Source organism: Capricornis sumatraensis, chromosome 14 (genome assembly GCF_032405125.1).
Source record: "Capricornis sumatraensis isolate serow.1 chromosome 14, serow.2, whole genome shotgun sequence".
Classification (NCBI taxonomy): Eukaryota; Metazoa; Chordata; class Mammalia; order Artiodactyla; family Bovidae; genus Capricornis; species Capricornis sumatraensis.
In genome coordinates, this window is record NC_091082.1 from 63,752,645 (window position 1) to 63,896,823 (window position 144,179).

The 144,179-nt window shown below is 45.5% G+C and overlaps 1 protein-coding gene across 2 annotated transcripts; it reads right to left on the reverse strand.

Moving 5' to 3' along the window:
* Positions 1–1,288: 1,288 nt before the first annotated feature.
* Positions 1,289–97,120, reverse strand: TNR (tenascin R). Of its 2 annotated transcripts, XM_068986017.1 has the most exons (21): positions 96,622–97,120; positions 93,660–94,136; positions 87,062–87,325; positions 83,449–83,564; positions 81,042–81,192; positions 75,211–75,480; positions 68,851–69,036; positions 52,188–52,277; positions 50,877–51,140; positions 49,757–50,026; positions 48,465–48,584; positions 47,234–47,380; positions 41,598–41,717; positions 38,608–38,751; positions 37,817–37,947; positions 36,849–36,981; positions 14,398–14,549; positions 12,853–12,949; positions 6,852–7,013; positions 2,368–2,531; positions 1,289–1,408 (listed from the first exon to the last, which is right to left on the reverse strand). In XM_068986017.1, the coding sequence occupies exons 1-21, from the start codon at positions 97,118–97,120 to the stop codon at positions 1,289–1,291; spliced, it is 4,077 nt and encodes a 1,358-aa protein (XP_068842118.1). The 2 variants fall into 2 exon arrangements, with proteins under 2 accessions (XP_068842118.1, XP_068842119.1); XM_068986018.1 differs by lacking the exon at positions 96,622–97,120 and having other exon boundaries at positions 87,062–87,221; positions 93,660–93,740.
* Between the last annotated feature and the right edge of the window lie 47,059 nt (positions 97,121–144,179).

Sequence of the window (144,179 nt, forward strand, 5' to 3'; positions counted from 1 at the left end):
TCACCTTTGGATTTCTAGATGCAATTCCCTCTGGCACTTTTCATTTTTCCTCTCAAAGGCAGAATAAAAAAAGAAGATGGAGAAAGGCTTCTCGTGAGCTCACCTCATTAAGGAGGTCATTCCTGTTTCTCACTGGACCAAAAGAAAGAGGAGAAAACTGAAACCCAAACCCTGAAATTCCACCTCTTCCCAGAGATTATCAGTCAGGGGAATGGCTGGCTGGTCATATGACTTCTCCTGACTCTTATGAAGCCACTTGCCCTAAGGAGAGCCTGGCTGAAATGAGAGCCTCAGAATTGAGGCTTTAGTTTGCAATTCAGGGAAAAAGAATCCATGACAAATAGGACCAGAAATAGAGAAAATGGAGCTAGGTGGGAGCTATGTTCCCCATGGCACCTGTGATCTCAATGGCAGGTTCCGAGGGGAACCCAGATCTGCTTCTTCTGTCTTTCCCTCAGTGCCTGCCCCAAAGTGCTATGAACCATAGCTCTCTCCCCTTCCCAGCTTCAAAGACAGTTGACCTGAGGGAGGGGGCAGGGACTTATGACCCTCAGGCACATGGCCGCTGTGCAGCCCAAGCCAGGTGCAAGCAGCACCTTGGGAACTAGAATCCAAAACAGTGGCTGGGTTTGTGAGGCCACAGGGGATCTTAAGGTAGGATGGAAGTGGGCAAAGGATGGGTTGGCTAGAAAATAGGCCCCTCCACTTGGAAGGTGACAGAGGACACTTGGCTGGTAAGACTAAGAATGTTTGATGAGAATCTTTGGCCCATTACAAAGGACTTGGGTTGCTGGGACAGGATGAGGTTAATCTGTTTCCTTTTAAGGGGACTTGTTGGCAAAGCTCTCTTGCTGGGGCTTCTCTCTCTCTTCTCGGGGCTGGTGTGAGAACCCGGCCACCGAAGGCAGTGACCAGAACTCGGTTCCTGGAAGTTAAGGGTATCTCAGAAGGAGGGCAGAAAAGAAGGCACGTGCCTGTCACCGATCTGACTCCACGATCTGGCTTTGAGTTGGTCTTTTAAGAAAATGTCTCACTGTTCCTCCTTGCTGGAAAAAGGGGGGATGGTTAGGGATGGCTGGGTAGGAGGGAGCATGGAGACTGAGGGGCAGGCCCGGGGGCAGCAGAAACCACGAGCTGCTGATTCTCAACTGATTTCTGCTACATCCGGCTTCCTTCAAACACTCTTAACATTTTGCAAAGCACAGTACTATGCCCCCACCCCTTGTTTCATATTATAAAGTACAAACAAATGACAGAATAGGTCAGTTGGCTCATAGCCACCCACTGCTTAGAACTGCAAGGACCGCCGTTTTCTCCCTGCCACGAGACGGTGGCTGTATGGGCGCATCTTCATCTCCACGAAGGGGATGGAGAACTCGTGGCCTTTCCAGTGGTACCAGTTGATCCCCTGGGAAGGAGAAAGATGAGCATGTCAGATCACCTTTCCCCACTCAAGCAAACTCCCAGCCTGAAAAGAAAGAGGGTGCTGAGAGCGGGGAATCCAAGATGAACATTTAGCCCTTTTCCATTAACTTGAAGCTTTGTGTCTGAGTTCCCTCCCCCCACAAAAGGGGCCAAAAAACAGATTTTTTTTTTTCTAGCTTTTCTCTTTAGGCATGCTTGTGGTCTGGGCCTATAATAGGAACGTGTAGCAGGTCTTTCCTTATCACTGGCTTTCTGTTTGGGCTTTCAGGATTTGCATGCACCAGTAAATTTGAATTTCAGATTCCCAACAGTATAGAAGCATTTTGAAGAGCATAACTGTGTTTGACTGCTCACTCTTGATGGGAGTGTTAAGTGGTTTCCATCTATCAGGTGACCAACCATCTCGGTTTGCGCAGGACTAAGGGGTGCCCCTGGCTGCTGGCCTTTCCTGTGCTAAAACCAGAGAGGTCCCAGTTGGTCACCCTATCGTCCAGCCCAGCCGATGGATGCGTAGTCTCCAATGGGGAGACATGGTCTCTTTTACACTGCTATTTCTGCTCTCTCCCTTCCTAGGATACTTCTTTGGATGAAGCCGAGCCGAACCTTCTTGGATGAAGCTGTCCCTGAACTTGATAAGCTCCTCACGGGATATCCTAGAGGAGGAAATGAAATGGGACTTGACTGGTCATCAAGGTTTCTCTGGGTGAGTTCTAGCTCCCGGGTCCGGGTGTGTTCCCCTTTTCTTCCTCTGGCTTTGACTCTGCCCTGTTCTTATCTCAGTGTCTGCATTATTTTCCTCTCTATAATAGTCCGTTCTCAACACTCTGAGTGTATCTTTTTTAAAGGGAAATGCAAGGCCCACCTGTGCACTTAGGACATGGAGCTAAGGCACGTGGGCTGCACGGCGCTGGCTCATCTATGCAGCGGCCGAGTTTCACCCACCTGACTGTGCCTGGACTCGCCGTATTTCCCATTGAGGTTGGTCCGGTGGCAGTTCTTATACCACCAAGCGCCCTTGTATGACATGGCACAGTTGGTAACTGCTATGTCGTTGTCTCTGTCCTCCGTGGAGAATGGGCGGCCCTGATGGTAGCTGAGAGAGTCCCCTGGGAAAAAAAAACACATGCTTGAAGCTGTCCTTGAACCTGTCATTCTTTTGTCACAACGTTCTGGACATTTGGCCCAGGCCCCAACAAACCTGGCTTCTGCTTCAGAGACCTTCCACTTACCTCTCTGTGTCTGTTCAGCTTCAGCCTGGCTATACTGAGCTCTTTCTCCATGTACTCCTGGGATCCACTACATCTGCGCTGCCCTCTCCAGCTCAGTTCCTCATTCCCCCAGCCTTCTGCTCAGAACTGTGTTCACTCAGCTCCGCCTCACCATCCCTGCCTGTTTCCTCCAGGCCGGCACTGGGACACAGGCGTGGATGGCTCCTTGTGTCTCAGAGAAGACAGTGATGAGTCATGCTGCCCTGGATTATCCGGGTCACCACTGTGCAGCCTGGCTTTCCCCAGGCCTTGGTCATGTCCAATATCCGCTTGTTCAGAACTTGGGTCCACATGTGAAGAGGGACATTAGCTAACTAGAGTTTCTGTCCATAGGAAGCAAGATGATAAAAAAATTCTAACCATATTAGAGGAGAAGTGATTGGGAAAACCAGGGCTGTATCTTGGGGAAAAGCAGACTTGTAAGGGGAGACAAGGTTCTAGATCACCGACTCCAGATATTTGATGGGCTATTTGGCAAACAAGCAGAACTCCACCAAACAAACACTGTTTGGAGAAGTATGAGGATCAGTAGGTAGAGACTGTGAAGTTAGAGCTGTTGTTAAATGGGATAGACTACTTGGAAATATGGGGATATCTCTAGTTTTAGAAGCTGGGGGTTTTCTTGTTGGGATGTTGTGCAGGCCACGCATATGAACTGAGTATTTAAGTAAGGTATCAAGCTGTAATTAATTTATAACTACTGGCCAAAACTCTGGCAGAACTCGTGGTTAGATATGTTGTGAAGGGGCTCGTGCTATTGAATGAGTGTTGTCTAAGATGCTTCCGAGGTCACTTTAAGCCAGGGGAACTCATGGCTCTGGTCCTGTGGCTTCCTGAGTCCACCCTCACAGTGGCCACTCAATGCCTCCAGGTGCTTCTGGTCACAATTTAATTCTTAGGAGGATGGTCTTTCTTTTATAGGGAAGCCTGGTCCATTCAGGCCAGCTTGGTCCCTAAGTCCATATGTTATTATTTCTATCCCATCGTTTTTATCTCCCTCTCTCAGTCTCTAAACAAACTAGGCTTTACTCTACCCAGAGCTAATCCCACTGACCTACAACTCATTCTTTCTCATCTCTTCCAGGTCCTGGAGAAGGCAGAAAAGAGTTCTTACTATTTTTCTTTTTTTCTTTTTTTTTTTTTTCATATAGATACAGATAGAGATAGATATATATTGATATTTTGGCATTTTCATTTCTTCTCACCCTAACTCATACTCAATCCCTGTGTCTTAAAAAATCCTGGCTTAATCCTACTTTCTAGAGATTCTTTCTTTACCATCGGTCCCCTATTTTGTCTCTGCCCACGTTTCTATATTCGCATCTCCTGCTTATCTCTCTAACCTAGGAGCTGCCCTCCCTGGGAACTATTTCCTCCTCACTCCCTGGGAACTGTTCCCTCCTGCTTCCCCTTTGGATGTTGCCTGCTGCTGTCTCAGATATGATCCTGATGTTGGTCTTTGTCTCCTCCCCAGATCTGGCCCCCTTCCCATTCCTACTTCATAAATCCACCTCAAATGTTCAGTTCATCTATTATCTAAGTCTTAGTTTTTCTCTCTCAAACTGCTGTTCAGATTGATGCTTTTCTCTTAACTCCTAAGATCAGTCAAGGCTCTTGTGATCTCCTACCAAGATTAATGCAGCAGCTCCAGCTGGTCTCTGTTCTTCACTCAGGTTTGCTTTATTCTATTTACGGCTGACACTTGGATCTCCCTAAAACTCCACGTCCGCTATGTCACTCAGGACCCACCATGGCTCCCCACTGCCCACCGTATTAAGACAGAACTCCTCTGTCCCCTTAGCATTAAGGCCCTTCAGGGTTGACTCCACCCTACTCCACCTGCTTCCTTTCTATTCTTTCTGAACGCACACCTTGTCCTGGGCAGCCAGGTCCTCTGCACTTGCCCTCCCTCCACACTAACTGCTTCTTCTGTGACTTCTCCCCCAGGATTTTCTTTCCTTGGAATGTTCCCTTTCCCCTTGGGATCCCAGCCAAATGCTGCTGCTTTCATGAAGCCTTCTTCAACCTCCAGGACCCCCCTTCTCCGTTAAACTGGAAGTGAGTACCATTCATTTTGTGGTGAGTTGCTTCCAAACTGTTTCTTTTTCAGATAAAAGTTTAGTTCTTGCAGAGGTCATGCCTTATGCTCCTTATGAGTCCTCACAATTCGCACGATGAACTTTTGGAGGTTGCTCAACAACCTTTTAGCTATAATTTGACTTGTAATGTTCAGCTCCAATTCAATTAAGAGTCCTGGTTAGAGACTTGGATTTTTGCAGACTTGAGAACAATGGAGATGGGAGAAGGGACTTGGCATTAAAGGCCATGGAGGCCACTGTTCTAGTGGGGCCAATAAAGATGAGCAACATGAAAGACAAAGGCCAGGGGACTTGGGCAATAGTAAGTGCCAGAGAGAGGATGGCTCCTCCTCCCTGGAGACCTTCCAGTCTGGAAAGAACCACCATTGTGTGAAGTTGTCCAGAGAAGGGGCCTACATAATCCTAGCTTCTCATGGTTTGAAGAAGATGAATTGAATATTTGACCTACGAGGTCAGATTCCAATTCATTTTTGATGATTGGCCAAACTGTTGGTGGGACTTGCCTCTGAAACCTGAGAGTAGGGCACAGTCCAACAGCTGCAACCTTCGCGGGGTCCAGCAGTGAGACAGAGCTACCCAGAGACTGCAGAGGTTGGGCCCAAGTTTGCCAGGTAAGAGCACAGCCTGGGGCTGCTGAGGAGGAGGGAGGGGGCTTGGCCATGTGAGGAAGTGGGAGGGCTTGCTTGTCTTTCTGTGGGAGAAATAAGAACGGATTTCTGCAGGCACGATTCTAATCTTAGGGAGTGGTTGGTATCAGGTTATTTCTGAAATGGTTTGGTCTGACATCTTGTGTAATACACTCCATTTCAAATGACTATTTTACATCTGAAGTGTGGGTAAATTGGATCTTTTATTGGGGCACTTCAGGCAAGTCTGATTGCCATGGGGCATGATCTCTCATGTGAACAACAACAAGGGAAAGCATGTCTTCTCTTGGGAGAAAAGACATCTGGCTGAGCAGAGAAACAGCTGAGCAGATGCAGTCATTGCAGAGGCAACACTTGATGGTCTTAACTCCAAGAGTCTTGAACATGTTGCTAAATTTATACCCTAGCATTTAGCCATATAACTGGAGTTAATGAAAGGACCAAAAACTCCATGTACCAAATACTGGAATATTTGGCAAAACAGGTTTTAGGATATGTACTGGAAGGGAACCTAGGAAATAGATAGGCAGAGCCTAAGACTCAGACTGGGATATGATGTCCTGATAAAACTCTTAATGCGACAGAGCTTATAGAGATGGTTGTTGTACTTAGTGGAAGTGTCATAAAATCTACAGAAAACGTGACCCTCTGTGGGTTCTTGTGGAGGACTGAAAAGACATGTGGCCTGTCGGGGGACATGTGGAGCTGTTGTTTGTCCCCTGATGGAGGTGTGATGAAGACTGCTGATAGAGGAGGGGACAGCTCAGAATGAGGGCATCTGTCTTATTTTCATTAGTTCAGAGATGATTTTCCTAGCTGTCATTGCAGGGGAGATTTCTATCCAGACAATAGATGATTATGCTTTCACTGGATGAGAGCCCATATTGACTAATCTAGACAAGAAAAATAATCCTTCACCGTTACATGGTACTTTTTTTTAACTTCAAAAAGCACTTTCACTCTATCTATCACATTATTTTTTCTGTCCGCTCTGTGAACTAGGGCAGGCATCATTATTAAGATTTTCCAGATGAGGAAACTGAAGTCCGTGAGAAATTGATTGCAGGTCACCTGAGTGGTGAGGAGCTTGCGTGCGTGCGAAATCCCTTCAGTTGTGTCTGACTCTTAGCCTCCTTATGGACTGTAACCCCCCAGGTTCCTCTGTCCATGGGATTCTCCATGCATGAATACTGGAGTGCGTTGTCATGCCCTCCTCCAGGGGATTGTTTCAACCCAGGTTGGGGGCAGCCTGACCAGAGCCAGCACTTCCAGCCCTCCACCCTCCTCCTTGGCCAGCAGGGACTTCACCAGCACTGTGGGCGCTGCTGTTACTGCCCAGAGCAGCTTGGCCTGGAGTGTGGGGCCCTACTGCACGTCCACTACCATCGGGGGCTGCTGGGGGGCCAGGGTACCTGCGGTGCCGTTATAACCTCCTAGGCGGAGTTTGTACAGGCTTCTGCTGTCCTCAACGGAGAACCTGTCGTAGGAGGCGAAGGCGGCCTCCTGCCCGTCACGCATGTCCACGCGCAGCTCGTAGCGGCCCTGGGACGTGATCCTGTGTATGTTGTCCAGCCCTGTGGAGAAGAGTCAAGATCACAGTGAGCCTGGCCGCAGTGGCTTTGGATATGGGTGGCAGAATGCAACTGTGGCCTCAAAACAGATGTTCTGGGAAAGAGGAGGAGTACTGGAATTGCTTTCGCTTTTAGCCCTTCCCAGCTGGTTATCAAACAGACCCTTGTTGTTGTTGTTGAGTTCCTAGGTCATGTCTGACTCTGTGACCCCATGGACTGTAGCCCACCAGGCTCCTCTGTCCATGGGATTTCCCAGGCAAGAATACTGGAATGGGTTGCCATTTCCTACTCCAGGGGATCTTCCCGACCCCAAGATTGAACCTGCATCTCTCCTGCACTGGCAGGTGGATTCCTTACCACTGAGCCACCAGGGAAGCCCAATCAGACCTTACCAGACCCCAAATTTCCTCCTGCAAAAAAGCCACCCAGTTCTGCTGGTGAGTTCCCACTGCAGGTCAGCTCAGGGGTCCTGCCATCAAGTACTGACCCAGTAACTGACAAGCTCTGAGCCATAGGATTCCTGGCCTAGGCCTGCCCTCTGCCCCTGCTCCACCTTCCACTCCAAACCAGAGTTTGGGTTGAAAATGATGAGCAGCATTATGGGGGTGTGACTCCTTTGGTGTGAGTGATAGGAAGCGGGAGGTAGGAGCATTGATCAGGGGAACTCAGAGTGGACCCTGAGGGTCCAGAGGATCTGGACATCCTACCCAATAGCCTGGGAGGGGGTTCCATCCACCTTTAATTACACTGTCTTTCCTGTTTTCTGCTTCAGCCCTCCTGAGGCTCCCATAACTGGGTCAGAGAATATTGTCCCCTGTCTCCTGACGCCAGTTCCTGTCTCTCGGATCTATCTGTTATATCTTTGCGCTGCCACCTCTGCACTCATCTATCTGGTCAGTCACGCACCCCCACCCCGCCAGCCCACCCCCTTGGCCTTCTACCACTGTCTCCTTGGCCTCTAAGCTTTCTAGCCTTTGATCTAATAGGTGCAAACCCCAGAAGTCCAGAGTTAGGCAGAGCCCAGATCCTTCTTGGTGATATTTTCCCATATGCATTTTCTTGTCTCTTTGCTCTGGCTGGCTGTGCTCTGGATCTTTCTGATTCTGACCTCCCTGCCCAGACTTGGAACCGCTCCCACCCCCACATTGCTGGTGATCTTGGAATCCTCCTGATTTCTACCTGCTTGCTGAACTGGGGTCCTCTTGCTTTGCTGTGACATTTGATATCTATCAGAATACACCATGATATAGAATTGAAAACACTGCAGATGGAAGGGAATTTAGAGATGACTTAAGCTAGTCTCTTTGTTTTGTTGAAAAAGTGGCTGAAGTCCAGAGAGGTGACATGGCTGATGGAGGGTCACCTGGATCTTTCTGTTTCCCTGTCCTGTTTGAGAGTTAAAGCCTTATGTTAATTATATATTATATGTTATATAACTGTTTGCTATTTGCTGTTTGCTGGGTTACTGGTACCCTACACTTGGCTTGTGATGTGGTGGATCTTGGTGGTGCCCTACCCAGATGCCCTTTAACTGGTCAGTGGACATAACCTCAGCTGCTAACAACTCACAGCTTTATTGCCCAAACAGGAGTTGCTTCACTCTGGAAGTTACCCTCTCCCTCCCCCATGCCTTGGGGCAGAGCCCTATCAGTGCCTGATGTGGCAGGGGGGAGGTAGTCCCAAATCCCAGCCCCTTTGCTCCACTGGGGACCAACTCTGAGGAGCAGTTCTTGCTCCAGAGCTTCCCTGGAGATCAGACCGATGCTAATCTCCCACCAAGATCACATTGTTAAACTCCTCCCTGCTCTATCCTGTTTCCCCCACCCACTTCTGAGAGCACTCGCCGGATAAATGGCTTGAACAAGAATCCCAGTGTCAGACTTTGCTTCTAGGGAACCCAGCTTACAACATAAACCGTGGTCAGAGTATTACCCCTCACCTGAGTACTGCCACCACACTATACGTCACCAGACTGTGCTTCTACTTAAGAGCCCTCCCTGGCTCCCTATTACGTATGGCATTAAGTCAAAACTTCCCTTCCTCACTTGAGGGACTGTAACATGTCTTCGTTCAACCCACCTCACCTCATTTTCTTCTTTCCCTGAGCTGCATCTTTGCTCTGATTGGATGGTTTTTCATTTTCCCATGTGCTCACGTCAACAGGATCCCTGCCTTCCCTCTTCTCTTATCCCCCTCCCTCCTTCATCCTTTTTACTCACCTCTCAATGCCTTCTGCAGGAAGCTGACTCTTCCTTCTCTGAATATCTGTGGCCTAGCTCATAGATGAGTACAGTGTTTCTGAGTGTGAGAGGGCATCTCTGATGATATGAGAAGTAATTATGGAATGTGCTTAGTCATGTCTGACTCTTTGTGACCCCATAGACTATAGCCCACCAGGTTCCTCTGTCCATGGGATATTCCTGGCAAGAATACTGGGGTGGGTTGCCATTTCCTCCTCCAGGGGATTTGCCTGATCTAGGGATCGAATCCGTTTCTCCTGAACCTCTTGCATTGGCAGGTGGATTCTTTACCACTGAACCACCCAGGAAGCCATTTTTAGAGTAAAGACTAAATAACTTTAAATGTGTAGGGAGAAAGGTATTTCCAAATTCTGTCTCTTTCTCCGTAGATGGAGGGGAAGCCTTAAGCCTGATTCTAACCATTTCCTCTCAGTCTGGATCTAGTACTTTGTGCATAGTCATTGGAAGGACTGACATTGAAGCTGAAGCTCCAATACTTTGGCCACCTGATGCGAAGAGCTGACTCATTGGAAAAGACCCTGATGCTGGAAAAGATTGAAGGCAGGAGGAGAAGGGGACAACAGAGGCTGAGATGGTTTCATCAACTCGATGGACATGAATTTGAGCAGACTCCAGGAGATAGTGAAGGACAGGGGAGCCTGGCGTGCTGCAGGTCATGAAGTTGCAAACAGTCAAACATGACTTAGTGACTGAAGAGCAACAACAACAAAAGCTTTGTGGTTTAACACTCAGCGCTTTCTAATCTCCATTTTTAACACCACCAGCGCCAGCAACAATTGGCATTTAATATTTTTGCTGTTTTCATTGCATTTATTTTTAAGATTCCCTTTTATTTATGGCACATGATGACTCGCTTTCTGTTTTTGGCAATGCTGCGATGTTTCTTTCACAAAAGAATAGATTTCATTTTAAAAAAGTGATACATAGGGACTTTCCTGGTGGTCCAGTGGTCCAGACCCCAAGCTTCCAATGCAAGGGGCCAGGGTTCAGTCCCTGGTCAGGAAACTGGATCCCACGTGCTAAAACTGAGGATCCCATGTGCCACACCTGGGACCCAGCACAGCCAAATAAATAATTTTTTTTAAGTGATATATAGAAAATTCAAGCGTGCAACAGTTCAGATGTTTCCCAGAAGTGACTGAGGCTGGGGAAGCATGAGCACTGTCCGCTGTGGGCACATCGATTTCTGTGCTTTACACTTACCTCCCAAGCTGTTTGCAAACTCTTAGAAGGCAAGGATACTTTCTATTCACTTCTCTTTCCTTTTTTACCTTCTATTTTTATTACATTCATCAGCAAATACAGATCCGGGCATCTAATAGGCACTCAATAAATTCTTATCAATTGAGTGATTGGTATCTACACTTTCAGTTCAGTTCAGTCACTAAGTCGTGTCTGACTCTTTGCGACCCCATGAATCGCAGTACGCCAGGCCTCCCTGTCCATCACCAACTCCTGGAGTTCACCCAAACTCATGTCCATCGAGTTGGTGATGCCATCCAGCCATCTCATCCACTGTTGGCTCCTTCTCCTCCTGCCCCCAATCCCTCCCCACATCAGAGTCTTTTCCAATGAGTCAACTCTTCGCATGAGGTGGCCAAAGTACTGGAGTTTCAGCTTTAGCATCATTCCTTCCAAAGAAATCCCAGGGCTGATCTCCTTTAGAATGGACTGGTTGGATCTCCTTGCAGTCCAAGGGACTCTCAAGAGTCTTCTCCAACACCACAGTTCAAAAGCATCAATTCTTCTGCACTCAGCTTTCTTCCCAGTCCAACTTTCACATCCATACATGAGCACTGGAAAAACCATAGCCTTGACTAGATGGACCTTTGTTGGCAAAGTAATGTCTCTGCTTTTGAATATACTGTCTAGGTTGGTCATAACTTTCCTTCCAAGGAGTAAGTGTCTTTTAATTTCATGGCTGCAGTCACCATCAGCAGTGATTTTGGAGCCCCCCAAAATAAAGTCTATACTTTAGGTACCTACTATCCTCAGCCACTGTGACAGGTAATGAGGTTGAAAATGAATATGGTTAGGTCCTAGGCCTGAAAGAAGTTTACATAGTATAGTCAAGACAGACAGAAAGGAAAACAGACTCTGATTCGGGCCACAAAGGAGAGAGACTGCTCCTGCAGGCAAAGTTAGAGAAAAATGGATAGGACAGGTCCTACTGGGGAAGAGGAGGTGAGCTGAGGCTTTGAATATGCAGAGAAGCACAGCAAGGTGTATGGGGGTGGAGGAGAGTTGATAGACAGAGGTTCCTTGCAAAGGAAACACTAGTGATTCTAAGGCTTTGGAGTCTAGGGAAAGGGAGGGGTGAATTGGGAATTGGGAGTTAACAGATATACATTACTATATACAAGTATTGTATTGGCTAAAAAGTTTGGGTTTTTCCATACTACCTTGCAGAAAAATCCAAACGAACTTTTTGACGAACCCAATAGATAAACAATAGGACCTACTATATATAGCACAGGGAACTATAGTCAATATCTTCTAATAACTGATAATGGAGAAGAATCTGGAAAAGAATAGATATATATATTTATGTGTGCATGTATAACTGCACATTTTGCTGTATACTTGAAACACTGCCAATCAACTATACTTCAATAAGAAAATGTTTGGAGTTTGGTGCAGGGAAGGGGAATGGGGCTCTTGGTGGTGGGGAGCAGGCCCAAGAGGAGGGCCTTGTAGCATAGCTAAGGTGCTGGTGATGAGGACTCACTTAGAAGTTCTACAAATGGGGCTAGCCATTGCTCAGATTTTGGCATGAGGGAGATGGTTCTAGTGGGCATGTAGACAATGGTTGATCCAGGAGGCAGGAAGGCCAGTTATGGGGTTCTTATAGGAGCATCCGAGAGAAAGATGGTGAGGCTGAGCGGGAGATAGAGAGGAGGCCACAGATATAGAAGACAGTTATTGCCTTTCCTTGGCCTCCCTTCATGATCACTGTGAAAATCTAACAGGGAGATGCAGGGAATAATAAATGTACTGCTTTCTGGAACTGGATCCTCTGCCATCTGCCTGGGTCGGGTGTGTGTTTACCTTCTCACACCAGTTCGGTTCTCAATCTACACCTCCTGCTTGTATCAGACCTCTAGGAAATTGCCAGTCACCTCTAACGTCATTTTCATTTTTTCTTTTTCCATCCCAAGTCAGGTAATAATATTCCTCCAAGGAACAAGGTCTGAGTGACTGTCTCATTTTCCTCCTGGCCTGTAGGCTGGCTGGCTGATGCCTGGCTTCTGAGAGATGACCCCATTGCTCCCCCGCCCCCTCCTCCCCCATCAGGCAGCTCACTCCCTTTGTAAAAGTTGCCTCACATCAAGACCCATCAGCATAAGAGACTATTATTAATGAGGATGGGAAGAGACAGAGCAAAGAGGAAAACACCACCACAAGATAAAAACAGATCAATAGTGGAGCCAAACAGAACAAGAGGCACTGAAAGCAATTCACGAGCTGTCAACTTCCCAACAGACCCAGGGTTTCTGATAATCCCAGATGGACACAGAAAGGAGGGAGACGGACAAAACGCCGGAGTAGCATTCCAAGGGAAACAAAAAAGGAGGTGATACCCAGCCAAAACTCATCCTCCAGGTTCCCAAAGCCAACACGGTACTCAGCCCATTTCCGGAAAAAATCAGTTTGGCCATTCTGCCGCCTCTGGAACACCTGTGAAGAGAAAGGGGGACACATGAAAAAAAAAATGCTAAGGAAAATAAACTTTAATGAGTAAAGCTGCTGTAACTGAGTTTTATATCTGCAGTGACAGAGACAGGTAAGGACCACTGCAATAGAGAGTTCGGGATTTGCACAGCGGTCATGGCAGGAGACGCTCGGAGCCCTTCTCTGAAGCACAGGGGCCTTTGATGAATAGGCTGGGGTGTGATGTTGACACTAATTTGCACCCCTGCAATGTAGAAAGGATTCAGGATACACATCAAACTCTCGATAGTCAAGGGAAATAGGCTAGGCTCTCAAATTCATCTTTTCACACCGTGGCATGCAGCAGAAAGCATTTTTCACCAAAAGAACGGGACCCATTTCAGATCAGCCAGTAATGTCATCATCTTGTTCCAGGCAAAGCGAGTGTGTATCATTCACTTTCTGAGCCATTTAAGTGCTAATTTCATTTAACCTCCAATACATCAGCCTCGACTTCAACTTCCGATTACGCTTCAAGAAGAAGGCACAAATATGTCAGAAACATAGAAGAAGACATCTCCCAAGAGTGACTGTTTGGAGACCAGCCACCATTTGACTCCATTCAACAACCATCCATTTGGCACTGTGAAAAATCCAGCAGGGTGTGTTGGTGCTGGAGGCGGGATTCTCAGGAGGAAGGGGGGTGAAGGGGTTGGGTTTCCATCTGCACTGACTTAGCTAATGCTGGGCTGCTTTCCAGCCAGGCTGCCAGACCTCCTCCACCTGCATGGTGGCCTGCAGTGATGTGTGAGGCTGTTCGCCAGGCTGCTCATTCTCTTCTCTCTGTACTGCCCTATTGGACATGGGAGGAGCGTGATAGAAAATGGAGTTTCTCTTTCCCCTACCACTGCTGCTCCCTGAAGACTACGGGGAAGAACCAGAGAGGCCAGGAAAGGACGGAGACGGCCTTTGTAAACAGAGGTGGTCCTCCACTTTCTGCCCCTTAACTGCTCCGCCATATGTGATTCTCCATCAGAAAGATACTGATCACCTCCCCATAGAGACTTCCCTCCTCCTGCGAGGGACTCACCTCCTCTACTCCTTATCATAGCTGCAGTTTTCAGCAGGCAAGACCCTGGGCCTCTCTGAGCTACTTTTCCCTTTCCTTGGCATCCTCCTGCATGAACTATCTCCCTACAAGGAGCCGTTTTCCTGGGTCCCCCTTTCTTGGCTGGGCCCCTGCAGCCTCATATTCTTATTCCTTCTTCTGCCTGGTCAAACCTGTGATAGGGCTGCTGAACAAGGGCCCTGAGGATGATGCAGAGCTCCAGAGTGGACCTGTGGGGTGGGGGTGGAGGAGAGTGAATGAAAAAAATGGCCAAAGAATGGTGAAGTGTGGATGGATGGATGCTGAGCCAGGTGGACGGAGGCACCAAGATTGCTGGCATGCCCGGAGAACAGCCATAGGTACTTACAATCCAACCACCCCCATCGGTGGTCATGTCGCAGTACACCTGTAACTTCTGGCTTAGCTCTCCGTTGAGGAAGATGGTGTAAACCCCACTCAGAGTGTCTCCGTTCATCAAATGCTGGGCACAGTCTTGAGGATGAGGGAAGACCCGGCCCCCTGCACAAGAAAAGAGGCAGTTTCCATAGTGGGGTAGGGACCTCCCACTATGCATGAGAGCCCCTTGGACTGTAAAACATTTTAGAGACTCTGACAGTGCTTCATCAAGAGCTGTAAGGAATCTTCACTGAATCTTCAACTGATGTTGGGTTTATCAGACAGTATACAGCTTTATGGGATCTGAAGACCAACGAGCTGGGTTCGCTGTGTGACTCCTCCACCCCCCCACTTGTTTAGCTTAGGCAAATAGCCTGACTTCCTGGCATCTGTCTTCTCATCAGAAAGATGAGGATAATAAAAATATTCCTCCAGCAAGGGTGAAAGTATGTTAATACAGAGAGTGATGGGTTACTTAGGCGATGATTACAGATACATAGGCCACAATAAATCACCGCAGAGCCCACATCTCAAAAGAATGAGAGGGATTTAAGCACAGCCGTCCACCATCTTCACAGCTGCCCATAAGGAATGCCCCAAACAGGCTGAGCATTAGCAAGAAGATGGATATCTGTTTCTCATGCAAAATAATCTCCTGATTGGACTAAACAATCAAATGGCCATGTTTTACAGTTCAGTTTAAGTTTAAGGAGAGGGCAGAGGAAATAAATTGCTGCTCATCTTTCAGAGAGAACAGCCCAATTTGTAGAACAATATCTAATTAGCTGAAAGAGAAGCTTAAATCATGTGTCTTGAAGAGCTTGGCTTCAGGGCAGATTTTAATGTTGAACAGGCAAGCCAGAAAGCAGAGGTCCCTTGGGAGGAGCTTTACTGGACTGCAGGAGCTGATGGGAGCTAGTTAAAGGCAGAGCTTGCCACGGGAGGAAAAGTGCCTTGGGTGCCCTGTAAACATAAGATCTCTGGGTCAGTGGAAAGGGTGGTGCACTGCTGCGGTTCTGCATCTTGCGAACTGTAGCAGAATCCTGAAGAGAGGTGGGGTAGGGACCTCATGGGACCCTATAGCGGCCCCTCGTGGCAGAACCGGTGCACTGCAGGTATAACAGAGGGCCCCTTGCAGAGTCATCCAGTGGGCCGGAGCAAGCAGCAGCACAATGCCGAACAAGGGCGATGACAGCAACCTCAATGAAACATCTGTGTTAGTGAGAGCTTCTGGCGGTTTGGTAGGCTTTATGCAAGACCCCTGTTGGAGATGCGTTAACTCCTCTTGCATAAGGACTGTCCAGCCTGCTGCCACACCATGGATTAGGTTCCCCTCCATTTAAGGTAGTGTAGAACAAGCCACCACCTGCTACAGGCATGTCCCGCCAGGGAATACAAAATAGTCCTATAGAACTAGTACTTTACCAGTGTGCATTTATTTCCATGCAGTTCTTGCAAAAAACATGAGAGGAAGACATTGTTATGGATTGAAGACTTATTTTACAGAGAAGGAAACTAGCTCAGAAAGATCACATGACTTCCTCTGTTCACTTGAACTTAGGTTTTCAGACTCCAGGTCAAGCGCTCCTTATACTACTAAAATGGGGACTATACCCTGTGATACAGTTAGCTGGATCTACAGCTATCCAGACAGCAAATGATTAACGAACATCGTATGGATCATCATAAGAATCTGCCTGCCAAGCAGGAGACTCAGGTTCAATCCCTGGGCGGGGAAGATCCCCTGGAGAAACGGAATGGCAACCCACTCCAGTATCCTTGTCTGGGAAATTCTATGGACAAAAGAACCTGGTGGGCTACAGTCCATGGGGTCGCAAGAGTCGTACATGACTTAGAAACTAAACAACAACAAATATTTATCTTATTAGCATATAAGGCCCCAAAGATTAAAGTTAGCTCAAAGTTCTTTGTTCACATGAAATATCGTAACCCTCCAAAATGTATTTCTTTAATAGCTATAGAAAAGCTCTCAACTTGCATCTCCAGCCTGTCCAAGAGCTCGTTAGAGTACCTGATCCCACCTGTTCCTAGAGGGTCCAGTTACATTTCAGGGACAGGTGTGAGTGAGCACCTCCCCCCTGCCTCCCTTGCCACCTTGGGAGCACAGTGATTATTTCCTGACTTCCAGGATATTCTCTAGCTGGTCTTTAAAGCAACTGGCTTGTCTGCCTTCCTTTTTCCTTTATTTTCTCACTGCTTGAGTTTCTCATTTCAGATCAACATAAAACATGCTTGTCTTCAGCTCACTTCTGCCTCATGCACAGATAGCCCTTTCCTCTGAATCCGCCTCAGTTCCTTAAAGGGGCCAGAACCCCACATTTCTTCCCCATACACATATAACACCAGGCCAAACTTTAGAACAGACAAATAAATGATCCTATATAGGCTCCTTCACATTGATAATGTTGATTATCTAATATTTCTGTTTAGATCCTTTCAAAAGACTCAAAGATATCAGTTGTTTTAAAGGCAGAACTGCCAACAACAAATATAGGACAATGAGATAACTTGTTCTGGGGGAGAGAAGCTTTTACATATCTAAATGGCTGTCATATAAAACAGGGATGCATTTTGATAAAGTCAGAAAACAGGGATAAAATCAAATTAAGAAAAAAGTGGACCTAAGGAGTGTCCTGGGTCAGAAGATCCCCTGGAGAAGGGATAGGCTACCCACTCCAATATTCTTGGGCTTTCCTTGTGGCTCAGCTGGTAAAGAATCTGCCCGTAATGCGGGAGACCTGGGTTTGATCCCTGAGTTGGGAAGATCCCCTGAAGAAAGGAAAGGCTACCCACTCCAGTATTCTGGCCTGGAAAATTCCATGGACAGTATAGTCCATGGAGTCGCAAAGAATCAGACATGACTGAGTGACTTTCACTTTTACTTTCAAGGAGTGTATAAGTTTGGATAGGATGAAGGTTCCAGCCTGCACCCTGGGAGAGGAAGGGGCATGTTCTCGTCCTTCTGGGACCCCCCACTGGACTGGTTAGTGGAGGAGCTCACCAAACGTGTGCAGGGCTGATGCATGGTTGCTAGATGTGCTTGCCTTACCTTTGACAAATGGCAGGTCCACCTTGTAGCTTAGAGTTCCACTTACTATAATTTAGTCTGTAGCATTAATGGAAAGAATCAAAAGCATTTTGCTTGTATAGACTATCTGGGGCAGCAATATTCACATCTTGGGAGCTTGAAGGAGACGTTTACTATGAAACCACTGCTCTCCATCCTACTCCAGCTTTTAAGACTGTCAAAGTTTTACCTCCCACCACCAGTCCATGATCAAATTATTCCTTTTCAGCTGTTGAGAGGAAGCAGACTCATTAATTGTTCCTAAACCAGAAACTATTAAAACTGAGTTCCCTGGGTTTTGCAGCAGATTTGCTCAATCAGAATGCTGTGGGGCAGTGGCGGGGGGAGGGGTGGCGGGAGGGGGCTGGGTGTCAGGAATCAGTATTTAACTAAAGCTCTTCAGATGAGCCTGAAGACCAGCTGGATTTGAATTCCACAGTTCCTCTAGTATGTTTTCCTCTTCTTAAAGAGTCCAGAGGTGGAACTGGTTAGCTAGACTGTGCTCTAAGGGGTGCAATGATCCGCTTTCTCTGCTGACATCCACATGGCAGAGTGGATAAACAGACTGTCTGTCTCTCTCTTGCCCTACCTCCCCTCTTTCCTTCTTTTCTTTCCCATTTTCCCTTTCCTTCTCTCTCCCTTTCCCAGTGGGCACATCTTGAGTAGGCTGGTCCCAAGATGCGTAGATTGAGCAAGAAGGGATAAGAGACTCTAATTATTCTTGAGTTTAAGCCTTGTGTCCCAGTTTTTACCATTAAATTCTCCTGTGGGGTTATTGGGCCCTGGTTTAGTTAATAATATATAACACACTGGTTCCCAATTTGCTTTGTTCATTGCATATACACTGTGGCTTCATATGTTTTTAGGAGATGATCAGGGCATTTTGGGGGGCATCCTTAGCTCTCTGGACGTTATACATCTAAAATACCAAAAACTCACCTTTAACCCTAACATAGATCATCCCAGTAGTTTTTCCAAGACAGAAATTTTAGGATGAAGACCAAAACTGGAAGGCTTTCCTTCTCTTCCCCTTTGATACAATTACTAGGACCTGGCCTGACAAAGAGGCTTTTTTCTTTTTCTTTCTTTCTTTCTTTTTTTTAAAGCACAGGCTGTGGTGATTACCAAGTTAAGAGGAAAGCAATGCCAAGCGATCGGTACACTGAAATGTCTTACAGCTAAGTGTTTCTAGATGTAATTGGGAGATCCACAGGGTTGGGGCATTCACTGGAAGAATGGCTCAGAAATTGGTTTCTGTTGGGCATCTGGAGGCTGAATGCTGAGTAGAGGGAAGTGAGCTCTGTGATAAACAGTGCAAACAGAGTGCCCCCAGTGGGCTGTCCCTGCTCTGTCCCTTACCTGCTTTGTGTTGTTGAATGTGGTCTTTAAAATGGTCAGAATTAACGGCTTTGGAGAGTGTCTGCCCAATCTACTGGCCTTAGCATCAGAACTGAACTATGATATCAGTATTTATCTCTGAGAACAATCTCAGAAAGACTCTGCAACTGCAGACAAAAGGTGCCGTTTCATATTAGCACAGGTGGGACTACCTCTAGCCACCCACCCTTACACTTTTTTCTCAGAAGTGGGTTTGTGGGTAGCAAAGTTTGGGGAACAAGTCTGAGGCTGTGGACAGAGAAAAGTTATCTGTTTAGCCCACATGGGCTGTCAAACCTACCACCTTGGCCTCCTTCACAGTATCTTCCAATTGATTTATGTGTTTATTCTTTTGTGTATTCATTCAGCAAACATATAGGAAGTGTCTATTGGGTTTTAAATATTGGGATAAGAGATTGAAATATAGGGAAGCATAAGACACAGTCTTATTTTTCAGGTTGCTCACACTCTGGTGGGAGAAAAAAAGCAAATAAAACCCCAAGTTCTGAGTACTCTGGAGAAGAGATAAACAGGAGTATGTTAAGGCTGTATATTGTCACCTTGTTTATTTAACCTATATGCAAAGTACATCATGCAAAATGCTGGACTGGATGAAGCACAAGCTGGAATCAAGATTACCAGGAGAAATAACAACCTCAGATATGCAGATGACACCACCCTTATGGCAGAAAGTGAAGAGGAAAGAGATGAAAATGAAAGAGGAGAGTGAAAAAGCTGGCTTAAAAATCAACATCCAGAAAACTAAGATCATAGCATATGGTCCTATCACTTCATGGCAAATAGATGGGGAAACAGTGGAAACATTGAGAGACTTTATTGTTTTGGGCTCCAAAATCACTGCAGATAATGACTATAGCCATGAAATTAAAAGATGCTTGCTCCTTGGAAGAAAAGCTATGACCGACCTAGACAGCATATCAAAAAGCAGAGACATTACTTTGCCGACAAAGGTCCATCTAGTCAAAGCTATGGTTTTTTCAGTAGTCATGTATGGGTGTGAGAGTTGGACCATAAAGAAAGCTGGGCACTGAAGAATTGATGCTTTTGAACTGTGGTGTTGGAGAAGACTCTTGAGAGTCCCTTGCACTGCAAGGAGATCAAACCAGTCCATCCTAAAGGATATCAGTCCTGAATACTCATTGGAAGGACTGATGCTGAAGCTGAAGCTCCAGTACTTTGCCCACCTGATGTGAAGAACTGACTCATTTGAAAATGAGTCTTTCCCTGATGCTGGGAAAGATTGAAGGCAAGAGGAGAAGGGGACGACAGAGGATGAGATGGTTGGATGGCATCACCAACTCAATGGACATGAGTTTGAGTAGGCTCTGGGAGTTGGTGATGGACAGGGACTCCTGGCATTCTGCAGTACATGGGGGTCACAAAGGGTTGAACATGACTGAATGACTGAACTGAACTGAACAAGGAGCTATCAAAATATGGAAGTGCACATGTAGTGAATTCTGTGGCTGGTGAGGGCAGGGTGAGTGGTGGAGTATGGGGCAGGGGTTAGCAAGTGCTAATCAGAAAGTGCTTCTTATTTTAGGAACCAAAGTAGAAATTAGTCACAAATTGATGGAAGAGGGATATTCTAGGTCTGTGCAAAATGTGGTCTATCTGGGAAACTTCAGGTTTCAGCCTGGAAACAAGAGAAAGAGGTGGACTGAGTGGGTGAAAGAAAGCCTTGGGGAAATAAGAGGGACTGGATTATGACATTTAAGGAATTGGGCCTTCTCCTGAAGGAAATAAGATGAAGAGCCCACTAATGGACTTTAAGCTCAAATTTTTAAAATAGCATTTTCCCTGTAGTGTGGAGAATGAATTAGATGGGGGTGAGAGTGGAGGTGAGACCTCATTCAGGAGGTGGCAGTAGGAATCAAGGTAGAGAGGTAACAAGAGCCTTCAAGGAGCCAATGGGAACATAGAATTAACTGTGCAGTCAACAGCTTGGATGGCTTTATCTGCAGCAGAGTTTCTGAGGAAGGTCTTTAAGCTCTGAAGACCACTTGCCTTCTACCTACCAAGGGCTAACATAACAGGCTTCTAAATCTTCCCTTTGAAGATCAACTAAAAGCACCCTAACAGCAAAGAAATGTTCTGACATAATTTACTATTCCTTAGATTTACTAATATGAGGAGATCCAATTCTATGGCAGATTAATTGATCATGGGCTGGCAGCTTCCAGCCTGGCCCTTCTCTGTGGCTCTTGATTTAATATTGCAAGGAAAGGGTGGGGTCATTGTTCTGCCTCCTACCTGGTCTCTTCCTGCCATACTGGCCCCACTTGCATCTGTTCTCTATATTTTAACCAGGGTAATATTTTTATAATGTAAAAGTGGTACTATCTCATCCTTTCTCTCACTTGCTGAGACCTTCCAAAAGCTCCAGTCAGTGGCTCTGATTGTAATGGCTTTTTGCAATTAGAATAAAATCTAAAATCCTTAGCACATCCTATAAATTCCTGCATGCTCTGCCTCTGCTTGTACCCCTCCCTCTTTCCATTGGCTTTCTTTTAATCTGTTGAATATGCCAAACTTATTCCTCCCTTGAGGTGTAGTAATTACTCTTCTCTAGGCTTGGAATGCTCTTCTGTGTGATTCATTCTCATCATTCAAGTCCTGGCTCAAATGGCTCAGCTCAAAGAGAGGTCTTTCCTGACCATTCTTGTTGAGGCCAGAGTCTGGGATGTGGGAAATAGTGGCAAGTGAATTCCAGTGCAGAGGAGATAATTTGAAAGAAGCCTGGGTCAGACCCACTTGCTTATCTTGGAGAGCCCCTCAAAGAGGCAGAAGGCAACTGGGATGCCCCCTGGGGACATAGATGCTGGTGACAGTGATTTTGGGGAGTCTGTCCTACCACAAGGACACTGGTACTGGCAAGTGCTATTTTGAAATCCTTTCTCTATTCTATTGGCACAAAGGGTTTACCCACTTATCCAGCATCAGCCTTGGACCCCCTGGACCACACAGCTAGCCTTGCCAGAATCCGGCACTGCCCACCATGGGCCAGCAGCTGCCACTTGGCTCAGAGCCTGGCAGCCAACCAGGCCAGGGGCCAGTGCCACCTGCCAGAATACCCACAAGAGTCAGTCCCCCTACAACAGAAGGACCCACAGAGTCCACACAGGGAACACTCCTAGCGTATATAACTCTGTGACCAGAGCAAGTGTGCTGCTGGGCTCCCTAGGATGTTCCTACATAAGCCTACTAATCTGAGGTCAGGAAACATAACTGACCTACTTAATACACAGAAATAAAAACAGAGAATGAGACAGAATGAGAAGACGTAGGAATATGTTCCAATGAAGGAATAAGACAAAACTTCAAAAGAACTAAACAAAGTGGAGATAAGCAGTCTATCCAATAGAGCTCAAGGTAACAGCCATAAGGATGCTTGATGAACTCAGGAGAAGAATGAATGAACACAGAGAGGAGTTTAACAAAGAGCTGGAAGATACAAAGAAAAACCAAACACAGCTAAAGAAAACAATACCTTAATTTATAAAAAAAAACCAACACTAAGAGAAGTCAACAGTGGATTAGGTGATACAGAGGAGATAGATCAGAGATACAGATAGATAGATCAGAGAACTGGAAGACAGACTGGAAATTACCCAAACTGAACAGAAAAAAGAAAACAAAAGACTTAAAACTTGAGGATAGTTTAAGAGACCTCTTGAACAACATCAAGTGTGCTAGCATTCTCATTATTGGGGTCCCAGAAGGAGAAGAGAGAGAAAAGAGGGCAAAGAACTCGTTTGAAGAAATAATAGCTGAAAACTTCCATAACCTGGGAAAGGAAACAGACATCCAAGTCCAGGAAGCAGAGTCCCAAACAAGATGCATCCAGAGGTCCACGTCAAGATGCTTTATGATTAAAATGGCAAAAATTAAAGGTAAAGAGTCTTAAAAGACTTCCTTGGTGGTCCAGTGGTTAAGAATCCACCTGCCATTGCAGGGGACATGGGTTCAGTCCCTGGTACAGGAAGATAAAGAAAGCTCAGTGTCGAAGAATGGATGCTTTTGAACCATGGTGTTGGAGAAGACTTTTTTCTTTTTTTAAATTTAATTTGGAGGCTAATTACTTTACAATATTGTAGTGGTTTCTGCCATACATTCACATGAATCAGCCATGGGTGTACATGTGTTCCCCATCCTGACGCTCTCTTCCACCTCCTTCCCCATCCCATTCCTCAGGGTCATCCCAGAGCACCAGCCCTGAGCACCCTGTCTCATGCATTGAACCTGGACTGGCGATCTATTTCACATAAGATAATATACATGTTTCAATGTTATTCTCTCAAATCATCCCACTCTCGCCTTCTCCCACAGAGTCCAAAAGTCTGTTCTTTACATCTGTGTCTCTTTTGCTGTCTTGCGTATAGGATCATCATTACCATTTTTCTAAATTCCATATATATGTGTTAATATACTGTATCGGTATTTTCCTTTCTGACTTACTTTGCTCTGTATAATAGGTGGATAAGACTCTTGAGAGTCCCTTGGATAGCAAGGAGATCAAACCAGTCCATCCTAAAGGATATCAGTCCTGAAAATTCATTGGAAGGACTGATGCTGAAGCTGAAGCTCCAGTACTTTGCCCACCAGATGCAAAGAACTGACTCATTTGAAAAGACCCTGATGCTGGGAAAGATTGAAGGCAGGAGGAGAAGAATATGACAGAGGATAAGATGGTTGGATGGCATCACTGACTTGATGGACCTGACTTTGAGCAAGCTCTGGGAGTTGGTGATGGACAGGGAGGCCTGGCATGCTGCAGTCCATAGGGTCACAAAGATTCGGACACGACTGAGTGACTGAACTGAACTGAGGGGCAACCAAGCCCATGCTGAAGTCTGAGTGCCTAGAACCCAAGCTCCATAACAAGAGAAGCCACTGCTATGAGAAGCCCCTCACAGTGTAACATAAAGTAGCCCCTGCCCACTGCAACTAGAGAAAGCCTGCACACAGCAACAAAGACCCAGCACAGCCAAAATTAAATTAATTAATTAATTAAAAAAGAATCTTAGAAGCAGCAAGAAAAAAGCAACTAGTTTCATACAAGGGGACTCCCATAAGACTTTTCACTGACTTTTCGGCAGAAGCTTTGCAGGTCAGAGGGAATAGCATGATCTATTCAAAGTGGTAAAAGGGAAGAACCTGCGACCATACTCTACCCAGCAAGCCCCCCTTTCCAATTTGAAGGAGAGATAAAGAATTTTACAGACAAAAAAGCTAAAAGAGTTCAGCACCACTAAACTGGCATTACAGGAAATGTTAGAGAGACTTCTTCAAGCAGAAAAGAAAAGACTGTTATTAAAGACATGAAAATTGCCAAAAGAAAAGTCTCATTGGTAAAGGCAAATGTGCAGTAAAGATAATAGATCAACCAGTTATAAAGCTAGTAGGGAGTTTAAAAGACAACAGCAGTAAAATCACCTATATCCACAATAAGTAGTTAAGGCATACGCAAAGCAGAAAGATGTAAAATATGGTGCCAAAAACATTAAATATGGTGGCGGGCATGGTTAAAAAAAAAAACACAATGTAGTGTTTGCGAAAGAACAGATCAAGAGAGCATGGAATAGAATAGGGAGTTCAGAGTTCAGAGATAAATCCATGTATATATGGGACTTAATATACAATATAGCACCACGAATCAATTGGTTATTCAGTAAAAGAGGGGTTATTCAGTGCTGGGGAAATTGGCTCACTGTGTCCCTACCTAATCTGCTGTTATTGTTTAGTTGCTCAGTTGTGTCCGACTTTTTTTGCAACCGCATGGACTGTAGCTCCACAGGCTCCTCTGTCTATAGGATTTCCCAGGCTAGAATACTGGAGTGGGTTGGCATTTCCTTCTTCAGGAAATCTTCCCAACACAGGGATTGAACCTGCATCTTCTACACTGGCAGGTAGATTCTTTACCACTGAGCCACCTGGGAAACCCATCCCTATCTTATACTGTAAATAAAATTAAGACTAGATATAACAATACAGCCAGAAAGTTAATAGAACATGTAGAAAATATTTGTGTCCTACAGGCAGGGTGAGATTTTTTTTAAAGAAAGACTTCAAAAGTTCAGATAATTATAGCTAATACTTAACTAGCACAGGAACCCTGATGGAAAGATGGACAAACTATATGAACAGGTAATTTACAAAAAAGGAAACTCAAAAGTCTAACAAGGATTTGAAGAGATGTTTAAAAAAAAACATTATTTAATGAAATTCAACTAAAACTGAGATATCAATCACGCCTATTAGACTGTCAAGAATTACAAAGCTGGATCATGTCAAGTCATCAGGAATGATGTATATCATTAGAAAACAGGATCCTTTGTGCACTGTTGGAGGCAGTGTAGACCAGTACAACCATTCAGGAGAGCAGTACTTAGTTAAGCCATATAAACACATACCCTAAGACCCAACAGTTCTCTTCTGGATACATATATCCCAAAGGTATTGCCTCAATGATTTATATGTGGACATGTAAAACATTTGCTTCTGCTTTATTGACTATGCCAAAGCCTTTGACTGTGTGGATCACAATAAACTGTGGAAAATTCTGAAAGAAATGGGAATCCCAGACCACCTGACCTGCCTCTTGAGAAACCCGTATGCAGGTCAGGAAGCAACAGTTAGAACTGGATATGGAACAACTGACTGGTTTAAAATAGGAAAAGGAGTACATCAAGGCTGTATATTGTCACCCTGCTTATTTAACTTACATGCAGAGTACATCATGAGAAACGATGGGCTGGATGAAGCACAAGCTGGAATCAAGATTGCCGGGAGAAATATCAATAACCTCAGATATGCAGATGACACCACCCTTATGGCAGAAAGTGAAGAACTAAAGAGCCTCTTGATGAAAGTGACAGAGGAGAGTGAAAAAGTTGGCTTAAAGCTCAACATTCAGAAAACAAAGATCGTGGCATCTGGTCCCATAACTTCATGGCAAATAGATGGCGAAACAGTGGAAACAGTGTCAGACTTTACTTTGGGGGGCTTCAAAATCACTGCAGATGGTAACTGCAGCCATGAAATTAAAAGACGCTTACTCCTTGGAAAGGAAGTTATGACCAACCTAGACAGTTATATTAAAAAGCAGAGACATTACTTTGTCAACAAAGGTCTGTCTAGTCAAGGCTATGGTTTTTCCAGTAGTCATGTATGGATATGAGAGTTGGACTATAAAGAAAGCTGAGCACTGAAGAATTGATGCTTTTGAACTGTGGTGTTGGAGAAGACTCTTGAGAGTCCCTTGGGCTGCAAGAGATCCAACCAGTCCATCTTAAAGAAGATCAGTCCTGGATGTTCATTGGAAGGACTGATGTTGAAGCTGAAACTCCAATACTTTGGCCATATGATGCAAAGAGCTGACTCATTTGAAAAGACCCTGATGCTGGGAAAGATTGAGGGCAGGAGGAGAAGGGGATGACAGAGGATGAGATGGTTGGATGGCATCACCAACTCAATGGACATGAGTTTGGGTAAACTCTGGGAGTTGGTAATGGACAGGAAGGCCTGGCGTGCTGTGGTTCATGGGGTCGCAAAGAGTTGGACACGACTGAGCGACTGAACTGAACTGAACTGAACTGATGAGGTATTTACTATAGTACCATTTATGGTGGAGGGAGACTACAGACGATGTGATGTTCATCTTCAGGAAAATGAAGAGGTAAAACGCAATGTGTGCACACCGTGCAATATTTTGCAATGGTTGGAAGCAAATGATTTTATACATGTATAACACTGTGTGCAAGACCAGGGTTAGTCGTGTCCAACTCTCTGTGACGCCATGGACTGTAGCCCAGCAGGCTCCTCTGCCCATGGAATTCTCCAGGCAATACTACTGGAGTGGGTTGCTATTTCCTTCTACAGGGGATCTTCCTGACCCAGAGATTGAACATGGGTTTCCTGCATTGCAGGCAGATTCTTTACCAGATGTCTGAGCCACCAGGGAAGCCATTATAACAACATAGATGGATCTTAAAAATGGTGCTGAGCAAAAAAATAGAATAGAGAATGAGTTATGCAATCTAATAACACTGACATACATTTAAAATATACTTAAGGCAACATTTCAAAAATACATTTAAGAAAACACAACAAAAGTTTACGAATTTAGCACATCAAAATGGCTCCATATGAAAGGTGAAAGAAAAGATGGGAGGTAAACAGAAATAAATGAATAAACAGAGAGGGACCTTGCTGGAGACTGACGCTGGTCGTAAGTGATAAACTGTGTGGTATGATTAATTCAGACCTCTCATCTGACACCCATCTGTCTACCCACGGTGGGCATGCATGGGAATGGTGTTCAGATGGGATGTTTAGAGCCCTACCAACCTTCTTCAAATCCAGGTCCCAAAGAAAGGAGAATGTGGGTCTCTCCTTTTAGGGGTCTGCTCTTTTCAACAGCAAGAAGTCAAGCTGTTTCTAAGTAGTGGAGAGGAAAGAAGCCTCTCCAGTGTCCTACTTAGGTGTGGGGAAATATGGCATAGATGGGAATAGATTGCAATGAATAGTGGTCATCATGCTCTCCTTCCCCACTGATAACGATGTGGACTTGCATGACCCGCCGTCTGTTGTCCCAGAACCCAGGGTTTGCCCATCTTCATTAATTTTCACAACCTCAGAAAACGAAGCTCATGTTAGATCACACTCTAGGAGTTTTCCTGAAAAGCCCCAGAGAGCAGCTCAGTCTGGCTGCTGGGAGAGCCAGGGACGGAGCGAAGGCAATAAAGAAAACTTCTCATTACCCATCTCTGGGTGCCTCCGAAAATGATTGTCTTCGCTTAACCTCAAGGTCAAGACAACCTATTTTATAGTGTTCACTGTCTCCGAGGACAAGCTTTAGTGAGCGCCTTGTTTGCTTCTCATAGTATTAAAATAGACAATGAAATCTGCTTCTCGGAAGATCATTTCACCAAGTCCCTGTTGCTCTGTGGGGAATATTTGTTTCCTCATTTATATTCATGTCTCTAAAAGACAAGTAAGCCTTGGATGAAATTTCAGGCGACAGTAAATTATAAATAATGTATCCATATTTTTTTTTCTCTTCTATACTACTTGTATTTAATTCCCCCCAGAGTCTTGTGCAAACACCAGAGACAAGAGGACAGGAAGCTATTAACATGATGGAAACAATGAAACAGGCTTATATTATATGGCAGGAAGGCAATGAGAAGAGACATCTTGATCAAAGGAATTTTTTGAGGCTTTGTGGGAGCCAGTTCTTTTCTTTTTTCCTCTCTTATATTATCTATTTATTATATTATTTTTTTAACATCTCAACTTTTTTTTTTTTTTCTAAACCATTAAATTGGCATCTGCATGCAATGAGTTCTCTTTGCTTGGCCCACCCAGGATAAGATGAGGGTTTGTCAGTGGAGGGAGGCCACTTTGGCGTCCAGCCTTAGACTCTTTTGTTCCCTAAACACGACATAAAAAACACTTAGAACAATCAGCTGAGATCAGTCTAAGAACAGGATACTGCTAAGTGGAAGTTCAGGTACTATTAGTGAAGTCAGAAAGGGTGTCAGTTACTAGAATGAAATTAGCCTATAAACCCATCATCCCTGGTGTTCCTCAGATCTCTTGCTCAGCAGAAGTGATTCATGGGGTTCAGGAAGGCAGCCCTTCAATCTTTCGAGTAAGTGAAGATAACTCTGCTCTTTGTTTTTGTTTCTCTCCTCTCTCTTTCTCTCTCTCTTTTTAAAGGATGCTGCAGATGGAGCTTGCAGGGTGCTGCATGTGGCTTCAAGGGTGTGTGGGGAGTATGCTCTGGTCCTGCTGAAGGGGCAGGAAAAGGATGGGTTAGAATGTGCTTAGTGTCAGCAGAGGGTGGGGAACTCAGAATTGCACAATCAGGGCTGAGGCACTGCTGCTCCAACCACTTTTCCCAGAGGAAGTCCACTCTCAGGGGATGTCAGGAGATATCCAGGGCAGACAGGGGACTTCTGGGATGAGAAACACCTGGATGCCCAGGTGCCCAGTGAAAGTGAAAGTCATTCAGTCATGTCCAGCTCTTTCCAACCCCATGGACTATACAGTCCATGGAATTCTCCAGGCCAGAATACTGGAGTGGTTAGCTGTTTCCTTCTCCAGGGGATCTTTGGAGGCCTCTTTCCCCCTACCCCACTCCCAGACTCTTCCTCAAGGAGTCTAGCTCATGTCACCTGTCAAGTAAACCCCAGTCCTTTTCTTCTTGGTAGCATCTCCACTCCTACACTTAGAAAGGTCATACACTTGTATTCTCTTCATCTCTAAGAAAATTAGCTTTTTTGGTGAGGGATTTACGAGAAGGGGGAGGGCACGGCACAGGCAATGAGCACTCGTTAATACTGACATGCATATTTCCAAATTATAGTTTTCTCCAGGAGGAAAGATTCCCTTTCCCCGACACCCTCTTCAGCATTTATTGCTTGTATTTTTTGATGATTGCCAAGCTGACCAGTGAGGTGGTGCCTCATTGTAGTTTTGGTTTGATTTGCATTTCTCTGGTAAGTAGTGATGTTGAGCATCTTTTTATGTGCTTTTTGGCCATCTGTATATCTTCTTTGGAGAAATGTCTATTTAGATCTTCTGCCCATTTCTTGATTGGAATTTTTTTAATATAATAAGCCGCATGAGCTGTTTGTATATTTTGGAGATTAATCCCCTGTTGGTCGCTTCATTTGCAAATATTTTCTCCCATTCTGTGGATTGTCTTTTCATTTTATTTATGGTTTCTTTTTCTGTGCAAAAGCCTTTAAGTGTAATTAGGTCCCATTTCATGTACCCCAATGTCAGCTGCAGCACTGTTTACAATAGCCAGGCATGGAAGCAACCTAAATGTCCATCAATGGAGGAATGGAGAAAGAAGGTATGGGAGACATATATCTACCTCGAATGGAATATTATTAAGCCATAAAAAGGACAAACTAATGCCATTTGCAGTGACATGGATGGGCTAGAGATTGTCATGTTGAGTGAAGTAAGTCAGACAAAGACAAATATCATATGATATCGCTTATATGTGGAATCCAAAAAAATAGTATCAATGAACATATTTACAAAACAGAAAGAGAGTCTCAGATATAGAAAACAAACTTATGGTTAACAAGGGGGAGAGGAGAGGGATGAATTTGGAGACTGGGGTTGACATATACACACCATGTATGTTAGCCACTCAGTTGTGTCTGATTCTTTGCAATCCTATGGACTGTAGCCCACCAGGCTCCTCTGTCCATGGGATTTCCCAGGCAAGAACGCTGGAGTGGGTTAGAATACTGGAGTGGGTTACCATTTGATAACTAATAAGAACTAATAATAATAGCACAGGGAACTCTACTCAATATTCTGTAATGACCTCTATGGGAAAAGAATCTAAGAGTGGATATATGTATATGTATAAATGATTTGCTTTGCTGCATAGTGGAAACTAACACAACATTGTAAATCAATTGCACTCCAATAAAAGTTAATTAAAAATATTATCAAAACTTTATGGTCACTGTGTCCATTGTGTCTTCATTTTGTCCAGAGCCTGTCATCATGTACACTATAAAATTTACTGTGTCAGTTGCTTTGAATCTTAAAGAAAGTACTGACATGGAAATGACTTTGTAAGCTCTGCGTAATTAATTCATTTGAGGAAATCTGCATGTGAGGTGGCAGAAAGAGCCTGCAATCAGAGAGACACGTGCATCATACTCTGTAAGCAGTCCCTCTTCGCATGGGCTGTCTCTGTAAGGGGTACTGAAAATCTCCTCCTACAGCTTTTTCATCAGAAACCCCCCTTCCCGGGCTCTGCACCTGGGATTTATCTGTTCCTCTCAACCACCATTTATTATGTCTGCTATGTGCCCAGCTTTGTGCGAGGTGATGTCTTGTGCATTGCTCTGTCCCTGGATGGTCGCTATGCCACTGGTCATTTCAGTGGGTTTGGGATGCATCAGTGATTGAGATTTAAATTTGAGCGTTCCAGGGAAACTCTGTGGAAACTTCTAGACATAGACCCCTCTTTGCCATGTACCACTGTGGTTGTAGTGGTAAGTCCGTCTCTGGTTCCCCAAACTGCATGGAACAACTTGGGTAGTAATTACACTGATGTTACAGGCAAGTGGGCTCTTCAGTGCTCTCCTTTCCAGGGGGGTAGTAACCCTGTGCTGTGGGGGCTCAGTGTCAACAGAAGTCTCACAAAAAGAACAAACACCTAAATACACTGTGATGGTCCCTCTGTGCTGTCCCCGGAACAAAGCCACTACCCTGGGCTCTGCCCCAGATTTCCACAAATTGTCAACCCTCTGTTTACTGGACCTTACTGGGCCCTCAGCTGGATTTGGGATTCTAGACTCAAAACTATTGCACACCCTTTGGCGGTGACTTCATCTAACAGAGGCTAGCGGAGGGCACGGAATCTGGCATGCTTTTACAATCCAGGCGGATATGGAGCAAGGCACAGCTGCAAGATACTGCAGAAACCCCAGGCATATTGTAATCCTGCCCAGCACCACTAGCTGTGATGTTACTAGGATGGGAATTGAAAGCTCATACTACACTGAGCAAGCAGTGAAACCCATGCATTTGGGGAATGAAATGAGTAGTTTAGACCTAATAAATATGCAGATCAGGGGCTTTGTTTATGTTTCTGTCATCTGTGTCCTTTTTAGCAGAAGGAAAATTTTAATTCAGTGAAAAGCTCCAATCCCTGGGTCTTGGGGGTGGTGGCTTGAGAAGGGAAACCCTGGAGGACCCTTTAATTAACCTGTGAATGTGCAGGGAAGGGCTTGAGCAAGATGGTGACACACCTTGGTTCTGAGGTAAGACACCTCTAGAAAGTCATGGAGCTTGAGCTTACTTGACTTCAGCCCCATAAAAGAGATCAAGTGTCCTCCAAATTCTGCTTGTCAAAGACCCATGTTGGATATATGTCTTCATTGAGTCACCAAGGTTTATTTTCATGTTTTAATTAAAAATCGTTTTTCTGATTATCATGCTCATTGTCAACACTTTGAAAGATATTGAAAAGTATAAAAAGGAAGGAAAAGGGGGACTCAGTCATAATTTCACTACCCTATGGAATCACTAGTGATATTTGGGTGTATTTGAGCCAGTGCCCGGCTTTGTCTTTCAGATCAAGTCTAGTTGGGGAGGTGGAGAAGGCAATGGCACCCCACTCCAGTACTCTTGCTTGGAAAATCCCATGGAAGGAGCCTGGTGGGCTGCAGTCCATGGGGTCGCTAGAAGTTGGACACGACTGAGCGACTTCACTTTCACTTTTCACTTTCATGCGTTGGAGAAGGAAATGGCAACCCACTCCGGTGTTCTTGCCTGGAGAATCCCAGGGATGGGGGAGCCTGATGGGCTACCGTCTATGGGGTCACACAGAGTCAGACACGACTGAAGCAACTTAGCAGCAGCAGCAGCAGTGGGGGAGACACCTGGGTAGATGGGCGACTTTCTGTCACCTCTCTCCAGTGATGGGAGGATGGGCTCTGGGGGTGGACAGGAATCCAGTCGCCCTGGTGCTCTGAGATGACAGCAGAAGTGTGTCTACAGATAATGAACATGCCTTCACTTGCCCCTGCTGGCTCAGATGGTAAAGAATCAGTGTGCCGAAGCAGTAGCTGCAAGAACTGTGGTTTTGATCCCTGGGTCAGCAATATCCCCTGGAGAAGGAAATGGCGACCCACTCCAGTATTCTTGCCTGGAGAATCCCATGGACAGAGGAGCCTGGCTACCATCCATGGGTTTGCAAAGAATTGGAAACGACTGAGCAACTAACAGTACACTTGCCCCACATGGTGTATAGCCGCCCTCCTCTAAATATGGGGAGAGGGAGGATACAGTCTGGACAGGGCAGCACTGCATAACAGACTGCAGAGAGGCACCCCGGAAAGTGGCAGGAAGGGTTGTTAACAACACAGACCGCAGAGCTAGCACACCTGGGCTCAATCCCAGCTGTCCTACCTGAGAGCTATGGGATCTTGGGTGAGTTACCTTCTCTCTCTTTGGCCCAGTTTCCATATCTGTAAATAAGGATACTAGAACATACCTCATAGACTGCCATGAGGATTAAGTTAGAATACATAATACTGTTATAACAGTGCCTGTCAAACAGCCCTCAAATATCAGGTGTTAGTTTATTTCCTATTGTACACATTAGATCAACCTTACCCCTTAAGGTGGGGTTCCCTGGTGACTCAGACAGTAACGATTCTGCCTGCGATGCAGGAGACTTGGGTTCTATCCCTGGATTAGGAACACCCCCTGGAGAAGGGAATGGCAACCCACTCCAGTCTTCCTGCCTGGAGAATTCCATGGACAGAGGACTGTGTAGACTGCAGTCCATGGGGTTGCAAAGAGTCAGACATGACTGAGTGACAATTTCACTTCACTTTTCATCCTTTAAGGGTATTTCCAGTATCTTCTGCTGATATTGGGTTAGCCAAAAAGTTCATTTAGGTTTTTCTGTACAATGAGATGTAAAAACCTGAAGAAACTTTATGACCAACCCAATATTTAGATGAAGGAAGGCAGAAGGAATGCTGGATTTAGAAGTGGAAGACCTTGGTTTAAGTTCTGACCCAGCACTTACTACCATGAAAGTCATTTGATTTCCAGGCACCTAAGTTTCATCATCTGAGGTGAATGGGGATAATAAGACCCTTCTTACGAGTTGTTGTAAAAGAATGGGTTGCTACCATAGAAATGCAGAAGTGCTTTGTGGATGGAGAACCGTACACTTCATACTGGGGCTTTATTTGTGCAGGTTTTACAGGCAGCAGAGGCAGGAAGGAGGGAAGGACAAGCTGTGCTGGAAAAACTTTTGCAGAAAATCTGCACAGGAGCCTGCTCTCTTACTTGGTGCATTTAGTTGGTGCAGGAGGAACAGGAATTTGTGCTGCTGGTTCCTATGGTTGCCTCGGTAGCAAGAGGTTCCTGGCAGGGCTATGGCAGTGGGGGAAGGCAGGAGTTCAGTTCAGTTCAGTCACTCAGTCATGTCCGACTCTTTGCGACCCCATGAATCGCAGCATGCCAGGCCTCCCTGTCCATCACCAACTCTCGGAGTTTACTCAGACTCACGTCCATCGAGTCTGTGATGCCATCCAGCCATCTCATCCTGGGTCATCCCCTTCTCCTCCTGCCCCCAGTCACTCCCAGATTCAGAGTCTTTTCAAATGAGTCAACTCTTCGCATGAGGCGTCCAAAGTACTGGAGCTTCAGCTTTAGCATCATTCCTTCCAAAGAAATCCGAGGGTTGATCTCCTTCAGAATGGACTGGTTGGATCTCCTTGCAGTCCAAGGGACTCTCAAGAGTCTTCTCCAACACCACTGTTCAAACACATCAATTCTTTGGCACTCAGCCTTCTTCACAGTCCAAATTTCACATCCATACATGACCACAGGAAAAACCATAGCCTTGACTAGATGGACCTTAGTCAGCAAAGTAATGTCTCTGCTTTTGAATATGATATCTAGGTTGGTCATAACTTTTCTTCCAAGGAGTAAGCATCTTTTAATTTCAAGGCTGCAGTCACCATCTGCAGTGATTCTGGAGCACCCCAAAATAAACTCTGACACTGCTTCTACTGTTTCCCCATCTATTTCCCATGAATTGATGGGACCAGATGCCATGATCTTCATTTTCTGAATGTTGAGCTTTAAGCCAACTTTTTCGCTCTCCTCTTTCACTTTCTTCAAGAGGCTTTTTAGCTCCTCTTCACTTTCTGCCATAAGGGTGGTGTCATCTGCATATCTGAGGTTATTGATATTTCTCCCGGCAATCTTGATTCCAGCTTGTGTTTCTTCCAACCCAGCCTTTCTCATGATGTACTCTGCATAGAAGTTAAATAAGCAGGGTGACAATATACAGCCTTGACGTACTCCTTTTCCTATTTGGAACCAGTCTGTTGTTCCTGTCCAGTTCTAACTGTTGCTTCCTGACCTGCATACAGGTTTCTCAAGAGGCAGGTCAGGTGGTCTGGTATTCCCATCTCTTTCAGAATTTTCCACAGTTTATTGTGATCCACACAGTCAAAGGCTTTGGCATAGCCAATAAGGCAGAAATAGATGTTTTTCTGGAACTCTCTTGCTTTTTCCATGATCCAGCAGATGTTGGCAATTCGATCTCTGGTTCCTCTGCCTTTTCTAAAACCAGTTTGAACATCAGGGAGTTCATGGTTCATGTATTCCTGAAGCCTGTCTTGGAGAATTTTGAGCATTACTTTCCTAGCCTGTGAGATGAGTGCAATTGTGCGGTGGTTTGAGCATTCTTTGGCATTGCCTTTCTTTGGAATTGGAATGAAAACTGACCTTTTCCAGTCCTGTGGCCACTGCTGAGTTTTCCAAATTTGCTGGCATATTGAGTGTAGCACTTTCACAGCATCATCTTTCAGGATTTGAAACAGCTCAACTGGAATTCCATCACCTCCACTAACTTTGTTCATAGTGATGCTTTCTAAGGCCCACTTGACTTCACATTCCAAGATGTCTGGCTCTAGGTTAGTGATCACATCATCATGACTATCTGGGTCATGAAGATCTTTTTTGTACAGTTCTTCTGTGTATTCTTGCCACCTCTTCTTAATATCTTCTGCTTCTGTTAGGTCCATACCATTTCTGTCCTTTATTGAGCCCATCTTTGAATGAAATGTTCCCTTGGTATGTCTAATTTTCTTGAAGAGATGTCTAGTCTTTCCCATTCTGTTGTTTTCCTCTATTTCTTTGCATTGATTGCTGAGGAAGGCTTTCTTATCTCTTCTTACTATTCTTTGGAACTCTGCATTCAGATGCTTATATCTTTCCTTTTCTCCTTTGCTTTTCGCCTCTCTTCTTTTCACAGCTACATCTGCTACTGCAGGCAGGAATCCCTCAGAAGAAAGGGAGTAGCCATCATGGTCAACAAAAGAGTCCAAAATGCAGTACTTGGATGCAGTCTCAAAAATGACAGAATGATCTCTGTTCATCTCCAAGGCAAACCATTCAATATCACAGTTATCCAAGTCTATGCCCCAACCAGTAATGCTGAAGAAACTGAAGTTGAATGGTTTTATGAAGACCTACAAGATCTTTTAGAACTAACACCCAAAAAAGATGTCCTTTTCATTCTAGGGGACTGGAATGCAAAAGTAGGAAGTCAAGAAACACCTGGAGTAACAGGCAAATTTGGCCCTGGAATGCAGAATGAAGCAGGGCAAAGACTAATAGAGTTTTGCCAAGAAAATGCACTGGTCATAGCAAACACCCTCTTCCAACAACACAAGAGAAGACTCTACACATGGACATCACCAGATGGTCAACACCGAAATCAGATTGATTCTATTCTTTGCAGCCAAAGATGGAGAAGCTCTATACAGTCAACAAAAACAAGACCAGGAGCGGACTGTGGCTCAGATCATGAACTCCTTATTGCCAAATTCAGACGTAAATTGAAGAAAGTAGGGAAAACCACTAGACCATTCAGGTATGACCTAAATCAAACCCTTTATGATTATACAGTGGAAGTGAGAAATAGATTTAAGGGCCTAGATCTGATAGATAGCGTGCCTGATGAACTATGGAATGAGGTTCGTGACATTGTACAGGAGACAGAGATCAAGACCATCCCCATGGAAAAGAAATGCAAAAAAGCAAAATGGCTGTCTGGGGAGGCCTTACAAATAGCTGTGAAGAGAAGAGAGGTGAAAAGCAAAGGAGAAAAGGAAAGATATAGGCATCTAAATGCAGAGTTCCAAAGAATACCAAGAAGAGATAAGAAAGCCTTCTTCAGCGATCAATGCAAAGGGGGGAACGCAGGAGTAGGGGAAAATAATTATTTTCCTTTGCAAGAAGAGGCAATTGAGTTTCTCTGATGGGCTCCTCCCTGGCCAAGTCTCAGCAGAGGCTGCTGAGGAGCCCAGTGCTATGTAGGGGAGGAGGAGACGGCAGGGTGGAGGTACCCCTCTCACCTGTGGCGAAGGCGGTGGAGGTGATGCTGCTCCGCTCCATGTCCTGGGCCGCCTGCAGGAGCACCGTGTAGTCTGTGCTCTCCAACAGGCCCTCCAGTCGGATCCACGTGTCCTCTGCGTCCACAATCAGCTCCTGCAGGATGAACCAGGGGAGGGAGGTGGAAGGATGGAAGGGATCAGGGAAGGGAAGTCCAGACCCCGTGGTCACTATTACTGTGACCATTTTTATTCCACATCACGTAAGGAGAAGATGTTCCAATAAGCAGAGAGAACATGTCCTATGTGGGACTGACGCCAGCTCCCCTCCCATGGATGCACGCTGGACAAGCTTAGCCGTGGGTTATTGAACTCTGTGGTTTTCAGATCACACGGGGTCTCCTGGAGGTGTGATGAAGGAGGAACCTAGGCCTCCCTCTTCCACACCCGCAGACTAGCTCTATTGAAACCTATTCTGTTTATTTGGTTTCTGAATATGATTTCACTTTACAAAAAAAAAAAAAAAAAAAGGATTTCACCATTAACAAACATTTGACAACCAGTGCTATAGGTGGCCTGTTTCAACTACCACCTAAAACAGAAATTTGTGACCTCTTTACTGTGGGCTGTATAGATGGAGCCTTTATCGTGCTTATCGAGAGGCACATGAGACTGTTGAATTTGGTATCCAGCTCATGTTTGCATGGCCCTGTTACTGAAAATTCATTCCAACACTATGTGCTTATTAATTGGCTTGGAAGCTGGTATTGGCAGCATCAGTCACAACCGAGTGAAGTTGCAGGGTAGATGCCCCTATTACCTAGAGCAGAAACTGAGGCTCAGAGAGATTGAGTGTTTTGCCTTAACTTGCACAGAGACTAACACTCAAATGTCTGGCTTGCAGATGAGTGCTCTTTTCTCAACAGCCTGCTGTGTATCTGTAATGGCAAACTTGGTTTACTCCCTGTGGGTTGCTTCCAGAAAAATCTCACCTTGCGGCTTCCATCAGTGGATTTGTAGGTCAAGATGTAGTTTTCAATCTCTGCTCTGGGAGGCTGCCAGGAGATCAGGGCACTTTGTCTGGTGACTTCACTAGCTGTCAGATTTTCAGGAGCATCCAGGACTGCAAAGAAGAGGAAATGTGAGGAGTGGACACCCCTCCAGCTCCTCCCTCTTTGATGCCAGGCATGTGGACCAATTTGTCTATCTATGTGATCTCTGGGCTGCTCACATGGTGACCCCAGTTCTTGTTTGGACAGGAGCATAAAGGACACTCCTAGGCAGAAGGTAATCCTTCAGCATCATGATCATTCCTGAAGCTATCCCCTCTTCCCTCACCTGGTCCCCTGGGCCTGGATGTGGCATCATCCAGTCTGAAATCATGACCTTGTTAAACTTGCATGTCTGTGAGTTCACTCTTGAATTTACATCATTCCCACATGTAGAATTTTGTCTACTGTCCTCCTGGCCATGACTGCACCTGGCAATTCTCTCCTAGATATTAAGCCCTTTAGTATCCATCAGACTTTAATGGGCCAGATGCATTGCTGGTACTGGCCTCTCTGGACCTGGTTCTACTGCTCTCAGCCAGACTCAGGAAGAGAGTTGCAGCCCACTTTCACTGGCGTTTGGGCTGCAGTTAACTAAAATAAGAATACCTCATAACTGCATTGTCCAAAACCTATAGACTCTAATCTAGTCTAGCCCTTGGAAACTGATCATTTTCAGGATCCATAAAGGCCTCCCGGGATATTGACATGGAGCTGACCACTCGAGTACTCACGGGTAGAGAAGTTGGTACTGACGGTACCACTGGTGAGAGGCCCGCTGGTGGCATACATGGTGACAGTGTAGTGGGTCCTAGGAAGCAGGTCAACAAGCTGGAATTCCTCACTGTCCCCATCAACCAGGATGGTCTCTCCAGCAACTAAAATCAGATGGATATGGATAAGGATTGAACAAGACTATTCAAATGCACTGTTAGAGTATTTTGGAAAAAATCCTTTAGAGGTTATTTAATTTGGCATTATATTCCATACAAAGCTCCCCTCTCATCTTGTTTTTCATCATAAATGAGAAATTATTTGGAGGCCAGGTAGTCTTTCATATAACATCTACTTGGGTCTCTGGAGTTAGAATAAACCAAATCTCTTGTTTCATGACCCCTTCCTGCCCTTCACTATTCCTAATCAGGTTTTCTCTCCTCTAGACTAAGAGCATTCAGCCCAACCCCCATTACATGTATGAAAGTGAAAGAAAGTGAAAGAAAGTGAAGTCGCTTAGTCATGTCCGACTCTTTGCAACTCCATAGACTATAGCCTGCCAGGCTCCTCCGTCCATGGGATTTTCCAGGCAAGAATACTGGAGTGGGTTGCCATTTCCGTCTCCAGAGGATCTTATGAGATGATTCTAAAACTGTCACATTCCTGGCCACTTTTCTGTAAACAAGGAACTGTTTATCAGTGTCCCTGCTGAAATGCAAAACTCAGAAGAGGACTGAGAACAATAATTGAGATGAGCTGACAATGAAAGAAACAGGTTAAGACTCTGCTTTTATTTGTGCCAAGTATGTATATTAATCCTGGTCCTAGGATATTGTTATCATAGGCTGAGATTAAAAATCATCAAAGATCATGTTTAAAACCCCTCCCAAGCTTACCTTGTGTAGTTGATTTTTTGCACCCATGGGAAGGGATTTGCATTCATTTCTACTGCATTTTTCCTTGTTGACTGAGTGTGGGGCTACCACTGCAGTTTACTAAAATATATCTGAATTTGGATTCTAACAATCACAGTTTTGTTTGAAACATAAATTTTGTATTCATATCTTTTCTATATTCATTCAAGCTGTTGATAAAACTGTTCATTAGATCAAGGCCAAGCCTCTTATTGTGTCTTGAGAATACTTCTGAGTCATTCAGCATTTAATAGAGTTTACTGGGCACTTCTCCAAACAATGGCAGGGCTGAAGTTTCAATTTTTTGTGGTCTAATGACATAGAAGAGCATGCAAACAAGTTAAAATCTAAACTAGCCCTTTGAAAGAGCTCATATAATGGCTCTATCTTTTTAATCTCCTTTGCAACATGGTGCCAATAGTCAGTGCTCCAGCCACATCAACTATGGCAGTTCCTGAGACTCTCCAAGCTTTCTCTCTAAATGCACCACAGGCTGCTCTTTTTCTTGGAGTTCACGTCTTTTTCTTTTTCTCTTTTTCTCAGATCTAAGATCTGCCTTCTTTCTTCCCCTCCACACCCTCACTCCAAATCATAGTGGCCCATCAGGTGTGGCAGACTGGTATTTCGTACTTGCCCACATCATGACGCTGCCCACATTGGGTTGTAACTTGTTACTTGTCTGCATCCTTACTAGAAGTGAATTTTTCGAAGATAAGAACTCGTGTTTTGCTTTGAATCATTGTAGTCTCAGAGAGTGCATGGCACTTTGGAGGAAAAGCAATAGTTGTTGAATGAATGGAAATTGCTATGATGGAACTCTGTGCTTCATATCTGTGAGCAGGTGCATCTGACTGCCTTAAGGGAATAATGAGAGCTTTGATCTAGGAGATTGTGTTGGAACTGAGACTTAAAGGATGAGTTTAGTAGGTAGATAAGTGGGAAAAGAGTTTCCTGGTACAGGAAAGAACATGTGCAAATGCATGTTGGCTTGAGAAGGCAGGTGAGAATTTAGAAATGCAGGGTCATAATGTGTAGGGAGGGGTGGTAGGGTTGAAGTGGCTTGCACATGCACACAGCAGGGTTAGGATGTATCCACAGTAATGATGTTCATTCTCCGGGGAGGGTCAGTCATTTGATCAGCTGTAACTCCAAATATGATCCACCATGCAGTTTTCCATCTAAATGGGAGGTGGGCATTCTAATGCCTTGCTGAGGTACTGATGTGCTAGCAGATTTGCCAGTGAGAAAAAGGGGGCAAAAAGTGGTTTGGGCAAAACTCATACTTTGCGAACCTGTTCTGGTATGTAGTAATCATTAATTCATTTCCAACTTATTTAATAGTCTGTTTTGGTTTCTACTTTCCCAAGCTTTGACAATCAGTTTACTTTGCAGCTTACAGAATTGACTTAATCTGTCATTTTTGAAAATCAAGACATCTGCCTGCCTTCTGTCTTCTGGTATCTTTGTTCTCTGGATTCCTGCCTATAACCCACAATATTCTGTGAGCACATGTATAATTTAGACAGAGAAATAATTTCCTAGGCCTAGACACTTGAACTACTCAATAGCATTCTGCTTTGGGCTTCTCTATTCAACTTCAAATAGCATTAAGGTGAGTAAGTATGGCAAAGAAGACATTAAAACTCAAGATCTCATGTTGGCTCAACCTTTGGGGCTGGATATGGGTAGAGAAGATCAAAGCGACAGAAAAATCTAGTAGTTCTGAATCCTCTGTCACTTGTTATCATGGATGGTCCTTTAGCGTTTTCTTCACTTTGTAAAATATCTAGAAAAGTCATCCTTCTTGCCCATAACATTCTGGGGCAAATTCTGAGTTTTGTCTTTCAAATGCCACTTCTGTTTCTGTATTGGTTACATGCCCTTTTTGTACTTTTTAGATTTAACTTCTCAACTCCCATAGTTGATACAGTTAGAGTTTGGGGGCTATCTTGAGGGCTTTATGCTGAAATTAAAGCAGGGAAAATTTTTTAATTTTCTTTCAGATTAAAAAGATTTTTAAAAAATTTTCATGCTGGTCTTCAGCCCCAATCCCCACCGTTCCCACCTGCCTAATGCATTGACCTGCAGACACCTACCTGCAAAGTGGGTGAGAACAATGACGTAGTTCTCTACTACGCTCATGGGCGCCTTCCACTGCAGCAGGGCTTCGGTTGGGGTGATGTTGGTAGCAGTCAGATCTGCAGGATTGTCCATGGCTGAAACAACATAGGAAAATACCAGGTAGAGGTAAGAGGAACTGCAGTGTGGAAGAGGAGAGAACTATCTCCTGTAGTTTCACCTAGAATGCATGGCTGCTGCTGTGTGACACAAAATAATGAAGTGAATGAAGACCTCTTTTCTTTCTCCCCTTCTGATTCCATCAGCCCCTTCCCCTTCTCCCATTTCTCCTTCCTTTCAAGCACCTAGCACTCCCTTAATTATTCTCCGATCTTTTTTTTTTAATTGATTCATTAACTTCTTATGTGCAGAGCAGTCGGGTGTTATGGGGGAGTCCAAGGTATGACTCTTGTGCTTTAGACATTTAAACCTAGATAGAGAAACTAAGAACACATCAAAACTGTTATATTTTTGTAGCTGATGAGCTAATATGCTTCCCAGGCTCTTTTTACTTGTATAAATGTTGATAGAAGGGGCATGCCATGTGGAACAGTCTCTGTTGATGAACTGCAGGAAGTGTGGTGGGAGTTCCATGAAGTCAGGGAGTAACCCCAGCACCTAGAACTTAGACGTTGCTCAGTAAATACTTGTGGAATGAAGAATGGGACTCAGGTTGCCTTTAAAGTCATATCTGTTCATTGAACTCTTGCTTTGCTACTCACAAGGCTGACTCTGTACTGAGTCCTGGGCTCTTTTTTTGGCAAAAGAGTCAAGGGACTTGGTCCAGGCTTAAAGCCAGGAGTGCCTGTTGACGAACAGAGTTTGTTCATCATAGCACCATATTCTTATTCTCACTTGCACATGTGGTTTAGTTGCTTCAGTCATGTCTGACTCTTTGCGACACTATGGACTGTAGCCCACCAGACTCCTCTGTCCATGGGATTCTCCAGGCAAGAATACTGGAGTGGGTGGCCATTTCCTTCTCCAAGGGACCTTTCCGACCCAGAGATCGAACTCTCATCTCTTACATTGCAGGTGGATTCTTTACTGCTCCTGTTCCCTGCCTCATTTCCTTACTGCACCTCTCTTTCATAAAGTTGGGATTTATCTTAGAAATGCAGGTTATTACAGTAGTTTAGGTATCAGCTCAACCTATGTGTCATGTATTTTAATTTTGGGGACCCAGATATACTATTAATCTCTTCCTCTTCTCTAACTGGAGGCTCTTATTCCTTGTCTATGTCATTTATTTCAAAGAAACAACCATTTACAATTTTAACATCTGAATTGTGTCCATAATCTATGCCTTGAACAAGGTCTTCAAATGCAACCTTCCAAAAAGAAACAAAGAAGAAAAATCTTAAGAGACTACATTTAGCTTGACCTCTCTGAGACCTAACATGAGACCATGAGGAGTAATCATTGTCAAAAGTTACAAAATCATAGACCTCACACTAAAGCAACAGCAACAGCAAAAGAACAAAATAAAACATTTCTGTGAGTAATCTAGTTGTTGGGAGTTGCCAAAATAGCTCTGCCTGAACTTGAAGGAGGGAAGCTGGGACAGTGCACTATTGAATATATGATTTAGAAATACTTGCTTAAAGAACTCAAGGAATGAGTTTTTGACCTAAGTTGTTCTCTTACTTTTGGGTTTGGAGCCTCGTGAAGTCCATTTTATTGTCCTCACTGAGAAAAACCCTTATTTCTTTAGTGTGAATTTCTAAGACATAGAAGAATGGATGAGGAGGGTTTCTTTACACTCACTGGGAACGAAATAAAATGGACTGGAATGGGTGAACTTAACTCAGATAACCATTATATCTACTACCACAGGCAGGAATCCCTCAGAAGAAAGGGAGTAGCTATCATGGTCAACAAAAGAGTCTGAAATGCAATACTTGGATGCAATCTCAAAAATGACAGAATGATCTCTGTTCATCTCCAAGGCAAACCCATTCAATATCACAGTTATCCAAGTCTATGCCCCAGCCAGTAATGCTGAAGAAGCTGAAGTTGAACAGTTTTATGAAGACCTACAAGACCTTTTAGAACTAACACACAAAAAAGATGTCCTTTTCATTCTAGGGGACTGGAATGCAAAAGTAGGAAGTCAAGAAACACCTGGAGTAACAGGCAAATTTGGCCTTGGAATGCAGAATGAAGCAGGGCAAAGACTAATAGAGTTTTGCCAAGAAAATGCACTGGTCATAGCAAACACCCTCTTCCAATAACACAAGAGAAGACTCTACACATGGACATCACCAGATGGTCAACACCGAAATCAGATTGATTCTATTCTTTGCAGCCAAAGATGGAGAAGCTCTGAACAGTCAACAAAAACGAGACCGGGAGCGGACTGTGGCTCAGATCATGAACTCCTTATTGCCAAATTCAGACTTAAATTGAAGAAAGTAGGGAAAACCACTAGACCATTCAGGTATGACCTAAATCAAATCCTTTATGATTATACAGTGGAAGTGAGAAATAGATTTAAGGGCCTAGATCTGATAGATAGCATGCCTGATGAACTATGGAATGAGGTTCGTGACATTGTACAGGAGACAGAGATCAAGACCATCCCCATGGAAAAGAAATGCAAAAAAGCAAAATGGCTGTCTGGGGAGGCCTTACAAATAGCTGTGAAGAGAAGAGAGGTGAAAAGCAAAGGAGAAAAGCAAAGATATAGGCATCTAAATGCAGAGTTCCAAAGAATAGCAGGAAGAGATAAGAAAGCCTTCCTCAGCAATCAATGCAAAGAAATAGAGGAAAACAACAGAATGGGAAAGACTAGACATCTCGTCGAGAAAATTAGACATACCAAGGGAACATTTCATTCAAAGATGGGCTCAATAAAGGACAGAAATGGTATGGACCTAACAGAAGCAGAAGATATTAAGAAGAGGTGGCAAGAATACACAGAAGAACTGTACAAAAAAGATCTTCACGACCCAGATAGTCATGATGATGTGATCACTAATCTAGAGCCAGACATCTTGGAATGTGAAGTCAAGTGGGCCTTAGAAAGCATCACTGCAAACAAAGTTAGTGGAGGTGATGGAATTCCAGTTGAGCTGTTTCAAATCCTGAAAGATGATGCTGTGAAAGTGCTACACTCAATATGCCAGCAAATTTGGAAAACTCAGCAGTGGCCACAGGACTGGAAAGGGTCAGTTTTCATTCTAATTCCAAAGAAAGGCAATGGCAAAGAATGCTCAAACCACCGCACTATTGCACTCATCTCACATGCTAGTAAAGTAATGCTCAAAATTCTCCAAGACAGGCTTCAGCAATACGTGAACCATGAACTCCCTGATGTTCAAGCTGGTTTTAGAAAAGGCAGAGGAACCAGAGATCAAATTGCCAACATCTGCTGGATCATGGAAAAAGCAAGAGAGTTCCAGAAAAACATCTATTTCTGCCTTATTGATTATGCCAAAGCCTTTGACTGTGTGGATCACAATAAACTGTGGAAAATTCTGAAAGAGATGGGAATACCAGACCACCTGACCTGCCTCTTGAGAAACCTGTATGCAGGTCAGGAAGCAATAGTTAGAACTGGACATGGAACAATAGACTGGTTCCAAATAAGAAAAGGAGTATGTCAAGGCTGTATATTGTCACCCTGCTTATTTAACTTCTATGCAGAGTACATCATGAGAAAGGCTGGGCTGGAAGAAACACAAGCTGGAAGCAAGATTGCCGGGAGAAATATCAATAACCTCAGATATGCAGATGACACCACCCTTATGGCAGAAAGTGAAGAGGAGCTAAAAAGGCTCTTCAAGAAAGTGAAAGAGGAGAGCGAAAAATTTGGCCTAAAGCTCAACATTCAGAAAACGAAGATCATGGCATCTGGTCCCATCACTTCATGGGAAATAGATGGGGAAACAGTGGAAACAGTGTCAGACTTTATTTGTTTGGGCTCCAGAATCACTGCAGATGGTGACTGCAGCCATGAAATTAAAAGACGCTTACTCCTTGGAAGGAAAGTTATGACCAACCTAGATAGCATATTCAAAAGCAGAGACATTACTTTGCCGACTAAGGTCCGTCTAGTCAAGGCTATGGTTTGTCCTGTGGTCATGTATGGATGTGAAATTTGGACAGTGAAGAAGGCTGAGCGCCGAAGAATTGATGTGTTTGAACTGTGGTGTTGGAGAAGACTCTTGAGAGTCCCTTGGACTGCAAGGAGATCCAACCAGTCCATTCTGAAGGAGATCAGCCCTGGGATTTCTTTGGAAGGAATGATGCTAAAGCTGAACCTCCAGTACTTTGGCCACCTCATGAGAAGTGTTGACTCATTGGAAAAAACTCTGATGCTGGGAGGGACTGGGGGCAGGAGGAGAAGGAGATGACCCAGGATGAGATGGCTGGATGGCATCACGGACTCGATGGACGTGAGTCTGAGTGAACTCCGGGAGATGGGTATGGACAGGGAGGCCTGGTGTGCTGTGATTCATGGGGTCGCAAAGAGTTGGACACGACTGAGCGACTGAACTGACTAACTGACTGAACTGGGCATCCCTTCAGGTCAACATGTATTGATACTTTTATGGTCATAGATGTCTTGATTTGAGGGGTAAGATTGAACCCAAAACATGGCTGTGCTATATGTAGTCACAGGCAAGGAAGGACAGTAGGGAAGATGGGAACGTCCTGTGATGTCTTCAGATAAATAACTTTTTGAGTTTCTGAAGGAATATTTCTTTGGCCGTGGTCTTAGAGATGCTCCTTCTGGGCTAGTGAGCGTATCTACAAGAGCAGCGAGGAATTCCAAGTCACTCTCATTCATGAAGGACCGTTCATTCCCCGAGAGAAGTAAACAGCCTCAGGAAATCCAGGTGTTCTCTTAACGAGGCAAGCTGGATGCCCTCCTGTGTGCTGGGTCAGTGCACTACTGAGTATATGCTTCAATATACAGGAACTATATCGTCACTGAGCCTTGCGTCTGGGGTTGGAACCAAAAACTTTCACTGCTCCCTCTTATGTTTTCTGTGGAAAACCTGTCCTAGTTCTGCGTGATGAGCTGGCTGAGGAGTCGGAGAAGAAGGGCAGGGTAGGGGCTGTCGGAGCCCTGTTCTCAAGCCCATCATTTTTTCCAGAGAAAAGCACCTCCTTCCTCCTCCCTGGATGATAAAGCAAAAGCAAGTGCAGCTACTTGGTGGTTCTGGTCATGTAGAATGAGGGGTTTCATGATTCCAACGGTCGTTACTGGAATAACAGACTCCTTTTGTAGTTTCTCTAAGGTAAAGTTTCCCTGTCAGAGTCTTTTAAAAAATTAAATGGGATGAATCACAAGTCTGTTCTGGAATTTACTTCTGTCACGAGTCTTTGGAGGGTTACTTTTCATATTGGAAATGCCATGAAAATGTCTGACCTAAACCGTTAAGACTCTTAGAGGGTGACTCTCTAAACTCCTAGTATTACAGAGGAACTCCAAGGGAGGAACTTTGCAAATTGCTTCAACTGTGAGTCCAAGGAACACCCTGGAGGGCAACCTTCCATCCCCAACCCAGAACCAGTGTCCTCTGAGTTAGCCAGGATAACTTCTGTTGGTCCCAGGTCCTCAGCTGGGGTCCCACGTTGGCCCTCCACGGGGAGATGTGCCCACCTGTGTGCACAAGAGTGCAGATCCGCTCACTCTCCTCCCTTCCCCGCACACTGTTGAGGCTGATTTCATATTCTGTAGCTGGGTATAGCTTGGTGATGGTGAATTCTGTCACCGTGTTGGGCACCACTGAGCTGTCCAGTCGTCCTACTAAGTAAGAGCAGAAGCCACAGGTCAAGTTCCATGAATCTCACATCAATGCAGCTCATGATACAGGATCTCCCAGGGGCACTTTGTCATGCAGGCCATATAGATGAGCACAAGGGTCAGCAGCCAGTTGGGAGAGAGGGGGCTGGGAATGTTGGAATTTGAAGATAGCTTGCATGCTGATCCCACCCCCATATTGTATAGGATCCTAAGAACAAAGGGGGGGGGGGAATCTATTAGGTGATTTTCTAACAAGCTGGTCTTCAAGTAGTATAGAAAGCATGGCTGCAGACTGGCTCGTGCAGCCCAGAGATCCAGAAAATTATGCCTCTAACTCACTGGAAGTAAGCATACCCTCTACTTCCTTAATAATTCCACATGCAGCAGCAAGAGCTGGCAGGATGCAAGTGAGGTCTGGCCCTATTTCTTCTGACTCATAACTTGGATGGAGCAGCAGTAACAGGACCACCATCATGGTAGTTCCCTCCATATGACTGTGGTATCTTCAGGCACCCCCAGGGGGTTTAGTCTTGGACTTGAATTCTCTCAGTAGTGTCCTACTCTTTGCAACTTCTCTGGTGGCTCAGTCGGTAGAGTCGGGAAGATCGCTGGAGAAGGAAATGGCACCCCACTCCAGTATCCTTGCCTGGAGAATCCCATGGACGGAGGAGCCTGGTAGGCTACAGTCCATGGGGGTCGCAAAGAGTCGGACACGACTGAGCAACTTCACTTTCACTTTAATTCTCTCGGAAAGGCGCATGTGACCCTGGCTCTTGGCAGATTCTTTTAGAGTTCTTTGTTTCTCACTACACTGTCTGGATAGTGGTGACTGATTACCAGGTTCACTCTACCTGTAAAGGGCCTGCTTCCTGTGTGAATATAATCAAGCCTTTTGTGAGAGGAGCTGGTATGTTCTGGGTTCCTTGGCTACTTCTCATTACCCACTCTCATTCTGATGGAGCGTGCTATAGAGGAGGAAATTGCAGGCAGGGGGGTGATATCCCCTGGGATATGCTAGTTCTGCCATAATAGTCTTCATCCAGTTCCAAAGTCTATTCATCTTTGAGAAATCAAGTAACTGTATTACCTTGTGTTGGCCGATAGGATACTCGGTAGTAATCAAAAGATGCAACGGGAGGGCTCCAGGAGACCACAACTGAGTCCTTGGTCACATTGCTAATTGTGATGTCTTTGGGAGGATCAATTCCTACAAGGATCCAGGTGGTCGTGGGGAAAAGACAGAAAGCATAATATGAGAAACAATTTCCTATTTTTGGTTTTATGTGGACCAAGAGCTATTGGTGTCTCAGAGGCAATCAAGACCTTACTTTATACTAAGGCAACCTTAAAACCGTGATCAGGCTGAAGTATCACTTGAAAGCTCATAGATATGGCCGGAGCCATGCACCTAGAGAGTATTTTAACAACATGAAATCAAGCTGTCAAGGTCTATGTCTCTGTAGCGACTCTTACCTATCTGAAGGCCAACTGGAAAATATCCTTCAAGTTTGTTGTTTTGTTTTGAACTAGGAGTAACGGTCATTTTCTTTGGGGCAGCTTCTTTTGAACAAATCCACCTCTCTCTTTCTCTTTTTTGTATCAACCACCTTTGGTCAATTTGGAAAAATTGCTATTGACTGTACAGGGATTTCAGAGTACAAGTCTAGAACAAATCCACTTTCCTAAACTGTTTTTTTTATTTATACTGTATGCTCTATTTTTTTTTTTTTTTTTACTACTGGCAGGTTACAGGGCCAAAACCAGCTGAGTGTTTAATCCACTTGTTCAATTCTTGTATATAAGAAATCACTCAAACACACATGCTCTCACCCACATCACACTCGTATTTGTGACTGTATGTAAGAAGGATGAGATGCAAGTGATTTAGTGCATCTCAGAGTACCTGTGTTTTTCAGACAACATGCAGATCAACCCCATTCTCAGAGTACCAGGTCCCTATATAGTTGCATGCCCGTCTCATATGATTCATCATTCACAAATTGAACTGATTGGGCAGTCAAGAGATGGCTCTCCAGAAGAGGAACAGATGTCTCCTCACTGTAGAAGGGTGTCCTCTTGGATACTAGCTCTCTCCAGAATTTTCTTCTAAGTTGATAGAAGGAGGACCTCTGGATCAATGCATTAAAGCCCTGGCCTCCTTAAAACATCAAGTCCATCCTATCTTCTAAGTGGAAGCTTCCTATCTTATACATTTTGTGCAGCCCTGGAAGAGGTGACTGTTTAAGAACAACTCATACATAGACCCTCTCTGAATAAACAAGGTGGTCCCCTACTCCTTGGGTGTTTCTCTTTGTAAATTTCATAAAGGTCACTGTGGGAATCCCCATTATCACCTGCTGTCAAGTCCTCCAGCCCCACCTGTGGTGATGGAGCCCACGATGGGCTCAGAGGTCACTGTGCCATGGACTGCCACCAGATTCACAATGTACTCGGTAGCTGGCTGCAGGCCCATCAGGACAGCATGCCTCTTGGTGGCATCCAGGGAGACCTCCATCATTTCTTCCTCTTCATCCCGGGGGCTGTAGTTGAGAATGAGTCTGTCTGCCGGAGGGGATGGGTCACTCCAGGTGATGTTCACACTGGAGGAGGTCACGTGAGAAAAGTGCAAATGGGAGATGGGGCGGAAGCCTGAAAACAGAGGAAATGAATGGTTCTGAAATCCACATAAACTGGTGGGGCCACTGGGGTAGAGGAGATATCTGACCAAAGAAATCTGCTTTCCCTGTTAGTAAGGACTACACCTGCACTTGTTAACCAGAGTGCCCACATCCTCACTCTGCTATCTCATCCACTCTCCTTTCTCCAAGCCAGATACTGAAAACTGAATGCCCTCAGCAGTATAAAACAGCATCACCTCTGTGAATTATTCATAATACTGATGGAGGATTTAAAACTTCTATCCTGGAAGGAATTGAACATGATCCCATGGACCCTCTGAATGCCCACTGACTTAGTGCAGGCAGAAAATGAACAGAATTAACTACTCTGACCAGCCTATAGGAAACCAGACATAATTTCAGGCACGCAGGTAGCCTTGTTCATCTCTCCCCTTCACCTCCAGCCATTCTCTCTTAGGCTTCCCAGATGACTCAGTGGTAAAGAGTCTGCCTGCCAGTGCAGGAGACACACAGGAGATACAGGTTCAGTCCCTGGGTTGGAAAGATCCCCTGGGGTAGGAAATGGCAACCAACTCCAGTACTCTTGCCTGTAAAATTTCATGAACAGAGGAGCCTGTTGGGCTACAGTTCATGGGGTTGTAAAGAGTCGGACACAACTGAGTGACTGAGCACACACATGCACATTCTTTCTTGAGGTACTTATTAATGTCTTCTCAGTCCCTTCTTTTTCTCCCTTTCTCTAGAATTCTTCCTTTATTTAGAGGCAATGGGGTGTTGGAAGAGTGGGTTGCCTAGATGATCTTCTCATCCTAAGACCCACTGATCCCTGAACCCAGCTGAGATTTCTGCTGCCTGGGTACCTGTGAAGGCATCCACAGTGGACTCCAGGCTCTGCTGCCGGCCCCTCTCGGCTGTGATTGAAATGATGTACTCTGCCCCGGGCTCTAGATCTGTCAGTGTATATGAGGTCCTGTCCTTGGGCACGGTGACTTCAGAGGCAATCCCAGAGGATGGCGTAAAGGTAATTCGGTAGTGGTCAATGGGGCCGCTGGCCTTGGTCCAGATGAGGGAGATGGAGGTTTCCGAGGAGGCTGTCACCATGAGGTCTCGAGGACTGTCGAGTTCTGTAGGTCAAAATAAGCAGCCTATTTTACGTAAGTTCCACACGAGGGCCAGTATTTATTGGAATTAGGCCCCCAGTGGATTTCTAAGCTATCAGCGGGTCTGCTGACCATGAAGATTGGCTTGTCATTGCTGATACTAATCTCACACATTGTTAAGCACCTTCCCTTTGAAAGATGGCCAGGGGCTTGGCATATAGATGAATAATCTGCAGGAAGGCATTAGTAACTCAAGACACCCACCTGTGGGACAAAGCTGGCTGCTGATTTTTAAGCTTTCCATTTTCTCCCAGCCTTTCTCAGTAAGCGAACCAGGGCAAAACAGGTGCTACCATCCAGTACGGATATGCTGCTCCTGGCAACCATAACTACCTCTGTTCCTGGTGACATTCTGACTGACCTGGCCACAGGTGTGTAGGCAACAAGATCTGAGGACTCCTGGGGACCCATGTCTTGAGGTTCTCTAGAGAGGTTGTCTATGCTCAACAACCTTGGGACAGGGATTGGTTCAGAATTCCCAGCCCAGCCCAGGCTGCTACCAGTTACTAAAATGACTTTGGAATTTGCCTGGGATTTGAAACCAAAATTGTTGAATCCAGAATAGCAAGAGTATCAGTGGACTTCTTCTTTCTCCAAGCTCAGGTGGGTTGTTTCCAAGTCTAGACCTGCTGGCCTGTGGCCTTTCTGAAGGTTCTGTCCTATGGGGTGGGAAGTATCACATTCTGCCTGCTGTGAGACAATCTAGAAGGAAATATGACTTGCTACAACACTGGCTTTTATGGGGCTTTACACCTCTGCTCTGCACAACAGTGGGCAACCCTTCAGACCATTGGGTGCCAAGTGTGAGGGGAGGGTGGGACTCCATCCTGCATGTCAGATGTCAGAGGGTAGGCACAGGGAATCAGAGAGCTACAAGTAGATGGTGTTGCTAGGCCAATAATCTTCACCCAGGGACCTGTTCGTTAGGGGGAATTGCCATCTGACCAGTCCTCGGTGTCCCTCAGGTCACAGAGTGTCCTGGGCTCTTTCCACACCAGTCTTCCTACTCACCAGTCCTGGCATTCATGGTGGCTGGTACACTTTGCTGTGAGTTCATGACGGCGGATATTCCAATTCCATACTCAGTGCCAGGCACCAGATCTGTTGGTAGATGCGGAAACAAATGTTATCCCATGTATGTCAGGGATGGGGAAGGCTGAATTGGGATGGGGTGGAGCAAATGACCTTAGGCTCCTGTTCAGATATTGCATTTAATTCCCTCCTAATTTTATCCATTTGCATTGCATGTGCGCACAGTCATGTCTGACTCCTTGTGACCCCATGGACTTAGCTTGCCAGGATCCTCTGTCCATGCGATTTTCCAGGCAAGAATACTGGAGTGGGTTACCATTTCCTCATTTTACCTATTAGGAAATCCTAATTTCACCACGTAGGAAATCCACACCAAGTCAAGAGGATGAACTGGCCAGTGCACAGCTTCCTTTTTGCTGCCAGTCTCCTTGGGAGGGCAGTGGGGCTGTCCTGGTCGTGACCTTCAGAACTGTGCTCTGCTGTGGAAGTCTTCTTGAGGCACGTAGAGTCTCAGGTTGGCTACAGCTGGTGAGGGGATTTCTTGCTTACACTGAATTGGGGGAGTGTATAATTGAGGACTTTATGGACATAAGTTTGTAAAGCATTTGTTGAACGTTGTGGATGAAGAACAAGCTGTACCTGTTATAGACAGGGACTAAGGCCATATGAGGATGTCTGCCTCCTTTCTGGGGAGCAACTGTAGATGGACTGTCTCACTGAGCACAAGGCTGTTGGGTCTTTAATGTAAGGGCATGTAGCGCCCTGTAGTAGCTACCAAGGGCACTTCAATGTGAGGATGACTTCTGGGGGACCTAGGGAGCTGGAGAAAATAGAAAAAAACTTCCCAACTACAGAGGGAAATTCTTTAGGATTTGATACAAAGGATCACTGGGGATCTCCCAGAATATCTAGAATTATCTGGGGTGTCTCCCTATCCTCTTACATACATTCATTTTCCGTTCAACAAGTTTGATGGATCTATTAATTTCCTATTTATGTTGCAACAAATTACCACAGGCTATTGTATTGTTCAAAACAATACATCTATTATTTTACAGTTCAGGAGTTTGGCAGGGCAGTGTTCTTTCTGGGAAAGAATTTATTTCTTTACCATTTCTAGCTTCTACAGGTTGCCTGCATCCCTTGGCTTGTGGTCTCATAATCCATCTTGAAAGTCAGAGGTATAACATTTTTGCAAATAGGTTTTTTCTCTGAGCTCTTCTTCCATGATTCCATATTCTACTCTGATCTCTTTGCATCCTTTTAAGAAGGATCCTTGAGATTACACTGGTCTTGATTAGCATGGGATAGTCTCCCCATCTTAAGACCCTTAACATAATTACATCTATACTTCCTTTTGTCAGTGTAAGATGACATAGTCACACATTCCAGGGATTACAATGTGGACATCTTTGGGGGCCTTTATTCTAGCACCAAACTAGCATCAAACTCACCCTCATTTATTAAGACTGAAATTGTAAAAAAAAAAAAAACCAACAAGATCAAATCATCATCTGTGGGTCCCTTGCTGTCAGTCTGAAGCCTTTTGGGTCTCTCTTTGTGTAGGCTCAACTAGAACCAAGATTGATGATCATGCTGTTCTGCATTTGTATAATAACACTTGTTCTTTTCAAGCTACCTGTTTTTTTAAAAAAATATTTTGTAGGAATACAGTTGCTTTACACTGTGTGTTAGTTTCTGTGCACAGCAAAGTGAGTCAGCTGTATGTATACATATACATACACTCCATCTTTTCTGGATTTCTCCCCATTTAGGTTCCTCAGTGCTCTGGTGATCTGACTGTGTTTTGATTGTTACCACAACCTTATGAGGAATGTGAGATGGGGAGTCTTTCCCCATCTGCATTAGTTTCCCTCATGACTAGTCATCTCCCAAAGGCTCCATCTCCTAATATCACCACACTGGAATGAGGATTGCAGTAGATGAATTTTGGGGGGACACAAACATTTTGGGCTCCCCTGGTGGCTCAGTCAGTAAAGAATCCTCCTGCAATGCGGGAGACTTGGGTGGCCGCCATGACAAAGAATGACAAAATTGGCTTAAAACAACAGAAACGTATCATCTCCCAGTTCTGGTGTCTAGAGGGCCAAATCAAGGTGTTGGGAGACCCATGCTCCTTGCAAAGGCTTTAAACGGGGAATATTCTCGGCTCTTCCTAGCTCCCAGGAGCTGCTGGAACTCCTTGGTGGTGTGCCTTGGCTTACCAGCTGCATCACTCCAGTCTCCACCTCTGCTGGCCCACGGTGTCTTTGTCTGCTTAGGCTGCTATGGGCTGGTGACTCAAACAATAAACGTGTTTCTCACAGTTCTGGAGGCTAAGAAGTTCAAGATCAAGGCACCAGCAGATTTGATGTCTGGTGAGCTCCTGCTTCCTGGTTCATGGACCATCTTCTCGCTGTGTTCTCATACAGCAAAAAAAGCAAGACAACTCTCTGAGGTCTCTTTTACGAGATCACTAGTCCCATTCATGAGGACTCTACCCTCATGACCTAGCCATCTCTCAAAGGCTCCATCTTCTAATATCATCACACTGGAATGAGGATTACAACAGACGAATTGTGGGGGGAACACAAACATTTCAGACTTCCCTGGTGGCTCAGGTGGTAAAGAATCTGCCTGCAATGTGGGAGACCTGGGGTCAATCCCTGGGTTGGGAAGATCTCCTGGAGGAGGCCATGGCAACCCACTGCGTTTTCTTGCCTAGAGAATCCCCAAGGTCAGAGGAGCCTGGCGGGCTACAGTCCAAAGGGTCACAAAAGAGTCGGACATGACTGAGTGACTAAGCACACACACGAGGCAAAGAGTAAGTCTGTGACCAGCTGGAGATGACCCTTGGCTTCTGGCCTCAGGGGTCAGGGCTTTTAGGACTGAATGCCTTACTCTTCCCTTCAGTTCCTCCCCTCCCCAGAGCAGTTGTGACCTCCCAGGAGCATTGAAGGAAGAGGGACGATTTTGACAGGAAATGCATTGAGCAACCCTTCCTTAACAAGGGCTTGGTTTCAGGAAGGTGAATGCTGTGTGGGAGCCAGAGGGTTCTGCACTCCCTCCTCAGTGTGATTTTAGTACAGCCTGTGCAGTGAGCCCCTCCATGCCTGGGTAAGGCCTTACTGACCAGGCTCTCAGGTCAGAATGTGTTAGAATCAGCCCCTTTTTCCCTCTTCTCAAACCAGCTCCAGTCAGTTCCTTACCTTTAGTTCTTTCTTTCTCTAAAGTGTCAACATTAGTGGTCCATTGGTTAAGAACTGCCTTCCAATGCAGGGGATGTGGGTTCGATCCCTGGTTGGGGAACTATGATCCCACATGCCAGTTGGGAACTGAGCCTGTGAGTCACAACTACTGAGCCCACGCACTCCAGAGCCCACACACCACAGCTAGACAGAAGCCTGCACACCGCCAACAGAAGATCCCACGTGAAGCAGCAGAGATCCTGCATGCCACAACTAAGACCTGGCTCAGTCAAACATAAATATTTAAAAAAATAAAGTGTCAACACTGGTGGAGGTGAACTTTGAGGTCTGCTGGACATTAATATTCAGGTTCTGCCACTTTCTATTAGGTTGGTTCAAATGTAATTGCGGTAGTTTTGGACTGTGAATTTTAAATCATTGTAACTCATTTCAAACACATTTTTATTAATTAAAATAGGAACCATTACAATTAACACAATTTTTCCAATGAGAAATAAGCTTGCTTATTCCTATAGTGTAAAAATCCATGCTTCAGGATTTAACAAACTCTTGGAAAGCATCTTTTGTCTCCTGGTGGTTGTGGAAGTGTTTTCCCTGAAAAAAGTTGTCCAGATGCTTGAAGAAGTGGTAGTTGGTTGGCGAGTGGTGACGTGAATACGGTGGATGAGGCAAAACTTTGTAGCCCAATTCGTTCGACTTTTGAAGTGCTGGTTGTGTGACCTGTGGCTGGGCGTTGTTGTGGAGAAGAACTGGGCCCTTTCTGTTGACCAGTGCCAGCTGCAGGCATTGCAGTTTTCAGGGCATCTCATCAATTTGCTGAGCATACTTCTCAGATGTAATGGTCTCACTGGGATTCAGAAAGCTGTAGTGGATTGGACAGGCAGTAGACTACCAAAAAGTGCCCACTGGTGCAAGTTTTGCTCTGGGAAGTGCTTTAGAACTGCTTAGTCCAACCACTGAGCTAGTCATTGTCAGTTGTCATATAAAATCCACTTTTCATCACACATCACAATCCGATCAAGTAATGGTTCCTTGTTGCACAGAATAAGAGAAGATAATTCCAAATGACATTTTTTTTTAAACTTTTGGTCAGCTCAGGAGGCATCCACTTATTGAACTTTTTCACCTTTTCAATTTGTTTCAAATGCTGAATGACCATAGAGTGGTCGACGTTGAGTTCTCCGGCAACTCCTCACATAGTTGTAAGAGGGTCAGCTTGGATGATTGCTCTCAATTGTTGTCAACTTCTGATGGCCAGCCACTATGCTCCTCATCTTCAAAGCTCTCATCTTCTTTGCAAAACTTCTTGAACCACCACTGCATTGTACATTCATTAGCAGTTCCTGAGCCAAATGGATTGTTGATATTGGAAGTTATCTCTGCTGCTTTACAACCCGTTTTGAACTCAAATAAGAAAATCACTCAAATTTGACTTTTGTCTAATATCACTTCCATAGTGTAAAATACATATAAAATACACAGCAAGTAATGTCATTAGCAAGAAACCGAAAGTGAGAAATATGCATTAAAATGATGTATAACATAACCACATTTATTTAAGACTGTATTCCAATATTCAATGGCAAATTCCAACAGTGCAAAACCTCAATACCTTTGCACCAACTGAACATACTTGTGTAACTTTGATTCCTTCATGTCTTTGAGCTTTATTGTCTGTAGAATGGTAAGAGTAATAGTGTCTATCTCAGAGGGTCCTGGGGATTAAATGAGCCAATGTAGAGAAAGCATAGTACCTGCTGCATCGTAAGAGTAGCCTGTAGCATTATTACCTTGCTCAGGGAACTATTCTAGAATTTTGAGTCATTTTTTGGTGAGCCCCAGACAGGTACAGGTTGGTCCTCAGCACACCTGTTGTCAGTTTGCTGAAGCTTAGCCCGCTGACTCTGATGAAACCAGGGATTTAGGGAGTTCAGGTGTCAGCAAGGAGCTGGCCCCTGGCTGGGCTGCTACGTGGCACTGGATTGAGTTGGGCTATTGCAACACCCCCAGATCCGTTCAAAGCACATATTTATCTCCACCAGTATGTTCGGCAAGTCCCAGGTACATACTTGGCTGGAGAAATTAGATTACCTTTGGGACATAAACTACTCTCAGACAACTGATTGAGACCTTCAATTGTCTATAACGAAGTAGAAATTTTCCAACGTAGATGGAGGGTGACAGATTGAGGAAGGAAGACAGAAATTATATGTTGCCAAACGGATCCAGCATGTACCGATTTCATCTGAGTTTCTTATTTATGAAGCTTAAATGAAATGTTCAATAATTTACAACGGAATCATCTTCTCCCAGAAAAGTGCAGAGTAGAATTTAAAGTGCTCTCTTTCCAAGCTTTCTGTCTAGGGGATGGGGAAGTGGGACTCGCTTATAGGCTCCTGCCTGCTGCTTTTCTTTGATTTTCAGCAGCTTTCTTCCTGTGCTACAAGTGAATTGTTGCTCTTTGCCAGCAGGTAAAATACACTTTCTGCTGGAAAAGGAAATGCGTACCCAAGGCATAGAGGGTACACTTATATATCAGCACTTGGAAGACTCCTAGGGATTTCTCACTTTTTAAAGACTCCATTGCTCTCTGTCAATGCTCCCTTTATCTTTCTGTCCAACTCCTGCAAGTAGTAGCATATGAATGGCTCTGCTCCCTTTTTAACAATAGCTCAGAAAATTCATCCCATGGGAAACCACCACTCTCCATCCCTTATAGAACTTCATTGGTTCAACTCAGAGGATGACACTTCTCTCAACTCTTTCCCTGCATATCCATTGTTCTTTGAACATGCAAAGCACACAGTTCATGCACTCAACAAACATGACTGAAGGTCTCCTTTGCACTGGGCACAGGGTTGTGTACTTGATACAAGGGTGAGCTGAATGGAATCACCCTTGTCCTTAAAGATATAAAAAGAAATTTGTACTGAAAAGGAAATTCATTACTTGTTGAGCACCCATATATACCTTGAATATTCATTGGAAGGACTGATGCCAAAGCTGAAGCTCCAATACTTTGGTCACCTGATGCAAAGAGCTGACTCATTGGAAAAGGCCCTGATGCTGGGAAAGATTGAAGGAGAGGAGAAGGGGAGGACAGAGGATGAGATGGTTGATTGGCACTATGGGCTCAACAGAGTTTAACTCAATGAGTTTAAGCAAACTCCAGGAGATAGTAAAGGAAAGAGAAGCCTGATGCGCTGCAGTCCATGGGGGTCTCAAAGAGCCGGATATGACTTAGTGACTGAATAACAAGAATATGCCAAGCACTGAGCTGCAGGCAATGGGTAATCTACAAGAATAATAAAAAAGAAAGAGAGAGAATAAAGGAGGGATAAAAATCAAAAGAGAACTTTGAGTGCCTGGTGGCCAAGAGGTCCATTATTGATTGACTAGTTTCTTAGAGATTCATACATGTTATCTTGTTTTCCACTCTGCCGGGAGGGCATTACTTATGGGTAAACAGAGGACTGGAGAAGTCCATTTCTCAAACCAAGGTCACAATGCTAATACACAATGAAACAGGGTTTGGAATCCAGGTTCACTGTTCTTTCTGATACATCATAGCATGGTCCCTATGAGTCTTACAGGCTAGGAGAGGGAAATGGAGTAAGCAAATTGGAATTTGAAGGTGATTTGGTACCACTCCATGGGAAGCTAAGAAAACAGTTTCAGAGTGGGGATGAAATCAGCATGGGCTGGGCTGGAGTAGCAAGAGAAGACTTTCTAGAGAAGGGACTTGAATTGAATCTTGAAAGCCAGCCAAGATTAGGAAAGGTTGAGGGGCAGAGATATGGAATTCTCCAGTGGGCAGGATGGCGCATGGTGAACAGGAAGAAATTAGAGCTAGAGAGCAACTAGCTCGAATTATGAGCTCAATGAGCCCAACTAGCTCAATGAGCAGATTCTCACCTGCACTGCAAGGACTGTGGGTGGGTGATAAAGGCAGGATGACTCACTTCCCTCTGTCTAGGAGACCTGTTCTTCATGCTTCCTGCTGCTGGCAGGAAAGTAGTGGGAGAAGGAGGCCTAAGAAACTGAGATTGCTGTGTCTTTCCAGCAAAAGCATGAATAAGACACCTGGGGTCTGCAGGCTTGGTTAGGTTCACACGGGCATTCAGAAATATGGAACCTTTCCATCTCTAAATCCCTGTGTTCATCTCCAGAGTATCTGTGAAGGTCAAGCCTACCAAACTGGGGTTGGGGATTTGGTTTGCTGAAGCATCACTATGAACAAAGCTAGTGGAGGTGATGGAATTCCAGTTGAGCTATTTCAAATCCTAAAAGATGATGTTGTGAAAATGCTGCACTCAACATGCCAGCAAATTTGGAAAACTCAGCAGTGGCCACAGGACTGGAAAAGGTCAGTTTTCATTTTAATCCCAAAGAAAGGCGATACCGAAGAATGTTCAGACTACCTCACAATTGCACTTATCTCACACACTAGCAAAGTAATTCTCAAAATTCTCCAAGCCAGGCTTCAACAGTACATGAACTGTGAACTTCTAGATGTTTAAACTGGATTTAGAAAAGGCAGAGGAACCAGAGATCAAATTGCCAACTTCAGTTAGATCATGAAAAAAGCAAGAGAATACCAGAAAAACATCTATTTCTGCTTTATTGACTACGCCAAAGCCTTTGACTGTGTGGGTCACAACAAACTATGGAAAATTCTTAAAGAGGTGAGAATACCAGACCACCTGACCTGCCTCCTGAGAAATCTGTATGTAGATCAAGAAGGCACAGTTAGAAGTGGACACGGTACAACAGACTGGTTCCAAATCAGGAAAGGAGTATGTCAAGGCTGTATATTGTCACTCTGCTTATTTAATTTATATGCAGAGTACATCATGAGAAATGCTGGGCTGGATAAAGCACAAGTTGGAATCAAGATTGCCAGGAGAAATATCAATAACCTCAGATATACAGATGACACCACCCTATGGCAGAAAGTGAAGAAGAACTAAAAAGCCTCTTGATGAAAGAGAAGAGTGAAAAAGTTGGCTTAAAACTCAACATTCAGAAAACTAAGATCATGGCATCTGGTTCCATCAGTTCATGGCAAATACATGGGGAAACAATGGAAACAGTGAGAGACTTTATTTTTGGGGGCTCCAAAATCACTGTAAATGGTGACTGCAGCCATGAAATTAAAAGATGCTTGCTCCTCAGAGGAAAAGCTATCACCAACCTAGACAGCATATTCAAAAGCAGAGACATTACTTTTCCAACAAAGGTCTGTCTAGTCAAAGCTATGGTTTTTCCAGTAGTCAGGTATGGATGTGAGAGTTGGGCTATAAAGAAAGCTGAGTGCTGAAGAATTGATGCTTTTGAACTGTGGTGTTGGAGAAGACTCTTGAGAGTCCCTTGCACTGCAAGGAGATCCAACCAGTCCATCCTAAAGGAAATCAGTCCTGAATATTCACTGGCAGGACTGATGCTGAAGTTGAAACTCCAATATTTTGGCCACCTGATGCAAAGAGCTGACTCATTTGAAAAGACCCTGATGCTGGGAAAGATTGAAGGCAGGAGGATGAGGGGACAACAAAGGATGAGATGGTTGGATGGCATCACTGACTCTATGGACAGACATGAGTCTGAGTAAGCTCTGGGAGTTGGTGATGGACAGGGGAGCCTGGTATGCTGCAGTCCATGAGGTCGCAAAGAGTCTGACATGACTGAGGGACTGGACTGAACTGAGTGCAGTTAAAAGATGCCTGCCTTTGCACTTCCCTGGTGGTCCAGTGGTTAGGAATCCGCCTGCCAATACAGGGGATGTGGGTTTGATCCCTGACCCGGGAAGATCCAACGTGTCCCAGGTACCACAACTACTGAAATAGCACAGCTAAGCCCGTGCCCGGCAACTACCGAAGCCCACGCACCCAGAGCCAGTGCTCCGCAACAAGAGGAGCCGCCGCAGGGGGAAGCCTGCGTGCTGCAGCTAGGGAGCAGCCCCACTCACTGCGCGAGAGAACGTCCGCACACAGCGACAAAGACCCAGCACAGCCAAAAATGCATAGATGGTGAAACCAAGACCTTTAAAGGAAAAGAATGACACCTGCCTTTAAGGGAGGGGCAAACCAAGGACCCTGTCCCCAGGGAGTTTGCAGCTCCTCTCTTAGTGTTCCTAACAACCATGCTGCTGCTGCTAAGTTGCTTCAGTCGTGTCCCACTCTGTGCGACCCCATAGACGGCAGCCCACCAGACTCCCCTGTCCCTGGGATTCTCCAGGCAAGAACACTGGAGTGGGTTGCCATTTCCTTCTCCAATGCATGAAAGTGAAAAGTGAAAGTGAAGTCGCTCAGTCGTATCCGACTCTTAGTGACCCCACAGACTGCAGCCTACCAGGCTCCTCCATCCACGGGATTTTCCAGGCAAGAGTACAGGAGTGGGGTGCCACTGCCTTCTCCAACAACCATGCTATTATGTTGTTATTGTTAGTTTTCTCGTTAGTCTCCTCGCTATACTCTTAGGTCTCTGGGTCAAGCGACTTGATTTTTTAAATATTTTAATTCAGTGTATAGTATAGTGAAAAAAATGTATAATGCGGACAAGCAGCATGGCAGGGCCAACAGTGATGCCGGGAAGACTTCTATGAGAGAATATCTGAGCTGAGTTTGAATGATCAGGGGATATTTGGTTGGGGAAAGGGCATTGCAGGCTGAGGGAATAACATAGGCAAACGTGTATCTGGTAAAAGAATTCATAAAAACCAGGGACCCAGTTTGGGACTTCTCACAGGAAAGTCTCCAGCAGGGAATTTCATAGATGGTTTCATGGATGGGGGGATATTTGGAGACAGAGGATCTTCTGGGAACCCCTGAAATCATGCCAGGTAGGCAACAATCTACTTTTTGCTGTTCTGGGTCTAACCTCTCAGGCTTCCCCCTTCTGATCTTGTTGAGGGGAATGGCAGATGCTTCTCCAGGGTTTCCTGAATGAGAGAGGCTTTGGAGGACACCTCCCTGATTTGAGGCTGTGGATGATGTTCAAGCATCAAGAGAAGAATCCATGCTGACTTCAAGGAAGGGACTGGTCCTACAAACTTATGTTTAAAACAGAAAATCATCACCAAGGACTGTTCTCATATACAGCATTTTTGTTGCCAGTGGGATTAATGAGGAACGTGGGTCATCACCCTGTGTCCTATAGGAACATCCCACCTGTGGGTCTTTACTGTAAACAAGCATTCCCTGCTGAAGAAGTCAAAGCAGAAACAGAAAAATTCCCAGCTGGCTCGACTCCTGGTCCCCTTGTATCAGCCCTTTAGTGCAAATAGGGAGCAGAGGCCCGTAGGCACCAGCTGTGAGGATGGTGTGGAAGCCTCCACTCTTTCTGTCCTTTCCTCTGTTTGGGTCTCTGCAGCCCCTGGGAGGTGGTGCTATGCTCAGAGGGTGCCTTACCAAAGTGACCACTTGGGGTCACTGTGACTTCGCCCAAAGCAGGTTGAGCACCATCTGGCCCCGGCCCCAGGCCCATTGCCCAGCTCCTCCTCCCTAGAAGAGCCTGCAGGGTGTTGAAGGTCTGGCGCTGGGTCTGGGGCTTGTGGCTTGGCATGTCAGGGAGTGCAGACAGGATGAAGTGAACACCAAGTGCCTCCATCAGCACCGATTTGCCAGCTGGACTCCTTTAAGGGGGTCTCGGGTTTCTCCACGGAAAGTCCTCCTGTGGACAAGCACCTTTAGGAGCCCCTCTTCTCACCACGAGACCTCCACTGGGGCCCCAAGGGAACAAAGTGGGCTCTGGTCGAGGCCTCGCTTTCCTTTCCCCAGCTACCAGAAGCCTGGAGGGCGGCAACTCACAGGGCCTGACCGGGGCATGCTTGTAGACATCAGCCTTGTGCTAGTGTGCGTGTGTGTGGACGTCGTGTGTGGCTGGCTGCAGGTCTTTGTTTTCTTGTGGTCCCGTGTTACACCATGAGGTCTGTAGGAATCTCCACGCCCCTGGATTTCCTAACCCTGTGGATGATTTTTCTGATTAGCAGTTTGTGGACTGGAGTTCCAGGTGGTCGCCATGCAGAGGCAGCTGGTGAGGAGGTGTCATCAAGAGATGTTTAGGGGCTGCCCCATGGAGACGAGGTGATAGCCAGGTCCCCGGAGCTGGGTTACAGCCTAGGGCTCACATGGCCCTAGGGGCCAGCTCCTTTTGCCCTTCTCTTGACCACAGGGGTCCTTCAAATGTGGGCTCCTGTTCCTGAGGGGCACCAGGCAAGACTCTTCATGGCTGAAGACACCCCATTCCCCTGTCCACAGAACACTGCAGCCACAAGATTTTCAGAGGGCAGGGTAGTAGAGTCCCTTCAGACACAGGCCAGAGCAGTGTTTATAACCTGCATCAATCTCAGGCAGGGTTTTATTGCTGTTGTTTTGTTTTTTTAACCAAAGCCCAGTCAAACAATGAGGATCTCCTTCCTTCCCCGCCCCCCCCACTTCCTCACTTCCTGCCACTCTCCCTCCACTAGGAGTTTTCTGTATGGTTTATGGTTTGTCACTGCTTTTCAGGAAACAGTGGTGGTGCCAGTCCCTGGCGCCTGCTGCCAGTTCTAACCTAGAGGGAAGTCAGTGAGTGGTGAGCCTGTAATGGTATATAACACTCGGGGACCCCTTTGGGACTCCAGGTATGGAACACAGGCCAAGCAGACACGGTCCAGGCTGAGTGTGTGAGTGCTAAGTAGCCTCAGTTGTGTTCAACTCTGTGACCCTACAGACTGTAGCCTGGCTCCTCTCTGTCCATGGGATTCTCTAGGCAAGAATACTAGAGTGGGTTGCCATGCCCTCCTCCAGGGGGTCTTCTCAACCCAGGGATTGAACCCCCATTTCTTATGTCTCCTGCATTGGCAGGAGAGTTCTTTATCACTAGTGCCACCTGGGAAGCCCCCCAGGCTGAGAGGCTGAGCCTACAAAGAAAGACTTATCATTAAAGACATAGAAGCTACCAGAGCAGAGAGAAAAATCACTGGAGACATGGAGTCTGTTGTTGAGAAACAAATCCATACTCCAGAGGGAATTTGCTGGGTATTGCCTAGAGAGACCATTGGAGAAGAAAGGTTTGGTATTCTGTGCCCCAGCCTGGCCTCTGCATTGCAAAGGGTAGGGTGGGTTATATGATGGGGGAGGTGGGGTGGGGAGGTGCTGTGAGCTCTCTGTGTGACTCTGAGCCCTGGAGTCAGGAAGGGCCTGTGTTCCACAGTAAAGGGGTAAGAGGTGACTGCAGAGACAAGGGCTTCTTCAAAGAATATCCAATACAGGTGCCATAGAACTTGAGGGACTTGGAGTCACCTAACTCTGAGAATAAAGGGCATGTGAATTTGTGCCTGGGAGAGGCCAGGTTGCCAGGGACCCAGGCTGAGCTTTGTAGGGATTAAAAATGATAAAAGGTTAAATGGCTATTGAATATCTGTTATGTGCCTGTGTTCAGATACATAAATAAATATGATTTCATTGAATCCTCAAAACAACCTGTGAGGTAGACCTGACGTCCTTCGGGCCAGGAAGCAGAAACACAGAAATTGAAGCAATTTGCCAAAGACACACATCAGTGAAGTTGGTCTCAAGCCTAAGTGGGCGATTTCAAAAGCCACGCTCTAGGTATTCCTTTTTATGGCTGAGTAATAGTCCATTGTTATATGCACCACATATTCTTTCCATTTCTTTACATTAAGCTGGTTCACTTTGCTATGCAGTAGAAAGTAACACAACATTGTAAAGCAACTCTACTCCAATAAAAATGAATAAAACATAAAAAGGCAGTGATGAAAACTTGGTAATCTAAAAAAGAAGAAGCCATGCTCAGACTGGGTGCTTCTTGCCCATTAATGTGCACACAGATCCCCAAGGAGCTTTTAAAATGCAGACTCTGATTCTGTAGGTCTAGGGGGAGAGGGCTCTGCCCATTGCCACAGGTCCCCCCACACACCCCACTTTAAGAAGCTGGGAATCTGCTCTGTACCATACTTATACAGGGTGTCATTCCAAACCATCTCTTAGCTCATAGACCTCCTCCTCTGCCTCTTTATTTATCATCATCATTGTCATCATCTGAGTATTGAATACTTTGCTGTGTTAGAAGAATGGCCTTAAATTTATTAAGTTCATGATCTCACTAAAGCCCCATCAAATGCTATGAGGCAGGTGGCAACAGTCCCTTTTTACATATGATGAAACAGAGGCTTAGAAAGGTCATGTCAATGGCTCCAAACCACACAGGATGTAGTTGAGCCTAGATATAGAGTCTTAGGACCTCCCTGGTGGCTTAGATGGGAAAGAATTTGCCTGCAATGTAGGAGACCTGGGTTCAATCCCTGGATTGGGAAGATCCCCTGGAGAAGGGAATGGCTACCCACTCCAATATTCTTGGCTGGAGAATCCCATGGACAGAGGAGCCCGGTGGGCTACAGTCCATGGGGTTGCAAAGAGCTGGATGTGACTGTGCAACTAACATACACACACAGAGTTTAGAGTCTTAATGTGTCCCATGGAACTGAGCATTCAAATAAAATGGGGCAGGAGAGATGGTACCTTCTGTTATGGTTGCAGTTATTTTTTACTAAGGGATAGGGAGGGTAGGGATAGCAGTGCTGAAGTTTCTAGTCCTTCCTGTGCTTTCTGGCCAGGGAGGAATTGTTTCAGATGAGCCTGGAATTGTACTTCCCACTGAGCCCAGAGTCCTGTTTTATATATACAAGCAAATAACTTGCTGGGAACCAAAAACAAACAAATTGAACAACAACAACAACAACAACAACAAAACTCCCAAAACAAGTCTTGGGAGCTGAAAAACTCTCCTTTTTAGCATCCAGGTAGCACAATGAGGGAGAAAACAGAACTATTAAGAGCTGGGATCAAACTTCTCCCTCTTTTTGCCTTGCCTCCAGCAGGGTCCTTCCTTCTCTTTCCCTAGACACCATAGTAAGAGCTCCAGTGATCCTTGTAATCGGTATCTCAGCAAGTACAGACATACTTGATTTCCTTACATGCCTATAATCCCTTTTTAAATCACATAAGGCTATTTGCCTTTATAAATCTTCCCAGCAGTGAGCTCCCTGGGACAATTATATGTAATATATATTTATAGTTTTATTTCATAAGCCCAACTCAAATAAAAAAACCAACATCTCTGAGCTCACTCCTCGATAATAATCTTCCCATTCCTTGGAAGTCTGCAACATTTAAATTTTGACCCTTCCTTCGCTGTTGCTTCTTTAGTAAGAGCAGCTGTGAAAATGGATGGGAGCTTTTGACTAGGCGTCACAACTGCCTTTCATGGCTGCCTTGCTAGTTTTGGGGACACGGGCAAGCTTCCAAACTCTCTGAGCCTCAGTTTCCTTACCTGTAAAATGGGGATGATGACTGGGGTGGCTGTAATGCGATGGCTGACAGCTGTGGCACCTTAGTTGACTGATATGGCAGGCAATATTTTTGTTCCCATGTCCCTCATGAGTCTTATTGTTGTGAAGATGAAATAAGCTACAACTATGTGAAGGTCCCTGGAATAACAGATGACCGATGAATGTAGGATCTTCTTTTTTTCCACTAATGGGAAATAATAGCTAGGATGTGAGTGAGTTCTTGTCTATATCCCGTGATTTTATAGTGTATCCTCCAGCCGAACATCAAGCCATCATCTTTGTAAAGCTGCTAATTGCCAAAGCAGCCTGTGGCTCTGGGAAAGGATATGCTATGCCTAGAACCAGTTCCCTCTTGTATCATTGCAGGTTTTTTTGTTTAGCTGAATTTTTGTGCATGTCTCCAGCTCTCTGGAAAGGCCCTATGCCAGCTGGTCTGTTCCTGCTATGTTTAATTCACCCCCATTAACCTGCTTGGTCAGCATATCTTTCCATCTCTTTTCTGTGATTTCAGGAGTGCGTCTGTCTGGAAAAAGCATTTATTATGTTTACTTTAACTAGCCTCATTTGGCAAGGCGGTCTGGGATTTCAGTTCAGGAGGAAAACAGCTCTGATTATCCTGCCCTTGTTTACTCTACGCACTCTTTGCTGTGGATCCCTGGTCTACCGAGATGACAAATGCTTTTGCGAGAAGCCAAGACACAGGATAAACAAAGTCTCTGTCAGCACCCCACCAGCCTCTGGTCCATGGCTGTTTTGCACAGTCTCCATCTAAAAACTGTATCCCCATTTCCAGCCATCTACCTTTCAGCAAAGCCTAGCAGGTAGGTTTTCCTGGATGGGTGTGTCTAAGGCCCAGGAAGAGCATTAGCTGGGCTCCACAACCACATGGGGACACAGAATGCTCCTGAGCAAAGCATCACAGTGACCTGGGGCATCGTGTTAGTTCACACCACTACTATCGCTCCCTTTGACTCCAAACAGCCTCCTGACCACTGTCTGCCTCTGACCTTGCCCTCCTCCTGTCTGATCTCCACTGTAGCTGTACAGATCTGCACTGCATCACCTATTTAAGACCTTTCAACAACTCCTCACTCACACTCTTTACAGGATGCAGAAGGCATGACCAGGCTCTTAATTTGTCAGCTTATCACTGGCTTCTTGTAGCCTGTGAGCAGTTGCTCTCATTCATGCATGCACGCATTTATCCATTCATTCTCCACTTATCCAGATTTATCCATTCATTCTCCACTTATCCAGATTTATCCATTCATTCTCCACTTATCCAGGACCTAGTAAGTGCTAGATGTTGTCTAGATGCTGGGGAATCATGGTGATCAAAACCAGACATGATCCCTCTTTCACAGAGCTTCAGTCTAAGCTGGAGATTAACAACTCAATAATCATACCCACAAGCGCACAAGGATACCTTGAGAAGTGCTGTGAGGTGAGGGGTTACCAGGCCAGGCAGGATGACCTGACCTCACCTGGGAACCAGCCAGGGTTCCAGAGAAGTGACAGGGGAACTGAGAGCTGGAAGGGAAGCTGCCGTCATGAGGTGAAGAGAGTTGTGGGGGGAGAGAGCCTGATAAGCAGAGGGAATGGCATGTGCCAAGCCCTGGGGCAGGAGGGTGTTTGAGGAACTAAAAAAAGTAGGCCTGTGGGCCTGGAACACTGGGAGCACCAGGAGATATGGGAGATGGAGGAGACTGGAGAAGACGGTGGGGAAACTAAGGCCATGGGAGGGTTTGGAGTTTATCACAAAAGCAACTGAAGTCCTTGAAATGGATGCACAATAGGATGGCATAGTTAGAAATGTACTTTGAAAAGATCGCTGATGGAGTGAAGAGGACAGTGGAGGGGCCAGGAGAGAATGGGGGGTTATTGCAGTGGTGGAGACAAGAAGTGATAGTAGCTTAGACCAGGGGATGGCAGTGCAATGGAGAACAGTAGATACATGCCATAGGTACTTGGTGGGTTAAATCAGAGGGATTTGGCAGTGGTTGGATGTGGGCTTGCAGGGCTGGGGAGAGCGCTGGGAGGAGCTCAGGAACTGCCGTGCCCCCGGGAGCCAGGGCTTACTCACCGGTGAGTGTGGCTCTGCTGGTTGGTCCGATGCTTTTAGGGACCAGCAGCTCATGGTACTGCTCGCCTGCCAAGGTGCTGTACTCAACCTTGTACTCTTGAACCTCTGCTTCACTGTTGTCCCACTCGAGGTCCAGGCTGGTTGCTGTGCGGGAACCAACCCGCAGGTTCTTGGGGGCATCAATCTCTTAAAAAAAAAAAGACATCACCGACATCACACAGGATAATGTGTACTTGCCGTGCACCTTGAACTCGAATAGGCTCTGCAGTGACAGCCCACATCTCACCCTCTACCTTTTGTTTGAGCGAACCCCAGGCATTGCCCCTTAGCTTTTGGTCTGCCAGGTTGGCCATGACAGATTCCATGGGTAGGCTGGAGAGTTTTATTTGGTAGTTAGACATCAATACACTTTACACGTCCCCCATTCCCATTCAGGAGTTCTAGTGGTGTTCTAGAAATTGACAAATGAACTAGTTAGTATCATAAGCCTGAGATTAAGGGAATTCCTGGAAGGAGGAAATCAGAGATGGCACCCGATTGAGATGAAGGAGTGTAATTTCATAGTTGATCACCAAGCAACAAATCAGAGGATTGGTTGCAAGATTTTGAAGTATAAGATGTCTTCCCTTGGATTTACTTGCATAGACATGCTGAAAGGTTTGCACAGCGAGAGGGGATGTGATATAGTGGAAATCAGTCAGCTTTGGAGTCAGGTCTCAGTTTGATCCCCACTTCTAATTCTAAATGTAATGGGACCATAGGCAAGTCTTCATCTGGCTGGGCCTTGATGGTCACATCTGTAAGATGGGCTAACAATACTGCTTTTCTAGTTGTAAAGATGGGACAATGCATGTGGAAGTGTACAGTTTGGGGACTGGTACAAAATTAGGTGTCCACGCCCTGGGTTGACTTAATGGTGCTTCCACAATTCTCCCTGAGATCTAACAATCTGGCACCCCCATGCCTGCTCCCTGGAGTTCCAAGAACTCCACAGTAATGAAAAGACCTCTGGCGTTGGTGTCTCTCCCTCAACTGTGGGGGGCTGGTTCTCTCTCCCAGGGCTGGTCATTCTGGCAGGCTTATTTGAGCAGAAACAGCATAAAACAACTTACAGGGTAAGAAGGTGCTGTCTTGACAAACTGTCACTTGAAAAGTTCTAAATAGGTCTTGACTTTGAGACTTGAATTTCACTTTGGAGTGGACCAGCCATTTGTTCTGGGAAAACCTCAAGTGGACTGTTTTACTTTGTAAATACCAGGCAAGTCTCCACCGATTGTTCTTTTGGAAGATGGGATGTTGTGAATCGGTCTGAGCGCAGCTGCTGCAGAGTGAGAAGTGTTCTGTTCAGGGATGTAAATTGGGTGAATCTCTTAGCAGATTTATGCCTCTGCAGCTTATTTTTCTGAGAAATGTTTCCTTACTCAGTGTGGGTTTAGCATGCGGGAAACCGTGCCTTCTGCGCGTGCTGTGTGTGTAATTTCTCCAGAAATTGTATGGAGAGAGGAGCTTGAGCAGAGGGGCATGTGGGAGGAATACTCTGGACTGCAGGTCCCTAAATCTCACATCCCTCAATCTTTCTGGGGATGGGGAGGGGTGTGGGGGAAGAGAGGCTGGCAAACGACTGGGTGGGGCTTAGGGGTGTGGTCTGAATGGAACTGGAGCCAAAAAAAAAAAAATCACTTAGGTTCCAGGTTGAGTCTCCTATTTACCTACTGCTCTTCACAACTAAAGACCTTGGAAACGGTAGACTGTAGTTTTTTTGGAAATGGTAAACTGTGGTTTTCTCTGCTGCATTTTTTGGGGCCTTAGGGTCTATGCCCTGTGGACAGGCAGTGGTGTTTCTTCTAAAGGGACTGGACATTTCCAATGTCAGTGATCCCCAAAGAGATCAGTCCTGGGAATGAGAACTGGAGAAGGGGGGTGTCTTAGGACTAGGGTGGAGTGAAATGGTTTGCTCCCCCTAGGTCTTGGAGCCTGACCTCCAGGAGGGCCAGCTGAAGGGCCCTCTGGCAAGTGGGAGCTGGGCTGGCCTCTGCAACACGCCAGCAAGCCAGGGGCAAGGCAAAATCAGATGCCCAGTGGAGGCCCTGGGGAGGGGCTGGGACTGTGGACTCTCAACTTGAAACATAAATTAGATCAAGCACTTCGGCTGAAAATTTTCCATTGTTTCCTACTGCAAGTTCCTAATGGTAGCACACCATTAGTTGGTGATGGACAGGGAAGCCTGGCATGCTGCAGTCCTTGGGGTCGCAAAGAGCTGGACACGACTGAGTGACTGAACTGAACTTCAAGGTGGCCCACAGGGCTCGGCATGGTCAGGCCCTGCCTGCTTCTCAGGTGGCACCTCGGAGCATTCTTCCCTTATTCACTGTGCTCCAGCTGAACTGCCTTTTTCCTACTCCTGACTCATTCAAGCGTATTCTCACCTCTGGGCTCTGCACTGACTGCTTCTTTTGCCGAGAATGCTCTTCCCAGACCCTCACATGGCTGAGGTCACTTTGCTGTTGGTGTTTAGTCACTAAGTTGTGTCTGACTCTTTGGCAACCCCATGGACTGGCTCCTCTGTCTATGGGATTTCCCAGGCAAGAATACTGGAGTGGGTTGCCATTTCCTTCTCCAGGGGATTGAACCTGAGTCTGTCAGGCAGATTCTTTACCACCAAGCCACCTGGGAAGGCCATATGAGGTCACTTAGGTCTTGACTCAAACCTCAGCCCCTCAGAGAGACTTTTCTGACTACTCCCTCTGTGTCATTAATTTCATTTTTTAGCATGGTCCTCATAATTGAGATGGTCCCATATGTTCATATGTTCCTTTTTTTCCCTTGTCCAGTTCCCCTCACTGGAATATAACTCACATGCACTGGGATCTTGTCTGTCTTGTTTATTCTGCAGCCTTCCTGCCTAGGACAGTTCTTGGCACCTCTAGGTGTTCTTTAAACACATGTGAAACAAATACTGTCCATTCTCTGTCTTGTCTGTTCCTTCAAAACCATCGAGAAAGTCTTGTTAGATATTCTGGCTGGGGACTGTGAGGATGCTCAGGGTGAGGGCGTGCAGGAAGAGCTTTGACTGAGGGCAGCTGGTCCTGGCTGGCTGACAAGCACCATCAGGGTTGAATTTGTGGAGGCATTTCCTGGGGAATCCCAGAGCATACTCCCTGCCCAGCAGGTGGGAGCTCCAACTGTTGTGGGGCCTTTGAATGAGTTTCCAGGACTGCTGCAACCAAGGGCCACAGTCTGGTTGGGCTTACACAATAGAAACATATTGTCTCACACACTGGAAATCTGAGATCAAGGTGTTGGCTCCCTTCTGAGGGCTGTGAGGGAGAATCTGAGGGCTGTGAGGAAGAATCCACCAGAAGAGGAGCTTCCCTGGTGGTCCAGAGTTTAAGACTTCCCCTTCCAATACAGGGGGGATGGGGTTCGATCCCTGATCTGGAAGCTAAGTACATTTCTTGTAGCCAAAACACCAAAACATAAAACAGAAGCAATATTGTAAAGTGCTTTCTTACTGAGTCGTGTCTGACTCTTAGTGACCCCACGGACTGTAGCCTGCCAGCCTCCTCTGTCCATGGGATTTCCCAGGCAAGAGCACTGGAGTGGGTTGCCATTTCCTTCTCCAGGGGATCTTCCTGACTCAGGGATCAAACCTGTGTCTCTTGTGTTGCAGGCAGATCCTTTATCTGCTGAGCCATCTGGGAATTTAATAAAAATTTTAAAATGGTTCACATAAAAAAAAAATCACCAGGAGAGTCCTAGGAATTCCCCTATGAGGGTAATTGCAACCAGAGCTACGTATGGAGAGTGGGGAAGTTCATGAGACTGGCCTCCAGGTCTCCCTGGACCCCTTCTCTCTAACCATTGGCTTTGGTGGGCTTCCATCAATGCCTTCCTTTTTCCGAGCGGCAATAAGACCCAGGCAGATATCCTGCTCACCACTCGGGAAGCAAATCTCTGTTTTAATTGCCTGTGCAATTAGTGCGCTCCTAGTGTCGAAGCCATCACCTGGAAAAGCACTTTGGCTAATTTGAATTTAAGCGGAGTTCTAAAATGACTGAGGGCCCTGCTGTGAGGGTCCAGGCACCGTCTCATCATTCAGCATAGCACCTGTCAACTCTGGGCCCTGAGAGCTGGTGAGCAAATCTGTCCACAGCTCCCCGCCCCCATGGCCCCCTCACCCGCCACCCCCTCGAGCAGGGCAGGGCAGGTTGCAGGTACAGGCTGCTGCTGCGTGCAGAAAGCAGGCACCTAACAGCTGCCCATGCACCAAGCAACCAGAAACAGAATCACGCCAAGAACGGAAACGCATGGTGGGGAGTGGGGGCCTCTAGGAGGCAGGATGTAATTGTCTTGATTGAAATTTTCCTGGGCCACCAGCCAGTCCTGCTTCTATCTCGTCAACCTAAACATCAAGAATTCCCTTTTCGTGCTTCCGCCTGAAAGCTCTCGTCTCCTTTTCAGCCTCTTCAAACTGCTTATCTGAGCACAGCCACAAAGAAACCACTTTTCACACAAAAACTATCTTGAAATTGAAAAAGAATGCAGGACTTGTGGCTCTCAGGAGGTCCCACCACCTGAGCAGGCCTTGCTGTGGGGGTGCTAAGGTTGGGGGTGGGCAGGACTGACCTTGAATTCACCAGGAAGGGACCTTGTGTGAGGCTCCGAGCAGCTTTGGCTGAGTGAGGGAAAAGAAGGCAAGAGAAATGGGCAGAATGTAGTTCTTTTGTTCTAAAAATACACAGTCACTGGGGAACCCAACATGTGTTCAGTAGAAAATCAGACCAGGGACCCCTGGCTGGGGTGGAGTCTAGCACAGGGGCAGGAGAGAAAGCATGAGAGGGTCTCTTTCAGAATCAACTGTCTTCTCCGTTTCCTCAGTGTTCACACTTGGTCTCTTCAATAGGGAAATCTTCTCCCTAACCCAATGTTTCCTTTGAGGTGGAGGGAAAGCTGTTACAAGATTCCCAGCCTTTTTCTTCCATGGGGAAGATGGACTCGCCTCAGTGGTGAGTTTTGTAGTGAGACTGGGCACAACCCTTCTGTTTCCCCTCTCAAGGGAGCCCTCTGCCCGTGGGGATCAGCCTCTGCTTGTTCCTCTGTGCTATAAGCCCTAACCTCAGTAGCCCCCAACTTCTACCACACGGGGGTCTTGCCCAGACTCACAGGGGCCATCAGTTGGCAAGCCCATTCGACCGTAACACTAAGCTGCCTGTTTTAATCTATGGGATATTTTGGCCTCCATCTGTCTTACTCTTGGCTGTATTTATCAGCTGATTTTAAACACAAGCAGAGGGTAATGGAGCCTCCCTGGAGCCCCTTGGCTGACTTGCCCCATCCTGTAACAGGCTCTTAGGCCACCACTTAATGTGGGATGCTTGAATTAGTGATTCTCCTACTTCATTCTGATGGAAGATGCTGGTTCTTAGATCTTACAGATGCCTGCAGTTCCCTTTGATCGCTGTGCCACCTTGGAAGCTGGCAGAGACATTCCTTGACCCGTGACCTCCAGAGGGCAGATAGGCCGAGACACAGAGTCTGGATTAGATAGAGACTCACGCTTGGATCTCAGCCCCCGCTGATCCGGGAAGAGCACTGGCGAGCCTGCATCTGCATGTGCCTGACCTACTTGTCTACTAGCTGGCCGGCCGGGTGAGCTCCAAGAGAGCCAGGGAGCAAGCAGGTCATGAGGTCTGGCCTTTCCTAAGGCTCTTTAAAAGTCCTGACAGCCTTGGGAAGTGGGTGGCGGGTCATCCCAGCTGGGCAGCAGGCACTGACATGGGCTTCATTCAGCCTGCCCTCTGTGGGAGCCAGGTCTACGTTAGCCCTCTTGCAAGTGCTCACAAGGATGAGTAAAGCATTCTCAGGCAGAAGGCCTGCTTTGACACGGATGGACTTTGCACAACTCCAAGGTGCGCCGTGGTGCTGGATCTATGGAATCATTACCACTGTTTCCAGCAAATAGCAATGAAGTGTCGCCAGGAAGGGTCACTGAACTCTCACAAAATTTCCCTTTGGGTTAGCAATGGGGATGTGTCAGTGACTTCAGGACAAACGTTTCATTTTATAAAGGAGAGATGTGAGACCCGAGGGGAAGAGTTATGTCACAGACCTGGCTGGCAGCAGAAGCAAGACAGGAACCCAGCTCTCCCATCCACAGGTGGCTGGTGCTCCTCCGGCCTGTGATGCAACCTCACCGGGACGCCTGGAAACCTCTCGCTTCCCTCTGGCAGTGCACGTGATATTTGTGGATGCAGGCACACACATCATCTCTCTCCCTGGATGCCCCGCTCCTGCCCCGACGATACCCGCTGGCGCAGCGCCCTCTCCCCTCCCAAGGCCCGCCCCAACTCGCAGCCTCACCTGTTGTGAACTGGGTGGCGGTGGCCTCGCTCTCGTTGGTTCCGCGCACTGCACTGACCCACACCTCATATCGGGAGCCTGGCCGCAGGGCCTGCACCGAGTACTGGCTCAGGGGAGGCTGCAGCCGGAAGGTGGTCTTCCCACCTTCCCCGCCTACCAGGCCGTACTTCAAGAGAATGAAATCGACTTTGGCTCGAGGTGGGGTCCACTCCACGAAGGCCACGGTGTCGGAGACATCTCGAACTAGGATATGCGTGGGCCCATCAATGACTAAATGAGGAAGAGCCGATAGAAAAAAAAAAAGGTTTGAGAAGTGACCCTTTGGCTTTAGTAAGCTCTTTCCTTTCCTTTCCTCCTTACATTAGCCTGGTCTGTTAGAGAGAGGATGGGTATTGTTATCCCATTTTACAGATGGGGATAATGAGACAATGAGATGGAATCTCTTTCCTGGGGACACATGGTTTTGCAATGGGTGAAAGGACACTGGATCTCAGGTCCCCTGAGGCTGTGATTTTTTTCAGGGCTGGCACTTCCAAGTTTGGGTGGAGGAAGGGCACTTAATGGCTTGAGAGGGCCAGCCCCGCTCTGTCAGGAGTTTATGAGACAAAGGACAGAGAACTGTGCTTCTTGGTGTGTGCCCAGCTGTCCAGCCTTCACCTTCTTTGAGCCCCAAGGAAAGATCTATGAATTAGCAGTCCTGTCTAAACATCTGAGACTTCAAACTTGGTTGCCAGTGAGGGCATCATGAATATCCAAAAGATGTCCCTGCTCAGCCATACCAGCAGCTCAGTCAACCAGTTGCTAAGATGCTCAAAAAACCAACAGACATTTATATTTGTGTATATGAAATATGCCTTCTGGGGAAACTTGCTCTTCTGTTTAAAAAAAAAAAAAGATATCAATCTTGGAACAACCTCTTGTGGGCTATTTTTTCCCCACTGGTTCTTGCATATTCCTGAGCCAGAGGGCACTGCGTCACACCCAGTCCTTCCGGGCTTCCAGATATACAGCACGTGTCCCTCACGAGTCCTGGCCCCGGCACCAAGCAGCCAGGGGAAACCACTGTGCGATGGCCTTATCTCGAAAAAACTGGTTGATTTCCTAGGGGGCCCACCATCCATGGTTCTGATATCCACTTAGGGTCCTGTTCATATTGAATTAAATGATGGTGGAGGTGGGGCAAGGTGAGAGAATGTAGAAGGGAACTAGAAAGGCCTTAGTGAGTAGGGTAGAAAATGGTGTTCTCAATTCCTCATGGCATGTCGACATGGCTAACATGCCCTCTTTTAATTACTCATTATCTTCTAGAAAGAGCTGACTCTGCTTCCATGTTTTTTATTTATTACAAATGACACCCTTCTAGCTGGGGCTGATTAATGTTAATATTAATATTCTTCAAGGATTAGGAACTGGAACCACAGGCTCTGGCTCTCTGAATAGTTGGTGAGCCGGGACTAGTGTGGCCATTCTCTACCATCCTCACACATAAATAGAAAACATCTGATCTGGATGGAGCAGGGAGGGAGAGAGAGGGAAAGAGAGAGAGAGAAAAAGGGGAAAGAGAGGGAGGGAGAGACAGAGAGGAAGGGGGAGGGAAGAAGGCAAAGGGGAAAATGTGATTTATAGTAAATACATATATGGTCTTCCCTTCTTGGCACAGAGCTCCTAAAATCCTTGCTATTTTCTAAGTGATCAAAGTGGTAAAGTTGTCTCTTGTTGAATGGACTTGTGGACACAGCGGGGGTGAAAGGGTGGGGCAAATTGAGAGGGTAGCATTGACATATATACACTACCATGTGTAAAACAGACAGCCACTGGGAAGCAGCTGGATAGCACAGGGAGCCCAGGCTGGTGCTCTGTGATGACCTAGAGGAGCTAGGAGGGAGGTGCAAGAGGGACGGGATATATATATAGTTATGACTGATTCCCATTTTTGTATGGCAGAAACCAGCACTACATTATAAAGCAATTATCCTCCAGTTAAAAAAAAGAAAGAAAGAAACATGATCAAGCTTTCCCTATTAAAAAAGAAAGAAAACACCAATTTCCTTTTCCTCTCTGTAAAAAAGTTGTCTGTCTCTTGTTATGTTAATGAATCAAGGTTGGAAGCTTGTTGTCAAGGGACCCAACTAGGTGATTAGAGGGTTGGAACTTTCAGTCTCACTCCTGACATCTGGTCAGTCCATCACTCGTGCTCAAGTAATGAAGCTTCCATAAAACCCCAAAAGGATTGGGTTCAGAGAGCTCCCAGTTTAGGGAACCAGAATGCTTCCATGTGCCGCTATGACAGGACCCCAGTTCCATGGGGGCAGAAGCTCCTTTGTTCAGGACCTCTCCTGTGTATCTCTTCATATGGCTGTTGATTTGTGTCCTTAAATATCCTTTGTGATAAACCAGTAATTTGGTGAGAACATGGGTTTCCCGAGTTCAGTGAGCTGCTCTAGCAAATTGATGAAACCCAGAGAGAGGGTTGATAGAACCTCTAATCTGTAGGCGGTCAGTCAGAAGGACAGGTGACAACACCTGGGTTTGTGATTGGCATCTGAAGTGGAGGATGGTCTTAAAGGAATGAGCCTTCAACCTGTGGAGTCTGATGCTCTCAGATGGTAGATGGTGTCAGAACTGAGTTGAATGGTAGGATACATAGCTGGTAAACAAAGAATTGCTTGGTGTGGGAGATCCCTCCCTCAAACACACACACACTGGAACTGGGTGCAGAATTTTAGGTGCAAAAGAAGAGAGAGAAGCAGAAATGAGTGACCACGTGGCACTTCTAGAAAGATACGGAGAATAACTTGATTCTTGACTTTCCATTTCCTGGTCCAAGTCTTCTGTGAGACTCAGATGCATTTCAGGCCCTGGGGTTCCATGAGATACTCTGTGTCCTTCCAGTAAATTCTCTTTTTTCTTCAGCTACTTTATGACCATTTTTCTTCTATATTACCAGTGTGTCTTGACTAAGATTGTTTTATTTTTTAAACAATCCACACCGGATCACAATCTCGATTATCTCCAGGATGGAGTGTCCTCCTCAGGACTGTCTCAGACTGACTTTGAGCCTCTCAGTCTTTCTGAGTTGGACCTTTCCCTGGGCACCCCACCCTTTTTGAGGGTCTAGCCTAGTCCTGCTCTCTATTAAACAGCTTGGGATTTGGGGTCTGGCACCAGCCAAAATAAAAATCACCAGATCATTTGGTTTTGGTGCCACCTGGTTTGGAGTTAAAATGTTCTGTTTTTCATATTTGGAGTAATGATGAGATCTAACAGAACCCATCCAGATGTTTTCTTTCTTGCATGCTGTATTTCATGGTTTTAGATAACTTGGGCTTTTTAATTTAATTTAATTTAATAATGAGATGGGGGAGATGTTCTCCGAGCAGCTGAATAAGCATAATACCTGAAACATAGTAGACACTCAGTACATGGGTGCTGAGTAAATGAAATAAAGAGATGATTCTCAATAGTCATAAGAAAGAAAAGGAAGCATTTCAATGAACTGGAGCTTCTTGGAAAAAAAAAAAAAAGTCACAAAAACTCTAATGACCATGTCAGGCTTTTTCCATCAGCCCTTTAAATCTCCCAATCCTAGTCATAATGATTGCTCATATTAGAGTGTCATTGTGAAGCACCAAGGCCTCTGGCTGCAGGAGGTCTTGTAATTTGAATTCCCAAAATGGCCCGACTGGAAGAAGCCAGTTTGTGTGCCAGACGAGGACTCAGAGCTTTGCAGGAGAGGGTTGGTGTGGATCAGACCTGAGCAGAAGGAAATAATTAAACAATGGTTTCTTAAAAACAGCAGACGGGGCTGGGAGCCAACCATCTTTTCTGCAGCCACCCTTGGATTCGGCCCTTCAGTTGGCCACTGGGTAGCCGTGTCCCATTCCGGTCAAGGAGGTATCAGCTTGCTTTCAATTTAGGCCCTAATTTTTAAACAAACACATATTCTCCTCAAAAGGTAAACTGGAATAAATATTTTTCTTTCCATTTCTTTGTGATTCTGTACACAATCCCAAAATATGAACTAGGACATATTTTCCTAATTGAAAAAAAAAAAATTGGCCTGGCTTTACCACAGATGACAAGATCAGGAGCTTTTCATTTTAATATTAAGAAAATTCCAAATTAAAAAAAAAGGCTGCCAATTTTGTCAAAATGTGGTGTAAGTAGAAGCCTAAAGCAGTCTGTCTTTTCTAAGTGTCAGTATTTTGGAAGAAAAGCATCCTACATCTGTAATGTGCTTCTCTGTGCTCTTATGTACCATCTTCTAGCTTTTTGTTTTCTGCTAATACTGTCTTGGTATCAAATCTCAGAAATGATTTAGGGACCCTGAAACGTTCCAAATCAGAAGAAGAGAATGAACAGTTACCTAACCAACTCGTCAGGGTCCAGCGTAACCTTGGGAAGCAAGACTGGGGGAAAACTCTGGCCACTGGAGAGAGTCCTACAGAGCACGTTTAGCTTTATGGCTCTAGTTTCTTCTAAAAGACATTTGGATTAGTACAGTGGTTTTAAAGCCTTTTGGGGAGGAAGGGGGTCATATTCTTTTTTTTAAAAGAAGAAAATCTTAAATGATTGTACAAAATATAAAAGAGATGAAAGTGGAACTAACTGCCTTGGTGGGAAGGTGGGAGGGACAGGGAGTGGGAGTAATAAGAGGCCGGGATCTCTACTTCCTCCTTGCCTTGAGGAGCTGTCACGGAACCCTGGGGCTCTAATGAAGCATAATCTGGTGCCACAATAGTTTTAAACCAATGTTTTCTTGACTGAGCACAAACCTCAGCACCTGAGGCTGTTTAGTTTGGATCCAGTTAACAAAGTATGAGTCACTAATCCATAAACATGGGCTCATTATATAGTGTTGTGGTTCCCTTTTCTGGCCAACCTGGCCTTCACCGTGGACTCATGACTGGTTTTCTTAGGTGTCAGTTTCTGTTTATAAAAAAATAAAGCTCTCCCAATATTCGCCTAACGCAGTCTCTGTTACAGGGAGTGTTGCTTAACCTTTGAGTCTCAGCTCCTCTATCAATAGAATGAGAACCAAAAGTGATACCAGAAGCTATTTATAACTTTTGAGAAATCCTTGGTTGAGGGCACACACACGCATTATATTTGTTAATTTACAGCTTTGAGGTTGAACATCCTTTGTTAGCTAAGGAGACAATAAAGTAAAATGTGGTACAGTTAATGACTCAAACATAGAAATATAATGATCTTGCATGAGAGGAGCTATGGAGATGAAATAATTATCTACTTAAGTTGTCACCTTGAACAGTGACCCAACCCACACTTACTGGTTTGGAATGATGTGTTTGCTCCTACTCTGTCACTTCGAAAGGTGTTCTCTGAGTATATGTACACACACTGTCATCAACTCAGTGCTAATCACTTTGTGTGCTTTATCTGATTTAATCCTCATGTCATTTCTTTGAAGAAAGTATTATCATTCCTCATTGTCAAATGGAGGTTTGGGAAGGGTCTTAGGACTTTCTGCATGCCTCACAATAAGCAAGAGTGTATTAGCTCTTGCTGGTTCCAAAGCTCAAGATAATAGGGGCTGACAAATGAAGTATCTTAATGAGTAAGATCAGAATACAGACACACTGGAGATCTGAACAAAGAATTTCTCATAGAATACTCTCCTGGGTTTCTGGGTTTGCAAGAATAAGGAAGATGTTCACCTAAGCATCTGGTGGAGTAAGCTCCATCTCCAGGCACCAAAATTAATCTCAGCTGTGGGAGAAGTCCTAGCATCCCTTTGTCTCTCTTGATTGAGTCTGCAGTTCTTGAGTGAACCTTGGGTTGTCAGAGGGAGAAAGGTTGGAGGCACTCACCAGTGGAGACGCTGGCCGAGGTAGGGGGGCTCCGGGCTTGCTCCTTCAAAGCCACCACATTGACAATGTATTCCTCCCCAGGCTTTAGTCCTGTCTGGTTGAAGGATGTGACATCACTGGGGAGCTGGGCAATCACCCCTCCTTCATTGTTCTGGTGGGTGGAAGGAAGGGAGAAGCAGAGAAACCAGAAGAGGAAATCAATAGGAGGGGAAAGGATGGGACCCTGATGGTGAGTTAAAGATGAGGAATACTTCTCTGCCCTCCAGGCTGACAGCTGAGTGTCTGGGGCCAGGAATGGCTCCCAGCAGGCTCAAGAAGAATGCCACCACTCTATGAGGATTTGGCAAAGGGAGAACCAATTTTCAAGAACATTTCTTTGGCTTTGCTGGCTTCTGCTGAGTTTGCCAATAAAAATTAGTCATGAGATGATGTAGATATTTTTGCCAAAAATGAAATGTTTGATGCTTACCATCTATCAGATTTCTTTTTGGCATTTATCGTGGTGAGCATGCCTTTGGCTATTTAGAAGAGTCTAGTTGTGTGTGTGTGTGTGTAAACATCTTTATGTACACAACAACATATTTCATGCGAAGACGTTCCCAGTTTTTTAATGAGCTGGAGCTATTATTTTGCTGTGTCTGGAGTTTCTCATAGTGTTACCCTGGCTTCAAATCTGTCATTGTCTTGTTTCCCTTTTACCCAGATGAGTTAGGAACCAGTGACCCAACCAAGGAGTACGAAGAAGAGGAAAAGGGTAGAACAAAGAATAACACAAAGGAGAGAAGAAAGAGGAAGTGAAAAAGGTCAACATGACGTTGGGTCCAGGGCTTAGCGTCTCTCTGCCCACCTGTCTGTCTGTTGGCCTATTCTTATACATTTCCTCTTTGTGTCTCTGGAAGTGGAGGTGACAAGAGGGCTAATTTTTGTGGCACAGTCCTTTTCTTATAGTCTTTGGTCTCTGTTCATGTCACCTGGAGTGCCCTATATGTATTTTATATCCATACTCTTATAAATCAGTGTGACAAGTGCCTCCCACTAGCCTCAACCTACAGATCATACAGTTATTGTATGTGGCTGTCTATTGACCTAGGTATGCCCTGGCTAGCCCCACTCTCATTTGGAATTTACATATTGGATGTAAAACAGGCAATCCTGGCATTGTTTTGTCTTGCTTGAGCAGCAGAATGGCATGATTCTTTCTGCTCTGTCATGAATCCAGTCGCCCACCATACCTCTTTGACCATTTTAATGCAGATAAAATGTATAAGAAACTACATATATAGAATATCTGCTTAGATGTAGTTAGCTTGGCATGTCATGACTATATCCCCACAAGAGAAGGAGGTATCCTGTCCAGTTCAGGGGACAGAGCCCTGGAATAAGACGTGGAGACCAGGTTCTTGTTTTAAGCCTGCCACCAACCAGCTGTCTGATATCATTTAAGTTCACTGAGTCTTATTCTCTATAAACTAAACAAACTAGATATAAAATGAAGGGTCATTCTCTGTGAATCTGAAAGTCTTTCGTAGTTTCAACAATTCATGCCTCTAAGAATTTTGAAGTAAAAGGAATGGTAAAATCATATTAGCCAAAAATGTGTCATCTGCCATTAAGTCTGATGAATGATTTGAAAAAATGCTCTTTGATATTGAAAGATGAAGACAAAGGAAAGGAATGCGATTAAACATTTTATGTATATGTATGTATGTGTGTATATATATATATATATATGCCCTCATGAGTGATATAGTTAGGGAAAACATCAGTGGCATTAATAACTCCTAGAACATTAGAACTAGTCAGGCACCTCTGGCAACTTAGAAAAGTTAATTTTCAGATTAATAAAATAAAATACTACTTCGATGAATGGAAAGAAACCTTAAGATCCTTTTCAGCTCAACATGTTTAACGAAAATTTTTCTCAATGAATAGGCTATGCATGGTGTTTTTGTGCTACGTCTCTGAGTTTCAGAGCCTGAAACCACGTAGGCTGACTTTTGGGGCCTCTGCCTGCACAGAATGAAGCTGTGGGTTAAGACTGATTGGCTTTAGCTTTCCTTGTGTCCTAAAGAGAAGCCCCAACTTTTTGAAAGTCTAGGTTTTCAGACCACTGAAGTCGCAGCTTGCTAAAAACCTAAAGCTTTTTGAGCAGAGCGCTGGGTCGTGGCTGCTCCCTCTTTCTCCTGTCATCCAAGGCCTGGGTACCAGGCTTGGGGCCATTCCAGTTAATCAGTCATTACCATGCCTTTGTGAAAGAAATGCTCTGGAGCCCTCCAAGTGCCCCTTTGTGTCCTTAATGGCATGGAGAGAGAGACAGAGATTGTGTGTGTGTGTGTGTGGAGGGGGTGGCTTTTTTGCTGCCCCAATCCTAAGTCGAGGGTGTGGCCATCTGACAGGTGGGGGTTACCTTTGGAATGAAGCTGATCTCCCACCCATCGAAGGAGAATGAGAAGGGTTCCCACTGCACCTCCACGGTGGTCTCTGTGATCGTCTTGAATCGGAGCCCTTGAGGCGTGGAGAGATCTGGAACACAGCAATGTGGGTGACGGTGTCATGGTGAGCCCTGGCAGGGGCAGAGAGCATTACCTGGGCTCCCTCCACGCCATGGATGCCGTGGCGTGTGATGGGCTATCCCAGCCTCATTACAGATGCGCTGGGTTCCAGGCAAGGGGTGGGCCCAGGCCACTGTGGTGCTGGCGCTCAGTGTGAGCGAGCAGAGGAATGAACCCAGCGAGCACCTAATAAATACTTTTTATGCTTTCTATTCCATAATAGGTTGATGTTAAAATCCAAAAGTCACACTTCCCTTTCCTTGCTAAGGTGTTGAGTCTTGGCATTTAACATAATGCCTTTTTCAGAGAAACCAAACGCCGTCTTTGGAGGCTTTAAGGGTTTCCGAGAGGCGGTGTGAAGGTTAATGTCACTGTTCCTTCTCACACCCAGGAGAAGAGGGCACAGAGAGAATTAGCGAAAGGCGTGGAGCAAGCCAACTTCAGAACAGAGACTGGAACGCTTTTCTCCATCACATGATGTGCACTAAGAATATCTTGTTTAGCTCAAATCACCACCTCTAGGATGGCCTGAAATTTCCATTTTGTATAGCAAAATGTGTAGCCAAGCCAAGCAAAGGTGTAAATAAGGGACAGTAACAGATACTGGAGTTTCTGCTTTCGCTCCACGAGTTGCTGCTTTTCTTTCTCCAGCGGTCACTTGGTTCTCTCTTCCCTCTCTCCCTCACTCACCTTCACCTCAATCTTGTCTTTAGTTCCTCTCCTAATTCCCTGGCTTTCCACTCCCCACACCCTCTCACCCCTCCCGCCCCGAAACGCACACATGCACGCACAGGTGGAAGTAGGCTGGTCCTAATGGAGCTCCAATTACCAGCCCTGAAATACGACAGCGCGGCTTTTCTCACTTCTCCAGGGAGCCTGATCCCATTTTAGCTGCGCCTCTCCTGGGACCTTCCCGTTGGAAGACGGACAGATTCTCATCCTTCCTGTTTGGAAGCTTCCTCAGGCTTCTTGGTGAGAGGCAGGGCGGCTCCTGCACCCACTTGAAGGTGTGTCGGGTGAGTTTACATGATCCTGTCCTTGTCACCTGGGAGCTTGCCCGAGGGGATGCCCTGAATTGGCAGAATAAACGCCACGGGAGGTGGAAACCTCACCACAGTGCGTGGTGCACGTGGATCAGAGCAGAGAGGCCTGGGAGTCGGGCCAGGCTCTCCCTGTGGTGACTCATCCCAGAGCAAGGTGGGGAAAGCAGCAGATGGTGACCTGCCTCTACGCGATCACTGCAGATATTTTAAACTGGTTCTCAGGCACCAGAGGAATTGAAGAAAAAAAAAAAAAGGTCAGATATAAACAGAGGTAATTATAGGCATATTAAAAAAAAAAAGTCAGCATTCAGAGGGGGGAGTCCAATATTCTAACAGGATCTTTGTCACCTGAGAAGCAAGGGGACAAAATGACTTCTTAAATCCTTTCGCCTCTGCCTGCCTATGCTTGCAGCACAGCTCAAGACCCTGGCCTCCACGAAGCCTTCCAAGCGAACTCCTCCTACTTTGTGAGTGTGCTCAGTCGCTTCAGTCGTGTCTGACTCTTTTCGACCCTGTGGACTATAGCCCTCCAGGAGTCTCGCCCATGGGATTTCCCAGGCAAGAATACTGGAGTGGGTTGCCATGAGCTCCTCCAGGGGATCTTCCTGACCCAGGGATCCAGCCCCCATCTCTTATGTCTCCTGCATTGACAGGCGGGTTCTTAACCATCAGCACCACCTTCCTACTTCAATCTCTTATTCTGAACTTTCTTGGCATTTGTTACCCAAATACCATCTTGTCAGTTGAGACCTACACCAAATGGGCTTGGATCGCTCATCCCATATTTGGTGATAAGTCTCATTTACCAACCCAGGGGCTGATATTTCACGGTCACATCTTGTTCTGGTTTCCTGCCACTACTAAAACCTCTGTGTGATGTAATTAAAAAAAAGTAAGTTTTTAGTATTTGTCCTGACACAACAGCTCCTAAAACCCTAGGAATCTCCAGAGGGAAAATAGTATCTTTTGTATGATCATGAGATAACTGGTAGCCTGGGCCTCCTAGATAGCTGGTTTGAAGAAAAACCCAGGAGTGATTTAAGGAGAGGGTTGGAACTCCTGCCCCCCACCTGCAGTGAGGGGAAAGGGGCTGACTTGAGTTAATCACCAATGGCTAGGGGTTTTACCAATCATGCCTGCATAATGAAACCTCCATAAAGGCCCTAAGCAATGGGGTTCCAAGAGCTTCTGGGTTGGTGAGCACATGGAGTTACTGAGAGTTACTGTGCAGAGAGAACATGGAAACCCTACACACCATACTTTGCCCTATGTGTATCTTCCATTTGGCTGTTCTTGACTTGCCTCCTTTCTAAGAAATTGGTTATAGAGAGCAAAGTGCTTTCTTGAGCTCTGTGAGTTCTAAGGAATTACCAAAATTAAGGAGGGGTTGTGGGAACCCCTTAAATGTAGAGCTGGCTATTCAGAAGACCTGTGACAACCTGCAACTCGTGGCTGAAAACCGATGAGGAAGCAGCCCTGAGAGATTTTTAGCTTGTCGGATCTGATGCTAACTCCAGGTGGATAGATATTGAGTTGAATTGAATTGTACAATGCCCAGGTGGCATTTGAGAGCTGGAGAAGTGGGGTTGGAAAGACAATTGAAGAATTCCGAGGTATATAAAGAAAACGAAATAACAGCCCCTTCCCATCTCTTTCTTATTCTGCTCTTTGATGTAATTAATGTTAATAGTTGGTATGCAATCTTTTAAAACGTTTCTGTTCTTAAATAAGCATGCAAAATATAGACACATACCTATAGCAGTTTCTCTGTTATAAATAAAAGAGAATCTTCCATTTCTCATAAAAAAGGGTTTAGCATGCTCGCTGTCTCTCTTTGCCCATTGACTCTTCCTAAGTGATGCTTTGGAGATTCAATGTTTATAATCGAAATGGACCATCAGGGTATTTTACTAAACAAAAGATTACAAAGACATAATGCCACTTCTCTCTGAGGAGAAGAGGGTGTTTTCAGTTGTGGTTTTAAATAAGCTTTTTTTCCCACTGTGCTATACACTTGCCATCTGTGATATACCATTTAGCACTTGCTTATTATATGTCCTATTTCATATCTGCTGGTTTTGAATCTCTAACTAGATTCCAAGTCTGTGTAAGTCTCATACTTACTTGACTTCTAATCAGACTCAAGCTTATAACAAGTCCAAACTCAACTATTACAGTACTTTTTGTCCTTTTGGCTCTATAATAGATAGAGGCTGTCTGGGATGTGGAAACTCTGCTCTTTTGGAAGTGTCTTTTTAATGATGTGCCCTTTCCTAAGTGGGTCACGTCGGAAGCCCTTCCCTTTGAGAGCAATGATAACTGCAGGCATCCCTGAAGAATTAAGAAAAGACACTACCATCATGAATGCCCATGATCTTATGTAGGAGAAAAGAAAAATGAAGCAGGAGGGGGAAATGGTACGTACGGGTGGCCACCTTGGCAGTGATGGGAAGGCTGAGGATGTTGCTAATGACAGCGTAGACGCTGATGTTGTAGGTGAGACCTGGCTCCAGCTCTGAGATGGTGACGCCACTCCAATCTCCAGGCACCCGCTGCTGGAGCTGGAGGCCCCCCAGGGCCGTCGGCTGGTAAGAGATCACATATTCCGTCACTGCCATCGGCCCGTCCCATTCCAGCTCAATGGACCTGTCGCTGATACCAGCCACTCGCAAGTCCTCTGGAGGGGCAACTACCAGGAGGCAATACACAGATAGCATGAGCTCAGAGGTCTGCCTTCCCCATGCTGGACTCAACTTCCTGCCTCACCTCTCACCCCACATGCCCTATCTGTGTGCTTAGCCCACTGACATGGAGTGATCGGGAAGTCCCTTGGCAGGCAGGTTCTTGTCTTTTCTGTGCTCAGTACTCTCATCTCTATAGGGCCCTGAGTTAGCAGTGGGCTGGAGCCTGCTCCTACTGGCTTGGAAAAGTTAGTTGTCAAATTTTGCAAGACGTTTTTTAATAGTCATTGTGAAAGATGAAATTGTCTAAACTTAGAATTAGATAATTATCTTAAGAACAAAAGTAATAAATACTCCAGACTCATCACTGGCAAATGACTTCACTACATTTTACTATTATCTGTGCCCTTAAGGCAATTTACCTGTGTTGTAACTCTTTGGTAGAAATAGTGCATGTGTGCTCAGTTGCTAAGTTGTGTCCGACTCTTTGCGATCCCATAGACTGTAGCCAACCAGGCTCCTCTGCCCATGGGACTTCCAGGCAACAATACTGGAACAGGTTGCCGTTTCCTCCTCCAGGAGATCTTCCTAACCCAGGGATCGAACCCATGTCTCCTGCATTACAGGCGGGTTCTTTACCACTGAGCCACTGGGGAAGAAATATTTGGCCAAAAAGTTCGTTTGGGTTTTCCATACACTAGGTGGACAACCCAAATGAATTTTTTGGCCAACCCAGTACTATTTGATTGTGTTATAGTGCACAGCTGTTTCCAACTCAGTGTTTAGTGACTTCACGCTGGTAGTTTGAAACTGGCTATGGAGGGAGTATTTATACCATGGGAGCTGGCGAATGCTACAAAGTGGGGCTTGTTACTTTTTCCCTCAGAGAGCTAGTTGTTAGGTATTTAACAGCATACATTGGCTAATATTTTTGGTTATCAGATAACCAAACAATAAATGATTATATCAGATTACTCTGGAAATGTAACTTGTGTTACACAAATTTTTATTAACCTTGATATAGGGGATGATGACAAAGGAGCATTCCTGTTCTACTTCTCAAAGACTATTCAGTAGCCTTTCATGTATAGTTCCCTTGGGAAGTGAAGATTCAGTGGTAGTGGGGGTATTAAATAATTGAAACTTTAAGACCAATTAGGAAGTTAATACCAGTGTGCCTGTAATTGGACCTGTCTGTAGATGAAATCAAAGATCAGGCCAGTATTTAAATAGTCATAATTAACTTATAAATTTATGTGTAGTGGAGGCTTCGTTTAGCTTAAGTGTTGTCATTGGGGTTGAATTTTCTAAGAATTCTCACTCTTTCCCCTTTACACAAGCAAAGGACTGAGGACTGCTAGTTACGGGGCCATGTGAGTGGGAAGTGCCTGCTCTCTCTATGGTGCTCAACCTCAAATCCTCATCAGAGGCAGAAATAGACTTATATGATGGGCATTAGGAACATATATTTGCAGTATTAGGCATTTGCTTCAGGAACTATTCATGATTTGAAACAGTCTAGAGAGCAGAACTTCTTGTGATTTAAGAAGTCATATATTGACCAAAACAAACAAAATTAATGTTATTTTAAACAATTTATATAGCGAGATGTATGTAAATGAAATTTAAATAAAGTTTCAAGTAACTTGTAAGCTTATCATTTCTAACTCTGACATAATTAGAGCTTTGAATTCCACTAAGATCTTTGGGTTAGCCTGTATAATGCATACCGAATGACTCTTGGACCAAAGAAGGAACAGTTGTTATATAGAATCAACAGTATTTTGTATGGTTATATTAATTATTTATTATGCACCAAGCACTAGGCTAAACATTCTGACATGGATTTTCTCATCTCATCCTCTCACCAACACTATGGGATCAGTATTATTTTTACCCCTGTTTTACAGAGAAGAAAACTGGGTCACCCAATCAACGAATACAGAAGCTAGGATTTGAACCCAGGTGCAGTGATTTTAGAAACGCTAAGCCAGGGTGCAATACAACTTACATTTGCATAGCATCTCGGTCTATGAAACACCATCTAACTAGAATTTTTTTTTAAATTATTTAATAGCAGCTCTATGAGGTAGATTGGGAAGATACAATTATTTCAAGTTTACAAATGGAGAAACAGACCCGGGCAAAAGGATTTGCCAAAAGTAAGGGAGTTGGGTCGTAGCTGAACTGATCATCAAGCGGAGGTCTTCTACCCTCAGTCTACACTCTTCTACCCTGGATGTTCTTCCCCCTACAATTTGTAAGATGGGTTATGGATTGTGCCAGATGCTTTCTTTCATTTGTACAGAGCCTCAAAAATAAACTACATCAGCAAATAATTCAGACTGTCTTTTAGGATGGAAATTCCAGACTGCTGCTTATCCTAGTGGTCAGAAACCTCTTTTAAGAAGGAGTCTCTAGTGCCTGCCTTTCGTGATTCAACACATTAATTCCAAGTTTCCATTGTAGGACTCCTCTTGTCATGATGACAGAAATGGCCATTCCAAATTTCGTCACCAATAAATCTTAGGCATTCAGAACAAGTCGGTGATTTCATTTTTTGTTCCTTTCTCCAGAAAATAAAGCTAATCATGACAATAGAGAATGATCCAAGCAGCACATTTGATGATTTTAAAGTTAAAAAGACTGCAGAAGGATTTTCTCATCTTGACAACTTAGCTTGGCAGATTTTTAATCTTGAGACCTGAGCCTGGGTGGTGGGAAAAACAACCTTCACGTCTGATGAGAAAGAAGCAGTAATGTCCATGGTGGAAGAAGCATTCTTGAGAGCAGTGGCTCAGCAGAAGAGACCATCACCGCTCACCCTATAATTTAGCAGACGCTGTATACAATGGGTGTCAATAATTCTTATAAAAATTAAATGATATTGAACTAGAAAGCAAACTATAAAAGAGCTGTATGCCTTGATTCAAGGAATTTAGTGGGGCTGATGCAAAGTATTCTTTTATTTAATTCTTTTTGGCTGCCTTGGGTCTTCTTTGCTGCATGAAGTCTTTCTCTAGTTGCTCTGGACGGGGACTACTCTCTGTTGCAGTGTGCAGGCTTCTCATTGCGGTGGCTTCCCTTGTTGCAGAGCTTGGGCTCTAGGCACTTCAGTAGTTGTGGCACACTGGCTTCGTTGCCCCATGGCATATGAAATCTTCCCAGAGCAGGGATCACACCTCTATCCCCTGCATTGGCAGGCAGATTCTTAACCACTGGACCACCAGGGAAACCACACAAAGTATTCTTACTCTTGCTTTCTTTGGGGCTCCAACTTGGAAACTTGTGGATGAGCAGGCAGTTAAAAAGAATTAACTGTAGCTTTAGGAACTGGAGTTGCTTATCTGCAAAGATACCATGCTGTTTACTTTTTAGATCTGGCATCAATTTTGCATATATGCAGTGAGAGCAGTTGGAATTAGTTCCATGAAGTGTCTTGCTCAGAGGAGCGAGTGAGGTTGGGTGCCAAAGTTCGGACTGGCAGCAGTACTGGCCAAAGTCCAAGGAATGGCTTTCTGGATTGTTTCAAGCCCCAACTCTGGAGCTTCTTCACAGGGACTTGTGACCAGTTCGCTAGCCACCTCCCACACTAACCTCCTTCACTGGGGGCACATGTGGAGAAATGGTTGGATGAGCACCCCTATCCAGTCTCCAACACTTAATATTTTTTTTATCACCTGACAGAGCTCAGCTTTCATATCAAAAGACTATTTCTTTATGCATGTGGCTTTTACCATTTTTATTTTCCAATTCCACTCTACTTAGCATCCTAGGGAGGATTAAAGAGTGCTAGAAGTTGGTAGGAGACCAGGGTTCTTATTCTTGTTCTGCCATTAATTAGCTGTCTGGCTCAGGAAAATCTTCCTGTCTCCCAGGGCTGCTGCTTTTTCAGTTTGTGAAGTGAGAAGCCCCGAGTAGCTTCTTTCTAAGGCCTGGTTTAAGTGTTCATATTCTTTTTTTGGTTGTTGTTCTATTATCTTTACCTGGCCAGAGAATAGAGGCGGAAAGGTTGAGATCTGGTCTCATGGCCCACTGTGAGAAAGATCAAGGCTGGAAGTCAAATAGAGTGGTCTTGTCAATTCTATTCAATTGCATTCAAGCTCTAGCAGCCTAAGGGACCTCAGAATGAAGTCCACACAGTGGGCCTCCATTCTCCATACCCTTGCCAGCGAGAAAGGAAAGTCAGGGAGTGTGTTGTGGCTCTCCCCAGTTTCACCTTTCCCACTCTCCTCTCTCCTCTCCTTCCTGCTGTTGGTGAGACAAATAATAATGCTGGAGTGTGTGCATCTGGCCAGAAATGTCAAACAGCCGCTAAACAGCCCCTCTCCTCCAGCCTTCTCACCAAAAGCAGGCGAAGTAGCACTTTAGATAATGACCTAGATACTTCTCTGGAAGAGACCCATGGCATTTGGTTTAAAAGACAAGCATTGAAAGCAGCACCTCCAGCAATGAGTGGTGGCTCCATGGTTGCTATAGAAACAGAGGGAAATTATGCAACTGTCCCTCCTCACGTGCTTTGGGAACCTATAAAGTAATTTATCTGGTTGTCCAAAAGCCTCCCTCAATCAAACAGCACAGAGGTAACGTGTTGGAGGTAACATGTGGCTCATGGATTGAGTTCTGCCTAGTTGTAGTTATGCTAGCAGCTGCTGAGTCTTCCTCACATGACCAGAAGGGTCATCTCCAGCTCAGTTTGTACTCTGGATCAGATTAAGGTTCTATTTGCAAATGAACCCATCCCTGTGGAACAGGAGGGTCAGGAAGAACATGACAGGTATGTACAACCCAACAGAGATCAATTTTATTAAGAAGAATGTGAACTATACAGTAGCCACACATAGAGAAGGGCCCAAAAGAACCTTTAGCATCCTCTGATGGGGCCTCATAGAGCCTTGTCCTGTGAGTGAGAACTGGGATCATGCTTCAACTTCCCCTTTCCAGCAATTACTTAGTGACCTTGGGTCTGTAAATGATGCAGCTTAATTTCTGCTTAAATTTTCCTTCTGAACGATTGGTATAATGACATATTTTCAGAAAGATATTCAGTAAACAAAAGTAGGAGGCTACGTGAAACCATTGACTATGGAAAAAATGGAGAAACATTTTTTTCCTAAGCAGTGAATTGTTTTTTTTTTCCCTTTACCTTGTTGCATTCATGTTTCAAAAGAAATTTAAATTGCAGATGCAGAAGACTTGTCTGACTGCTCTGGGACTTAGGTGGGAATCACTCCTGATGCTCAAGAATAAAAGACCTGGCCTCCCAGAATCTCCCCCTTAAACTGAGGTCAGAAATCTAATCAGAAAAATTCCTAGAACCAACTCATCAGAAGATTTAATAATGTTTGTTTCTTGTTATTTTTTATTTTAAATCTTCTCAGTGAGCCCTCTGAGCTGACTGTTACAGATTGTACTATGAATGAGAAGGCTGAAGATCAATCACTTAATCTGTATTGTTTAAAATACAAATTTATCAGCGACAGTCACTGATTTAGAAGACGACGAGCAGTCACTGAGATAATGAAAATAATCTGATTTTAGGCAAAAGAAAATGATCTCCAATGAAATATTGGTATGTTCTCACTGATGGACTTGGGGCCTCCTTTCGGGACATCACCCTTGTGTTGGTTTTCATGATGCAGACACGTGAGGGGTTGATTCCAGTTTGTTATATGTCCTCTGGAACAAACTGAATCATAGCATTTTAGTTAGACTGTGAGTTCTTGCTTAATGGAGGTCTTTAGTAATTTATTCCTGTTTACATATAATTCCTTGCCTATGCATACTTTCATCCATGTGGATTCTAGATCATTTCATAAATTAATAACACTTTGCCATATGGAAGCTCCCAAAATAACCAGAGTGCCCAGTGAGTCTGATTATCACAGACTATGCCCCATCTCATGCACTAGCATTGTGAAAGGAGTGTCCTCAGAATATGGCAACGGGAAAGGGGAATATTTCAGAGTGGGTGGAGCTCTGGGAAGTCTGCTGAGTTAGAGAGGGGTCCCGTGGCTAAGAGGTCCTTTGACTCTGCTTTCTTCCATCTCAAGGACAGTGAAATGCTGTCTCCATTATTACCACTGACTTTGTTCCAGCCTCGGGGTAAGATTCAACTTTCATCCCAAGCTTGGACCTTTTCTGGTTTCCACTCTTCTCCCCTTAAACCCGTGTTGTCAATTGCGATCAACTTAAGACATCACCTCTCTTGGAAAGCAGAGGAGCACGACCCATTTGGCAATTCTGTGGCCTAAATTCATTTTCCCTCCTATCTCTCTTCCCGCCTCCAGCTAGCTGGCTGGACCGCCCTTGCCAACGGCCCCACAGAGCCCCCCTGCCTACCTGCTGAGCAGTCAGGGCCCTGGTAGCCCTCTTCACAGAGGCACAGCCCCTCCTGGCAGTGTCCTCGGCCGCTGCAGGCATTTGGACACCGCCGCTGGCTGCAGTCCTCACCGATGTAGCCCTCCTGACACAGGCAGGTACCGTTGGCACAGGTCCCCTTCCCTGAACAGTCCCCGGGGCACCTCAGCTCGCTGCAGTCCTCGCCTGTGTAGGCCTCTTCGCAGACGCACTCCCCATTCACACACAGCCCCCGGGAGCTGCAGTCTGTCGGGCACCGGAGCTCCGAGCAGTCGTCCCCGCTGTACTCGCTGTCACAGATGCACTGGCCGTCCACACACACGCCCCGACTGGAGCAGCCCAGGGGGCAGTAGGGCTCCGAGCAGTTCTTGCCAAACCAGCCTTGATCGCAGATGCAGCCACAGGACTCCAGGCTAAAGTTGCCATGGCCACTGCAGTGAGGGATATAGTCCAGTTGTCCTGGAATGGCCAAGGAGAAGGTCAAAGGGCAGCTGTGGAACCTCCTGGCAGTGGGGTATGGGGAGGGGGGCAGGCCAAGACCTCGGCTCGCTCACTGACCAGATTTGTGTTGCTGAGAGAGAAGCTCAAGCTAGCTTGGCACGTCAACAGCTCCATGAATCTTTTTACCTAATGTGGGTTGTGTGTGTCTGGCATAGGGTTGAGGGTAAGGACGAGTGAGATTGGGTCTCTTGTCCTTTAGGAGCTCACCTGCAGTGTGTCTTGGCTTGGATTCCCTAGTGACTAATTGGGAGGTGCTCCCAGGAAAAAACTGGTTGGGGAGAAGGGGAGACCAGGGAGGGAGGAGCCCAAGCCACGAATATTATCAGGCAAAGTCCCAGGGAGGGTGACTTGGGTTCAGTTCTGCAGAGTCTTCTGGCCACAGAGCAAGCCACACCTCACCTGGGATGAAGGGCTGTCCCTGGAGGGTGTCAATGCTCAGGCTCATCTGTTCTCTACCCTGGGCAGGTCAAAGAGGTTCTCAGAGCCTGGGGGCAGTCCCTGACCAACACGCCCAGGTGCTGGTGCTGGGGCCTGAAGGGGACCGAGGGGATGGAGGCTGAGAATCAGGCCTGTGAGGCAGGTCAAGATCACATGTGCTGCAGATGCATCCTATTCCTCTCCTTCCTGCCATCTAACTAACTGCTCATCCTTCACAGCTCAGCTCCAGGGTCACTTCAAAGGTTTCCCAGAACTTGTCTCATTTGGTGACTGTTTGCTGTGATCTTTTTAGCATTCTATGCGTATCTCCTGCCCTAGGCTTTATCATGCAATAACTAGAGTGGTTAATTTACCTGTCCAGCACGAATCAAACAAACTTATTAAATGAACACCATAGCAGTACTTGCTTGGCATCCTTCTCAGCACTTGGCCTTGGGGATAGGAAGTCAAGTAAGTTATGTCCTTGTTTAATTTTGCCACTGCATGCACCCCCTCCCCCCATGGCCCGAAAGGATACTATACTGACATTGATTAACATAGATCTTCCTTATAGATCTTTTCACATCTTCCCAGGGAACCTGGTGGGAAGCTGATTAAAAAAAAAAGTCCACTTACAGAAGCTACCAGCTTCCCAGGCATTGAAGACCCATGTCCATGGACACCTGTGTCTTTCCTATATTCCCCAACTCCACTGAAAAGGTGAACTCACTGAGGAAGGAGAGTTTGAACACCTGGACTTTGTCCTCTCAGTTTCAGATTGTTTATAGTTTTGGTTATAAGGAGGAAGAGATGAGAAAACCCAAGATATATTTCTCTTCTCAAAGACTACACCCAGTCTTGGTGTCTCAGAATGAATGTGTTGGACATCTCTCTGGACATGTGGGCCATTTCTTCCTATTAAAATGCCATTCCTGACACCTCTTTCATCCTTGGGCAAGGCTTGAGATATTAGACCCTAGAGAGGTAGGAGCCTGAACCCAAGATAGTAAGACCCAGTCCTTTTCTCATTACAGACTGAATCGAATGGGTAGAAGGTACTGTTTTGGGTAAGAGATGCTGGGCACAAAAGGGGGCACACTTTCTGCTCACTGGGGATCTGCTGATAATAGCTACTGAATATGAAGTGCCTACTAGAGGCCGGGCTTTCATCTGAGTGGAGGTTTTTATATTTAATAACTCCTTGTTGTTCTAGTCTGTTGAGGGGGAAAGGAATGCATGGGTTAAGCAACTTGTTCAAGTCACAGGCTTGCAAATAGCAGAGACAGGACATGAAGTTAGGAAGTCTGGCCCTGAAGATGAGCTGACTTCTCCCAGAGAAGTCAAAAGAGTCATTCATAAGTGTTAGTAGTTAGGATGTGGGTGAGGCTACATATCCAAGTTTTGGATACTCAGCCTTTGATTGGGAAGAGGCTTGTAAGAAGCTCTGTGGGTGGGTGTGTGCACACATGCATGCACAGCCACGTGTTTTGGTGGAGGGGGCAGAGGCTGAAACTTCCAGCTTGCCAGAGAAGATGGGGCCAGGTCCTCTGAGGTTTTAATGACTGTAATTTTCTCAGACGGGAGAAAGGCTGAGACGGAGTGAACAGAACGCCTGTATTCTCTAGTCCCTCCGGTTAATATGGATAGATATCAATTCAACAGCCTGTGAAAACCAAAGCTGAATGAAGACAGACATCAAATTCCCTGCTCACCACAGCAGTTGCTGTGCTGAACCGATGTACCATTCCCTGACTCATCACCCCCAAATTAGGTTAATGTATTTCAGACGGGCTAAGCACTGTAGAGAGTTCCTATGCCGAATCCCCTGGGAAAGGACCACACTTAGATCTTAGAGGTGTATTAACAGAGAGCTGCAGACCAGGGCACTTTTTTTGTTTTTTTCCTCCTCTGTGTGAAGAGGTGCCGGATTTCTCAGGCACTGGTGTAATCACCCAGATTCCCGCTCCACGTCTGCTCAGCACCCTCCCTCCCCTGCGGAGACTGGCTGTAAGCTCCAGAACTCTACCTGTGGCTGCACTCTCTGGGCAGCAGTTGCTGGTGCATTGGTCCCGCAGCACTGACACCTCCCTCTCCAGCATCTCAATTCGGCTCAGCAGCTCCTGTAGCACCTGGGCCGAGCTGGCACACGGGCAGGCCTTCTTGGGGAGGTTGATTCTGTGCGTGAAGGTGACCTGGCTCTCATGGTCCGAGGTCTGGCCCGTGTACTCCGTCAGCACCTCGTCTTCGGTGCTCACTTCATGCTCGGCCGAGGCCTCCAGCCCTGAGGAGCAGAGGCTGTCCAGGGGCACATGGATGTTGTACACGTGGTTGAAGACCACCGGCTGCTCCTTGCTGGATGCGTTGTAGCTGGCACTGCCTCCTTCCTCCTCCACTGCTGGTCTCTGGACTCTTTCCATGGTGACCTCCAGCTGACACTCCGAGGGCTTGAGCAAGGAGCCCAGAAGGATCAGGTTGACGCCAATGAGCACGTTCTTCAAGACCACTGTCTCCCCGTCTGCCCCCATCCTCTCAGTAGAGCTCTGGGTTCAAGACTAGCCTGCAGCAGAAAGCATGGAATATGCAAGAGAAACCAGGGGATGAACGAGATGGCCTCTGAGACCTGCACCTGGGCACAGTGCTGTACACAGTCCTACAAAACTAAAGGATAGCAGTGAAGCTTTTTAAGGGGATGTTTGGGAAGTGAGTACCAGGGTCCTGAAACCCAGGGCTTTTTGTCCTCTAGAGAAGTCCCTGAGAATGGACACTGCTTCTGCAGAAAGGCATTTTAATTTTCCGAAAGGTTTATCTAGAATGCATGAGTCTGGCCCCTCACTGGGCAGGTGGTTCCAACAAAGAGGACCCTCAAGGACTCGGGACAGGGGCTCTGTGGATAGGAGAACTCAGAGCTTCATTTCACTTCTGGGTGAGAATTAGGATGCTGGGTACCATGAAGACTTAGGCATACCCTCATATTTCCCTAGATGTGTATTAGGATGGGGCCCCCCCAGCCACTGCAAAATAACTTATAAACTCAAATACAAGTTGACTTTAGAATAACCAAGCAGGCAGATAATGTGGTTGTTAATAATCCTTGGGTACATTTGTGATTATCTGGAACTGTGTAAGCTGAACTTTCTTTTAATCTTCTCATTAGTACAATCCCAGTGCTTTGTGACCACAGGGTGCCTTTCTTCCGAGGTCCTGTTTGAATTGCTAAAATAATGAATTAGTTCCTCTGCTGGTTACCTAGTCACCAAGAACCAGGAAGCATGATAAATTTACTACAATGCAAATCAGTTTTACAGAAATTATATTTCTTTTGTACACCCTGTGTAACAGAGAAAAGAGGCTTACAGACTTTGGTTCTAAAGGTAACGTTAGAGCTAAGAAGATTCAGGACAAAGGAGCAGAGTGAAAATATATATATGAGTTTGGGAAGAAGGCAATGAATGACAGCTAACATCAACTGAATATGTACTGCGCACAGACTGCACTGTGCACCTCACATGGGATCTTACTTGACCCTCAGAACAACCTTATGATGGAATGTTATGATTGTCTCTAGTACAAGATAGAGTGAAGTCTGGAGTGAGTTCTGCCTAGAAAGCTTAAGATTTGAATGCAGATCTGACTCCAAAACCTGTGTTCTTAATGGCTATGCTCCAATGCTTTTCCTGAAAAGAATGTTCAGTTTTCTCTAGTCTCTGATGGAAATTGTGTTAGTTCTGGGATCTTCCCGACAATATTGAGATTAGAAAGTTTTGCTAGGACTGGAGCCAGTGTTTCTTCCTCTACGAAGCTTTCCGCTCTCACCTTTTTATTCCTGTTCCATCAGGAGGCTAAGGAGCATCCCCAGCACTGGCTAAGTTCATCCCCGACTCCTTATAAACCCTCTCTGAGAGCATTTGCCACACTAGACCATGAGTTTCCTTTGCTTCTGTCCCTGCCAGCCCCACCTCCTCCCTCCTCCCACTGGACCCAAACTGCTAAGTCAGTTTAGGTCAGACCACATCTTATCCACAGGCTTCCCAGGTGACTCAGTGGATAAACAATCCATCTGCCAATGCAGGAGACACAGGAGATGTGGTTTGATCCCTGGGTCAGGAAGATCTCCTGGAGAAGGAAATGGCAATCCACTCCAGTACTCTTGCCTGGAGAATCCCATGGACAGAGGAGCCTGGCAGGCTGCAGTCCATGGGGTCACATGACTGAGTGAGCACGCAACGCACATTTTATCCACAGTATTTAATATGTGTGTAGGACAGCAAGAGTGCTTAATGCCCTGGTTGTTGAATGAATAAGTGGGTGGATACATGGAATGATGGATAAACAGGTGAATTAGTGAGTAAATGCCCGGTGAGCAAAAGGCTGAATCATTCTCCAACTCATTTGATATCTTTGCATTATCCTCAAGTTATTCACTATTCTCTTCAGTTTCGGTTCAACTGGACAATTTCTGAGGGTTGATTTTATTCAGAGTAATCTGTATTAGTGACTATTATGAAAACCACTTCCAGTATTACATTTTCTATGCTACATACTAGACTAAAATCTTCATTTCCAATATGAAGAGGAAGCAGAGCAGAGTAGAGCTATTATGATTCCAGACTCTAGAGCAGGACTGCCTGGTTCTTCCCCTATCCAAGGACTCCCTCGAAATCACTGGAACATGTGAGAAATCCCCTCCATCATTTGACGGCAAAAAGTTCAACCTTACAATGCCCTGGTTCAAAGAAGTGTGAGGTTCCTGGAATGATGGGAGAGGTGGCTATCCCCTGGTTACATCAGATGAGGTGAGTTAACCTTAAGGATAGATGGAGTGACATGTCTGAATCAAAGTGCCCTCATGACTCGAAGCTCTTTCCAAGCCCTTCTATCTGAGGCATTACTAGGATTCCCATTTTCAGATGCTCTAGGCATTACATCCTTGGAGTGGCATCTGCCCATATATCATTGAAAGCTTCTGATAAAAGTCATTTAACTTACATATACACTTAAGGCTAAGAGTCTTAGCTACCTCATTTGCTAAACTAGAGTTGGACTGTCTGATCCATGTTGATATTGCCGAACAGCTTTTTTTCCTAAGAATTGTAAGATTATCATGTAACACCCATAGCACTTAACATAGCTTTTTGCACAGAGCAGACACTCAATAAGTAAGTGAAAGAAATGAAAAGGAAGATCTGTGACAGGAAAATTAAAAGGGAAAAACGTTAGGTGCCACACCTAAGTCTAAAGCAACAACTACAAAATTATATGTAGAGAGAAAAGTATAGCTTTAACTGTGAAAAACAAGGGGCTTTCGTCAATAACCAAACTGACAATGAATTAGTCAACAGTGTGATTTTTTGTTACTTCCAAAACCTTATTTAGACTCAGGCTTTGTTTTATTTATTTATTTACTTGTGTATATATTTAGTTACTTACTTATTGAGGTATAGTTGATTTACAGAGTCAGGCTTCATTAATTGCAATAAGACTATGGGACTTCCTTGATACCTAGGTGGGTAAAGAATTCGCTTGCAGTGCAGGAGACACGAGAACTGGGTTCTATCCCTGGGTGGGGAAGATCCCCTGGAGGAGGAAAATGGCAACCCACTCCGGTATTCTTGCCTGAAAAATCCCAAGGACAGAGGAGCCTGGCAGCCTGCAGTCCAAAGGGTTGCAAAGAGTCCAACATGACTCAGTGACTAAGCACAGATAGACTAAGCTGTTGCTGTTGTTTAGCCACTAAGTTGTGTCTGATTCTTTTGCCATTCTATGGACTGTAGCCCGCCAGGCTCCTTTGTTCACGGGATTTTCCAGGTAAGAACACTGGAGTGGGTTGCCATTTCCTTCTCCAGGGGATCTTACCAACCCAAGGATCGAACTTGCATCTCCTGCTTGGCAGGTAGAGTCTTTACCGCTTAGCCTCCTGAGAAGCCCAGGCGAGGCTGAGCACGGGGATGTTTTGTTCTGTCCTGCACTCACTTTTGATAACTTCTGGGTGGTGAGGTTGCTGAAGGTACTAAAATCCTGACATAGGAGAGGGAGGAGTTTAGCATTATTGTCCAGGAAAGTGATAGCTCTGGAGATATTGTTCTCTTATCATTCATTGCTTTGACAGATATTTATTGAGTACCTCCTGTTGCGCTGGTTCTTCATTCATGGAAGTTATATTTAAGTGTGTGTGTAGGGGAAGGAGTGGCAGGGGGAGGGCAAACAACACATAAATACCCACAGTTATATTGTGTATCATATGTAATATATGATACAGTGCATATTATATGATACTTTAATACATGATGATGTAACATTCATTTGTGTGTGCTGTGTCAGCAAGTAGTAACTGCAGCGGGGGGAAAGAAGAGAGAAGGGGGCAGAGGAGGCACCAAGGCAGTAGAGTCACATGGATATCTTATGGTGCCTGGCCAGGGAAGGCTGTCCCCGGAGGTGACCGCTCAGCAGAGACCTGAAGGAAGTGAGTAATGAGCTTAGCAGACAGCTGAGAAAGAGCGTTCCAGGCACAGGGAACATCAAGGAGGAGGGCTCTGATGCAGGAGCCGGCCTGATGAGTTTGAGTGACAGCGAAACTGGAGGCCAGTGAATGAGGGAGCAGCTGGGGGGGTGAGGTCAGAGAAGGAGTGGGGGCCAGATCAGAAAGGCCTTGTGAACCATCGTAAGGACCTGGCCTCTTACTGTGGGGATATAGATGGTCGTTGTTCTCAAATATCATCCACATACCAAGTGTTTCTGATGACCTAGTCCCTATCTTTGAGAAACAATCGGCCTCATGAAAGAGATGGAAAGACAAGAAAATATAATGCCAAGGCAGTGTGATCGTTATCATGACCAACAAACACACAAAAATGCCCCTGAGAAGGCTGGAGGTGACACAGCAACTTTGCCTGGGGCGCAGGAGGAAGCTGAGCCAAGGGTGGTGGGTAACAGGCAGTGACAGTTGCCAGGTGTTTCTGGCCTGCCTTTCCAGACACGTGGTAGGACTACTCCTTCCAGGACTGTTTTCCCGCCCCCTGTTGGTAAGGTGGGAGAAGGCAATGGCACCCCCACTCCAGTACTCTTGCCTGGAAAGTCCCATGGGCAGAGGAGCCTGGTAGGCTGCAGGCCATGGGGTCTCGAAGAGTCGGACACGACTGAGCGACTTCACTTTCACTTTTCACTTCCATGCATTGGAGAAGGAAATGGCAACCCACTCCAGTGTTCTTGCCTAGAGAATCCCAGGGACGGGGGAGCCTGGTGGGCTGCCGTCTATGTGGTCGCACAGAGTCGGACACGCCGGAAGTGACTTAGCAGTGGGTAAGGTGAGGCCATGTCACTAGTACTGGCCAGTGGTTGTGAGAAGAGCTCATGGGGATCACTTCTCTGGCAGGGGGTCATTAATCGCTGACTGGTGGCTTCCCAGGTGGCTCTGTGGTAAAGAATCCACCGTCAGTGCAGGAGACACAGATGCTTGGGTTCGATCCCTGGGTCGTGAAGATCTCCTAGAGAAGGGAATGACAACGCACTCCAGTATTCTTGCCAGGGAAATCACATGAACAGAGGAGCCTTGTCAGCTATCGTCCATGGGGTCATCACAAAGAGTCGGACATGACTAAGCGATTGAGCACTACCCTCTAGAGCTTTCTCTGCATTGATGGTGACTGGCAATGTCCAAGATGGTGACTGCCTTCTCAGTCTGAATGACTATGATAAAGGGTGTCCTGGCTGGGTACAGTGGATGTTCCTTGCATAAGAGAGAAATAAACCTTCGGTGTTTGAAGCACAGATTTTGGTATGACTTTTCCCTACAGCATAACTTGGTCTATCAGATGATAATATGGAACTGGAACTTAAAAGCTGACTTTTTAGGTAGGGAAGACAGAAATTCATAATAGACAAAAGACATTGCATTTGCTGAAACTGATAAGTGCACAAATATGACTTATTCAAGGAACGTTCAAGCAAATATTTGAAGGGCTGTTAAATGCTTCAGCATTGGGCTTTTACAAAGCAAAAGCTCCAAGGGAGGTAATTTCCCCCAGATGGGAGAATCTACAAGGAAACAGATTTTGGCTCCATGTAAAGAACAATTTTTCTAATACTTGGAGCTATTGGGTTGTCAGGAGAGGGAGTGAGTCCCTGGTCACTGGAGGTGTTCAAATACAAGCCCCAAGACTGCTCAGTGAGAATGCTGAAGATGAGTTTTCAAGCATCACATGAGATATGGAACTGAAATGAACGTTAAAGACTTCTGTTTCCTCATGTTTTATGAATTCATGGTCTTATTATCCTTTGAGGAGTCTACCCATGATAATACTGTATTAGTTTCCTAGGGCTGTCATAACAAATCACCACGAACTTGGTAGCCTGAAGCCATAGAACTTCCTTCTCTCACAGTTCTGAAAACTAGAAGGCCAAAATGAAGATGTCATTAGGGTTAGTCCCCTCTGAGGCTCCGAGGGAGAGTCTCTTGCATGCCTCTCTCCTAGCTTCTGGTGATGGCAGGCAGTGCTTGGCATTCCCCAGCTAGAAGATACATCATTCCAGTCTCTGCCTCCATTTTCACTTTGCTCTCTGCCTGCATCTCTGAGTTGCCATGGGGCCATCTTCTTTCAAGGACATCATTCATCTTGGACTGGGGCTCATCACTCCAGTATAACCTCATCCTAACTAATTACATCCCCAATGACCCTTTTTCCAACTAAGGTCACCTTCTGAGATACCGGGGTCAGAACTGCAACATTATCTTATTTAACCCATAATACATACCAGTAATGAACTGAGCATTTACCGGGCACCAGATTAATCATTGTCCTTATATTATGTCATTCATTCCTTACAACAACCCTATATGCTAAGAGGAGTGACATTTAGGAGTTATTTAGCAACTGGTATGGCTCAGGCTTCCCAGGTGGTGCTAGTGGTAAAGAATCCACCTGCCAATTCAGGAGATGCACAAGATGAGGGTTTGATCCCTGGGTCAGGAAGATCCCCTGGAGTAGGAAATAGCAACACACTCCAGTAATCTTGCCTGGAAAATTCCATGGGCAGAGGATCCTGGCAGGCTACAGTGCAAGGGGTTGCAGAGAGTCAGACACAACTGAGCACAGAGCCCATGGCTCAGGCAACAGCCAATCCGAAGGGCGCATCCATCGTCAGACCCGCTCTCAACGGTTGCAGAGCAGGGCTCTGTGTTGATTTCAGCATGGTGGTAGGTCCTCTTTCAAGTTCCGTTATTGGAGACGAGGAAAATGAGCTTCAGGAAAGGCCAAAGAATGTGACCAAGATTTCACAGCTAATGAGCACAGGAGCCAAGGCTGAACCCAGATCTTGCTGACCACGGTTTGTACTCTTAGCTGCTGTTTTTTTCAGGCAGCTTTAATTAGCGGCCACATAGCACTCTCATGAAAAGACTGAGAGATCTTACAAATCAACACTCTCTTCTCCCAGGATCAGATTTAGGACTTACTGACAGCGATGACTTTTCGCTTAATGTTTTCTCCACCCCGTCCAGGCTACTACCCTCAGAAATTGCTTTAGCTTCTCCCCCTGGAGGGAAAGCTTGTCTGCTGGCTCTTTATTTAAAAGTGCCCAGCCTCCATAGTGTCTCAGAGAATCAAGAGCAGTGCTAGCTAAGCCAGTAAACCTGATCCTAGGGGGGTCGGGAGACATTTTTTACACTTACCCTTTCCCAGGACAATTCCCACCAGCCAGCAGTTACAGAAACCCAGGGCTTGCCCTGGCCCCTTCCGGCTTTACTCACTTCTCTGAGCTCATTCTGGCTTGTCCCCAGCCTGCTCAGTCACAAGCTGTTGTTAACTACCCTGAGGAGCTCTCTGCTTCTATCTTGTGTCTCCATTTGCATTTGACTGAGAAAGCTTTCTGAGGGCAGGCAGAGAGAGGGGGTGGGATGGATGGAATGGGAGGCTTCGCTTTTTCTCATTTCATCTGAAGCCTGCTGGAGGCTGGAGGGGAATGAAGCTTATGCTTCTATAATGCCTACTTAATAAATGTGCCCTTAGTTTTGCTAAGCTCATTTCACTTAATAATTATTTCAAAGTGGCTTTCCTTTCTTGTGTCCCTGAAAGCTTCCCTTTCTGACTTCCTTCTCTACCTTCCTCTCCATTTCCTCTGGAGCACGAGGAATGTTGACTGTTCTGCACGTGGTCTCTTTCCGTGGCACTCCTTAGCGATGCTGCTGGGCAGATTTTTGCAACTAACTTCCTATGAGGAAGGCCTGGTCGAATCCTGTGGCATATCCAAGAATGCCACGTTCCATGTGTTGGTCTCCTTTAGAGGGGTCCTGCCTGCTCTGAGACCTGTGGTCTGGCTTTGGTGTGAGGTGGTGGCTGTACCTCTAAGCTAGATGCAGAATCTCTGTCACCACAAGCAGCTGAGGAGACTGGAGGCGACCAGCAGAGCCCCTCAGGGGCTCCCTCACTCTCTTCCTATCTCTCAGGTGCATCATCCCACTATAGCTGTAAGACTCCAGGATAGAAGCAAAACCGGTCAGAGGATGGAGTGGGGGGAGTGGGGGGGAGGGGAAGAGGGGGAAAGCAGAGAAGATGGGGAAGACGAAATAGCAGAGCGCCAGGCTGGAGAGAGGAGCAGAGAAAGTTCTACAGGTAGCAGGAGAAAACGTCAGCCTGAGGGACAAAATAATACATTTGGGGTTCGAGGATGCACTAACACTTGTGAGCAAGACAGGTAGCTAACGACTCTCCAAATGAGAGTGCAAGCAAGTATTGCAGCTATTCAATAGCTCCGTGCCAAAGAAATCCATGTGATGCCATTGATTTATTTCCTCCACTCCAGCCTCCTTATCAGTATAATTATCATGGAGCACCAGAGGTGTTTCTAGGTCATGTGTAAGAGGCGACATGGTCCTGGAGGGTCCTCCAGGCCTAGGGGATACCATGTTACTGGGGTGTGCCCTCCTCTCTGGGTGGCATGTGGGGAGAGCTTGGGTCACCCAGGCTTGGCCAACTCTTGTCCTAGCTAAAATGTTTCTTAAGTAGCTTTTCTTTCCCTTGGCCTCCTCCGGTGCCGTTTCCCAGCCTTACTTCTTCACATTGAAGAACTTTGCTACTGTTATAGAAAAATATTCTGGGAGCCATCACTTTTACCCAGGTTCAGAGGAAAAGAAAACTGGTCTCAAGAAGGTGGGATGTGGGGTAGGAGGAAAGTGGAGGAGGTGATGACGAGGGAGAGAAAAAGCCACAAGTCACTCATGTGGAAGCTATGCCTTTGAGTTTTTTTCATTTTTATTTCCTCCTAGAACCACAGAGGGAGTGAAAGGGACAAACTCAGGTTGAGGAACTTCAGGAAAAATAGGAGTGTGTAGGTTGTTGGGCAGGTAAGGAGAGGTGATCTGGGGATTGGCGGCCAATGCTGTCTAGATTTTCTAGCTTCCACCAATGTTAGTCCCTGGGAGTGATTTATAAACCAGAACCATATCTGTGAAAAAATGACAGTCTTTTTTGTGCTCTTTTTTTTTTTTTTAGTTAGTTAGAATTAGTTTAAAAATAGTTCCCTGCCTGCCTTTGGGATGCTCTGTCACTTGGAGAAAGAGGGTAATTATGAAAGACGAGGGTGTAATGTGATTACAGCCGGCCCCATTGTGTCAGTGGAGGAAGCGTCAGGGCTGCTGGGAGGATCGGGGCCTGCTCGTCTCCATCAGCACCGGGCCTTTATTGGGCTTGTCAGGTTTCTGAAAAGAACCTGAGGGCAGAAACCTCCCTGCAGACAGGACTCTGTGGCTGGCCCGGAGCTGTCAGGAAGGACAGATGCAAGGCCGGGCTTGGGTGTCGTCTCCCGCCAGGACTGGCCGCCCCACCCCGGCTCCTGACCCACGTTCCCTCATGGACCCCCTCGAGGGGTCTGCAGGATGGGTCTTTGGTTCAGAATGTGATATAGCCACATTCGTTTTCTGGCACAAGTGTTCAGTCCAGCATATTTGTGTGTGTGTCCCTGGGGGACAGAGAAAAGCACTGCTGGATCGAGAAATTTGGCTTCTGGTCTTGTCCTCAGCTCTGTCTTGTACCATCTGTGATCATTCCAAGTGACCTGGCCTCTCAGAGTGGTTCCTTCTTCATCTGGAAAGTGGGGTCCTGAATGTCCAGCAAGACAGTGACAAAGTCCACCGACCGGAAGCGAATGTGAGGCCATCCTGATTTGAATCCCTGCTTTACAATACAAGGGGCAAGGCTGGGCAAGTTTCACCGCTGGGGGAGCACCTGTTTCCTTTTGGGAGCAGCTAAGGCTGATGGTATGCCTTTCAGGTTTTCCCATGAATTTTGGTAAATAGAGATCCCATTTAGGTGAAAATTTATTCAATTTTTATAGATCCCAGAGAATTCTAAGCATCTGTAGAACATTCAACTACATACATACATACATATATATATGAAACCATGGACATACATAGTTATATATATATGAGTGAAGTGACTGAATTTGCTCAGTCGTGTCCGACTCTTTGCAGCCCCATGGACTGTAGCCTACCAGGCTCCTCCATCCATGGGATTTTCCAGGCAAGAATACTGGAGTGGGTTGCCATACACATACACACACACACACATATATATATATGGAGAAGGGCAAGGCAACCCACTCCAGTATTCTTGCCTGGAAAATTCCACAGACAGAGGAGCCTGATGGGCTACAGTCCGTAGGATCACAAGGAGTCAGACATGACTGAAGTGACTTAGTATGCATGTACATGTGTGTATATATATATACACACACACACACATCTATATTTATATATGGCTTCCCATGTGGCTCAGTCGTAAAGAATCCACCTGCCAATGCAGGAGATACAGGGGTCGAGGGTTTGATCCCTGGGTCCGGAAGATCCCCTGGAGAAGGAAATGGCAACCCAGTGCAGTATCTTACCTGGAAAATCCTGTGGACAGAGGACCCTGGTGGGCTACAGTCCATGGGGTCGCAAAGAGACAGACACAACTGAGCATGTGTGTGTGTGTGTGTGTGTGTGTATGTAAAATATAGTATCCCATTTAATCCTCAAAACAAGCAATAGGATTATTCCAGTTTTATAGACCTGCTCAAAGTATGGGAGTGATTTGCCCAGTTACACACAGTGAGTTAGAGCTGAGTTAAATGCTGAGTCACATTTCCAGACTCTCAGTTCTGTCATAGAGGCCACAGCCTCCCTCCCCCAGCCACCTTTGTCCTTTGGAAATAGGTAGGATATAAATAATGAATTCCCATTTAATCTCCACCATTTTGGTTTGGAAATTCTTCCAAGAGCCTGACCTTTTGCTATCATTAATATCTATTTTTCATCTGTGTTTCTCGAGTTGGGAGAACAGCATGTCACCATTTGCTAATCAATTATTCTTCTTGAACAGTCATCATCCTGCTTTTCATCTTTCTCTTCTTTCCATTTAATAAAACTGCAAAGCAAAGTCTCATCTAAGAAAGATGACCACTCAGACTGCAGCCCAAACCGATGCTTTTTTTTTTTTTTTTTGCCCACGACAACCCTTAAAACAGATGGAGAAATTGGTTTAGAATATGAAAAGTAGTCTCTGGCCTCATGGGGTTTATAATCTAGTTGAGGAGACTAGGCTTATACATGTGAAACTGAAGGACAAGGCAAGGCTGTTCATTGGTACTATTGGCCACTTGAAGGTTAATATATGCTCCCCACAGTGTGGGAGAGGTGACCAGAAAAAGACTTTCTGGAGAGGTAGTGTCCCAGGCTGCACAGAAGCGTGGTGTTGGAAAGGTGGATAAGAGCTGTGGGGAGTGAGGGGGAAGGGGGCAATGGGCACAGCACAAGTTGACTGAAGTCTCAAGGCTAAATGCAAGGAAGTTCTGCCTCTGAAGGGACTATCTTCAGTCTGCATGAAGGTTTAAAATCAATTAAAACTATATTTTGAAAACGTGTACAATAATCCCTCCATGTTCTGTGTGTGCCTGAGAATAAGGGAGCGTGCATGTCCCATGTCTCAGCAATGATTCCAGGGCTGGATATTCAGGTGGTCAATTCAGGGCCAGGCTAATTTACGAACGTGGGTTCAGAATATTTTTTTTTTCCCTATTCAGCTTTTTATTTTGTATTAGGGTATAGCCAATCAACAATGTTGTGATAGTTTCACAGGTGAACAGTGAGGGGATTCAGCCACACATATACATGTATCCTTTCTCCCCTGAACTCCCCTCCCATCCAGGCTGCCATATAACATTGAGCAGAAAAAAAAAAACAAAAAAACAAAAAAAACCATTGAGCAGAGTTTCATGTGCTATACTGTGGATCCTTATTGGTTATCCATTGTAAATATAGCAGTGTGTGCACATCCATCCAAAACTCCCTCCCTACCCCTTCTTCCCAACCTTTCTCCCCGGCAACCACAAGTTCGTCCTCTAAGTCTGTGAGTCTCTTTTGTAAGTTCATTTGTATCCTTTCTTTCTAGATCCCACATATAAGGGATGTCATGCAATATTTTTTCTTCTCTGTCTGACTTACTTCACTCAATACGACACTCTCTAGGTCCAACCATGTTGCTGCAAATGGCATTATTTCTTTCTTTTAATGGCTGAGTAATATTCCATTGTGTATACATACCACATCTTCTTTATCCATTCCTCTGTGGATGGACATTTAGGTTGCTTCCATGTCTTGGCTGTTGTAAACAGTGCTGCAATGAACACTGGGGTGCCTGTTTCCTTTCAGATCGTGTTTTTCTCTGGATATATGCCCAGCAGTGGAATTGCTGGATCACATGGTAACTCTATATTTAGTTTTTAAAGGAACCTCTGTACTGTTCTCCATGGTAGCTGTACCAATTTATATTCCCACCAACAGTGTTGGGTGGTTCCCTTCTCTTCACACCTTCTCCAGCATTTATTGTTTGTGAATTTTTTGACACTAGCCATTCTGGCTGATGTGAGGTGATATCTCATTGTAGTTTTGAATTGCATTTCTTCAATAATTAGTCATGTCCAACATCTATTCGTGTACCTCTGGGCCATTTGTATGTCTTCTTTGGAGAAATGTCTGTTTAGGTCTTCTGCCCATTTGTTGATTGGGTTGTTTGTTTAGATGCTTTTAAGTGTCAAGATTGCTGGGAGAAATATCCATAACCTCAGATACACAGGTGACACCACCCTTATGGCAGAAAGTGAAGAACTAAAGAGCCTCTTGATGAAAGTGAAAGAGAAGAGTGAAAAAGTTGGCTTAAAACTCAACATTCAGAAAACTAAGATCATGGCATCCAGTCCCATCACTTCATGGCAAATAGATAGTGAAACAGTGGAAACAGTGGCAGACTTTATTTTGGGGGTCTCCAAAAACACTGCAGATGGTGACTGCAGCCATGAAATTAAAAGATGCTTACTCCTTGGAAGAAAAGCTATGACAACCTGGACAGTATATTCAAAAGCAGAGACATTACTTTGCCAACAAAGGTCCATCTGGTCAAAGCTATGATTTTTCCAGTAGTCATGTATGGATGTGAGAGTTGGGCTATAAAGAAAGCTGAGCGCCAACGAATACTGCAAGGAGATCCAACCAGTAAATCCTAAAGGAAATAAGTCCTGAATATTCATTGGAAGAGCTGATGCTGAAGCTGAAACTGCAATACTTGCCACCTAATGTGAAGAGCTGACTCATTTGAAAAGACTCTGATGATAGGAAAGACTGAAGGCAGGAGGAGAAGGGGATGACAAAAGATGAGATAGTTGGATGGCATCACTGACTCAATGGACATGAGTTTGAGCAAGCTCTGAGAGTTGGTGATGGACAGGAACCCTGGTGTACTGCAGTCCAAAGGAGTTGTCCAAGTGCAAGGAGTTGGACACGACTGAGCAACTGAACTGAAGTGTCATGAGCTGTTTGTAAGAATTATAATTATAAATGTAAGAGTTGTTTGTTTGATTGCTTGGATGTTGAAACCACTTAGAAACAAGCAGATCTTAGGAGTAGTTACCTGGAGAAGTTATACTCACCCACATCCAAAAGACCAGATAATTCATCTCCTCAAAAAATACCTAATGACAGATTCAAATATCAAATCATGCTGTCCAATTATATGACAGAACTACACTGGAACTGATCCTTTTATCAGGAACTGAGTATTGCTTAAATGTTAGATATCCATTAATTTATCCAGATGACATGTGTGTTGAAGGTGGTAGCTTATGAAAGTTTAGCTCTAGAGGTCTGAAGGAGTTACTTACTTTTAGTGTGCGAATTATGTATTTTCGACCATGAACAAGCACCATTCTGACCCAAAGACTACACACGGGTGAATTCTGTCTTCTAGTGGATGAAATAACATTTTCTAACTGAAATTCAAGGAAACTCTGAGGGTACCAGTATATGGAGCACAACCTGCTTAATTAAATTCAGTTGCACACTGATTGCATGTCAGGAACTGGGCTAGGTTTCATCTAAGACGTCAGGGGTGAGTTAGAGAAACTTCAGGTAATTTCCTGTGTAACTAGGATGAAGGTATTTATATAACAAGAATAAATAGCAAACCATGATAAGCACCATATCTGAGATATGAAGAAATACTTCTGGGAGCCCAGCAGAAGGAACCATTTCAACTGAAAGACTCTAGAGAAATCTCAATGGAAAAGGCATCCTTTTAGCTGGGTCTTGAAGAATTAGAAAGATTTTGAAAGCATAAGCCAGGGGCAAGGGCAGAAGAAGAGGGCATGGTAGGGTGGTGGTATAGGGAGTGTTTGTGTATGTTCAGAGTTGAGGGGACTAAGAAGATGTCACAGAGCCTGGATTGGCATCTTAAGATATTTCCTCCATATTCTGTGGGCTGGTTGAGCCTCAGTGTTTTTTAAGCAGTGCATGCCATGATTAAAGAAATCCTTTCACCTCTTCAGTTGCAATTGGCTCCAGAGATGAATTCTAATCTGAAAAACTCAAAAAAGATTTTTTTTGGCTTGTCGTTTATCTTATTTTGCAGCTATTTAGTTGGTGAGGCCCGGATTAGCCTTGCTCATTACTTTAGAGAGTGCTTTTTTCAGGGTACATAATTTCTTAAATTCCTTTTCTCTCATTCTCTGTCTTGACAAAATGCATTTTGCTCTCCATTAAGTTAGCATCATCTTTGTTTATTACGGTTAAACGGGGACGCCAATGGAATTCACATGTTGTTTTATTAACTGCTAAATCCAGGATATGCATTGCAAGATATTGGACTTTTAAAATGTTTTCAATTTGAATAAAGATAAGAATTGAGCATTTAGCTTCAAGCAGCTGCCTTTCTGACAAATTAAGAATGCAGACAGCATGGAGTTGGCTCTGAGTGTAGCCAGGCTTTGGTAAGCAAAGTACAGTTTTGTGGGTTCCCAAAGTCTGTGTATGGACTTCTGTGGTGGCTCAGTGGTAAAGAATCCATTTACCAATACAGGAGACACAGGTTCAATCTCTGGGTCTGGAAGATCCCTGCAGAAGGAAACAGCAACCCACTCCAGTATTCTTGCCAGGAAAATCCCATGGACAGAGGAGCCTGGCAGGCTGCCAGCCATAGGGTCACAGAAGAGTCAGATAGGACTTATCGACTAAACAACAGCAACAAAGTCCATGTGTGATCCACTTAAGGTACAGAAAAACCTCATAAGAAGATGCAGAATGCCCCTGGTGGGGTTGATGATAGAAATAACTTGTGCATGGTGTCCTTTCTCTTTAATGGGAGTTCTCCTTCCCCAGTTCAACTCCCCTTTCCCTCCAGCCTCTATGCACATGCCTAGGCCTGCCTCCCTCTCTTGCACACATAATTCTGGCGTTCTCTCGTTTGCCCCTCCAGACCATCTTTCCACTGTTCTCTTCCTGGATCTGATCTTTCTTCCTAGACAGCTTCCCATTCAGCTAAAGAGGCTCCCCAGTAGGGAGCCCTCACTTCAGCTCAGGGTACGGGGAGTGTGGTCCTGACTTCCTCCCTGGGAGGGTGTGCATGCATGCATCCTAAATCACTAGTTGTGTCTGATTCTTTGTGACCCTGTGGACTGTAGCCTGCCAGGCTCCTCTGTCCATGGGATTCTCCAGGCGAGAATACTGGAGTGGGCTGCTGTTTCTGGAGGTCACCTGCTGACCATGTCCCTTAGCTGAAGGGCATTGTGTCTCTCAAGGTGACCTTCTCTCTGGGACTGACTCTCTTTCCAGGTTCTGGTAACCTCTTTGCCAAGTTCACTCACCTCTTTGGGGACTTATGGAGGCTAACAGTTCAGCTTCTACTAATCCCAGATGGTCTGGGTATAAGGTCCTCACTGAGTGACCTGTGGTTATCCAGTGCTCATCTCTCCAGGTCCCCACAGAGTCCTGCCTTCCTGGGAAGGGCTATTTACCCCAGGCATTTCCTTCTGGCTCCAAACCTGCTTAAAACTTACCTGTCCTCTGTGCCTCATTCCCTCGGTAGTCAAATGCCAGAGTAACACAAGATACAGTGTTGGCAATAAATTAATACCTTCTAGAAAGCTATTTGGAAACACGTAGGCCTTAAACCATAAATAACAGTGACATTTTCATTTTAACAACAGCCTTCAACTAACCTAACAGTGGACATGGTTCAGTGTGGCTTCATACTGTAGCAGAGAATAAGATTCATTGCCTGTAAAAGGTTTCAACATTTTTTTTCTCACGCTGATCTTTCTACCTTTCCTCTGTTGAAAAGCAATAAAATGAGTCAGAATAGAACACCTGGCATCTGCGGAGCTCATTACAGTTTTCAAGATGCTTTCATACGCATCAAACGATGCTTTCAGTTGATCGCTCTATGAATTTTATAAGTATATAAGGTGGCTATGTTGTCCCATGTTACAGATGAGAAAACTAAGGCTTATTCCTATGAATAACCTGCCATAAGGCTGATATTAAGAAATTTCGTTTTCTGAGGAAAAGTTGACAAATTTACCTCTGACAACTTTACAGTGTGAAAAGAAACTCGACTCCCATCTTCTTGGGTTTGTTTCCCCGACGGGGAAACTGGAAACGTATAGTGATATTGCGTGCATGCGTGTTCAGTCACTCAGTCGTGTCCGACTCTCTGTGACACCGTGGCCCGCCAGGCTCCTCTGTCCATGGGGATTTTCCAGGCAAGAACCCTGGAGTGGGTTGCCATGCCCTCCTCCAGGGGATCTTCCTGACCTAAGGATAGGACCCATGTCTCCTGCATCTCCTGCTTTGGCAGGCTGATTAATAATAATAATAAAGTCACGGGTTTATTTATTCCTTAGAGAGAATATATTCTCTGAGTTAAAAAATAGTTCCAGCCTTATACCTTTTTGACTCTTTGGCCATTTATAGGTGCTTTAATGAGTAGCTGCCTGGAGTAGGGGTCTTGGGGTGGGAGGCGGGTTGCCATTGATTTTTAGCTGCATGGCTGGGGGCAGGGTGGGCCTGGCAGCCAAGGGTGAGAAGAGAGTGAGTGGAGGAGCCCACACTGGTTGGGGCAGAGGAAACCTGTTTCTCTCTGGATTTACTCAACAACTCTCCTACTTGAGGGCTGGAGGACTATACCATGAGAGGCTCTCAGATTCCCTAGTGACAACTCAAGAGTGGATCCATTCTCTGGAGTTTGTGATGGGAAGAACGTATCCCTTTGATCCTAGTTTGCATTATCACACAGGCGTCCTGCAAGAAAGTCATTGTGAAAGAGATACCCCTGCAGAGCCAAACGCCAGCCTGATTCAGTGGGAAGCCCAGCATTGGCTCAGTGTTTCCTAAGCCAGCTCTGAGGATTTTCTATGCTTCATTCCTGTGTGTGAAGATAGTTATTAAGTAGGCATTGGCATGCCTTTCTACCATTCTGTAATATTATATCTTCATTGGTCTAGACCCATAAATGTGTCTAGAATGATCCAAACTTTTGATCAACACTATGAGTCCACAGTATTTAAATCATTAATAGGTATTGTCTTTCTGGACTTTTCCAAACTTTTGATCAACATGATGGGTCCACAGTATTCAAATCAACGATGGATATTTATTGCCTTTCTGGACTTTTCTTTGAAGACCGAGGATGTGGGACTGGTGGCTGGGTTTGTCTAAACCAGCTGCTTTCGGTTAGGAAGGGAAAAGCCTCACTACCCTCACCTTTACATAAAAATACACAACATCAACCCAGGATGTGTGCCTTCAACTGCACTGTGATACATGGGCAGGACTGTTATGAAAAGAAAGGGAAGGCTTTCTCTGACTGCCACCTACATATTTCAGACATATGCCAGGTATTCATCCAAGGGCATTACATATTAACTCCCTTAACCCTCACAACAACCATACAAACTACCATGATTGTCCCCATTTTACAGATGAGGAAACTGAGTCAGAGAGAGTTTAAAGTGACTTGTCAAAAATCACAAAGCATTTTAAAAAGGGCACCAAGATTCAAATTTTTTTTTTTTTTTGGTCGAGGGATATATCCAGTGGGTCTGGAAGCCTTTGCATGAGAGGGAATTTGTGACAATTAATCTCCCTTTCTGAGCTCAGGCAGAACTTATTGTTATACTTATCACAATAGTTACCTGCAAAGTTGTTCCCCTCCCTGCCCGCCGCTCCCTGCCGCCAGCCAGCACAGGGTCCCTGGAGGGCAGGTCTATAAACTAGTTCTCTTTGGTCCCAGCATACAACGTGATTCCTGGAGTCTAGTAGATTGTCTCTTTCTCTCTCTAAATACCTATATACACAAACACGTGATGTGGTTCCAGCCGTCCTTACCCACTCAGGTGTCTGCATGTCCCTACAATCTGGTTTTTCCTGCTGCCGAAGTTTCTAAAATGTTCCTCTCTGCAGTGTCAGCCAGAAGAACTGCTCCTGGGAGTGTGTGCGGTGACCCCGAGGGGGCCAAGAACACACTGTGCTGCTGGCCATCAGCAGTTTATTGTTCAGGTAATAAATGTGCTGCCTACCCCTTCCAGGCTCCCTTGCTGATAGCTTCAGGATTGTAGGGCTTCCCCTCACACTTATTTTGATTACTGCTGCCTGTCACAGTGTTTCTTATTATTGACCTTGGTGCCTGTCAGACCATTCACAGCCCCTAATTGTCTTTACCTGCCACTTGTCCATCTTCACTGATAGGCTAGTTTCTCTGATTACTCAGGCCCTAACAGCTTCTCATGGATTTACTTGATTCTTCTCAGAAGTGAAGGAGTGCTGTGTGGCCTTCTTTGCCATTGGACTTGATGAAGGTTGTTGGCTGTGAGTCAGATCATAGACGGTCCTCTCCAGAGGGCCACCTTTTAGAAAGGGGTCGTGGCCTAACTCGGGGGGAGGGGCTGCCTTGAAGACAACTTCTCTCTGACTTTCCTGCATTTTCATTTACTGGCTTTCTGAGCTTGAGCAAGCCAAGTGATTGCTCTCAGTCTCAGTGTTCTTATCTGTAAAGTGGGAATTATTTATAGTAAGAGTCAAGTCAATGTGAAAATACTGCTCCGTCCAAATGAGTCTTCTTTTAGGTAGAGCTCTCGGAGAAGGCAATGGCACCCCACTCCAGTACTCTTGCCTGGAAAATCCCATGGATGGAGGAGCCTGGTGGGCTGCAGTCCATGGGGTCGCTAAGAGTCGAGCACCACTGAGCGACTTCCCTTTCACTTTTCAGTTTCATGCATTGGGGAAGGGAATGGCAACCCACTCCAGTGTTCTTGCCTGGAGAATCCCAGGGACGGGGGAGCCTGGTGAGCTGCCGTCTATGGGGTTGTACAGAGTCGGACACGACTGAAGCAACTTAGCAGCAGCAGCTCAACTCTTTAGAGGGGTTTAAGAATTGTGTGCTGGCCTCCCCCGTAGCTCAGTGGTAAAGAATCCACCTGCAATGCAGGAGCCACAGGAGACGCGGGTTCAGTCCCTGGGTCAGGAAGGTCCCCTGGAGAAGGGAATGGCAACCCACTCCAGGATTCTTGCCTGGAAAATCCCGTGGACAGAGGAGTCTGGTGGGCTACAGTTCATAGGGTTGCAAAGAGTCGGACACAACTGAAGTGACTTAGCACACACACAAGGATTGTGTGCTACATGGAGAACACACCTGTGGCTGCCAAGGGGGAAGAGAAGCGGGGGAGGGATGGATTGGGAGTTTGGCATTAGTATATGCAAACTATTATATATATAAGGGATAAATAACCAGGTCCTACTATATAGCACAGGAAATTATATTCAATATCTTGTGATAAACCATAGTGGAAAAGAATATGAAAAAGAATGTATGTGAATCACAAAAGAATGTATCTGACTCACTTTACTATACAGCAGAAATTAACACAACATTGTAACTCAACTATACTTCAATTAAAAAAAAATTGTTTTCTGGGTTGGAGGGGATATTGTATCAACTCTGAAGTAAACAGTGGAAAGCTGTTAGCATCAATAACATACAACAAATAAAAAACCACACGGTCTCCATTTCTGCATGGACCAGAGATTCATTATTGACCTACAGCCATGGAATTGTGTTTCCTCCTCAGTTGTCCCTCAGCCCCAGCATTTAGAAGGGGCACGAGCAGGATGGTGGGTCCTCACCAAGTGCTCAATTAGTCATTGTTGGATTGAGCGGAACCGAGGATGCTCAGGTGGCAGCGAGTGATAAATCCCATGGCAGCATGCATGGTGCATCTTCTTGGGCCACAAGTACAGAGAAGGACCATCACTTCATGAAGATGATCAGCAACCTCCAGGGAACGGTCTGCTGTCCAGAGCGGGCTTAATTAGGATGTAAAAAGAGAACTCAATTGTCTAGGAATTACAAGGATTCCTGAATGATTCCGTGGCTATTCCTGGGCTAAATTTCATCCCTGAAACTGGACTTTAAGAAACCAGAGGGACACCAGAGGTCAGAAGCTATTCACTTGGTTATAGCAGCCAGACACGAGGCCTGGGAGGCCAACTTTGGGGACCGAGGCCAAGATTGGGCTGTCTTGAGATGGACAAGCCTGGGGTAGACAACGTGGTCTATCCAGGACACAGCCAGGGTCAACTGAAAGTCACAGAGTTGGATCAAAGCCACTAGAACCAGAAACTAAAGGAGAGGAGATGCATCAACAGAACTAGGCTGCACATTCTAGGTGTCACAGGGCTAAAGTGGGGTATATGCCAGCCAAACACCATAAGCCTTGGCAGTTACAATACCCACACTGATGGCCTAAAGCTAAGCAACGAGTCTCTATTAAAAAAAATTTTTTTTCTGATTAAAAGAAAATTGCATATTCATTATAAACTAATCAGAACAGATAATAAAGTTGAATTTTTAATAACTTCACCCAGTAAAAGTCACTAGTATTTTTAGAGTATTTTTCCCTAATTTTTTCTCTGCATGTATTTATATAATTGAAATTGCATACTATTTGAATAGACACCTTAAGCCAATATATGTCTTGGGATTGCTATCTTTAGGGATGCACCCCCTGGTGACAGTTCAGGCAGGCCCAGAAGGTAGTTCCAAGGCTGACCAGGGTCCATATCAGCTGCCAAGCAGCAGGGTCATGCAGGTAAGGCACGGGCCAGGCATGGCCAGGCAGTGGGGGGCTGAGCAGATCTCATCCAGGGGGCAACTACTGTGCTTTTTCCTCCTCCCCGGCACATAGCACGTTTCTCTGTCTACTGGAAGACTGGGCAGGTGTTGATGGGGTGACTAGCTTCCTCTGCACACTTCTCAGTGACGTGTGTGTCTGAATGCATGGCTGTTGTGAGGGACATTGCATTGCGGTCCTGATTAGAGTGATGAACCAAGTTTCTTTGAGAGTCTTGAGAAAGATCAGGATCAGCCAGCTCCCGACACTGATTTCTGCCCAATCTGAACAGTAGAGCTCATGGCAGGTGGGCCTGAAGCCCTGGAAAAATTTCAGCAGGGGTGGGCACGCTGGGAGCACAAAGCAGGCATGACTGGGTGGGGATGAAGTCATGAAGTCCTTGGGCTCCCACGTGCCACCCTGCACCACTCCCACCATCGGAGGGAGCTAAGGAGGGCCAGTGGCCAATTTCGAGCGGAAGACAGAAGCCGCTAGCCAAGACGGAAGTGTGCTCAGAGAGAGCTTTGGAGAACAGAGAACAGAACAGAAGAACAGAGAACCTGTGATGTCAGTTCTGGAAGCAGGGTCCTGATTGGCTGTGAGAATAGCCTTTGGTGACAATCACTGGGCAGGATAAAGAGCAGACAGCGGCAGCTGGATGTGTCTGCACCCTTTCTCCTTATACACTGCCCACAGCCACTGCCTGTGAATTTGCAGATAAGCTTTTCATCAGCACCCCCATGGACTGGGGCCTGGGAGCACGGGACCCCTCGGACTCTTGGAGCAGAGTTGGGGTCAAGCAGCTGTTATGATGCAAGGAGCTACAGCTTACAAGGTTTCTATGGCTTTGCAGCACTGGGGTGAGGTCAGGACAGCCACCAGTGAGGTTGTTCCAACCACAGCTCATCACTGAGCTGTTGTGGGGTCTTCAATCAACCTGGTGCTGGTCTTTGACCCCCCAGAGAGTGCTGCCTAGGGAGCCGGCTGAGATGACGGAGGCCCAGCCTTTGGAAAGTGCAGGGGGTTGCATTTTCTGATTTAATTACCTGGAGGGAAGAGGTCTTTGTGTTTTGGATACCCTGACAAGCCTGGAGAGGAAACCTCCCCCGTCATGCAGGGATGGGATGAAGGAAAGAGCAGACCTCGCTGGATAAATTAGTAACATGAGGTCTAATTCGCCTTTGAGTGGGCATTGCTTCCTGCTCCTCGGGGCCCTTGGATGCTGTTTGCCTCCTGCCTTCATCTGCCTGGACCCCAGGAGCCCTTGGAGTCGCAGGGCAGCGCTTAGCTGCTTTCTCCTCGGGGCTCTGTATACTTACATGACTCACAGAGATGGTTAAAGAACAGTGTAGGTGCCCTTCTCCAGCTTTACAACAACATCAAGAGAGGCTGCCAGGTTTCCATGTGCAGAACTTAAAAGCTGTAGCACTGACCTGACTCATCTCGGAATCTCCCTGGTTGGATACAAATTGTATAGCCTTTGTTTTTACACTGGAACATTCTGACCTGAGGAAGTACTGTCTCATCATGGGCAATTCAGAAAAGGGGTGCTGAAACACTTTTTTACTCTGTTGGCAGTAAAAGAAAATATTTCTAACCTTATAACTCAATACATCATATGTAAATCCTAGAACTGAAATCAAATTTCACAAAACAATACTTCTATTTTGACTATGTTTCCATCCATTCTGTTATAGAATATATATGCTATCCTCCTTCATTAAGGAAGAATAGGTTGTAACCCACTAAACTGGTTTCATACTCTATTAATACATCACAACCCACAATTTTGAAATTATTGCTTTAGAGCAGCACTGTCCAATAATGGTATAAGGCAAGTCACTAGTACAAGTGTTGTATGTAATTTAAAATTTTCTAGTTAGCCACACTACAAAGGTAAAGATAAACAGGCAAAATTAATTTTAATCATATGTTTATATAGCTAAAATATTATGATTTCAACATGTAATCAATATTTAAAATGATGAATGAGCTATTTTCCTTTTTTATACCAAGCTTTTGAAATCTAGTAGGTATTTTATGCTCACAGCATGTCTCAGATTGGACTAGGCACATCTCAACAAGTGCTCAATAAGGAGTCATATGGGGCTGGTGACTCCCCTTTTGGCCAAGTTTAGAGGATACTTCATGGGAAATAGATAGGGAAACAGTGGAAACAGTGTCAGACTTTATTTTGGGGGGCTCCAAAATCACTGCAGATGGTGACTGCAGCCATGAAATTAAAAGACGCTTACTCCTTGGAAGAAAAGTTATGACCAACCTAGATAGCATATTCAAAAGCAGGGACATTACTTTGCCGACTAAGGTTCGTCTAGTCAAGGCTATGGTTTTTCCTGTGGTCGTGTATGTATATGAGAGTTGGACTGTGAAGAAGGCTGAGTGCCGAAGAATTGATGCTTTTGAACTGTGGTGTTGGAGAAGACTCTTGAGAGTCCCTTGGACTGCAAGGAGATCCAACCAGTCCATTCTGAAGGAGATCAGCCCTGGGATTTCTTTGGAAGAAATGATGCTAAAGCTGAAACTCCAATACTTTGGCCACCTCATGCGAAGAGATGACTCATTGGAAAAGACTGTGATGCTGGGAGGGACTGTAGACAGGAGGAGAAGGGGACGACAGAGGATGAGATGGCTGGATGGCATCACAGACTCGATGGACGTGAGTCTGAGTGAACTCCGGGAGTTGGTGATGGACAGGGAGGCCTGGCGTGCCGCGATTCATGGGGTCACAAAGAGTCGGACTCGACTGAGCAGCTGAACTGAACTGAACTGAACTGAGAGGATACTTCAGGGAGGAAGAATCAAGGGCTTATCCTGGTGTTTCTACAGGTGTGTGAAATCCTGGCAACATGTTTATCTTTCTGAAGCTGCATTTTCTTGGCACCTCTGCTCCAGCACCAAGAGATATAGCAAAATGGACTTGGAGTTGGTGTCTGGATTTGCTATTAGAAAGCCTGTCTTTTCTGTAGCTTTGGGGGAACATTCAAGGAGAAGGTAAGGGGAACATTATTCTACCTCCTAAGTAAACCTTAAGATGTAGAAGTTGGCTGAATTCACCAAACTGTCATTGAACAGTTACTGTGTATCAACTGTAAACCAAGGTCTCAACATCTAAGTGGTTTTGGTGGGGGGCTGTCTTCCTCAGAGCCAGAGGGTGATTTGCTTAGGAATTGACCCTGCTTTGTCGTTAGTGGCCTTTCTTTGAACTCTTTCTGTATTGGGGGCTTTTTTTTTTTTTTTTTTTCCCCTGTAAGTCTGTTATTGACCAGCATCTCCTACTCTGGGCATGACTCGGGTGGAGACCTGGCTGAGAGATCTGGTGTAAGCTGGAAGACTAGGCTTCAGATCCAACGAAGTTAATTATTGTTGATGATGACAGCATCTCCAGCTGACGTTGATATCAGCCTTTAAGATGAACACTCACAACTACACCATCTGATTTAATTTTCACAGCCACCCTGGAAACTGAAATCATTATTATCAGCTTCATTTGATATATGAGCAAACCAAGGCTCAGGGAGGCTAAGCAAAGAGGGGGGAAATGTATCTGTTGGGGGCTTCTTGTGTCAGATTACTTTAGAAATCACTTAATTAAACAGAGTTAAATAGATTTCTTTACAGAAGAAATTTTAAGAGCCTTTAATATACTAATGTGATTTGTGAGTCATGAAGATAGGCATAGATTTACAGTACATGTGTAAAGATACACATTATAAAGATAGATATAGAAATTGGAGGCAGCATGATGTGATGGTTAAATGAATGTATTCTATATTTGGATTTCCAGGTGGAAATTTGGCTCCTCTGGTTGTGTGACCTCTCTTGCCTCAGTTTTCCTCATCTGTAGAATGGGCATCATGAAAAGATCACTGTGAGGATTAACTTAACTGATACATGCAAAGCTCTTAGAGCAAAATTTGTGACATGATGGATGCTCAATAACTCCTCAATGAAAATGTTAGCTATATTTAGCATGCAGCTTTTCCCAAATGTCAGATCTAAAGCCCTTCTTTTAATAGCATCTTCTGGATTAATATTCAGGGATATTCTTTGTAAAATACGTCTCAAGTACTTAGAGCACAGGTTGGAACTGGAGAAACCTGGTAGGATGTGGCTATGTTGTAGAATGTGGAATGAGACTGTTGTATGATATCGCTGGTTGAGAGAGAGGTTGTCACTGGAGGAATGGGGTCCTCTCCATTGCAGTTTCATCTTCATGAAGGCACAGGTTGGTCATCCAAGAGCCTGGCACCCAGGTTCAGCAAATAAGTGCCATGTATGCCATTACTTCTGCCATTTCCCCTCATGGAGACATTGCTAATGATCATGAAGCTCTCTCCTGCTAACCTTCTCAACTCAGCCCTTCATGCAACTCTACAAGAAGGGTGGAAACTGCATGTGAGATAAAACCTGCTTTCTAGCCCTGGGTCAGTCATCATTTGGTGATGAGGAAAGTAGCTTCAACACTTCAGCAACACAAACATTGCTAAAACCCTTGATGTGTGGGTCAAACAACTAATTCTACTGAGACACGAACTTCTCAGGCAACTTTGTTTAAAGCTGGCTCTGAACAGAGGCTGAGGAAGTTAACGAACAACCAAAATCATGGTAGTTATGAAAGTGAAAGTGTTAGTCACTCAGTCCTGTCTGACTCTGCGACCCTGCGGACTGTGAGCCCCCCAGGCTCCTCTGTCCATGGGGATTCTCCAGGCAAGAATACTGGAATGGGTTGCCATGCCCTCCTCCAGGGGATCTTCCCAACCAGGGATTGAGCCTGGGTCTCCTGCATTGCAGGCAAATTCTTTACCATCTGAGTCACCAAGGAAGCCTCTTACATGAGAGTTGTTTATCTACTATGAAATATCATGGGCAGAGGAATCTGGCAGGCTACAGTCTATGGGATCCCAAAGGGTCAGACACAACTTAGCGACTAAACAGCAACAAAAGCAACAGAGAAGAGGACCCAATGAAATCTCATTATTTAAAGGAAAATTTTTACTGCAAGAGTTCTTTCATACTTTGGAGTAAAAAGCATTTTTTTTTTCAGTGAAGAGAAGGAAAGTTTTGTTTTGGTGCTACTCCAAGTATTTTGGAGTCCCTCTTGGGCCCAATGTGGGCATCCTGTTTTGCACGTTCATTTGTAGGAATGAACTGGTGGAGATATTTGACCTCATCATCCTCCTTTCCTCATATGAGTACCTATTCCAGGAATGGAATCTTTCACATCTCCCCACAGAGCCTGGGGAGCAGCCTGCATTTTTGCATAATCATCTGTATGACATTCAGCCTCGGACATCCTCAAAACTGCCTTTTCACTTGGGGGCTGTACCAAATGGACATGTAGGGAGGAATGAATCAGTTGGGAGAAAAAAATGGAACCTGAACCCTTTCCAAGAAAGTTTTTCATATTAACTAGTTCTTTGGAAAAAAATGTAAAGTGTGTGTCACAGCTACATGGAGCTGAGAAAATAGACATGTTCTCATATATTTATTTGGAGAAGGCAATGGCACCCCACTCCAGTACTCTTGCCTGGAAAATCCCACGGACGGAGGAGCCTGGTGGGCTGCAGTCCATGGGGTCACTAAGAGTTGGACATGACTGAGCGACTTCACTTTCACTTTTCACTTTCATGCACTGGAGAAGGAAATGGCAACCCACTCCAGTGTTCTTGCCTGGAGAATCCCAGGGACAGGGGAGCCTGGTGGGCTTCTGACTATGGGGTTGCACAGAGTTGGACATGATTGAACTGACTTAGCAGCAGCAGCATATATTTATTTAACAGGTATTATCAACTATCTGGGGCTTCCCAGGTGGAGCTAGTAGTAAAGAACCTGCCTGCCACTGCCCGAAGATTCCATCCTGGGGTCTGAAAGATCACCTGGAGGAGGGAATGGCTACCCACTCCAGTATTTTTTGCTTGGAGAATCCCATGGACAGAGGAGCCTGGTGGGCTACAGTCCATAGGGTTGCAAATGGTCAGACATGACTCAGTAACTAACACTTGAACTTCACACTCAAGGGCAGCCCAGAAATAGAGGAACCTGTCTGCCCCCATTTTCTAGGCATTGCAGGAAAAGGAGCTGTAACATCTGTGGTTACAAGCAGAAGTGGGGAGCCCTGTTCCTAGGAGGGCATAGAAGAAGACTGTAGCATTGTGAAATAGGAAGCCAAAACTTCCCTGGTAGTAAAAGTCATTCCTAAAAGTGGCAAATGGAGGCTCATGAAACAACTGGGTTACATTTTGCCTTCTCTCCTTCCTTTAACCCTCTCTCCTTCTCCCTTTTTCTTATTTTCAGGTTTCTTTTTTCTTCTCTCCCTCCCTGTTTCTCTCTCTCCTTCCTTCCTTCTTTATTCTTTCTTCTTCCTTTCTTTTCCTTCTCTCCTTGGTCATTTTTCCCTTCCTCTTCTCTCGATCCTTCCATTATTCTAGGACTTGTTCTCTCTGTTGACTATCTGATGGGATTTTAGGTTCCACGGTATTATACAAAGAGCTAGGGTCCTCTCTTCTTCATATGATTATAACCTAACTGCCACTGAGACTGCCGGACTCCACCCAGTTTTCATTACCCTCTTTTAGTGAAAAACATGATATTATATGGGGCCATATTGCATCCAACCAAAAGCCTACATTTCCCAGTCTTTGCTGCTAGAGTGGCCAGGTAACCAGGTAGGGTGGTGAGACATAAGCAGAGTGTTATGTGGGGGATTCTGGGAAAGTTGCCCACAGGAAGCTGACCCACTGAGAGCTGCAGCCTTCTTGCCCTTTCACACTCTTCCCCCCATTGATTGGAGCATGAACATAATGGCTGGAGCTCCTGGAATCATTTTGGACCATGCAATGAACTTGAGGATAGAATCTACACAGTAAGAAGCATAGAGAAAAGATAGAAGGAGTCTGGATTCTTGATGGCACTGTGTGTCTACTATACCAGCCTTGGACTGAATGTCTCCGGACATTTTACGTGAGAGAGAAATACATTTTTAAGTTGTTTAAGCCAGTGTTATTTCCAGTCTCTGTCCTACGGCTGATCCACTAACCTCACCAAAAACTGTTTCCCATACTCCATTATCCCTTCCTGGGTCATTGACCCTCTGTCTTCACTATCAGGTAGGACAGGAGGCTTTGAGGAGCAGTCTGGTCATTCTTGAGTTAGATGACTCATCACAGGGAACGGAGCGTCCCTGGCTCAGTGCTCCATCCAACAAACCCTTCATGGGCACAGTGTAGAACTTCAAGGAGTGTGGCGTGCGGAGCTGCAGCAGCTGAAGGCTTGAGTCCCTTGTACCCACAGCTGAGTGTCCTAGAGAAATGCCTCATGGAGAAGCAAAGGCAATCTGTCTGAGGCTGTCAGCTGTCCAAGACCCAGGACAGGGCAACAATTTATGAGGCGCCATAAGACACTGAATATAAGAGAGGGCTTCATCAAGCAGATTTTGCTGGCTGTGTTGTATATACATTCACAAAGTAATTTACAGTTCCCTTGGAAACATGAAATAGTTTGGATCTAAATTTAGGGTGTTCATTCTGAGCTGTTGTAATGAGCTCAAAGAATATTCAGAGTGAAGGAACAGAAGGAAGAGATATGGGACAGTTCACCCGCCAGTCTAAGTACCAGCCCATCCACTGGGCCACAGAGACCGGGGTTGCTCCTGCAGGAGGCCAGCACCCCGCCATTGCTCTCAGTCATGGAGCAGAGGGGAGGTGGCCACTTCGTCTGCTCTAGGAACTCTGGCTCCAGTGCTTTGTTTCTTGGTTTACTCCCTTGCCTTCTCTGTTGTGTGAGGCCCCACGACATTTGCCATCTGTTTTCTGTTAAATTTTCTTGCAAAGTGTCTCAGTGTGTGGTCCCAGAGAATCAGCATGTGAAACTCCCAGAATGCAACCAAATTGAATTTTCAAGATTTATCTACATGCTGGGTGCCCAGGAAGGTTCTGGCAGCCTGCGAGGGTAGCACACATCCATTTCCAGAGAGCAGGTGTGAGATGAAGCCCTGGAAGAGGAGTGAAGACTCTAGATAAGCTCTACCTTTTATGATCACGACATATGGGTGTCGGCCATCTCTGGGAACACTGTTCCTTCCCCCGGCTCAACAATCCATCATCTCATGCCTAAATCGGAATATGAGTCCTCCAGCTGAACTTTCACTGCTTCCTGTGTGTCTCCCTCCCACCCATCCTCCATCCTGCCTGGGAGGTGATCCGACTTGGATTGTACTCCACTCCTTCCTGCGCTATAGCTGCCCACTGACCTCCCTGCTGGACCATAACTGTGGCTGCAGAGCCATTTGCCCAACAGTTGGCACATTGCCTATATTAATTCTAAAGAATTTTATTGAGTTCCTGAGTGAATAGCACCATCATCCTTTTGCATATAACCTTGAAATATCTCCCTGTCATCTATGTCCCAAGCTTATTAACTTGGCTTTGAAGTGCTTCATGATATGACTCTCTTTAGGTCTCCAGCCTCATCTCTTACCAATCCTGGTTTCTTGGTTTATGCTTAGGAATGTGTTTCTACTATTCTGGTTCCTACCATGTACTGACATGCACCCTGGAGAAGGAAATGGTTACCCACCCCAGGATTCTTTTCTGGGGATCCAATGGACAAAGGAGACTGGTAGGCTACAGTCCATGGGGTTTCAAAGAGTCACACATCAGACTGGCTTGCAGCACATTTTCTGAATTCTCTGGATTTGCTCCAACTGACCCTCTCCTTAAAAGCTCTTGACAGTTTTCCCTATTCCTTGCTCTCTCTTTCCACCAATGCATCTCACCTAGCTGACTCCTCCTTGATTTTAAGACTCTGATTATCACCTCTTCCAAGAAGTTTTCTATAATCTTTCCCAGTTTGGAATAGTAATTGTATCTCTTTTTTGCTTCCAGAGTTTTCTGTCATTGTCTTTCTACATTGCCTGTGAGTGAATTTTTATATCTCTATCTGTTCTGCTAGACTATGAGCTCCTTAAGGGCAAGGTGTGTGTATGTGTGCTAAGTCACTTCAGTCGTGTCCAACTCTGTGCGACCCTATGGACTGTAGCGTGCCAGGTTCCTCTGTCCGTGGTATTCTCCAGTCAAGAATACTGGAGTGAGTTGCCATTTCATCCTCCAGGGGATCTTCCCAACCCAGGGACTGTCTCTTATGTCTCCTGCTTTGACAGGTGGGTTCTTTACCACTAGTGCCACCTAGGAAGCAATGTCAAGGGCCAAGCTTTTAATTCTGTTCATCAATATGTATTTATTGAGTATCTAATATACTTTAAGTAATAGGGATATTGCAATGAACAAAATAGCTCCCAAGGAACTTACACTTTAGTCGTGGAAGAGAGACAATAGGCATATAAATAGAATATAGCCAGTAGATGAGTGCTATAAAGAAAGCTCAAACAGAATAAACGTGGATAGCAAAGTGATGCTAGGGGTCTTAGGACATCTCTGATGAAAAATATTTAGGCCGAGACTTGGAGAAAGTGGGAAAACAAGCCATGCAGATATCTACAGGAGAAGCGTTCTAGTCAGAGAGACCAGCAAGTGCAAAGGCCCTGAGGTTGGATTATATTTGAGATTTTTCAAGTGAGAGGGAGAGTGACATGAGATAAAGTCAGAGGTGCTGAAAGCAGTGTCCATTATGTAGGGCCTTGGAAGCCTTAATTAAGACTCCAGTGTTGTTTTTTTTTTTTTTCTGAGTAGGATGGGGAACCACTGGAGGTTTATGAGCAGAGGTGTGACATGATGTGACTTATGTGACATTATGAAGGAGGAAATAATGAAGTTTGATGACAGATTGACTGTGGTAGGTGAGAGAAATAAAGACTGAAAGAGAGCACCAAGATATTTGGCCTAAGCAAATAGAAAAAAAGGCAATGCAATTAACAAGATGGGAAAGACCAGGGAAGACCAGGTTTTAAGCACAGAGATTTCAAATGGGGACGAATAAAGTTTATGGGAACTGTTAGAACTCCAAGAGGTCATATTGAGGAGGAAGTTGGACATAAGTGTCTATGATTCAAGGAAGATGTTGGGGTAGAGATATACTTTTGAAAGTTATTGGTGAATATTCATGGAAATGGATGGAGTGAGTATAGGAGGAGGACAGAAGGATTCCAAAGATTAACTTATATGAGGAACCAGAATAGATGAATGAGAATGGAGCACCTACTGAGGCATGAAGAGAATCAAGAGAGAGTGGATTCTTCAGTACCAACAGAAGACAGTATTTCAAGGAGGAGAGGGGATTCAATTGTATTAGAAGCAGTGAATCAGTCCACCAAGATGAGGACTGAGAATTGACCATTGGATTTGGCAATGTGGAAGTCATAAGTGACGTCAGAGCAGAGGAGAATAGGTGATGCAGAATAGAGAGGATGTTCAGAGAGTAGGTGTCCTTAGGTGGTCAAGAGAGGTTGAGATCCAGGATTCAGATGGAGAGTGAAAGTGAAAGTGAAGTCTCTGAGTTGTGTCTGACTCTGCGACCCCATAGATTGTAGCCTACCAGGCTCCTCCATCCATGGAATTTTCCAGGCAAGAATACTGGAGTGGATTGCCATTTCCTTCTCCAGGAGGTCTTCCCGACCCAGGGATTGAACCCGGGTCTCCGCCTTATAGGCAGACGCTTTACTGTCTGAGCCACCATTCAAATGGAGAGAGGTGACTTGAATAAGAGCCTAGTCACTGAAGGGAAGGCAGAGTAAAAGCCAAGTGGGTTGGTAAATGGGAAAGTGGGAGTGGACAGAATTTCTCTTCTGATTGCTTCCATTTCTCAAAGTGAGAAGCCAGGTCATCAGCTGAGAATGAAGGTAAGGGCATGTGTCTTATTCACTTCTGGGTCCCCAGCAATGAACATGCTGCCTGGCACATGTTTGGTATTACCACATGGTGGATTAATTAACCTCATCCAGTGGCTTGGCATTTTCTGCTTGTTTGGGAAATGAAACATCACTCCAGATTTGTGTTGTCTGCTCAGAACTCTTGTTGGAATAGTACAAGATGAGAAGATAGAATACTATGCGAGAAACAAAATGCTCTGTGGTGAAAAATTAGTCTGCACATTCATCTACTGTAGATAAATATATATAGACATAGACATTACATTTACGTTACAATGCAAACTTAAACCAGTTGAAACCGATATTATCAATTACAATGTATTAGATAAACCCAGCTTAGATCATTGTTCTTCCTTGTAAGAGACATTCTGCCAGCTGTAGAAATGCACTGACTTTCAAAAGATTACGGGAAGGCAAGTCCGTGGGAGGCTGGTAGAGGAGCTATGGTAGGAGAAAGGAGCCTTGAGGTAGCCCTTTGAGCTACACTAGAGGGCTTCCCAGGTGACGCAGTGGTAAAGAATCCACCTGCTGATTCAGGAGATGCGAGAGACGCAGATTCCATCCCTAAGTCAGAAAGATGCCCTGGAGGAGGAAGTGAGAACCCACTCCAGTATTCTTGCCTGGAAAATTCCATGGACAGAGGAGCCTGGCAGATTACAGTCCATGGGGTTGCAAAGAGTCAGACAGGACTGGGCGCACACACACACACACACACACACACACACACACACATACACACACACACACAACACACACACACACACACACACACGGAAATCACTACATCTCATCCACCAGCCCTAACCCTGGCTGGGGGAGGACCTGGTCTCCCATCCTAGCTCATGATTTCCAATCAGCTACTTCTTAGTGACTTGGTCCAAATATTCCCAACACACTATCAGCCTGCCAAAGAAGAATATGAAGAAGCTCTTTTAAAAAGAATTGAAAAACCAAGGCAGGGGTTAGATAAGTGAGGAAAGGGAGTGTGAATGACTAAAAGAACAGAATTGAAAAGTTATGTCTAAATGTGACATGCTTTGCATTTGGAAACCTTCCCAGTCCAGAACTAACTACGGTGGGAACAGAGGGGCACAGCCTGACATCTGTTGGCTGACGGTGGCTCCTCGGGGATGCTGCGACTTCAGCCGACAGAGAGGTAGCATGTCTTTGCTCTCCAGAGTGGGAGCTCTGGAGGAATCTAGGCGGCAAAGCCGTGGGGTAACTTTTAGCTTGCCTCACTGACCTACCTGTTTTTGCATCTTATTTTTCTCTTGTCCCCCCCTCACCTTCTCCAACCAGTTCACAGAATTCCCTGTGAATAGCAAGCAGCAGGACACGTACACTAGCCTCATAAACTAGGACAGGAGGATTCTCATCAGCTTGACTGAGAACCACAGAAGTAACAGGAGACTTAAGCAGAAACAAGATGAAGGTGAATGGAGATAGACTAGCTCAGGGGTCACGCCTGATGAGGGGCTGTCACATGGGAGAGAGCTGCGTTGAAACACTGATTTTGAATTTCAAACTCCAAAAGTATATTGACTGGATCATTAGCACATTCAGAGTGAGAGGGTGGTCTCAGAGATGACTCCAGAAGTGAAGAGAGATAGCATTTGGAGTCCCCAGACCATAACTCAATGTATCATAGTCTATCAAGAGAGACACATACAGAAACAGCTGAGAGAAGACGCAAAAGCTTTCACCCACCTGCTTCCAGGCAACTCTCAGCCATTAGGTCTTCTGTTTCCAAGCGAAAAGTCCTGTCAACTGCCCCAAACCACATTTATTCAGATCAGCCCAAAGAAGCTTTCCAAAGTAAATGTCAACATAACAGAAAGATGCAGGGGATCTGGGAAAAAGAAGTCCTAAAAAAACCAAAACACCTCCCAAATACATTCTCACACTCTGACAATTGGTTTAATTCCAGGATCAACAATTTATGCTGTATACTTTGTTGTAAAATACCCATACGTTTCCAAGTACTCAGTGATCGTTTGGCTTCAGAAGGCTGAGGGAAGTGGGAAATGAGTTGTAAAGATAGTAACATATTCACCCATGTATATTTACAACACATTACTGCGGGCAACTTGTAGCTCAATGCAGCATTTACTCTGTAGCATAATCATTCAAAAATATTACATGCATTAATAAAGGTAATTTTTAAAAAAGCCTCATAAAGTCATTTGACTTTTTTGCCAATTGCCACAGTAATAAAATGCCTTAACATTATGCTGCCATAGAAAAGCTCTGCCCTTTTGCCTGATTAAGTCCCTTCCACATTTACAACTGGATATTTGTGTGTCACGTTATTGCCATCTTATTTTAATTTGAACTATGAGGTTCCTGTCTTTGGGTGACATTGCCCTTATAGTTTTGGAGAAGGGAACTCTTATTCCACACACTAGGGGGATCGAGGTCATGAATGCTAGCTTAAAATGTTCTATCACTGTCAGGGTCCATGATAGTTATACCTTACCCCCAGGATTCCCAGGTCAACCAGGGCCTCCAGTCAATGCTCAGCAAGTGTTTACTGTCACTGACTAAGTGCTCAGCATTTTGAAAGAGACAATGGAGGATGTTGAGGCAAAATCATAAGCTGAGGGAAGACATTTTTAAAAGGCTTTGCCTCCTTGAGCCTGCAGTCGAGGCTGAGACACCCCTAATACATACGCATTCAGATTCCATGCACAATCACCACATTTCTCTGCCAGAGTCAAGGAGAATTGTTTTGGCTCCAAGAAAGTGGGGGGGGGGGTGGAGGGCAAGGAAGGAGAGACAGGAATTAAAAGAAGGGAGGACCCTCAGGAAGGATGACAGAGTCTGGATGGAGTAGTTGGGAAGGATTCGAGCAGAAGGGAAAGCAAAAAGATGCGTTCTGAGATGGACTGCTCCAAGAACTGAAATATGATTTCTTTCTTTGTGGCTTCCAAAACCTTTGGGAGATTTTACCGTCCCAACAAATATTCTGTTTGGGGTCTGATGTTTTGAGGGAAGGGCCTCTTCAAAGCATCTGCACTGGATAGTAAGTAGAGAGCTGAATTGCAGCGTGAGGCAGGAGTCGTGAAACCACAAGCCTATGGGAGAGCAACTGGGATTTGTCTGGCCATGACCTTGGCAGGAGTGGGGGTGGGGTCTGTGTCCACTAAATCAGTCAGAGAGGCACCAGAATCAGAGTCTCTACTCGAAATACTCACACTCTGGTAGGAGAATCACAACCAACATACAAAGCCAAAGTACCTGATAGAGACAGAACGGAGTTAAATGGTGAATCGAGAGGGCCGTGGTTGTTAGGGGGAGAGGAAGGAGCCCTGTAACATGAAGAAGGTTTTTAAGGAATCTCTTGATATTCTGACCAAGGAACCTAGGACATTTTAAAAGGAGGAAATGAACTTATGGGGGCTTAGAGGAGCTAACAATGGGCAGAAGAGAATTGGGGTGCAGGCCAAAAGCGGGGCCCACATAGACAGGTGCAGTGAGAGAACAGGAAGTGCAGCTGGTCCCCCCATGTGCCTCCCCTGTTGGTCTGTGGACAGAGCTTCCTGGCCGTCATCCCTGTGACTGTGTCATAAGTCCCAACTCAAATACACCCTTTTATACATTATATATAAAAAAAATAACGAACAGCGACAAATAGCATGGTTAACCCACCCATCCGTCCATTCAGTCATCAAGTGCGTGGAAGATAGTATGCTTGTTGCTAGGATTACAGTGGTAAATAATACAGACACAATCTCTGCCACTCTGTCCCCTGAGAGAGACAGAGGCCTGGCACATAAACCCACAACTAAACGATTCTAAATTATGAACAGTGACCTTGAGGGCATCAACAGGGTGCTGAGATGAATATTGTTGGGCAAGCAGAAGCTACTTGAGAAAAGACATTTAGGGAACACCTCGCTGAAAAGGTGATATATTCCCCCCCCCCCCCGCTTTTTTTTAGGAAAAAAAAAACTAATTTTTTTAATTGACAGAAGATTCTAACAGACACGTCACCCCTACTGTATAGCACAGGGAGCTCTGCTCAATATTATGTAACAACCTAACTGGGAAAAGAATTTGAAAAAGAATAGACACATGTATATGAATAACTGAATCACTTTGTTATAGACCTGAAACCAACACAACATTGCTAATCAACTATGTGCCAGGATAAAATAAAAAGTTAAAAAAAGAAGATATACAAATAGTTATAATCATATAAAAAGATGTTCAAAATCATTCAGTTCAGTTCAGTTCAGTCGCTCAGTCGTGTCTGACTCTTTGCGACCCCATGAATCGCAGCACGCCAGGCCTCCCTGTCCATCACCAACTCCCAGAGTTCACTCAGACTCACGTCCATCGAGTCAGTGATGCCATCCAGCCATCTCATCCTCTGTCGTCCCCTTCTCCTCCTGCCCCCAATCCCTCCACATTAGTAAATTACAAATGATATTACAAGAGAGCCTATTACAAAGGCTGAAAATTTAATAACCAACAGCAACCAGTGATCACAATGATACATGGAACAGCAGAACTCTGATACATTGCTGGTTGGAAGGGAAGATGGTACAACCAACTTGAAAAACAGTTTTGCAGTTTCTTATACATTTAAACATAGATTTGTCCTATGACCCAGCAATCCCAAGAAGGTGATATTTAAACTGGAACTTGTAGAATGAGAGAAAGTCGGGCAGAGAGTGTGGGGGTGGAGACAAATGACTCAGGGAGAGGGAAAGCATGTGCAAAGGTCCTGAGTTGGAAGAGAACTTGGCCCCTTCAAAGATTCTTGAAGCAGAAGATACCTGATGTGGTTAGTCAGGAAGTGATGGACATGACCCAGAGTTGGGGAGCCAATTCAACCAGACCATGGGAGGCCTTATAAACCCAACAAAAGAGTCTACATTCTCTTCTGATTGCAATGAGAACTCATCAAAAGATTTTGAGCAGATGTTTTAAACCCATTTAAGGCTGTTTTCATTTCTTGGTCTCTGTAAACACTTTCAATAACAAATTCTCAATACTTTGCTGGGGCAGATATGCCCCAGTCTCTGTGCTATAGAAGCTGGCATGAACCTGCTGGGGTTTACTCATTACAGGTCTCTGAACAACCAATGGATGGATAATAACATTTAGTCACTGTGGACCAGTAATTACAGTATATATTTAAAAAAGAAATAGCTACATTTCCTGCTTCAAGCTCTCTCTTATGAAGTGGAGAACCAATATCTTCCAAATTGTATACCAGAGACACAATCCATAGTTCTCAGGACTGACTGAAACCTCCCCAAGGTTAATAATTCATGCATGACCTGTGATTGCAGTGCTACATTTTATCTGTTTTCATTAGATGTTCTCCTTTATTGAGTTTTCACAGTGTACATCAGTAGCCTCTGTGTGCCCCTGTTTGAAATAAGCAGCCTGCTTTTAAAATGTTCTGGACAATATAATTTCATCTGAACCATTATGGGGAACACATGGTTGCTGTGTGTCTGGTTTTCTAAATCTTTTCACATGGGTCTCTAAGACTGTGGTGGATTGTTGATCTCAAGCTTGTGCGGGTCTAAAGAGTTGTGGCTGTCACTGTCTTAGGGATCAAGTTGCCCCTGCTGCTACCCAATGCAGAGCTCTCTGATCCTGAGAGGAGGGTTTCTAACTCAGGGCATTTTGCAAGAAGGCATTGCAATACTTGGAAATGAACAAAGTCTTGGGTCTGCAAGCAGCAGGGAGAGGATGACGTCTTGGCCCTCCTGGGCCTGACATTGGCACCCCCCCATGCAGCATCAGAACCAGGGCGTACAGTCTGGCCTGGTCTACATTATATCCTTGGGTCAGAAGCTGGGCTCCATCCCTTCTTTACCCCACAGCACATTCTTCCAGCCACAAGGTGGCTATGAATTTTCCTTTATTTTTCTGGGACTATATAGAAATTCCTGAATTAACGTTAGCCTCATAATTACTTGTGACATAGTGTAACTTATGGCTGTAGTCCTTCTCAGTCTGATTGTAAAGTGAAAAGAAAGTGAAAGTTGCTCAGTCATGTCTGATTCTTTGTGACCCCATGGACTATATAGTTCATGAAATTCTCCAGGCCAGAATACTAGAGTGGGTAGCCGTTCCCTTCTCCAGGGGATCTTCCCGACCCAGGGATCGAACCCAGGTCTCCAACATTCCAAGCGGATTCTTTACCAGCTGAACCACCAAGGAGGCCCACAAATATTGGAGTGGGTAGCCTATCCCTTCACCAACCGGAAACTATTTTGCTATAAAAATAGACCTAATTTGTATAGATCTATATATAAACATGCGCCTACTCCCCAGTTATTAATAGTGGCCATCTCTGGACGGCAGGATTTTCACTATTTTTCCTTTTGCTCATCTGTATTTTCTTTTTTGCCATGAAAAGTTTATTCAGGTTACATTATCTTGAATTATTTATCCGATAAAAAAGTAAAGAAAGGAAAAACACTTGCTGGGTCTTGGTGCCCAGAACAAGAGACCCGGCCATCACAGTGAGCCAGGGGAAGGAGAGAAGTGACAGCCCCTAAGACATCCTGCAGGACCACCCCCACCCAGGTACTCAAGGTGTGTGTGTGCCCCCAACGTCCGCTGTGTGTCTGTGTGCTGTGCGTGCCTGTTCCAGAGACTCAAAGCCTCTCTCTGCTGCTCCCTGCAATGTAAACCCGGGAACACTTGGCCCAAGTTTCTTGCATCTTCTGGCAGTAGTGGTGGCATGGAGGGGGTCCAGAGAGGTGCTGAGAGGGTGGGGAAGAGAGAGTCCTGGCTTCTCTAGGAGGCCCTGGCTCCTCTCCTTTCTGGTCCTGCCCTGCTTCTCTGTAGATTGTCCTCGTCTACCTCCTCCTCCCCCTTCTGTATCTCCGCCTCCTTTTATTTTTATTCTTGCTCCTTTCTTCTTTCTTTTTTTGACTGGGTCTGGAGAAGGTGTAGTTCTTAAACCATTCATCATCTGCCTTCTCCCCAGTCCCTGTTGTTGGCAGACACTTTTAGTATCCAGTCCCTCCTACTCTGACTCTTCATAATCAAAGTCAAAGTTCTGGAATGTAAAAAATATCTTCTCTATGAAACATCAAATCAAAAAGCCCCAGTTCTTTTGTCCATCAAAACCCCTGGGACTTCAAGACTGTGGTCTCTAATGTGACTCTTACAGTGCCCATTTGGAGACATGATCAATTTCTGTGTTTTCTCTGTTTTTTTTTTTTCTTTCTATTGTTGTTGCTATTCATTGGTTGTTTTTTGGTTTTGATTTTTGTATTCATCCCCAGTATTTGTGAACAAGGCATAGCTTCTGAGGCAATGAAGGCTTTGACTTCACATGGGGAGGGAGGTATGTGGTGCTCAACAAGGGAAAATTTCTTAGTTAACATCATCAAATTTTATTTCACCACACGTAATGTGGGACCAATTATGTACCTCTCCTCTTAAGGTTGTTATGAGGAGTTAACAAGCTAATCCATGAGAACCTTCAACACACTGGCTGGTAGTAAGGCATAGGAGGGGCTCAATTAATGCCAGCTATGATTATTATTGCTGATACTATCAGCTGCTCATTACTTCCCACTGGGAAAAGACAGCAGATGCCTGCATTGCCTTCCCCAAGGTATGAATGGGGGTGGTTTGGAGCCACACAGGATCTCCAGTGAACCACACCTGGCTTCCCCGCCCCAGGTAGGCTCCTGAGTCCTGGCACAGAGGCTCTACCTTCATCTCCCAGATCCTGCTCTAAGGGGCTTTGGGGGGGTCTTGCTGGCTTCCCATTCTGGTGTCAATGGCCCACTGTACTACCTTGTCCGCCCCTGAGGCCAAGGTGTGGGTTTTTTTTTTCCTGAAAGAGTAGAGACCACTTGAAGTAGGAAACGCTGTGGCAACTGCTGCCTCCCAAGCAGCCTGACTGATGGCACCTCTAGACTGCCGCAGAACTGGCTGGCGGAACCACCAGTTCCCCAGGGAGCCGGGCTACTGCCTCCTCACACACAGGAACACGTTCAGCCACACACCCATGCACACACATGCACAGGCACCTGGGCACACATACAGAAGCACACACACATGCAGGCACGTACACACAAAGGCATGCGTGCACACGCACCCATGGACACACACACACGCCCCCAGCAATGTCCAGGGTACCTGCGCATCCCCAGTACCTCGGGAGTGGGCTGGTCCTGCAGGATGTCTTAAGGGCCATCACTTCTCCCCCTTTCCCCCTTCCTTGCTCCTCTGCAAATGCTAGATTCTTGAAAATACTGAGTGGTTGTGCAGGCCAGTTAGAAAACATTTACATTTTGTGCTGGGCCAGTTGTTAAATGAAACGCCCTGGAGATCACATCCTCGTGGACGCCGTCTGTCCTGACACGGCATTTGTGAAGATTAAGGTGAAGAACAGACGAAAAAGATGGAGCTCTCAGCAAATGCTGAGGATTTACTAATGTCTCGGAGGAGACTGGGTCTCCACTGCCCCGGGCTGAATTTGGAGGGATTCTCTCTCATCTGCACACATAGGAAAGGGGCCTTTGAGTTCTGGGGCCCATGGAAACTCTGCCACTTTTCATCAGAGATTTGGAAGCCTCCCTCCTCAAGGCTTCCTTCTTTTATAGCCCAGAGAGTGTTCATGTTTCTGCCTGACACGGGTCGGCTTCACCTGCAGTCTCATTGCCTACTTTCAGCACACTCGTGCTTTGCTTCTACAACACTGGTTTGCCCTCCCATGCTGACTCACTGGTCCCCAGGCCCCCGTTTTCTCCTGGGCCTGCCCCCTCCTGGTGCCCCTTCCTTCTCTCCATCTGAGTCCTGACCTGTCACATAGACCTCTCTATCGGCAAGTCCAGCTCTCTTACTCTCTTGCTCATCTACTGAAACTCCTGCAATAATCTAACACTCCACTGATGGAACCCTCCACCCTACCTGGAAGAACACCTGTCTCCCAACCTTGTCATGTGGTGTCATTAAAGATTTACGACCGAGTGAGTCTTCATCATCCCTCTCTCTGTCCCTCCATCAGACCCTCAACTCCTCTTCCCAAGCCCCCTGGCACTGCTGTCACTCCACAGTCCCTTGCAACTTTGAGCTGCTTTTAACCTTTGGCAAGACAAAAATAGAGACATTTAGATAGAATCTACCAAGATAAGCTCAGGTGTCACCTCCTCCAGGGAGACCTCCCTGATAGCAGAGTACTCCTCCCAACTCTGGGTTAAGTTCTCCGCTCTGGAGTCCTGTAGCAGCTTGTGCGTCTCTACTCCATAGCACTTATCACATCTGACTGCTGTGGCCTGTTCATGCTGTTTACTTGCCTCTCTGAATGGGGAGCTCCTGGAGAACAAGGACCTTATCCTGCATCTCTGTATCTAGAGTGCCTGGCACAAAGTAAGTGCTCAAGACACTTTTGTTTGATGAATGAATAAATGAATGAATGAAGCCTACCCCTCACGGAAACGTGGACCCTGACCAGGCAGATTGCATGGTACAGAGTAGTCAGGCCAGGGGTTCTCCCCCAAAGGGGCCTGTGGAAATCCAAGGGGTCCCAGGAAACCGTCTGCAGCATGGAGATCTGAAACACAGCCAGTTGCATCCTCATAAAAATGAGAAAGCTGTTTTCGTCAACTGGCATTCTGTCGATTTTTAGCTGATCATTTTCAGGGGCAGGAGAGTAATTTCTTTTCCTGCTCTTCTTATCCTCAAAGATAAATTCACCCTTGGCTTAGAGTCCTGAAGTAGACTACGAGCTGAGGCAAGGCAGAATGTGAAGGGGATACAAGCAGCATTTGGTCGCCCCCTCCCATCGAGAGATGTCCCAGAGAGATGTCACATCTCTCTGGAGCTTCTTGCTGCACCTGGCTTACAATGTTCAAACTTTACACGGCCCTGTAGACCATCTGGCTCAATTATTTGCTTTTGCACTTTGTGGAACTGGGGCCCAAAGGAGTTAGTTCAAAGACTTGTCAATGCCACCTGGTTAGTAAAATAGGTGGATCTGGGGGCCAGGCCTCCCAGCTTCCAGCCTGTGTCTGAGTTCCCATGCAACATCCTTCTAGCAGGTCTTGGTTACGTCATCTCTCCAGTGGCAGACGTTATCCCTGAGGTGCTAGGATTGGCCATCCGGCTATAGCCCCCACCACCCAAGGACGGGAGCCTCTGATAGTGCCTAAGAGCAGCTGTGTGGTACCCACCAAGCACAGGATGGTGGCTGGCAGCCTCTGCACCTTTGATAGAGCCACCTATCTCGGCAGCAGGTAGAGCTATCTGTTCCTGGCTTGGCAGGACTGTAGCTCTTAGTGATGGAAGAGAAAGCAAGCCAAGCCTGAAAAATAACTGAGCATTCTAACATTGAGGAGACACAGGCTAATGGGTCTCTCCTTGTCTATATTAGGTGGTATGGTAACTTAGGGGCACACCTATGAAGAATGGCACTGGCCGGACCCAGCCAGGTTTCCCTGTCACCTCCGCAGAGTGGACATGTGCCCTGGGTTTATTGTGCCAAGTGTGCCCTGCCATGCCAGATGCTTGTCTGACCAGGGCTCCCACTTGGAGGCAGCCAAAGCAGCCACTGAAGGAAGTTCGCAGCAGAGGCGGGATGTAACGGGAACCAGAATTGTGTGCCCCGAGTCCTCCTTCTGTCAACACCTTTCAGACTCCTGTGATGCCTCTGTCCCACTATACTTCCACGCAGCACTGTCAGGTCTGACTTCTGGATATATTCATTCCACAAACACGGAGTACTCTCTGTGTGCCAGGCTCTGTCTGGGCTCTGGGGTTCAGCAGTGAGTGAGACAGCCTGCTCTACAGCCTAGAGTGGGGAGAAGGCAACACCAGCAGGGATGTTCTGTGATGTCAGGGTGCAACTGTTTGGGAGCAAACAAGCTAGAAGCAGGACCTGGTGACTGGATGGGCACTTGGGCTACTGCAACTCACGTGCCCGAGGAAGAGGAAGGCCTGAATGAAAAGAAGGATCTAGCCTCTCTTGAGTCTGGGGGGAAGCGTTCCAGATAGGGGGAAGAGCATGTGCAAAGGGCCTCATGAGGACAGGCTGGGTGAGTTTCAGAAATGAACTGAACAGAAAGCTGGTACAGGACTTCCCTGGCAATCCAGTGGCTAAGGCTCAGTGCCTCCAATGCAGAGGGCACAGGTTTGATTCCTGGTGGGGAGGATCCCACCTGCCATATGGCGTGGCCAAAAAGGTTTTTTTTTTTTTAAAAAAAAAAAAAGAAGACTGTACGACTGGAGCCTGGTGAGCTCGGAGAAGAGAGATCAGAGGGTGAACCTACAGGAAATAGTGGACAGACAAAAGAAGTTTGGATTTTATTCTTAGCGTAAAGCTTTGGAGAACTTGAAGGGAGTGGAGAGTGGCAGTAACTGATTTGTGTTTAGAAAAAGATGATCCTCTCTGCCAACCTTTATAGCAACATTATTCTCAATAGCCAAAAGGAGGAAAACAACCCACACGTCCTTCTACGAAAGAAAAAATAAACAAAGGATGGTCTATCCATGCAGCGGAATATCATTCAGCGTTAAAAGGAAAGGAATTCCAACGTGTAACAGGATGCATAAACCTTGAAGACACTGCCGCAGGAAATAAGCCAGACACAAAGGACAGACACCGTATGGTTTCATTTATGTGAGGGGCCTGGAGAGAGATACCTGTGGTCCCAGAGAGCCTAGATTCAGAGACAGAAAGTAGAACGGTGGTTCCCAGAAGCTGGCCTGGAGGGGAGGACGGGGAGTCATTGTTCAATGGGCAGAGAGTTTCCATTTGATGAATAATTTCTGGGGACGGATGCTGGTGATGGTTACACGACAATGCGAATGTCCTTCATATTACTGAATTGTACACAAGGTAACAGTTCAAAAGATAAGTGTTACATTATGCATGTCTTATTAAAATTAAGAAAAAGACAAATAAGAACAAACAAAACCCAAATAAAGACCACCTGGCTTGCACAAGCGTTGAAGCAGAAAAGCAAACAATAAATAATAGCTGAGGCAAATGTAACAATCCAGATGATGGTGGTATGGATGAAAGTGGATATTTTGGAAGGAATGGAGAGAAAAAAAAAGGAGGAAGGTAATTTCAGACTTAGAGAAAAAGGGCAAAAATAGGACAGAAATTCCAAGTAACTCTTTACCCAGGTAATCAGTGGAGTAGCTTGGAAATTAAGTCAAGTCAGACTTGACGATGGACCAGCCTGAGGGCTGGAAAGAGAGAAACTTATAGCCCATTGGTGCACTTCAGGAAGTTAGGTGTGAGGGGCAGAAATCAAGTCATAGACCATTAAGAACCAGCCAATAAAGGCAGGGCCCAGAGAAGGGCGGCAAGCTCTCCTGGGACACGCAGCCAATACATGGCAGGGCCAGGATGTGAGCTCAGGTCTTTGATCTGCAGTTTTTGATCAAGGGTGAAAGTGCTTTCATTATAGCCACATTTCACCTTTATGAAAAGGTCAGGGAGGAGTGCGCAGAGTCAGACTGTCAGAGATGGACCTTGACTTCCTGCTCCCAGGCTCCTGTTATCCTTACAGGGAGAGGAAGGCGAGCTGAGGCCTGTTAACTACTGAAGCTACCGGACCGTGGCACAGTTCCTGCATCTTCTGAATGAGTCTAGCAATCTGTCTGTTGGGGCTGGGTATGGGAGTAAAAGAACATTTCTTTCTGTTAAAAGGGTTTTAGTAGACAGAGTTCTACCCGACATCTCTCCCCACACCCCTGCGTGTCTTCCATACCTCTTGCCACGGGGACTGAACTCTCAGTGGTAAAACTGTTCCTTGGGATTGCAAGGAGAGGTCAGAAAACGCTCAGAAGCAGCTGGTCATGCAGCATTCATTCATTCATAATGTGTCCAGCTATGCCAAGCACAGATGGACAGCACTGAGACGTTCTCTCTTCCCCACCATGGGCATCTGGTATTGTGGAAAGAACATGTGCTTTGCAGACAGACAGAGCCCTTGGAGTACCGGCTCCATGATGCTTTAGCTATGTGATACTGAACAAGGAGGCCTCACTCTCTGAGTCTTGGTTCCTCCATCTGCACCATGGGAACCATGGCAGCTGGAAAACATGGCTGAGTCCCCACAGATGATGGCTTTTTGAAGTTTGTTTCTTATTTTGATCAATAGTCCACTTCTTAAATCTGTCTTCTAAATTATGCTTTCAATTAGACGTTGGTCAGGGTGGATAACTCCCTTCACAGAGGATAGCTAACCAGAGACACTTTCTTTGATGTCATAGACTGTCTGCACAAGATATTGCTTTGGGAATGTGTGTTAGTTGCTCAGTTGTGTCCAATTCTTTGTGATCCCATGGACTGTAACCCCTGAGGTTCCTCTGTCTGTGGGATTTCCCAGGCAAGAATACTGGAGTGGGTAGTCATTTCCTTCTCCAGGGGATCTTCCAGCCCAGAGACTGAACCCAGGTCTCCTGCATTGCAGGCAGATTCTTTACCATCTAAGCCACCAGGGAAATCCTGACTACAACTTTGGAAATAGCTACTGTCATTTGAGGGACTTTTGTTGTATACATGAGACTTTGACCATCAGAGTGTGTGGCTTAAGGACAGAGATCCAGGTAGGAATGAAAACAGTCGAGGAGGCACTGAGAAGGAAAGAAGTCTTACCACCCTGTGGCTCACCGTTACCAGAATATTCTAAAAGTCTTGTTCACAGGCTAGTTTGTGACTTACAAAGCAACAGCAGTTGAGGTGCATCAGGATCTGGGTTCTGTTTCTTTAATATCTGTCCCCCTGGCATCAGTGAAATGGTGTAAAGTTGAAGACATGCCTGTAGTGTGCCCAGCTGGGAGAAGGGAGCAGCTGTCAGTGTCAAGATGGTGGCCCACCCTGGACTCAGGTCTCTGGCCAGGTCTGACTCTGAAACCTCAGTGCCCTCTCCTTGGCCTCCACGCTCAGTCCCGTGTGAACTGCTGGCTGCTGTGTTAACCCAGGAATACTTCATATATATCTGTGCATTTAGCTGGGAACTTGCCCACTATAATGAACTGAATAAAATGCTTATAAACACACAAAAAAACAGCATGGTTACAAATTCTTTTAAAGTACTTATTGAGAGGTGGGCTTTCTAGGTGGCTCAGTGATAAAGAACCCACTTGCCAAGGCAGGAGACACAAGAGATGTGAGTTCAATCCCTGGGTCAGGAAGATCCCCTGGAGTAGGAAATGACAACCTATTCCAGTATTCTTGCCTGGAGAATCCCATGGGCAGAGGAGCCTGGTGGGCTACAGTCTATGGAGCCGCAGAGAGTCGGACACGACTGGGTGGCTGAGCACAGCATGGCAGCACATTGAGAGGTAGGGTCTGTGGCACCTCCCCTTGAATCTGGTCAGACTGTGATTGCTTCACTGAATAGGATATGGTGGGAGTGATGCTCTGTGAGGCCTGAGCCTAGGTCATGAAGGCCAGGAAGCCTCCTCCTTGTTCTCCAGAACACTGAGCCACCACACAAGCCACCATCCCGGAGAGACCGTAAGTAGCCAGTGCAGCCTGTGAGTCACCCCGGAGCCTGGGCCAGACACGCAAGTGATAAAACCATCTGGCAGATGGATCGTCCAGCCCTGGCTCTTCTAGCCTCTGACCATTCGACTCTAATCAGAGACCAGCGGTGCCCACTATGCTTTGTGCCAGTTCCTGGCCCACAGAATCCATGGGCATAATGAAATGGCTGTTATTTTGTGGCACTAGGTTTGGGGTGGTTTGTTAGGCAGAAAACCAGAGCTGTTCTAAATCCCTGAGGATTACTGTCTTCTTTAAATGGAAAATAAAGAAAGTGTACAGTCAGTACCTTACCTTTGAGTCCTAGTCCATTTAGGATGTGTAACAAAATACCATGGGCCTGGGTGGCTTATTTATTCCTCAGTTCTGGAGACTAGAAGTCTGAGGTCAGGCTGATAGCATGGTCAGCTGAAGGGCTTCTTCCAAGTAGCAGATTTCTCATTACGTCTTCCTGTGACGGAAGGGGTTAGGAAGCTCTGTGGGGTTCCTTTTTTGGGGGGGTCTTCTTTTATAAGAGCACTAACCCCATTTCATGACCTCATCACCTCTCAAAGACCCCACCCTCTAAAGCCATAATCTTGGGGGTTAGGATTCAACACATAAACTAGCGGGGACAGAAACACCCACAGATCATAGCATGAGGGTGCTTCCCAGAGCTTCCCAGGAAGGGCTTCCCTGGTGTCTCAGATGGTAAAGAGTCTAGCTGCAATGCAGGAGACTTGGGTTCAATCCCTGGGTCAGGAAGATCCCCTGGAGAAGGGAATGGCAACCCATTCTAGTATTCTTGCCT

Bases quoted from the DNA above. Each gene is read 5' to 3' on its own strand.
- TNR (XM_068986017.1), bottom strand. From the start codon at position 97,120: ATGGGGGCAGACGGGGAGACAGTGGTCTTGAAGAACGTGCTCATTGGC. The intron at 69,037-75,210 runs GTGAGGCTGCGA...TTTTTTTTTAAG, and splicing joins CGCCACCCAGTTCACAACAG to AGATTGATGCCCCCAAGAAC. The intron at 50,027-50,876 runs GTACCCAGGCAG...CTCTGTTTTCAG, and splicing joins CACTGTGGATGCCTTCACAG to GCTTCCGCCCCATCTCCCAT.